General features: G+C 39.4%; 1 pseudogene; it reads right to left on the bottom strand.

Annotated features, from left to right (window-relative positions):
• Positions 1-61768: 61768 nt before the first annotated feature.
• Positions 61769-135879, bottom strand: LOC139315054 (small ribosomal subunit protein uS19 pseudogene; annotated as a pseudogene).
• Between the last annotated feature and the right edge of the window lie 8300 nt (positions 135880-144179).

Here is a 144179-nt window from a genome sequence, read left to right as displayed (position 1 = left end):
CCTTGGCAGTATGAAGATGTGTGGACTTCAAGTCCACACAACTTCAAATTGCCAAAGTTAAGAAACATTGCAATATGCCATGAGATCAGAGGCTTGGTCACACATCTATCTATCTATCATCTATCTGTCTATCTGTCTGTCTGTCTGTCTGTCTGTCTGTCTGTGTGTCTGTCTGTCTATCTATCATCTGTCTGTCTGTCTATCTATCATCTATCTATCTATCTATCTATCTATCTATCTATCTATCTATTTATCTATCATCTATCTATCTCTATTTAATCATATCTGTATAGTTACCCATCTCACATAGTAACTCTGGATGGAATACTTAGTAATAATCAAGGACAAAAAAAAACATTGAAAAACCAATTTTAAAATTAGAATAAAAGCAGATTAAAAAAAGGTGGAGAAATCTACAGAAAGTGGATTTCATTAACTGTCCTGCAGCCATCTGACAGGTTATATCATGGGATCTTCAGGCTAGTTTACAAAGCCATGTTCAACAGGGTTGTGGCCAACCCCACCTTGTTTGTGGGAGGAACTGTTGTTCCACAGGGTAGGGGCTAAAATAGAAAAGGCTTTTTTGGATAAGACTCAGATGCAATAACCAATTATACCATCTGAGCAGAAATGATAATTTCTTCCATCATTTGTGCATTTAAGGATAGCAAAACAACAACAACAACAACAACAACAACAACAACAACAACAACAACAACACATAATACATTTTATGGGTAAACATAGAAATCAGTGTTTAAAAGGAGATGATACAGGCAGGAGTTTTCATGATAGAAATACAGTCCCTTCCCCTTTTCTCCCAACAATCCAAGACAAAAACATAAAGGAGTAATACTATTATCTAGACTTTGAGAGAGACCCCGGGGAAACAAAACCTAAAAACCAAACGGCTCCTTGAGATTTCTCCTCTGTCTCATGCTAATGTTGGTGGAAGGTTGCTTGGGGAGCAGGCAGAGAGTCTCTCAGCTGGAGCATTGGAGTTCGCACAATGAAAACTGCGCTCAAAGCATGTAAGAGTTCAGTTTGAAACAATGGACAGCAAGCAAAATCAATGTAAAACCACAAGGATTAAGCCTAAATGAGGCTCGCAACTAACCTAGACCAAAGGCCTCAGCAGAAAGAGAATCCCACATTCACAATTTGATTATTGTTCAAATTCTGGCAGCGTCTATCAGCTCCTGCTGATCTCAGCCTCTCTATTGTACTAGACGTTCATAATATCTATTCAAGTAGATGGTCTCCTTTCCCCCACAGAATTAAAGCTTTGGCAGGCACAGTGGGATAGAGAAAGAAAAATATTAGGCAGAATATATGAATGGAGAACCAGAAGTTTTTGCAAGAGGATTGTCAGTTGGATCTTTAGGGCAACGTGTTTAAAGGAATGTTATTTAAAATCTTAGAATACCATCCAGATGTTTACACTTTAGCTTCTCTCAGCCAAATACAACACTGCCAATGGCTTAGAATGTGGAATGGTAGCCCAAACTTTCTGACGGACATCAAGTCTCCCATCCATTTTAAATATTCGTGGTTCAAGACACGCTATCTTATTAAATCAACACTATTTTTAATTATTAATAATATTTAGGCCACCTCAACATTTAGAGTAAAAATCATTTTAAAAACATGAAAGAATAACTTGAAAATCTGTAAATAATTTAAAAGACCAAGTAAAAATGTGGAATCCCAAGTATGCCTTCATTCCAGAAGTCCATTTTTATTGACATTTAAATCCAGTTTTCTTGGCAGCATTTCGAAATAAGTTTGCCATTGTTTTCTTCCAGAATTTGTACAGTGGATGAAAAACAGTTGGGAGAGAAAGAGTTAAGCTGCTTTACATTTAAAAAAATACTTGGATGAAAGTTACATGGAACTCCATATGTAGCCTGGTGATCCCAGCAACTGGTTCCAATGAGACCATTTGGCCATCTGCCAAACAAACAATAAATTATTTGCCTAGCTGCTTTTCTTACTTAGGGCATTCCCCCAAGACCCTCTTAGAATATATTAGGTGCAAATAAAGCTTCCCCTTAACTGATTGGAAGGCAGCATGAAAAGGCCCTTGGATAAATCTCTTGCTTCAGAGAAGTAGTGCAGCTATGCACCATGTAAGGTGGCCAAATGCCTTTTGATACTTGTTGGACATGCCTCTCACAAATTTCCCTGCATTACAGCCTGAGCTTGCACAATGCATAAAATTAAAATATACTTGGATCACTGATGATTTAGTATCACGTGAACACAGTCTTTGTATGGTTAGTTGATGGCTCAATATGATCCCAGAACATGATCAGAACCTGAGTAAATTTTGTTGAGGAACAAGTTACTCTAGGGATACTCTAGGCCAGGGGTGTCAAATTCTATTTCATTGAGGGCTGCATCAGGGTTGTGTTTGACCTTGGGGGGCCGGGCTGGGCATGGCCAGGGTGGGTGTGGCCAGCTCGACATCACTCGTGTCAGGAGCGCCTCTGGTGGCCCAAGTGCTCTGCCAGCGAAAACAGGCTCCTGAGCTCCATTTTTGGCTGCAACGGCCTCCTGAAACCCTCTGTCAGCGAAAACGGAGCTCGGGAGGGCTGCGGACAGCCCTCATGAGCTCCATTTTTGCTAGCAGAGGCACTGTGGGCTGGTCCTTTACTGTTTCCAGGTCGGCACTGTGGGCCAGATCTAAGCATCCCATGGGCCAGATTCAGGCCTCAGGCCTTGAGTTTGACGCCCCTGCTCTAGGGAGTATCGACTATTTGCACAAGGGTGAATAGTTCTTTGGAGCTGGAATTTTTGGCTGGGATGAGGAAGTGGTTACACGATAGGAAAGATACAGTATGTGATATGAATGTAAGAGGACATCAGGAGTTTATTGGCAAAGGCAAATTGGAGCAGCAATATTTTGGAACAGGCAAGAGGTGGCAAAAAGGACACAGAAGCTAGAAATGCAAACTCATGTTTCATCACATCTGCAGCTGATGGACATGGTCTTGGGATCTACCATTGGAAAGGATGTAGCCTAGAGAAGCCCTGGAAAGCCACTGGATGCCAAGGGCTGATGGAATTGAAAAGGCTGATGTGGTGACAATCAGGTGGAGAAAGAAAGAAGGAACTGTTTAGAAACAATAAGGGCAGTGAGGTGATGCTCGAGCAGATGGGGCTGGATAGTTTTTATTTTTAAAAAAACTTCATTAATATGTTTTGTTTTCTTTTGGAAGGACAAAGACATTCTCTAAGGCTAATCCATGGCACTGAAAAATATGTAAATCCACTTGATACTTTATTGCAGTCCAGTAATAAACTAGGTTAGTTCTATAAACCTGGCCATAATCCAAGGGTCTTCGCATAGATTAACCATTTTCATTACATGACTATTTGCAGAAGACTGTTTATGAAACCACTTAAATTATGTGCAGAGATATGAATACCTAATAAATACAGACATAGCTTATTCATGTATCGAACTAAATAATTAGGATCATATTTATGTGGGTGCCTTCATTTGGAAAATACTTATGTACTGGATATGTTAAAGGAATATTTACAGGACTTGTCTTCAGTTAACTAGAATGGAACCAGTTAAAATTATTAATGGAGCCATTCTCAGTTCAAAAACAAGCCAGATAAGATCATCCTGTGTGTTTGTGTATTGAGCTACAAAAGCTGAAATAATCCAGTAATTTAAGCAGAAGATGTTTTCCCATTTCTGTCCATCAAAGCCTAGGTCTCCTTGCAAAAACAAACAACCTTTTTAAAAAATCCTGCATTCCCTCTTTTTTCCCCTTTAATCTTTATTTTCATTGTATTTCATGTTACAATAAACCTCAATAAAACATATGGAATAAGAAAAACAAACAACACAACCTCACGTCTATATTTTCCTCTCCTTATCTCTTACAAGTCTTGGACACCCAGGGGCCTCACACTTTTTGGAATGTCAAATGTCTTCCTCTGTGAAGTGCCTTAGCCTAGAGCTGATGTTAACAGAAAGATGTGTCAACAATTTAATGCAGGGACAAAAGCAGAAGAACCCTCTAAAAGCAGCTCAAGGAAGTCTCCTCTGATAATGAGTTGGGGGAAAGCAAATGACTTAGGCACCGGGAGGGATTTTTTCCCATTAGCCGCGAAGTTCCTTGTTTTTATTGTTTTTCCCTCTGCTGCCCTGTCAATTAATACCTGTCCTTTATGATTACTTTTATTGAGCAAACATCCTTTAAGTTTCTTTCACTAGAACTGGGTTTTTAAAAGATGAAATGGTGGAAGGAGGGGAGGGGAGAGAGAGAAGATGTGTCCACAACAGCACTCAATATGGAATCCCACTCTAGGACCTGAGGACTTTACTTACTCTTTGTTTACTTTCCCCCTGCCTGGGAAAATACATTTCAATGCCCCATATGCTTATTAGGATTCTACCACATTCTTTACATTCAGTGCTTGCAGCAATTCCCCCCCTCCATATTTTCAAAATAAGAAATGGCTGGGCTTCAGTTTAGCCAAATTTTCTGAACACAACCTCTGGCTAGTTATTCACTAAGCCCACATCTACCTAGCCCCATGCCATTTTTGTGCTTTAATGTCCTATGAATGGTTCAAAACACTTTTATCTATGTGCAAAAAGGTCAGATGAACACTAGAAGGCAGCAAAGAGATTAAAACAACTTAATTATTTATTGCTGTGTAATGGGCACCTGTATTTTTTGCAGCCTGCATGTAGTAGCCCTATTCCCACATGTTGTGTTGGTCAATGAAAAGGGGAGCCTATTTTAATTTATCACAAAAACACAAGTCTTGCCAAGACTTGAATGCTTCCTTGGTACGTAATTTCCTGGAATGGTAACAAGAGTTTGAACCCCCAAAGTAAAACATTGTGATACTGTTTATGTCTATTCCAAAATAGAATTAACTGAATTGTTGGACTTATTCTTGACTCTTAGAAACTGCCTAGACAAGTCCCTGCAGGTTGTTGCTGTTGTTGTTGTTTTGGCAACCTTTTCAGAAGTGGTTTGCCATTGCCTTCTTCCTAGAGCTGAAAAAGAGTGACTGGCCAAAGTCCCCAGCTGCTTTGTGCCTAGTATGGGACTAGAATTCATGGTCTCCTGCTTTCCAGTCCTTAATCAGCAAATCAAAGTGGCTGCGTGTTCTCAAGTAGGTACTGAAGTCTTAACCACAAAGTCCCTAATAGTAGAAGGAAGTTGAATGTGTGGAGAGACAGTCTTCATAAGTAAACCATCTTATTTTACATAGTATGAGTATGTTGACTAGGTGCTTGAGTAGAAAAATGAAGAGTAAACTGGATGAATAAATATGAATCAACATGTTATAATTCTTTCATTGCAGGGATTTTTTTTTTTTGAAAAGACAATAAAAACAATAAAAGGTTTATATTAAAAATCCTTGCTGAATCCTTGCAAGTTCAGAAAAAAAAAACACTTTGGGGGATTATTCTCAAATAAGTCACCTCTTACATCAGTGGTGAAATCTAAAATTTGTTACTACCGATTCTGTGGGTGTGGCTTGGTGGGGGGCGGGTAATGTGGACGTGGGCATTTTTAAAAAAAACTTTTAAAACCATTTTTTCTACAACCTCTTTGGTGAAGAGGTTGTAAAAAAATGCTTTCAAAAGGCTTTGATGATCCCAGCTAAGTTGCCTGATCGGCAGAAGCTCTTTTTCTTTTTAAAAGCCTCTGCTGATCAGGCAACTCAGCTGGGATCATCAGAGGCTTTTAAAAGTATTTTTTCCACAACCTCACAACCTCAGGGGTGAAATGCTCCCAGTTCAGACCGGTTCGCCCAATCCGGTAGCGATGGAGGCAGGTGGTTTGGAGAACCAGTAGCAAAAATCCCTGCCCCCCCCATGCCCAGCTGAGCCACGCGATCATCAGAGACTTTTTTTTTTACTTTTAAAAACATTTTTTCAGCTGAAGAGGTTGTAGAAAAAATGCTTTTAAAAATTAAAAAAAAAAGCCTCTGATGATCATGTGGCTCAGCTGGGCATGGGGGGGGGGCAGGGATTTTTGCTACTGGTTCTCCAAACCACCTGCCTCCATCGCTACCGGATTGAGCGAACCGGTCTGAACTGGGAGCATTTCACCCCTGATTTACATGCATATACCAATGAAGAATCATAGAAGAATCATAGTAAATGCATCAGGGTCTGAGGCTTCTTTTTCAGTGATATCTCAGTAAAAGTTAATGTAATCAGAGGTGGAGTATATATACTATTCAGTTGGAATTAGTCGGAATATTCACCAATCTTCTTTCCTTCCCTTTCCCTTTCCTTTTCCCTTTCCCTTTCCCTTTCCTTTTCCCTTTCCCATTCTCCATTTGTTCCTCAAAGAAACATTTTTCTCATTTGAGGTATAGGACCACTGCTTATATGACCTATTTCTCTTTATAATATCAATTTCTTCTCTCCAAATTGCAAGAGAAAGTGTCTTTCCCCCATCTCCACCATTCATTAATAAATCCCAATTTTTACAGCATTTATTTCTCTTGCCTATTCCAAATCATATCACGCTGAAAGCTCTGTGTTCATTTTGGCAGTACAGTTTCAAATATTTTCAGAGAGAAAAGATTGTTTTAATCCACAGGCTTGTTTTGATTTATGAAGTGGCATAAAAAGAAAATGACTCAGTAATTCAGATGCATATTTGTACATGATCAAAATGATGAGTCTCAATTGTCCTACAAGGCGCTTCAATCCTTACAAAAAAGAGGAAATATTTAAAACATAATTAAAATATATTCTTTCTCTGCCATTTACTTTTGGGCTGTATTGTGGCAAATTGCATTTTTCAAGGACAACTATTTTACAATTGGTGTCATTACTGGATCATTAATGTCTATTCTGCTTCTACAGCATGAGAATAATATATTTCTTCATATATTTACATCTATATAGAAATACGTATTTCAATAGTACCAAGATATGAATAAATAACCATAGCTATTTTGGATTATGGGAAGGTGGTTTTTTTTTGTCTTAAAGTAGATTAGATCAATAAACTATTTTTTGTTCTTTCTGATACTGACTTATGTTCTGACAGTTCATTATGTTCAAATTGGTTCATTACAAAACAAGAAGAATTATGACAATTATACGACAATTGAGCCCAAAATTTCTGTTGTTAAGTGAAACATATGTTAAGTGAATTTTGCCTCATTTTATGACTTTTCCTGCCACAGTTGTTAAGTGACTCACTGTAGTTATTAAGTTAGTAGCACGGTTGCTAAGTGAATCTGGCTTCCCCACTGACTTTGTTTGTCAGAAGGTCAGAAAAGTGATCACATGACCCCAGGATACTGCAACCGTCATTAATATGAGTCAGTTGTCAAGCATCTGAATTCTGAAATGTTGTAAGTCAAGAACTACCTTGTATTAGTTTCCACATGTCCACTATGTGTGAAACAACTTAATACAGAACAGAATAGATCAGACCCCCCAATCAGCTTCTTCTCCATCTACTAACTAGCAGTTTTCTCATATTTTCTCCTTCCTCACTTGAGAGTTACCATAAATAAATCCTAGCTATATCGGGCACCAAAGATGTCAGCAGAATTAGGGGTGGTTTGTGGCTGCGTATCCCCTACATGGCAACTGCAACGTCACATGGGAGAATTCTGAGTGGAAATGAGCAACCACAGAGTTTTTGCGTTATTGAAGCGAAAAAGAACATCGAATGAGCTAGATTTCACCTTCAGCTTCATGTCACCATGGGTTACACAATCAAAAATCCTTTTGGAATTATGTCAGTGCATATGTGAGCTTTCTCTTTATTTCTCTATAAGTGTGATTTGAAACTCGCCTTATATTTTAATCTGAGTAAGTTTAGCAGGCTAACTCTGCCAACTGCCAGGGGTTCGATTCTCCCTGGATCAAGATTGACTCAGACATCCATCCTTCCGGGTTGGTAAAATGATGACCCAAATTGTTGGGACAATATTCTGACTCTGTAAACCACTTAGAGAGGGCTGTAAAGCACTGTGAAGTGGTATATAAGTCTAAATGCTATTACTATTTCTTCAGTGAAATTTTTTGGCTGTTTGGGTTGCAGGCAACAATGTGTCAGTTAATGTGAGAATATTTTAAGCATACCTATACTGATTCATAATTTTCAGTTTCAGTTAATTTAAAGGCATTCTTTAAGGAAATTTAAAATGATTACAACCATATTTTTCCTTTCAAATCTTGCATATGTTGGGAGAAGTTGAATGCCTGTTATTCCCTTAGCTCTAATGTTATGTTCCATGCTTGGATGGCTGCAGCCACAGACTATAATAAGATCACAAGCAAACTCTACATCTGTTTAACCATACAATGGATAGTATTTGTTGCTCTTAACCAGTACTCTAAAATCAAATATATCCAAACATTTATTTGAAAAGTAAGATGTTCTTTATGACCAAATGCAGTATTGTTTGATTTAGAATTAACAGATATTTATTGTCTTTACATAGAGAATATAGTAAGTAGAATATAACAAGAATATTCTCAGTTATTACAGAAAGTCCTCATCAACTGCCTCATTCAGTTACCATTTGATGTTAGAACAGTGCTGAAAAATAACTTTACAACCAATACAGCATCAGTCCCATGATTGCCGTTACAGGTAGTATGCATTGTCCCATGTCTGACCTGTTGTTTTCTCCCCACATTCTTATAAAACAGAGAGATTGCAGAGGAAGGGATAACAAGAGAGTAAGCAGGGACACAGTGGGGAATACATATTGAAATCTGGTAATACCTGTAGCCCAAGTGTGTTAAGGCCTGAGAGATGCAAGTGCACTAAGTAAAAAGGTGGCTTTATTTCCATTGTGTGGCTCCTTACTCTCTTGTAATTCTTTCCTCTCCAATCAATGTTAATTCCCTTCTTGCTCATTATGCTGGTGCCAGGATGAGGGGAAAAAGAAAGCATAAACAGGGTTGCACAATTTTCCATTTAGTGACTGCATTGCTTAATACAGAGTAGCCAGTTACAATTGTGGTTGCTAAATTAAGACTACTTGTAACTCAAATGGGTAATTATTATTGTTTTGAGTTTTTTTTAAAGAATGAATACTGTACGTGGCCTAAATAAATATTCTGATAACTGTATTTTATCATCATCAAAGAACTACAGTATAGTTGACTTTGAAAAGGCACAGAAAGGGATGTCACCATTCTATCTACTTTGCAATATGTTTTTATGAGTATTCATTTTAATTAGGATAATTTATATTCCTATAATTAATCCCTTCTCCTAATTGCAGTATATATATCTCTAATCACAAGGGGTATGATTCATCAAAAGCAAGTAGCTTTTAAACTTTGTTAGCTTAAATGGGAAAGGTTTAATTCTCCCTCTGAAATCAATGAGACTTAGTAGGCTAATTCATGCCCAATATTTTCATAATATGTTATAAATAGCTGCCTTGATGGTCCATGTTAGCTGCCATTTCCTACATTGCCAAGGCTACCTTTATAAATTACTATAAAAATGTGATTCATATTGGTTTGGCATGATCATATAATGTTCAGTAAACCATAGTTTATGATTCAGAGTTATATGAAATAATTTGGCATCATATGTGAACCAGGATTTTTTTAAAAAAGTCCATATTTCTAGCACAACAAATAATACACTTGTACATGCCTCAAACCTGGAGCTCAGAATTTCTTTTTATATGTACCGTAACAAAAAATTTATTGTTGCAAGCTTTGCAGATTCTGTTTGGGTAGGGTAGAAGATCTGATCCTGATGTGCTAGTTTTGCAATCGTGTAATCATTTTTAACATGGAAGTAAACATAGCATACAGATTCTTATGTGTGTATTTAATGAGACAAAATTCCAAGAGATTATACATACAAGCTAGACTTAGTTCAGATGCCTGTAAAAGTGAACCAAATTTATATCTTCTGAAATTACAGGATTTATCCCTACAAATAAACAAGCGTGAGTTAGGGAAGAATCAATGCTTCATTTGTCAGCAGTTGGCTGTAGAACTGAAGAACTGAAGAAGCTTCTTGGATGAGAAACGATACATCTTCAAGGAAAAACAGAGTCCAGTTGCCTTTTGAAAAAGCACTTTTGGGACAACATTTTTATCAATAAATTACGATAAAAAAGAAAAGCACCAAACATTTTCTTCTATAAATGGAATAAAGTTTCTACTTTTTACAAAATGAAGATAATCTGATTTTTATCTTTTAAGTTTTTAAAATGTGCAATCCTTGCCAAATCTGGACATAGTATCTTGCTTTGGCATCAGATGGAACTTGATAGTATAATGCAGACCTGTAAATGTCCAAATGTTGATTGGACTTCAAATTTAAAAAAAAAACAAATCAGCTGCTCAAATTCATCTTAACAATAAACAACTTCATTTTGGTATGATCAGGTACACAGAAATATATCCATAGAAGGACATACCACAGTTTCTATCTTGCTTGTTTCAAAAGTACAGAGACTTTAGATAAGTAGAATATAATGATTTTTGCCTTTTCACAGTGCTGTAGGGCAGACATTTTGGGATATGTTACAAAAAAAGGGAGAAATCAAATGTGAATCTCACTTAGAGATCCCTGTATATAAACAGTTACGAATAAACTTGTATCTCTTCCTAAATCCAGATTCATCGATCTGTCATTCTTCTGACATTATCAAAACCAAAGACAATTATGAATGCAAAGGAACATATTAAAGATTAAAGCTACTTTTCAGAATCTACTTGCTAGAATTAAATTTGTCTTTCAGAAATCTTACAGCCCCATCGTGCAAAAAATTAGTCACTTCCTGGTGAGATGGGTGGAAAATTAATTAATTGATTATTGATTAAAATCACATATATACCAGTTTTAGCTACAGTTTCTTGATTTATTTTTATTTTTATTTTTTTTTGTGACGGTTGAGGAACAGAAGTACCAAAGGTATATTTTTAAGAGGCAACTGGACTTTTGAAGTTGGTCTCTTTGAAAGAGATTTGAAAGACTGGTCAAAGAGGCTATTGATGTTAAAATTGAAAAGCCTTCTCTCAACATAGGGAAAGGGACAGGGGTGGAATTCAGCCAGTTAGGACTGGTTCAGGCAAACCGGATGTTAATTTTATGTCCGGTTCAGTGAACAAGTAGTTCCAATGACTGGATGGCCCCACTCTTCCCCTCCCCTCCCAGGAGTCCTCACACAACCTGTTTTGGATCCCAGGTAAGTGCAGAGGGTGCATGGAGCCAGGGGAGGTGGAAAACGGGCCTCCCACAGGCCCATGGAGATGGAAAACAGGCCTCTTTGCAGCTTCCAGAGAGCCTCTGGAGCCCATGGAGGTGGGAAATGGGCCTATTTCCAGCCTTCAGAGAGCCTCTGGAGCACGTTGAGGTGGGAAATGGGCTTATTTCCAGCCTCCACAGAGCTTCCGGAGCTCGGGGAGGTGGAAAACGGACCCTCCACAGCCTGTTTTTGCTCCCAGGAGGCTGCAGGGAGGCCTCCTAGGCCCAAAATTAGTACCTTCCAGCTAAGTGAGAAACCTTGCAGTCTCTCCTTAATTCAACTCTGTCTGCTAGAGAAAAAAAAAAACAAATAAATTCTGGCTTCAATTGCTCTTCTTTGAGCTCCCCAAAGGAATTACAGCTTATGCATATACAAGTGCAAAAGTCTTAAAAAAGTTTGTTTTAAGACCCCACCCCACCCAGTGGCCCGTTTTTGCTCCTGGGGGGGTGCAGGAGGCCGAGTGCTGACTGTCATCCCCCTGGCCATGCCCACAATGACCACACTCACCCAGCCAGTCATTAGGGCAGAGAACCAGTTGTTAATTTATTTGAATCCCACCACTGCAAAGGGATACAACAACACCTATCTCCTGTTTACAACACAGTCCTTTTAGCAGTTCCAAGAAAGCTCCACACCCATTTGCACTATTCTGGTCTCAATGACTCTCAGAAAGGGTGCTAATGACCAGATGACTGCAAGGTATATAAATCCTTCCAGTCTCCACCAGGAAAAAGCTTCTTGGATGAGAAGCAAAGCATCAAAAAATGAAAAACAAAGATGATAGGTGCCTCTTGAAAAAACACCTTTGGGACAACCATGACCTGGGTGACTGAGAATCTTCATAGGGAACAGAAATGTAAAATGGTGGGAATGGATTATAAGAAATTGAGTTGTGGTATTTATAACTGTCCATGTTAACTAAGAGAGTGCCATTTACCTTCCACATGACAATTCAGTTAACATTTCTAACTCAAGAGGAAAAAAAAAAAGCCCCAGAAAATCATCAGATGCTTATATACTATATACAGGATGGTTTTCATTTCCTCCATAGCCTGACCCTGGAAATTAGCTGAAAGGCGGATTTGAACAAATGCCATAAATAAACTTCTGTGAGAAAAGATGGTGTATTTTTTCAGCAAACTGTTCTAGAATGAAGCATTGACTCTTCCCTACAGCATGCTTGTTCTTTTGTAGGGATGAATTTTGTAATTTCAGAAGCTATAAACTTGGTTGACTTTTATAGAGATCTGAACTAAGTCTAGATTGCCATATATATTAGGGATCAACTGCAAAAACAGAATTGCAAAATATCAATAGTTATAACCAGAGGTGGATTTCAGCAGGTTCTGACCAGTTCTGGAGAATCAGTAGCAGAAATTTTGAGTAGTTCAGAGAACCGGTAGTAAAAATTCTGACTGGCCCCGCCCCCATCTATTCTCTGCCTCCCAAATTCCAGCTGATCAGGAGGATATGGAGATTTTACAGTATCCTTTCCCTGGAGTGGGGTGGGAATGGAGATTTTACAGTATCCTTCCCCAAGCCACGCTCACCAAGCCATGCCATGCCCACCAAGCCACACCCACAGAACAGATAGTAAAAAAATGTGAAACCCACCACTGGTTATAACCTCTCTAAAGGTTCTATTTATTCATTGTTGACTACCAGTTTTATAATGATGCAATATTGCTAAACAATATTTTCTAATCTTGCCTTTTCATTCTATATGAACCCCCTTCGAAGACCTAAGAATTGACAAATTTCATTAAGCCAACTGTAAAATCTGATGCATTAGCATCTTTCCAGGAATGCTTTCAAGTTTAATTTAGTAAAATTATGCTAGCAATAAATTGTAGGCTTAGTGTCAGTAAAAGCCTTTTCAATTCACTTAATTTCTCCAGAATTTCAGAGAGTAGGAGGGCACTGGAGTCAAGCAATTTGTTTTGTGTATGTAGTGTACTTTAACAGTTGTAGGAAAATTATTGTCATTCCAAAAACAAATTTCAGAGATACTGATGTTATTAGCTGATTAAGTGTAAAAATCTTACTATTGGTTAATATTTTCTCCCTCCACCTTCTTAAAAAAAACAAAAGTGTAATCAGCCATTTTTAAATAGGAATGAATCCAGAGCATTGGTTTTTCGTAAGAACTAAAATCACATTTTAATTTTCTGTCCATTAAGGCTCAAATATGTCTGAATGACTTCAGTATTGCAAAAATGAATGAGTTTCTACTCTAGAACCAAGAACATGCTAGGCACTCATGGTTGCTTAATAATTCCTCTGAAGTTCAGCCCACTTTGGTAAGTAGTCCGTACCATTTGTAATCCAATACCTTACTGACGTTAACAAGTGTGCCCAATGATACATTATGAAATTCAGAAAAACAGAACCACTATCTCCAAATGAAACTATAACGTTAACAGAGAATTCCTAGGTATTTTTCCCTGCATAAAAAAATCATCATCAATCTGTTTAAAATATTTAAGTACAGCCAATATAGGCATTGCTCCTAAAATGTGTATCAGGCTTACTACAATATTCATTTTTACCACACTGTCTTTTTCTCACAAACCTGGCTTTTTTTTTTTACCTCTTCTTAAGATTTCCTTTCATCTGGGTAAATCAAATTGAAATATACTTATCTAGTAGTTAGAATGTTTTCTAACTACTACTACTAACTAAGGACAGCAGTTCCCAAAATTTTAACAGATTCTGGACAATAAACAAAACCTAAACATTTGCCTACATGCTTTGGGACTTTCTTAGCAATAGGCATAATATTAGGCTCAGCCCAATGGACTGTATATCCAGAACATTATTGTGATGAATGAATTATTGCATGTAATATCTTGCCAAGGTAGCTGTTAAATTTTTAGTATCAACAATGAAACAAAAAATTTGGGCAGTAGCTTGTACAATGCATAGAGTCTTTACCAGCTTTCAAAACTGCAGTTAAATAAGCTTCATAATGTGAATTTGGCAGAGTCTGTTTTTCATAAGAATACCTGGTATATCTCCAACAATATAGGAGTTATTTCCTTTTTTAACAACTTTTTTTTTTTACTCTGTAGTTTATTTCATCTGGTTTCCAGATTTCATTTGATGGTGGAAGCTTTAGGATGGTGACTCATTGCCAGATGTCAGCATCACACCTGCCTTTCACTAGCCAAATGTTTTTCACTTCTTCAAGAAGTGGGAAGAACACAGGTGGGATGCACCTTATGGTCCATCAGCTACTTGTCCCTATCATACAAAGAAAGCAGTTCCCTAGAATGAAGTTTCTAGAGATTTTTTCTACATTTTTAATGGAATATTTCCTTGAAATAGCCAGAGAAGCATTGACTCATCCCGGAAAAAAAATCAACCATGAATTGGGAATTTTCATAGGAAGCCAGTTGGAAATATTGGAAGTTTTTGGAAATATTGGAAGGTCAAGGAACCTTTGCCCATAAAAGTTCTACTATGATGCTACTTCCCTTCAGATATCCTCCCTCCCTGCACACAAAGGCATGCATGTAGGCACAGTCATACGCACCCACCTGCGTCTGCATATCCATGTAAAAAGTATAGCTGTTTGGTGAGCCCAAGTTCCTAGAACAAAGAACAACAGATCACCAAAACCAGTTTTTTTAGCAGATGGGATGAATTCAGGAGCCTGCTGATATATCATATGGGGCAGATGCCAACTCACAATATCTGAACACACTCCTCATCTAATATGGAATTGGAGTATGGGTTCTATCCAGAAGAAACATAGAGGAGGAAAACATGGGACGAGGTGGGAGGAGGAGGAGGAGGAAGAGGAGGAGGATCACAAAACTATCCCTGGGAAAGAGAGGATTGCAAAACACTATAAGCCACCAGCTATGATTAATATAGTGCTTTGTTTTCATATACTGTAGGAATCAGAAATGGGAAATGAATGAAAGAACAGTGGAGAGCAAAGTCCATGCCTACTGGTGGCATTCTATTTCTCTTAAAACTTGCATTCTTTGGCTTCTTTTATGCATCCCTCAGTTCAGGTTCTGCTTAAACTCATGCTCCAGTTCTTATCTTTGCTAGTACAGCTGGCTGTTCTAGAGCATGCTGTTTTCTCTAAGAATACATGTGATGGTGCAATTGATGAAAGGGAGAGGCAGTGGTGGGATTCAGCCAGTTCGCACCACTTTGGGAGAACCGGTTGTTAACTTTCTGAGCAGTTTGGCAAACTGGTTGTTGGAAGAAATCATTAGGGCAGAAAACCGGTTGTTAAATTACTTGAATCCCACCACTGGGGAGAGGGGATATCCTACCTACAGCACATGGCCCAGAGGATGATGAAACATTAGCTAGCTGCTAGCATGAGTGAGCTATTACATTCACCACCACCACTTCGCAAGGGCATCAAAGAACATCTGATATGTACCAGGCAACCAAGTGCTCCATGTATATTCTGCACCAAGCTGTGTGCCACACCTTCCCCGGTTGCAGAACAATAGTTCAGGTGGTACTTAGTAGCAATCAATGGCACAGATATGGTGGGATGGCTAGAGAGCACACCAGGGAGCAACATTCAGCTGCTTCATGCAATGGCAAGCCTAGTTGGAAACTCATTATTGAGTTCAGCCAGGATTCCATGTCAAGAATGCAACACAACATGCAATAGAGATAAAAATGCAAAGATGAAGAAGATTTTGCTTGCCATAAGTGCAGACAGAGGGCCTCCCAGTTCCAGCATGACTGCACGAACCTCTCATTGTAAATCTCTCAGTGGTCAAATCTACCAGCTAGATACACAGGACTGCATCAATTGTTCTGGGCAATTAATCTTTATGGGCAGAAACAGAGCAAGAGAAGAAGTATAGGTCTCCTTGATCAAGTGCCGCATGAGTCATCAGTGCTTCCAGGGAGAGAAGCTGGAAGTCCTCCATCAAAGAGAGCAAGGATGAATTCCATGAACAGGAACCAAGGGATGAACAGTAGAAGGAGCTTGAAAAAAAGATAAATTATAACACTATATCAACAAACTTTAGTGTAGGGATTTTATTTGTAATGCTTTGTATGTAGGGTTTTCTATTTTTTTTTTTAAAAAAAAACCAGTTCCAGCCAGCCTGCTCACAAACAGCTAACCCCGAATATGAATATAGTTCCCTTGAGAGTTCAGAGAACTCTTGCCATTTGAAAACTTAATCCTTAGATCTCCAAAAATCGCATCATTTTTAATTAAAAGTGTGCTTTGTTTTAAAGATGCAGTATACTAGTGCGGCGCCAGAAGTTGGCTAAAGCATGCCTAGTCTCATCCCCCCAATGAGTAGCACTTCAATGTGACCCTGAGGAAGCACCCTAAGACTATATGAAGGCAGTGCCATTGGAAAGGAGGGTACTTAATTGCTGGAGAGAACTTTCTTGCTTTCTTAGTATGTAACAGAAAATGATTATATTTTGGGAGAAGCATTCTAGTGATCAGATAGAATACACTGAAAATGAAGATTTTACCACTGTTAATCAGAAGTGGGTTTCAGCAGGTTCTGGCCAGTTCTGGAGAACCGGTAGCGGAAATTTTGAGTAGTTTGGAGAAACAGTAGTAAAAATTCTGAGTGGCCCCACCCCCATCTATTCTCTGCCTTCCAAGGCCCAGCTGATCGGGAGGAAATGAGGATTTTGCAGTATCCTTCCCCTGGAATGGGGTGGGAATGGAGATTTTATAGTATCCTTCTCCTGCCACACCCACCAAGCCCTGCCCACCAAGCCATGCCCCTCACACCAAGCCACACCCACAGAATCGGTAGTAAAAAAATTTGAAACCCATCACTTCTGTTAATGTTGGCACTCCTATAATAGGAAGAAGTGAAGCTGAAAGATCCCAATTTTACTTTTTATTAATATCATTTCTATTCAGTGTTTTTGAAAATTATTATCTTTCCAAAGGTACTCTGTTATACTCAGACACACACACGCACACAGAGTCATACATGCTGAGTCAGGGCAGCAAGAGAGCAATTAAAACATTACTTTTCAATATAGCAACAGACACTGCAGAGCAGGAAAGACGAAGAACATAAATTATTTATTTTTAAATTTTGCACAGATCTATTCATCTATTTACATATGCAGACATCTTCACATCTCCTAGGCTCCATCAAAAGCCAAACCAAATAAATCTTGGGTAACATGATAAAGATTTCCAATCAACGTTAATATTTGCTGCAGCATGAGCTTTAAGAAAATAATTTGCACTGATGGTCATTGCATTTTTGTTTTCATTCTCTTCAGCCGAAATAGCCAAGTCTGGTGGCATGTTTAAAAAAAATAAACTTTTATTAAGGCATTGTTTCTGTGATCTGTATACGCTTCCATAGGTGCATAAAGTGTTACTTGAAAGAGAACACAATGCATGCATGTTTGGGCAGGCCTATGAATTATAAACAGTGAGGTCATAAAGAAAAGAAATATATAATATGCAGACAGTGATAATTATCTGCCCACTCAACAAACCGCAGTTCGGTATGACACAAACTTTTTGTGTGTGTCTCCGTTCAAGCTATAAAACCATATGAACAGTAGCTTGTTTATTTTGCAGTAATGTCATTTTATGTAATTTCTTTCTTCAAGAATGGCTAACTTTAGGCCAGCATTGGAGTGGTGAGATGTTTCCTTGCTGGTTTCTGAAACGCCCACATTACACCTAATGCCAGATTTATGTCTAATCTCTTGGGGATTCTCCAACATGTGAGCTGCTTCCTATATGGCAGTGGAAGTTTGAAACTAACTCCATTGGTTCCATCAAAAGCTATTTTAAAGCCTAACGATCACAGGCAGGCTTTTTGCCACAGATCTGTCATTATTGTAGACTGTTTCGGAAGGGGCGTTTTCATGGAGGCATTTCTAATAATCTCTGCAGAGTTTATGTTGGATTTGTCATCTGTCTCTCCTTTAAAAAAGTGTATGCATTTTGGATGTTCTGTCAGTTCTAGCAGATCATTATAGTTGAAATGTGAAGGGAAGATCTGGCTCAGAAAGAAAACATTGCAGACTCAGGAGCCAATCCTTAGCATTTTCAGGTAAGGCTGGAAAAGAAAGAGTTAGAAATCTCTATCCACAATGACAACATTGATGGTGTAGAACTAGAAGGACCAACAATCTCAGCAGCAGCTATTTTTCTAAGCTGAAAAAGAAACTATGGAGTCTATTCAAACATCATAACCAGACCATGGGAAAGCTAAAGTATGCTTTATAAAGGTCTGAACTGACACATTGACTTTGTAGCCAGCCAGCAAACTGGAATCACAAAACAGGGTTCAAAGTCAATGCACTAACCACAGTTTGATGTGTCATTTGAGTTTTTAAATATAGCCATTACAGACTGTGTTTCTTCACGTTGAAGAAAGAATTCATTTATGAAGCGAAGGACTGAGGAGATAGAAACTGAATGTAGGTAAAGGACTTTATCCAAGGATTATAACTTGAGGGTTGGCATTATGATGTGGAAGAGAGGAAGCTGAATTAGGAATGTGAGTGGGAGCAGGGTAAAAAAAATAACTGACTTCAGGGGAATGTGATGAATTATATACCCAAGGCAGCACTTTTTGCCTCTTTGTAGCTCTTAAGTCGGCCTTTGATTCCAGCTCTGCAAAAATTATTTGGAAGAAACTTAAGCCAACTATGATTGGGAGATGATGGTTACTCATCCTATTATATCAACTTCATAAATAATAGCTGGAGACTGAGATGCGTCATATGAGGTCATCTCTCAGATTTGGCACCAACTAGTAGAGGGTTTAAGCAATAGTGTACTTTGGTATTATATTATTATTATTATGGTTCATCACAGTTAGCCAGATGTTTAGATTAGATTTGGCATTTAAATCCACCGAGTTCTTTCCTTTCATTCATCAAGTCCTTCCCAAAACTTTGGGATAGACATATGTTGCTGTTTGATGGTGTCAAAGGTGTTGTCACTGGATGTAAGCTGATCCACTTTTTGCAATTGACTGATGGAGAATATCAATGCCGATGTTGTTGTGTTGTTGTTGTTGTTGTTATAGTTTTTTTAATCTTTTTCACAAATACAATAGCAAGGGCCTTGAATAAGACAGATTTCCACCCCAAATAATTGGCAAATAATCTTTCAAATGTCAGGATTTCAACTGAGAAGATATCCCTGGGAGTAGAACAAGCTATAATAGTCCTCAGACAAAAGATTCTCAATATTGAATACAGCAGAGTCTCACCTACAACTGTATCATTAGCAAAACCTGAAAATGTCAAGCCAGCATGCTGGGGAACTCTGGGATCTGAAATCCATGCATCTTAAAGTTGCCAAGGTTGAGAAACACTGAAATGACATGACATGATCCAGCAGGAGATGATGGTTTCTGAATTAATCTACTCGAAGAGTGCATAAATATAGAATTTCATAGGTGGAGCTTTTCCTCTATTTTTTTTCAGCATTATATACCTTTCCTTTGATTGATAGCCATGAACGGACAGCAGCTTGTTCTGATTTCCAGAGCCTAAGACTTCACGATGGGGTGATGTCATCAACTAGGCAGCTTCTGCTGCACTTCTTAGTCTGCATGGCAATTCCTCTTTGTATTAGTTCTCCCTTAACCTGCCAAGAGAAGAAAATACAGAACTTCCTGCCCAAAACGCAAAGTGGATTGGACACAATTTGAAAGAGAGCTGCCAGAAACAACACAATAGGTTTTAACTTAATAATGGTTCCATATACTTAGGTGCTCTTCAAGAATATGTAACTCTAATCGACTTGTACCATATATTTTTTTAATGGAATGCAACTGGTATTGTGGAAATTATCCTTTGGCACTACTACCAGAATTTGAAAGAAGGGGAGGTGACATAAAATTTGTACGGAAGCTGAAACTATTAAATCAGAGCAAAGTTGCCATTTTGGAATTATTTTTGGTACCCTGAGTGTTGTTACTAAAAGAAAAATAACCTTAATTTTCTTTACGAAACTAATGTGTTAGTCTATTTTATTGTTGAGAGAGATCTTAATAGTAAGATCATTTGTGAAGGCATATTGTGTAGTGAACTAGCTGGAGTCAGTGCAATCATTTTCAAATAAAAACATTATTGCATTTGCAACCTGCCTTTTATGACTGAACATTGATATATTTTTAAGCTACCCGTTTGCTGGAGCCTTGGAAAAATGAGAATATGCAAGGAGTTTTTTTCCCCTTGGAAAAATAAAGGTGGATGCCTTGTTTACAGTCAGAGCCATTTAAAATTGATCTTTTCAGCAATGCTTCTCGACAAAAGCCCATGGAAGACTCTAAATGATATGAGCCTTTTTTTTATGGAACTCTCTGTAGGTTAAGTAATACTATTGTGTTTTATTAACTGTGAAGGCCACTTTCCCTGTGCTTGAGCACTCACTGGCTCTGACTTTAAATTGTGATTTCTTTGTTTTCTAACAGTAGGGCTGGGGATTTTTAAAGTGGTTATCTCCTTCTCGCTTGCTCTGGAGACAGGCCACGAAATATCTCTCTCTCTCTCTCTCTTTAACATTGTTTCCCACATGAGGAGATCTCTCTTCCCCAGTTCTGTCTTATCGACAAAAGGGTCTATGATCTTCACCCATATAGACCACTTGAATAGAGCCCGACGTCTTTTTTTCTTTCTTTCTTTCTTTCTTTCTTTCTTTCTTTCTTTCTTTCTTTCTTTCTTTCTTTCTTTCTTTCTTTCTTCCTTCCTTCCTTCCTTCCTTCCTTCCTTCCTTCTTTCCTTTTGCCTTTTTAGGTGGGAGGGGAGTCAGTGACCATTGACCAGAAATCTGGCAGAGTATCATGTGTCTGAGGATTTTTCAGAGCTTTCAAACAATGGAGAAAAAAATAAAGAGGCAAAGCTGGTTGGCCATCAATCTTTTGATGGTATGTGTGCCTTCAAGTCAGTCTTGATTCCTGGCAAGTACCTAGACAAATCCCTGTAGTTTTCTTGGCAAGCTTTGCAGGTGGCTTGCCATTGCCTCCTTCCTAGAGGTGAGAGAGATTGACTGGCCCAAGGTCACTCAGCTGGCTTTCTGCCTAATGTGGGATTAAACCATACAAGCTCTCGGCCATCAGCTATATAGCATCTCATATGTGCTGCCAGTCCCTTAAAAATCATGGGGACAAGAGGTAGGATTATTTGTAACTTTTAAAAAGGTAAAAGGTTAGTATGTTAGCTTCTGTTCCGTGTGATGAAAGTTGGAAGCCAATTTTTATTGTTGTTTTTGTCGCCTTTTTCTTTTCTTTTCTTTTCTTTTCTTTTCTTTTCTTTTCTTTTCTCTTCTACTTTTTTCTTTTTGTTTTCTTTCAGTTTAATTTGTCTTAGCTTTTACTATGTTTATTAAAAACTTCAGTGAACAAAAAGTAAAAGAAGATACTATAGAAAATATTTCCTTGTAAAGAGTAGCCATCCAAAGATGAGAACCTAAGGGCCATAGTCAGCCCTATTAAGTAGACTAGGTCAGGAAATAAACTCCACAGAAGGCAAAAATAATTTCATTGAGATTTGCCTATAATGAACAATAATAATACAATAATTGCAAATCTGACTGCAATATTCAAATCCCCTTCCCAACATTTGTGTACTCCAGCAAATCAGGGAGGTATCTGCTTAAGCTGCTTCCAGATATTAACTTATTTTTCAGGGTTTAAGAAATGTTTCATCCACTTTTGCCTAGGTAACAGTTCTTGCATATTTCTGTCAAGGTCATCTAACTTGTTACCAAGTATCTTGGTACCGCGTTTCCCTGAAAATAAGACCCAACTGGAAAATAAGTTCTAGCATGATTTTTCAGGATGCTCATAATATAAGCCCTACTCCCAAAAATAAAGCCCAGTTAAGATCGTCAGTCAGATGGATGCATTTAGTACCGTATTTTCCCCAAAATAAAACCTAACCAGAAAATAACCCCTAATGCATCTTTTGGAGCAAAAATCAATATAAGACACAGTCTTATTTTGGGGAAAACATGGTATGTCTCACTTCAGAATGTCAAGGTTCCCCCCTGTAGAAAAATGTTGAAGATCCTTTACATTGGAGACAGGGCCTACAGCTCACCCTGGCATATTTAAAAAAAGAAAGGAAGGAAGTGAGTGAGTCCATCAGTGTTCCCAACTGGCACCAACACGTATCTCCTGTATTCCTACATCTTTAAATTTTGTTTGCTTGAACTATCTTCCTGACTTGTCTTTCCAAAGCTGAAGAAGAGAGTGCTGTCATCTTAATAGAATAACAGAATTATAGAGTTGGAAGGGACTTTGGAGGTCTTCTGGTCCTATCTTCTGCTCAAGTAAGAAACCCTATGCCATTTCAGTCTCAGAAACCTTCTAGCTCATTACAGCTAAATTAACTGTCCCTAGTATTCTACTGTTGAATTATTTCCTGGAATGGAATGGAAGGCGAGACAGGCTGCATTTGCTATTTAAAGCAAAAGAAAGATTATGTTATTCCAGTGTCCAATCTCTGTGCCCGAATATCCCCCAGAAGCCTTAATCTTTATTTGGGAACATGTTTGATGAATTTAAAAAGTGGTCAAGTGGTATCTAGAAATCTTAATAACATACTGTTATCCCTCTATCTTAGATTACAATTTTTTCCTTGTTCTGTATCATATTTCTCCTCTTAAACGCCACATATTTTTTGTATTATTCTGTCATTTTTATTTCTACCTTCCTCTATGCTTTCTCTCCGGCTGATCCCTTCATCTCAAACAACAGTATCCTCTCTCTGTCTCCATTTATCAAGACACTTCACTTTCCCCACCTTGTTGGATCTGATTTATTACATCAAGAGAGATTAATTTCTCTTTCATTTCCTTATCATTACTCACAGTTTTGTCAGTCACCGAGTTTATATTTTTCAAGGATTCGCATACTGCTGACCTTGGAAGCAAACTAACATTTTGTTTGCATCCAGCTGTGCCCCTCTAACTAACTGAGAAGGTATGAAGTCTTATGTCTGACAAGAACATTATTTTTCTTTGTGTCTGAACTTTTTGGAAAGCTTAGAATTAAATCAGAAAACATGGAAATGCTTACTTATTCTTAGAGGAGAAAATGCACAAAAGCTGAAAATCTATGGCCTTCTGCAGATCCCCTGATCACATTTCCTGGGATCCACAGAAAACATTGGGAGAAAAATCAGGGAGTTGCAATTCAGCAACATCTGGAAAGAAACTAGTTGTCGATCCCAATGAGTTATAACATGCAACAATAGTGGTTATCAGTGATGTTATATTATTGACCAAAGTAGGGCTAAATTGAACATCTTCAAGTAAGGAATTGTTGCTTAAATATTTCCTCTGTTATTTGATACACTTTGCAATATACTCAATAATGCCAAGTATTGGGCTATGTTAGTATAACAAGAATGACCCAACCATTATTCTCTGGTCAATAAACCCAACTTTATGGTCCAGAATCACATAATGCAGGATGATTGAATCTGCTATTCAGTGATTATTCAGTTATTGCTTCAAGCTGCTGCAAAGGAGGCTGTATTCGCCTTCCTAGTTCCGGCTCCCTCTAATTTAATCACCATTCAATAGAATGTATTACAAAGAGGGAGAGAAATGTGCAAGATTCATGCATTCCCACTTGTGGCTCTATTTCCTAAATAGGAGGGCTCCCCTTTTTTGTATTGGCAAATGAAAGCAAATGTTTTTGAACTGAAAAGAGAGAGAGAGAGAGGAGATAAGGAAAAATAATCAATTTCCTTTGCTCTTTGTACACAGGACCGATGAATCTCAGAAGAAGGAAGATGCTAGGTTTCTGTTAATGCCTACTTGCCAATGTTCTTTGTCTGGATCTGCTTAGTATTTACATCTTGGGTTTTTTTACAGCTCAGTCTAAGGAATAGGTAACTTGGAACTGACTTTGTTCCTTTTTTTCTGATTTTGGATCCAGCTGCTCCGATAAAGCCTGCTCACTCTTCTAGATGGGAACAATCAACTAAGAAAGGCTGCTCCTGGGATTTAGACTAAGTTTACCACAGGGGTGGGTTCTACTTACCTTTACTAATGGTTCGCAGCGGGGCCGCGCGCACAGAAGCTTCTGTGCATGCGCAGAAGCGTTTTGATGACGTCGGGTCAGTGGGTGGAGCCTCCTGCCAGTTTTACTACCAGTTCTATAGAACCGGTGCGAACTGGGGGCAACCCACCATTGGTTTACCAGTTGGCAATTTATGGATGGGGGAAGGGAAGCAGGACTGTTCAATACCTGTAATACCCAACAGTCTCCTTGACATACAACACTTCTTTTAGTGACTTTAGTTCAAAGTTATAACAACACTGAAAAAAGTGACTTCTGATCATTTTCTACAGTTATGAGCTTTGCAGCATCCCCATGATCATGTGAGCAAAATTGAGATGCTTGGCAACTGGTTCATATTTAAGAGGGTTGCAGTGACCCACGAGCATGGGATTCCCTTTTGTGACCTTCTGGCAAGCAAAGTCAATGGGGAAGCCAGGTTCACTTAACAACCGGGTTACTAACTTATCAACTGCAGGGATTCCCTTAACAACAGAGGCAAGAAAGGTCGTAAAATGGAGCAAAACTCATTTAACAAATGTCTCACTTAACAGAAATGTTGGGTTCCGTTGTGGTTGTAAGTTGAGGACTACATGTAATGCAAGTCTAATTCAGTGGAAGACTGAAGAGTCACACTGGCTGGATTCAAGTCTAGTTTATGAGACAGGTTACTCTTTATAAGGCTCAAAGTGATCTATTTCCAGGATATTAAACTAAACTAAAGTATTAGCAAGTAGAAAGGAAACCTCAAAGCCTATTGCTCCACTCTACAGTTCTCATGAATAACTTTAGCTATGTGGAGAGGAAAAGAGAATTGGTTGAAGGAGCTATCCACCCTAGGCAAAAGTACTGCTAGTCCAGATCATTCTACCTAAGAAAAGGTGGGAATAAAAGTGATGGTTAAGGCTAATAAAAAGAGTCATAAAAAGACAAAAAGGAGGGGAGGAAAATGAGCCAATTGAGCTAAGCGAAGTTTCCCCCTGGCTCTGAACAAGGAAATTGCAGAAAGGTTGATGGCCCTGAAAAGGTTTTCCAGACTCCTTCTGATTAATAGAACTCCCAAAGAAGAGGGCATCCAAAAGCAGATACCTGCTACTCTTAGAAATGGAACAGCTCTGTAAGACTTTGGGTCTGCAGCAATATTATCTTATGCAAACACCTTTTTGCTCCACCTGCTCTTATTTTAAGAAGAACCAAAATCAATAAAGTAATGGGAAGAACTGAGGCGGGTGACTCCTAATCTTAGTTTGGAAAAGCCATCCTTGGATTCATTTTAAAAATCATTTTTATTTCTTGTATAACTGGCCATAAAATGTCAAGGAAAAGACCAGTGAAGGACCTCATTTTTCTTCTGAGTGTTCCCAACTGGACATGCCTGCCAGACTCCTTTTAGCACATAAGGCTATCAGTTTTACCGCACAACAGAAGCGTTCCCTGCAATCAATCTTGTTGACTTATTTGCTTGCCTATGGTACTCACTTTGTGTAAACATTGAGACAAATTGGAGTTATAATTTAAGAGGGATGATCAGCATTATATTACCATCCTTTAACAGGTCAAAGCAAGGTAGGTAGCTACCAGTTACCTTGACCTTGCACGCAGGTGCACTGATACACAAACAGAGTATCAGTATAAGTGCAGTGCTGCTCTTTAACACTTTTGAAGTTGCTATGTGTTTTAGAAGGCTCAATGCAACTGTTTTTGCCTACATGTGTGTCCACAAATAAGAAATCTGCTGGGACTGCCAATGAAATGACTTTACAAACACCAAAATACACACACAAACACACACAAAACTTGGGAAAGACTTAAAGGCAGCTGTGCCAAGCTTTCTAGAGATGCAGCTATCTCAGAGTTTTGAGGAGGGTCACACCAGCATACTTTCTGAGGTATGAGGAAGTCCTCCAAATCCTTTGCAGAACCTCAATAAAAAGTAAAACATGCATAATTCTCTCAGAGTAGCCACATTTTAAAGCACACATTTCAATATTAGATCAGGGTCATACACAATATATCACATAAGCTTTTAAAACTTAAACCAAGTTCGGAAATGTACAATGAACATATTTCTATGTGTTCATCTTTCCAGATGTTCCATGAACATTGTAGGATGTCAATCATTAACCAATACCGCTTTGACCGTACATGTCTTAAGAAAGACAGTCCCAAAAGACAGCAACACTTTTGCTATGCTGAGAAATTTGTAAAGAGTAGATTCATCGATCAGTTTCATGAGATCAATCTTTATGACCATTAATGTGCTATTTGCCCAAACTTCCATAGGAAGTGTTAGGTCTTTAATGGTTTAGATAAATCCTTGCAGAATATGCTTAATTTTAGGTTGATTGTTGTTTGATTACCAGTGGCTTGGCAGGACTGACAGAGAGCCACAGGGCAGCCTAAATATAAGAGAAAAAGAAAGCTGGGAAAGAGTGAGAAAGAAATGCAAACTTTCAGAGTGTAAGTAAGTTCAATAAAGTAGACGATTGATCAGTACATCTTCATGAAAGCATTTTACAGGAGTACAAGTATTTTATTACTTAAGTTATATAGAATAGCTTTTCCAACAGTCAGATATACTGGAGCCTGATTTTTATATTTTGTTTGTTAGAAGAAGGCTATAGTCACATGTTTAGTACAACCAAGCATCACCTGGTTGAACAACTAAAGCTGGTGAATCTTTGCCTCTTGCAGCAATAGTTTAAATAGACCTGTGAAGCATTGCTTCCTCTTAGTGCAGGGGTGTTAAACTGGGGGCCCGTGGGCTGGATGTGTGCCACGAGCAGCCCACCCCCATCCCAGCTCCACAAAGGGAAAAAGGTCACGAAACACCATGTGATGGCAAATTGATGTGGTGAGTTTGACACCCGTGTCTTAGTGGGTTGCAGGAACTAAAGTGCTCTCAGCCAAAGTATCTCTGAATCAGTGGTGGGTTTCAAATTTTTTTACTACTGGTTCTGTGGGTGTGGCTTGGTGGGCGTGGCTTGGTGGGCGTGGCAGGGGAAGGATACTGTAAAATCTCCATTTCCTCCCGATCAGCTGGGACTTGGGAGGCAGAGAATAGATGGGGGTGGGGCCAGTCAGAATTTTTACTATCGGTTCTCCGAACTACTCAAAATTTCTGCTACCAGTTCTCCAGAACTGGTCAGAACCTGCTGAAACCCACTTCTGCTCTGAATGTAGTACATTCAAAGTAATTACATAATGTCATCCAAGCCTTTCTATAATTTCTACATTTTAAAACTCTACATTTTAAAGACGTGGGCGAATTTGTTCGCTTCATCTATACTTCAATAATGAGAATCGAGAAATCCTACATAGATCGTTTCTCAATCTCCAGATATATTCAGGCTACAAGTCAAATCCCAAATGGGAGCCCTAGTTCCCAACACATCTGAAGAGTGCTAGCTTGAGAAGACTACTGGAGGAGGCACAGAAAAAAGGCTAATTGACATGATTATGAGCACAACTACAAAATATAGATAATAGCCTTGTTCTTCAAACATTCACTAATCCAGTCAAATCTCCTTATGGCGACACATAAGGCACACAAACTGGTTTGAACATTGCTATTTTGGAAACAAAGAGTTTCCACCTTCTTTCTGTTAGAAGCATCTGGTACCTTATGGGCCACTGAACCAGGAAATTACTGGCAAGGCTTTATAACATCTCCATTTTTCAGACTGGTAACAGTTGAATCAGGGTCGGAAAGATATGTCTGTGTAGCCAGTTTTTTGGCAGTTCTTCAGCCAAAGCCCTCAGATGATTTTTCCCTCTTAGAAGACTAAGTAAATAAAATGGCACTATATATCTGGGTCTCGGCTAGTATCTGACGTATTAGTTAATGGTTTCGAAGAATTTGAATTTTACTCATCAAATTGTTATATCTATTATTCTATCATTAAGTGTCAAATTATTTGGGTTGTATGTAAGTAAATTCTTGTATTGGCTATCCAATTATAACTTTAAAGCCTTCCTTCCTTCCTTCCTTCCTTCCTTCCTTCCTTCCTTCCTTCCTTCCTTACTTCCTTCCCCCCCCCCTTTTGCACGTCCAAATTCCAGAAGACCCAATTAATTCTAACAAAGCTTGGCTGATAAAGCTTTGATTAAATCCCTCCAGAAATCACAAAGAATTATTTATAATAAATTGGTGTTTCATAGCAAATCCTAGTTTCCAGTATGTACTATCTTTGGCTTTAATAATGTTTTTTTTAAGCTCCAGATGTAGATTTACAATTGAAGGATTTATGCCATTTTTCTTTCCAAAAGCCTTTTATTTCAGATATTTTTTTCTTATGGATCCTACTGTTCTTTATTTATTTGGATTTATGCTTCCCCTTTTTTAAACTCCAAACAGCATTCAGCATTACTGCAACGGTGACCGAAGTAATGATCAGAGTATAAGATAGGTGAATGATATATATGGGATGAATTTTTGACATTTCTTTGACATTCTTCATCAATGTGCATTTTATTAACCTTTCTTCCATCAGCTCTAAGAAATGTACATATATAGGACACACAAACCCTATTGATATACATGATTTAAAGAAATCAATCCTCAAACATAAAATCTTGCCTCATCGTTGCTTTAATATTTTTCCATTGTGAATTGGCCTGGAGCTCCAATTTCAGAGATGCATAGAAACAAACAGATGTGTTGGATAAAATATTTGGCAGCATTTAGGACTCAAGTATTAAACAAGACTCACAAATATTAATCGTGAACAGGACAATGTCCATAAATCAGAACCACTGAGTTCAAGGCCTTCCCTAGAATTCAGATAAAATTATATACATAGTATTTATTATAGTGTTTGGGCGCTTCATTTTTCATGTAGCACCAATAAGGAAAGTGTAAACTTATCTTTCTCTTTTCTACAGAGTTTCATGTAGAAATGCAGAAAATTCCAGTAATGAATGTTTCTTTGTAGGATTTCTAGTATTGTAGAGCTAAAGAGCTATATGTTTCCCCGCCCAATACACAACAACAAAGTTAGATTAATGTAGCGTAAGTTGGTTTCCTTGCAAGAATCACTATTTGTTGAACATTTCCATATTGTCTGTCCATATGCAGTGAAATTGTTGAAAGTATTCTAGGGATGGTGAAAGATTAAATGAAAATAGTAGATCCAGTTAATCTTTGGCTCTCTGATGACTTCTTCCATTCAAACCAGAGGTGGGTTTCAGCAGGTTCTGACCAGTTCTGGAGAACCGGTAGCAGACATTTTGAGTAGTTCAGAGAACCAGTAGTAAAAATTCTGACTGGCCCCGCCCCCATCTATTCTCTGCTTCCCAAGGCCCAGCTGATCGGGAGGAAATGGGGATTTTGCAGTAACCTTCCCCTGGATCGGGGAGGGAATGGAGATTTTATAGTATCCTTCCCTGCCACACCCACCAAGCCACACCCACCAAGCCATGCCACGCCCACCAAGCCATACCCACAGAACCGGTAGTAAAAAAATATGAAACCCATCATTGATTCAAACCCTGAATTTCTTGATGGAACGGGATCTCTTCTTCAGAATCTGACAATTTTGGGCTATTTCTTATTTCCTATTCTGCCCAAGTAAAGCATTTCTCAAGTGAGCCTCTTTCAAGGCATCAGTCATAGTTTTAAATGTGCCTTGATTAATTCTGAACACTCTAGTGCTTTCTAGTTAGATATGGGGGAATAGCTATTACTCGTTTGCAGTGAACAAAATCACAACGAGAGCCTACAGCCATTGCTCCTAATATTAGTGGGTTACTTATGAGAGACTTGCTTACTGGCGCGTCCAATTGAGTATCTATCAAAGGTGGCTTTCCTCCTTCACATTTATCACCCTGCTAAACAACCAGCAGTCATGACGAAAGCTCAAATGAGCACATTAAGGACTGTGGAAAGGAGTCATGATTCAAACACATGGCAAGTCAGTTTTGTGGAAAAGCTGTTATGGCTGGAAGCAACCTCCTGTTCCACATCATTATCTTACCAATCTTAAAGGGGGGAGGGCAGCAGAACAAGTGGAAAAGAGTGTTTTTATTCAGAACCTCTAAGGTTCCTTACCTCACAACTTTCTTATTTTCAAGTCAAGGCATGCCGGCCCTCCTCAGACAGAGGAGGAATACATTCCCATGACGTCAGTAACCAAAGCAAGATTAAAGTAAGGTGCACATCCCAGAGAATGTGTATACCACAATAGCCAGAAAACATAGTCTGGTACCAATCTTCCTGTGTGACCAGGAGGTCTTGACAGCATAGAGATAGTGAAGGGTAGCATGGATATGGAAAAAGAAAAGGCTAAAAGAGACTTGAACTTTCAACATGATCTTAAGCAGTTATAGAGTTACATTCCTAGACTAGGAGGCACTGCAACAAGTAGAAATGTAAACCCAGACTTGGCCTGGTTTTCCTTCCACTTTTAATTGCATGTCATGTCAATACTTGCCATTTCTGTCTTGCTTTTCTGTCCCAAGATGGCAAGGGCCCAAGACATACACACCAAAATGGAAGTGATGACTGAATTTCTCTTACCCTATTATCACAGATTCACATCTCATTCAGAAGAAATGTAAAGCTGTTATCTTTGTAAGTGGCTGTAATCTTTATCGGGCACATTACTGATTTCTCGTTACAGATATACTCAGAACTGCATTACATGGATTTTGCCGAGAAAATATAACTGTGGTTTCTAAAATAAAACCTATAAACCAATGGGCAATCACTCATAACTCTATTCAGATGGGGAAATGCAAAGTGAAATAAAACAAGTGAAATGATCAAGAGTATATGTGTAATGAGCCAACCTGACAGCTATCTGTCTTTCTCTTGTTAGGAAAATGTATTATGATTATGGAAATCTATTATGAGACTCATCATGCACCAGCAATCAGCACAATCTCCAATTTTAATTCAAATAGCATTTTAATCTTTTTTTTTTTTTTGCAGTATTTCTCCATTGTTGCCAAAGGTTTTTTTTTTTTTTTAAAGCACAAAAATGAAAGAATCTGGAAGGTTCCAGAAAAAAATAGCAGAGGTTAAATTATTGCTGTTATTACTCCATGCCAGTATCAAGAAATAAGTGTAATCCAAAGACTAAATTGTAAAATGAACATATGTGAACATGACTGTTTACATGTCATGTGAACATGACTGTTCAGCTATGCTTTAGAATTAATTTGGATAGAAGAAAATACCACTATGACACTACTATTATGCCCCCAATATAACAACAATAACAATAATAATAATTGATACCTAGGACGCTGGCAGCAAACCATATCAACCATTAGTACCAGTCAATCGTATTTGTGACAATTTTTTAAATGTTCAGTTGACTGAAATTCATGTTTAATGAACAAGAGATAACAACAACAACAACAATAAAAATAATAGTTGCCACCAGAGTCACTTTGAAATGAGATGGACAGCAAATAAATCTAATAATTAATTATAATATAATAATTATAATAATTATGCCACAACATGCCATTATTGCTATGAAATAGTGCTTCTGTATTGTTTATGGTCAGTAATTTTCTTTGGCTAGTTGCTTCTACTATAATAATAGTGCTAACTCTTAATGAGATTGCATGAGATCTTGCAAGATATCTTGTCTGACTCTTAATCTTTTTAATTTGTTATCTTCATGGGCTTTGAGATTTCATTTCGTGATCGCAATTTGACCTTATGGCAGTGCCTTGCCAACCCTGAATAAGAAGACACCTATTGCATGAACTTGAATGAAGGTGGTGACCTGGATTGTAGATTTGATTTCTCTTTGCTCTATTGGCTAATGGTTTGACTAAAGAATTGACGACAAGGGAAGAAAAAAAGATGATTTTCTAATTTGCCTCTCTCTTAGTGCTTCACTCACATTCCTATGTTGGCAGTTCAATTGACCATTGGTTAATAGCCTGCTTGCCAAGCACAAAGCCTGTCATTCTCAGATTGATTAACAAGGAGGCACAGGATTGTTGCAGGTTTCTATAGGGGAAGAATGCCTCATTGTTCTGGGTTTGATTGATAAGTGGGACTGTCAGATGAGTGGCATTTGAAGATGACTCACTCCGTATGAGTGGAGCTACCCAAACTGTTAACATTTAAATATTTCTGTCCTTGAAAGTTGGGAGGGGGATGAATTAAGAGGGAGCATGGAGAAATTAAGAGGTCATTTTAGTTTCGGGGTTACCAGTGTGAGTTGTCTTATTTTATTTTATAAAAAGTACTTGAACATGTATGCTTATATGTAGAAGGACATGAGCTGTTCCTTCTAGTATATTAGTTGGATGTTGTGTTTTCTTTAAGGACCCACTCACAGTGTAGTTTCGTGTGGTCTGGAAATTATTCTTGGAGGAAACAGTTGGCAGATGTTGAGAGTCCCCATTGTGAAGATGTTTGGGGGTCTTTAATTTTTTGGGGGGAGGGTGGGAAGAATTTAAGGCTATTAAGAAAAGCTTATCCTCTCCATCCACTTGCAAATTTTACAGCAGTAAAAAAAGAAAAGAAAAAAAGAACATGCTTTTTGCATGAATAGATAATCTCAGCACCTTGGGAGGTAGATACTTACTACCAGGAGTAGTAAGCTAAGAGATACTTACTCATTTTCAAAATCAGAGAGATCTCTTGCTGCAGATGATAGGATAGGGATGCTGGCAATCTGAACTTTCCAACCTGTCACCCAGAGTGCATGTTTATTTTGGATAGGCTTCAATATGCATTTTAAAAGAAGGAAAAAAATGAGAGATTGGATCTGGACCAAAATATGAATCCAGCCCCCTATCTACACTTACTGATATGAGGATTAAGAGATGACAGGAAATCTCTATTGTTGAGTAAAGACCTTGTCCTTATCTCAGTAAGGCAGGGAACTAGTATTCCCTGCACTGCTCGCCACATTGTCTGCATGGAACACCTTTATTCATTCAGATTTAAGCATAGACCTTTAACCAGTGCTCTCTGCATTAGGGATACATAATCTGGGCAACTAATAATCTAAAGCAGGGATCCGTGACCTCAGGTCTGTTGGCGGGCAATGATCCACGACATGCCAGCAACTGGGCCATGCAAATAACTACACCCTCCCCCCATCTGGTCCATGGAAAAACCTTTCTCCATGGAACCGGTTTCTGGTGCCCAAAAGGTTGGGGGCCGCTGATCTAGATGATCAATAGACAGCAACAAAAGTTAAGATTTTGTGCATCTCTTTGCTCTAAGTAGCAGCCATCTACATTTTTCCAGCTCAAACCTAGCAGCCCCCACTCCACATCAGCCTGGACAAAGCAATTGGAGCCCTTCTCCTGCTTTCTCTCCTCTGGAATGTGTGGTCAGTCAAAGAGCACGGCTGTGTTTGTAGGTACAAATAAAAACCCTGCAAGAGTGGTTCTGCTCAATCTGTTCTTCTGCCGTAGCTTCCTCCAGAGGAAGAACTGTAAAGCAACCCATAGAAATTCCTGCAGCATCTGCGTGTGCCGTTTTATGACTGCCCTTGCACAGCATGCTCAGTGCTTTCCTTTCCACCCTAGTGACTTGTAACATCTTCTAAGTCATTGTTGGATCAAAGCAACCCTAATGAAGGCAGGCTTGATGTCATTTTAACAATGGCTGGGTGATGCCGAGAAGATACAATAAGCATCTGGTAGGGGAAAAAAATAGCTTGAGTCATGGGAAGGATCAGTGTGTAATATGAACCCTAAAACCTAGGTAGCTGTGGGAATGAGAATAAGTGGTTTTAACCAAAACCACCACAGTATTATGGCCACCATAGCTCAATAAACCATAGAGAGGTACATTATCTTTGCCTAGTTTCATTCATTCAGAACTGGCTCTTGTTCCTCCAGAAAGAGTTAGAGGTGCTTGGAAAATCCAGATTTTCTGTTAGGATACTGGCACTGGTACAAAGGTGGGATCCTACCGGTTTAACAACCAGTTTACTAAGCACGCATGCACAGTTTGGAGAAAACTCACATTACGCATAGTTGCTGGCAAAAAAAAACAGCTGAGGTGCAGCAATCCACTCTGCCGCACCTATCAGCTGGAATTCAGAAATGGAAATATATGTGAGTATAACGCAGGGATGGGCCCACTTCAAAATAGGAGGGAACCAGTTCTGTCACGGCTGATAGTCAGAGCTAACAGTTCGCCCGAACCGGGCCGAACTGGAAAAATTCCACCATTGCACTGGTAGTGAATAAGCTTCCTTGATGCTTGTTGGCCACCTGCAAACATTTCTCAGGCTAAGCATTAATTATCCAATATGGGTCAAAATGAATCAGGGGAACTGTCAGAGGAATCCCTTGTGTCTAATCTCAGAAAATATTCACAATATCCATCTGTTTCCAAGTGCAATTAACACCCACATACTTTTGAGGAGCATTGTTTATGTGGTCAGCATAGATGATGACTCATAAACAATGCTCCTCAAAAATATGAGGGGTGTTAATTGCACTTGGAAACAGATGGGATATTGTGAATATTTTCTGAGATTAGGCACAAACATGGTGGGGCTCAAGTCTTCTGGACTATTTTCCAGGGCCTGCCTGTCCTGGATATAAGGGATAAACTCTTGATTCCTTGTGTGAGATTTATTTCATATTTTTCCTTCCTAGGATGCCTTCTGTCTCTGGTACAGATAGTCTTCAATTTACAACCACAATTAAGCCCAACCATTCTGTTGCAAAGCAAGACATTTGTTAAGTGAGTTTTGCCCCCATTTTACAACCTTTCTTGCCATAGTTGTTAAGTGAACCATTGCAGTTTTTAAGTTAGTAACGAAGATAGCAATAGCAATATCACTTAGATTCAGATACTACTTCACAGTACTTTACAGCATTCTCTAAGCGGTTTACAGAGTCAGGATATTGCCCCCAACAATCTGGCTCTTCATTTTACCGACCTTGGAAGGATGGAAGGTTGAGTCAACCTTTGAGCCGGTGAGACCCAAACTGCCAAACTGCTGGCAGCCAGTGATCAGCAGAAGTAGCCTGCAGTACTGCATTCTAACCACTGCGCTATCGGGGCTGATACATATAAAATGTATCTGGTTTCCCCATTGACTTTGCTTGTCCAAAGGTCATAAAAGGTGATCACATGACCCCGGGACACTGCTACTGTTATAAATACATACTAATTGCCAAGCATCTGAATTTTGATCACGTGACCATGGGAATGCTGCAATGGTTGTAAGTGTGAAAAACAGTTGCAGGTTACTTTTTCAGTGCAGTTGTAACTTCAAGTAGTCACTAAATAAATAATTGTAAATCGAGGACTACCTATAGTTGAAATCAGCAATCTCCTTGAGTTGTTTTTGTCTCTCATTAAATACATCATTTTCCTTGCAAGGAGTGTAGGCACCTTTTTTTTTTCCAGGAGGCATTTCGGGCAGCGGTCACCAACTGGTAATCCGTGGACCACTGGTGGTCCGCAAGAAAATTTTGGTGGTCCGCAGAAAAATTATTTGCATTTTTATATTGCACTAAATACTATTTATCTTTTTTAAAAAATCATATTAGTGGTTGCGGGATTTAAAATTATGAATTTAGTGTTCGCTGAGGTCTGAAAGGTTGGTGACCCGTGATTTAGGGGATGCAGGAGTGCCATGACTCTTGGGGTGATGGGAGTTTTAAGTTCCTCCTTCTGGTATCTTATCTTATATTCTCTGGCTATAGGGATATGGGGAGTGTAACAGCATGTGAGAATGACCTTGGAAGACAGATGGAAGATCTGCAGACTAGACAAAGAACAGATAAGCGGCAGCTGAGTCTGCAGAAGGAATGTGGGCATAGCAAACATCTCAGAAAGGAACATCCCTGGTTCCTGGACTGTAAAACCAAGTTGGAAGACAAGTATGTTTAGATTTGCAAAATTCTTTTAATGTAACCCTACAATATAAATTAAATTACAATTTAACACTTCAGGGTATGCTTCTACCTTACAAAGGATGGAGGAGGACTTCTAGAAAGGAGGGTATTATCAAAGTAGGCATCCTGAGTGATTGGGCTATGTAGTGTGTGTGTGTGTGTGAGAGAGAGAGAGAGAGAGAAGGGGGGAGGGAGGGAGGGAGGGAGGGAGGGAGGGAGAGAGAGAATGAATTGGGATTTGGAGCCCTGCCAATTTTCTTTCTTTTTCTTTTTCCCTTCCTCTCCACATCAGCCTGGAGAAACTAAGCTGTCCCAGTACTTTTTGGCTTCAAGAGCTCACAGGGTTTCCCTCCCCTCTTAGGTTGAGACTTTATAAAGTCTCTTTAGAGCATTGAGACTTTGCATCAGGAAGATAAAATTGTGTGCTGCCAGAATTTACAGGAAGGAGATTTACCCATTTTAGTCACTTACTGGGATTAAATAAATTGTACATGCTGGGTCTTCCCTTTTTGGAAAGGGATGGGGAAACCGATACAGGATTTTGCAAAATCAAGTATTTAGGGAGATGTTGGACAGAGGCAGCAAAAAGGTCCTGTTGTTGCAAGCAACATCCTCCGTAGGATTTTCATTTTCTACTTTAAGGTTGAAGGGACATTTCAGAGGTCCAGTGCTTTGCTGGTCTGAAAATGCAAAGAAAAAACTATACAGAAAACATTCTCGCCAAGTATTTGTATGTGGTGACCAGAGATGGGTTTCAGCAGGTTCTAATCAGTTCTGGAAAACTGGTAGCAAAAAATTTGAGTAGTTCGGAGAACCAGTAGTAAAAATTCTGACTGGCCCTGCCCCCATCTATTCTCTGCCTCCCGAGTCCCAGCTGATCGGGAGGAAATGGGGATTTTGCAGTAACTTCCCCTGCCACGCCCATCAAGCCACACCCACAGAATCGGTAGTAAAAAATTTTGAAACCCACCACTGGTGGTGACACTTGATTTCCTGTAAGCTTCAATCATTTACACTTGCAGGAGGTCCTGCCTGCAGAATTGTAAAAAATTCCCCAGTTTATTCATATTCCGCCTTTATTTTTATAAACAATTCAAGGTGGGATGACACCTAATTTTCCTTCCTCCTCTTATTTTACCCACAACAACAGGTGAATTGGGCTGGGAGAGAGAATGACTGGCTCAAGGTCACCCACCAGGCTTACTTGCCTAAAGCAGGATTAGAACTCACAGTCTCCAGAAGTCTGGTCTGGTGCCTAAGCCACTAGATCAGAAGAGATTAAATGGGATACCACAACTTCATTTCTTTTTGTGAAGGTCTATGGACTCAAAATGAAGGCCTCTAATCCAAGATGTTGACTGTGATATAGGAAAGAACGTTGTGGCATTCTTCTTTGGCAGTGCCATATTGAATCAAATATATTTATAATTCAGACATTTATCATGGACAAGGAAGAAAAACACTGACCATGATTTCTTCTGCAGGACTATCATTTTAAACTATGTTTCTTCCAAATCTATTCTCCAGGGAGATTTTAAGGAAGTGATGAGGTGTTTCCAGGCTTGACACTGACAGTAAAATGGGTTTCAGAATACCTGCACAACAGGATAATGCACAACAATGACTAAGAAAGCTTCAGAGCCAACACAAGATATGACAAGTGAGATGGCTTAGCTAATCCATCCTGAGCCACCTTGCTGCTGTTCATATTTCAACTGAGTTGTGATGAATGGCTAAAGAAGGACATGCTCAATAAAGCTTTGCTTTTGTCTCTAAAAGGAGTCAAAGTGAACTGGGGAGAATAGACTTTGAAACTATGTCCTTTGGCCCCCTCCTTTTTCTCCTAAGTGCAATAATGATTGCAAGATGTGGGAAGTATATCTGAGCAGCAAAGAGATGACTATGGGAACACATTGTGAGGAAGTATAACAATAGCAATAGCAGTTAGACTTATATTCCACTCCATAGTGCTTTACAGAACTTACAGAGTCAGCATATTGCCCCTAACAATCTGGATCCTCATTTTACTGACTTTAGAAGGATGGAAGGCTGAGTCAGCCTTGAGACGGTCAGTATCGAACTGCTGGCAGTCAGCAGAATTAGCTTGCAATACTGCATTCTAACCACTGCGCCACCATGGCTTTAGCTATATACATGCTAGATTCTTATATCACAAACGGTGAATTAGGTGCTAGCAGAATCAGTGCAAAATTTAACATCACCTAGCTGAGAAATCCTTGATTCACTCTTGATTTTCTAGATTAAGGCATGGCCTTTGACTCCATAATAAGTGACAGATGGAATTCAGCCACTGCATCAATCAATCCCCATCTCCTTAAATTGGCAATAGTATTATATATTGATATTATCACACATGTTAAAGACAATTGAAGTGACAATTTAACTGAACCTGTGTTTGTGTGGTTTTGAGTCACTATTGACTCCTGCTAACTTCCTGGACAAGTCCCTGAAGTTTTCTTAGCAAGATTTTGGAGGTAGTTTGCTGTTGCCTGCCTCCTAGGGCTGGGAGAGTGTAAGTGCTCCAAATGGTCATTCAGCTATCTTGTGTCTAATGTGGGACTAGAAGTAATGACCTCCCAGCTTCTAACCTAGTAACTTAATATTTACACCAAACTGGGTGTCCTGACTGAACCTACTCCCATACTTTTTTTTTTAAAACATGGATGTATTCTTGTCCTACTACTGTTCTATGTATGTTTTAACAGTATCATTATTATTATTTTTTTTGCTAAGTTGAATTCCATCCTTCATTTCTTACCCACTACTTTGTTTCTATTCTATATGCTGATGATGCAGCCATAACCTATATGTGTATGTATGAATGCCTTAAAGCACTTTTGTCTTACTGCTGTAGGGAATACCTCCACATTAATTACTCCAAAGCAAAGTTTTTAATATTCTCAAGAGAGTGATTTAAGTCTCCAATTAGTTAGAAGATCAGTGGAAGACGTATTGCACAGATCAAAACCTTTAGTATTTAGGTCTCGATTACCAATTCACTATCTGCTGGACCAACCAATGAGTGACCTTAATCTAAGAGCATCCCTTGTGATCATTAAATGTGCAAGCAAGTACAGTAACAATTATGTCCCAGCAGCAATTAAATTATTTGAAGCCAAAGTTCTGAATTTGTTGTTAAATGGTACTCAGTTGTGCATCTATGAGAACACCTCAAACTTAGAAACTACTTCATCAAAATTCCTGGAAGCTATACAATTTATCTTTCATTCAACTCTTAGCACACTTATTCAGCTAGAATTAGGTTGCATCTTCCTTGGAGTTCATTTAGGAATTGATCTAGTTAGGTTCTGATTGAAACAAATCCTTGGTCCATCTTCCCTTGTAGATAGGCTTGCTTCTTTCCTAAGAAAACAAATTAATCATGATCTGATTATACTATGGATTTTTTGTTCTACCAATATTCACCACAGCTGTGATTATTTTTTAAAAAAATATTGCCCGAATTTAAGCAGAGGATTTGAGATCAAGATATGCAAACCAGGAGTGGGTTCTACTCACCTCCGCTACTGGTTCACAATTGGGGCGTGCACACGCAGAAGCTTCTGCGCATGGTACAGATTGTTCATGATGAGGTCCGGGCGGGTGGGTGGAGCCTCCTGCCGCCATTACTACTGGTTCGCAAGAACCGGATCGACCTGGGAGCAACCCACTACTGTTGCAAACTGATAGAGTCTGGGATTTCTATCTTCTCTACGGCTCAGATTCTCCATCTGCTAGACAATTCCAAGATATTTTTTTCAACATTTTACATATGTCATGCCCAAAATGTTTCACCTGTTTGTACTGATGTATTGTCCATTAGGGTGACATCAGGCAGATGTACCAGCCTTCCTTATGAAAACCATACTTGTCCACATTCTGGTATCAAGGTACTATAGAAACTGTATCTCATGTTTACTACTAAAGTGCCCATTGTACATTCAATGGTGAACAAACCTCATAACACCATTAGTAAAAAAAAAAACCAAAAAAAAAAAACCCCTGCTGTTATGATCAAGAACTTACTACCCTGTTTTCCCCAAAATAAGACATCCCCTGATAATAAGACCAATTGGGCTTTTGAGCGCATGGCAATAAGGCCAAGCACTTATTTTAGGATTCAAAAAAATATAAGACAGGGTCTTATTTTCGGGGAAACATGGTATTCTTTTTTTTTAAAGGTGACCCGAAATCCCCTAATAACTATTATTTATTTTCTAGATAAATACCGACAATAACATTTACTTATTTACCTTGTTTATAACTCTGGAATCTGGATGTCTAGTCCTAGGCAGCAATGTAAGCACTACTTGACACTGACTGCAATATAATGGCTATTTAATGATATCTGCTATCAGTTTTGAAACATATGGACCTGTAAGTTGATATTCCCTTTTCTTTAAATAGGAGTAAGAATGGAAAGATGGAGATTACAAAGCACATAATTATCATTTCATAATTGAAATATGGGTGTTCATGTCCTTCTTGCTTGAATAATTGATAACCTGATATGGAACAAAATGAAATTTACTCTATCTTACTTGTAGCATCTATTCATGTTTTGCTAAGAAACAATTTCTGTGTACATTTTGCATATGTCCACTGACATCCTCACTATATGTCCAGTGATAGCAAATGAAAAGAAGTCACTGAACAATACACTATAAATCAAGAAACTATGCTTATTTTGAATCGTCACTGGTTGTTTTCTTAAAGGGAGGTCAAATTTGCTCATCAGCATGAATAGAAAAAATCAGATTAATTTCCATCAGTGATTTTTGTATGTATTTAGTGCTTTCTTGATTGATCAAAGATTTGGGGGGAAATTGTTCTATTGTTCATTGTATGTGCATTTTAATATAATAAATGTATAATGTCATAATACATTAGATTTTATATTTGACTTTTTATTTATTTATTAATCAAATTTATATACCCTATTGTCCATCTCTCCAGAGTGATTTTGGGTGGTGCATGATAGCTGAGTTTTAGCTGAGAACTGTGCTTCAATAACCAGAAGAATGCAATATCTGATGAAAAGCTACATTCCAATATATACTTACTAATCCAGAAAGTAAAAATATTTGTTCATATGAAAATTCAATGTAATAGATTCCCAAATCACCTCCTTTAATCCTTTCCCAATTTCTCTATTCTATACACCTTCTTCCACCAGATAATAGAATAGAATAGAATAGAATAGAATAGAATAGAATAGAATAGAATAGAATAGAATAGAATAGAATAGAATAGAATTCTTTATTGGTCAAGTGTGATTTGACCCACAAGGAATTTGTCTTTGGTGCATATGCTCTCAGTGTACATAAAAAGACAAGATACACTTGTCAGGAATCACAAGGCACAACACCCAGTGACAGTCATACGGTACAATAAGCAATCAAATCATACTAGGAAACAATCAATATAAATATAAATCACAAGGATACAAGCAAAAAAGTTACAGTCCTGCAGTCACAAGTGGGAGGAGATGGGTGACAGTAATGATGAGAAGACCAATAGCAATAGTAATGCAGCCTAATGTGAATAGTTTGACAGTATTGAAGGAATTATTTGTTTAGTAGAGTGATGGCGTTCGGGAAAAAAACTGTTCTTGTATCTAGTTGTTCTGGTGTGCAGTGCTCTATAGCGTCGTTTTGAGGGTAGGAGTTGAAACAATTTATGTCCTGGATCTGAGAGCTCTGTAAATATTTTCACAGCTTTTGTTGGTCTGAAGAAACCAAATATGTACTTGCTTTTAGGTTCTATACGTTGCTTTTATTAGAATCTTATTCTTATCTTAAAAAGATTGAAAGTGTCATTGAAGTGCATGCTTCCGGTTAATTCACTGAGACACAATCACATCTTAGGTATCTGTAGCTTTCTAAGAGTGGGGAATCCAAATCAATCAACACAAGGTAAATGTAGATACAGCCATCTAAATCCTAAACACTGGTTAAATGCTTTACAATAGTAACATTGTATACAAAATGAGTGAATGCATCATAGAGGTTGATCAGGATCACACCTGATCCTCTACTCTTTATCCATTCATTACTCCTTCTCATAGTTCCTACGTGGCACAAAGGGCAACCTGTGTGTTAGCAAGTGTACAAAATGAACTAAGAAGGCCTTAGAGGACAAATGAAGAGTCATCAACTTTACATCAGTAAGACTGTACCTTGAGTACAGAATAGAGATTATCGTTTGCAGTGAGGAATTAGAACAGAGATGTAGTACGGTATTGAGTCCAGATTCACAACCTACTATATTATAAAGGCTTGTTTTGTAAATAAATATATAGGGCAGTGGTGGGTTGCTCCCGGTTCTGTCCGGTTCTTTAGAACTGGTAGTAAAAGCAGCGAGAGGCACCACCCACCCACCCGGATATCATAATTGACAATCTGTGCATGCGCAGAAGGTTCCGCACATGCGCAAAAGCACGCACACGCTCCTGTTGCAAACCGGTAGTAAAGGTAAGTAGAACCCACCCCTGATATAGGGTCTCTGAGAGGGGACTATCAACAGTGTCAAACTGGCAAGGTGGGAACCTGCATTTGAAGGCCCACTTTTTTTATGGTGTACTCTATGTTGCCTAAACTAAAAAGGGGTAGAATTTTGATCATCTTGGTTGTACCCACAATGTTGACGCTGTTTATCCCCTGCTGGGATTTTCCCTTCCATACCTAATGGTACATAATTGAATGAATCCAGTCTACGGAAGCCATTTTTAATCCATCTTCTATGTTTTTTTAATTCCAGCTCTCAGATTCATTTCTAGAATTAACATATCTTCCTAAAGATTAAGGGACATTGTAATTTGTTTTACAACCACTTCCATAAGGTTTATTCTACCCCAGTTTGGTGGAGGGCGGGGAGAAAGGAAGTTTAAGTGATTTTATAAACAAAGCTGTTGAGTATTTTTGTTTTAAAAAAAGTAAAAGGAAAGGAATTCAGTCCAGGATATGTCATACCTGCTCACAACAAATAGTGCAGACTTCAGTACATACTTTTTTTCACATTTTCCAAGGATATTCAATATGACAGAAAGCCACCTCTAATTCTGGCAAAAATATGAAGTTAGCAGTAACATTCAATAATTTGTTCCAGGATTCCCGAATTCTAATCAGAGTATATGTGTATGTGATAGGTCAAGCTGAAAATGACACTACAGATTGTATATTCTCTTCAATTTAAGTAGATGCAACAACAGATTAAAAGGATTTGGCCAACTAATCAAAGTGAAATATGCTTCTCCTACAACCTTGAGTATCCCATATTTACTATATAATTTTATATGTGTATAAACAGAGCATGATAATATTTTTTCTGACTTTCCAATGCCTAATATTCACAGATTTTCTTATTTAGCAAATGTGTTATCCGCAGGAATAAAACTACATTCTGCAATATATATTTTTCTTCACTCAGAAGAAAATTATTATAATTTCTCCCTCTGTAAAATGTGTGTGTGTGTATATATACATCCACACATATACATTCAGTACATATCTAAACATTCACACATAGAGAAAGGGGGAGAGAGTTTGCATTAGTACTATTCACTTGGCCATTAGAAATATTCTCAAAGATCATTTGCATATTTAGATAAGAAATGCAACAGAAAATGAAACTGGAGCCAAGAGAAAGTATTTTATGCTAATTAAATACATGACCAAAAATATCAGCATTTGTAATCAGACCTGAGTATGTGCAGGTAGCCATGAAATCTAAGAAGCAATATTCCTTAGATATGTGTTTAATAATATCTATTTATTTAGCCAATGGGAGTGCAGGCTGGATGCTGCCTATAAAAAAATATAGACTGCCATAGCACAACTTCATGTTAATAGAGGCAGCGATTCAATGTACAGATCTAGGTATGCGGTATATCTGTTACCATCAATGTGTGAAATTGGGCATTTTATAGAATGCCTAGGAAATCTACAGAATGCCAACCATAGGATGTCGAAGTATGAAATGCTTCACATTTCACACATTTCCTAAGCAATCTATACAATGCCAAAGGGCAAACTGGCACAGTATAAAATACTCCCAGTAAAATGCCATTCTAGTCTTTCTCTCTCTCTCTCTTTTTTCAGTAAGAAAGTTCTGTACTTTAGTTTGCAATTTTTTTGTTTTCATATAGGTCTTTTCAATAGGGTTAACCCTAACCCAAATGAGTGTCTTTTCCATTTCTGGCCTCTGGAGGGCCTCTGTGGGGGTGGGGAAAGCCGTTTTCACCCTCCCCAGGCTCTTAGAAAGCCTCTGGAGCCTGGGGAGAACAAAAAATGGGCCTACTTGGGCCACCATACCATCACGTGCCAAAAGCAGGGAGAAAGCGTGGGGTCGTGAACTATGGGTTTGGGCACACGCACGCATGACCCCCCCCCCTCCACGCTTCCCAGCTTTTGGCATGCGATGGCAACAAGGGTAGCCATCACTGGAGTAGAGCATATCTGAATTCCTAACAGTATATGAATTTTCAAATATCAATGTTTTGTTTAGATTGCCCAATGATTGCCTTTCAAAGTAGAATAGTAGAAAAAGCCATGCACGTCCAAAATGTGTTACGTAATCTAAATAAATCAATGCTAAGGTACTTTGAAAAAACATTTCTTCTCCTTTGACAATTGCAGTTAAATATGATTCAGTACTGTGGCATGGCTAGGCAAAAAGCAAAAACACTTTTAGGCTAGATTAAATGATTCAATTTTGCACAGGTCAGCTCCTGCTTCACGGAGGAAGCTACCTCCGGTTCTGGGAAATACGCTCTAAGAAAGATTTAGATAACTTGGACAGGGCTTGATCTAGAAAATACGTTCCCTGAGTAAATACTGAGGCAGGTTTGAGAAAAGACAACTGAAGGAGGATACAGTAGCTTGTCAGGCACCTGAAGGATTACAAAGAAAACTACAACACAGAAAAAGAATTTCTTCTTTCTGAATGTAGGACACCGAATAATGATATTTTTTTAATATAGTTATAAAAGACAATTCCTAGTAGCGTATTAGGAAAAACATTCTAATAGTAAGGATTTGATACTGTGGGAAATAATATGTTTTACTGGCTATGCTTAAAAAGCTTGGTACATACTTGTTGAAGATGCTTGGCAGGGAGGCCTTGGCTTACAACTATTCATTTAGTGACCATTTGAAGTTACAACAGCACTGAAAATAGTGACTTAGTTTTCACACAACTGCTGCAGCATCCCCAAGGTCATGTGATCAAAACTGGCAACTGGCCAATTTTGGCAACTGGGCGCTTGGCAACTGGCATGTATTTATGATAGTTGCACTGTCCTGGGGTTATGTGAAACTCATTTGTAACCTTCCCAGCTGGCTTCGGACAAGCAAAGTCAGTGGGGGAAGCCAGATTTGCTTAGCGTCCACATGATTCCCTTATAACAACTGGACTGATTCGCTTAACAACTGTGGCAAAAAGATTGTGAAATGGTGAACAACTCACTTACCATCTGCCTTGCTTAGCAATGGAAATGTTGGGCTCAAAGGTGGTCGTAAGTCAAGGACTACCTATCTTTTAGATTCCTGCACAGGGCAGGATTGAACTCAAAATCTAAGTGACCTATTCCAGTTCGGTAATTTTATAGAAGATAGGATCTTTTTTTTTTTAGTGCTAGATGTAACTCTTAAAAAGTGAAACTTCTGAAGACCAAACTAGTGGAATAACCATTTAGTCCTACAGCCCATTTCCATTCTAAGGTCATCTATAGCATTCTTCTCATATCTGTTCTAAAAACAAATAAAATGGATGGTGGGACAGAAAGGGCTTCAGATATATAAATTATGGGAGACAGAGTTCTTGAAGTATATAAGGACTTTGGTTTGGCTTTGGTAGCTTCCTCTTGATAGCACTGGGCTTCTAGATGGATGAATCATAGGTATTAAATATTGCTGAATTTTAATATTTATATGGTATATCAATTTAAAAATGTGAGATCTTTATTCTATTTGGAAACTGAATGTCTTGATTACTGTAAATTGTCTTCAGGCATATATATATATATATATATATATATATATATATATATATATATATATATATATATATATATATATGTTTTCTGAGGTTTTCGCGGGTGTTTGTATGTAGGTCTTTGGTTATTCGGGTTTTCTCCCGCGTAAAATTGGAGGTTTCTTGGCGACGTTTCGACGAAGTCTCATTCGTCATCTTCAGGCTGGTGTTCTCGGCTTCGTGCTTCCAGGAGCAAAGCCGAGAACACCAGCCTGAAGATGACGAATGAGACTTCGTCGAAACGTCGCCAAGAAACCTCCAATTTTACGCGGGAGAAAACCCGAATAACCAAAGACCTACATATATATATATATATATATATATATATATATATATATATATATATATATATATATATATATATGTCTTCTTAAGTTTTCGCGGGTGTATATGTGCAAAAAATTAAAATCTTGGGTGTTTTCCTCTGTCATGTTAAATAAGTTAGTTAAAATGTTTAAAATTCTGGTTAAAATCCTAGCTTAAAATCTTCCAAAAATCCTTACAGAGCACTCTGCAAGCTAGGATTTTAACCAGAATTTTAAACATTTTAACTAACTTATTTAACATAACGCAGGAAAACACCTGAGATTTTATTTTTTTGCAGATATATATATATATGTATGTATATATAATTCAAGAAGTGTATGTCAAAGCTATAGGTTCATGGATAGGCTGCTGGAGGTTTGCAGGGGTTCGGGAGAACCTCTAGCTAAGATTCTGTGCAGTTCGGAGAACCCCCAAATCCCACTCCTGGCTGGCCCCGCTCACCCCGCCCCGCCCTTACCATGAGTCCCCACATGGCCTGTTTTGGATGCAGATAAGCACAGAGCACGTGTGGAGGCTCAAGGAGGGCAAAAAACGGGCCTGCTGGAAGTTTGGCCCTGCAAAGGGTCTCCGGAACCTGGCAACACCATTTTTGGGCCCCCCCTGCCATGGTGCAGGAGGCTGACTAAGCCACTCCCACCATGGCCATGCCCACCAGCAACCGGGCAGAGAACCCCTTGCTAAAATTTTCAAAACCCACCCCTGTATATGTTACAGTATAATACATTTATATGCATTTGTCAAAACTGCATTTAGACATTTCCAATATTAATTAAATATAAGCCTTGCAACAAAATACAGTAAGAAAAATAATAAAGATTTTCTTATCTTGAACATGGGTTATCCCTTAGCCAAAAGGCAATGATTGCTGTGTTATATTTAGCAATCTGACTTGCACATATATTGCACAATAAATAAATATCATGACAAAAAGTAATGAGAGGTGCTTTAATCCAGGATGTTCTTTTACAATGAATTCGCCCTCACAAGAGTCAGGATAATTTTTGATATTTACCTGGTAGGGAGAGGATGTTTTCATGGGGGAAATTATTTAGGTCAGAAACTATGAAGACAGTTTTCTGTCATCTGCAAGATGTTTCAGAGTTTGAAAGTCCAGTTTCTTTATTTAATTCTTATGTCTAGTGCAGCATCTGTGATTAATCTCCGATTTTGCCAATACAAAATTTATGATGATTGCCTATTATTTCTGTTCCTTGCCTAACTAGGTACTACTGTGTTTTGCCCATCAGAAAGAAAGATCAGTCACATATGATTTTAATATTAACTATGGCAGTCAGTCATTACTTCTTTTAGCCCAAAATAGTAGATCTGATACCTGCAAATGCTACTAATTCTTTAGTCTGACTTTCCATCTTCAAACTTGCATACCTCATGGAAATCATGTATGGCTTTGTCTTGTACTTCTCCCATCCCTTATGTGCTGTGTCATGCAGCATGCAGAAAAGTTTTGGAAAAACTGAAAGCTTGCACATTCTTTTATGGCATTGTGATTGCTCAATCAATCAAAATTTATTTACACTCCAAGACCAAACACAATAAAAGAACCAGCCTATAATACCTGAACTATCAAAAGAAATTCTAAAATTGAAAGAAAATCCTAAAGCAATTACTGGCTGCTTAGAGATAATTCGCAGTTACGACAGATTCCCCCCCCCCCCCAAAAAAATAGTACTTATGACCTGATTTCAAAGTTGAATGCATTATCTCCCTGCAATCACATTTGACTGCTTGGTAACTGGCTCACCTATAACGCCATTCTGCATGTCCCACAGTCACATGACCACCATTTTCAATGTTTTTTTTTTACTGGTTTATGGGGTTTATATCTGTTTTCTGCCAAAAAAACACCCATTGGATACAATGGATTCACTTAATGACTGTGGCATTCTTTTAACGATTGTGGCATTCGTTTAACAAACCCTGCAAAAAGAGTTGTTAAATTTGGCACACGATGACTTGGTTAATGACCTCAATGACTTACGATCGTAATTTCAGGTTATATTTTGGTTGAAGTAGAACTGTATGTGTATATGTGTGTGTGTGTGTGTGTGTGTGTGTGTGTGTGTGTGCATACTGTATATATGACTTGATGATAGAGAGAAAGAGGAGAGAGAGAGAGAGAGAGAGAGAGAGAGAGAGAGAGAGAGAGAGAGAGAGAGAGAGAGAGAGAGAGAGAGAGAGAATTCTTCATTCTTCTTGAAGGTTTGTAAGGAGTACTCACCCAGGAGAAGGGTAACAACTGCCCAGCCACAATGGTAATCAGAGTTATTAAGAATTTGAAGTATTAAACTTGATCGCCATTAGATGTACAATTGATGCATCAATAACTATGTAATTCAATAACGTGAGAAAGATTCTATCTACAAACCTGAACAGAAACAAGTTCAGCTCTCATATAGGATAGGACTGTGTCAATCAGTTGTCACCCTAATAGGTAGCACCCCAATTCGGAATAAAAATTTACAGGATATCTGAGTAAGAAATGATTCCTGAACTAAACCTATAATGCAGTTTGAACTTCTAAATGTATTTTTTTATTCCTCTTTTTTGAACTATTCCTCATTTTTTGAACTATTCAAACCAGTTTCTATCGAATAACAAATACCTTTAATCTCTTATTCTTCCTCTTCCTCCTCCTTCCTTTAATACTTGGGTACATTGCCTTATAAATTAGATTCATAATCCACAGTTTGATTATATATACTGTAAGTGGATTGGTTTCCTTCCTCTATTCTATTTCATTTACTCCAAGTGTGTTGCCACCAGGCAGCCTTCATTCACATCTGGTAGTGTTTTGTTTTGTTTTTTACAAAAGAAGTTTCAATGAGTGAGCAGATCCCAGTTTTCCAAGAGGTAAAGACACCATTTTTTCTACTGTGGGCCACTCCTATTCAGAATCCCTATTCCTTTGCCTGAATTCTGCTAGTCATTGATCAGCTTACTACAAAAGTGTTGTCCGATTGTCCATATTAGTATCTTTGCCATGACTAGAAATTCTGGGTATGCAATGTGTTAATGTAAAAAAAAAAAAAGTAAGGACTTTCACATGTGTATGAAAGGAAGGGAAGAAATTAATGAATAACCAGCACCAGCAATTATGTCTGGAATGGCCAAAGACTCACAACTGCAGACTGACTTTGAACTTTGTTATGATTTCTCTATTGTAAATAGTTTTCAGATATACAAGTTAGCCAGACAATCTTGGTTAGATTAAAAGATTCCCAAAAACCTCCTCAAGCTTTTAATAATCCTGTATTTCAAGATACATATGGAATTTATTTTAAATTCTCCTGGAGACCTGCCTTAAGGAACCCATGGTATCCACATGTCACAAAAAGGGAGTACCAAAAAGGGTGGGAGTAGGTTGTGATAGGAAAATGCTCAGTTTCTACAAGCTTCTTCACTCAGTTGGTTTCATGCTTCCTAGGCTTTTACCTGTGATAGCGTGCTTGCCAATCCCTTAATTTCACTTTTTGTTCCTTGGTATATTGTTATTGCAACTCCAGACATACAGTATCTGAAAGAGGGCTTCATAGCCATTGCACACGAAACCTCTTATTTAACAAGGTTAATGCCACTTTTCTTTTCCTTTGGTGTTGGCAGGTTTCATAATGACAAATCACTAAATCACTCCACTGTGATATGTTAATTTAGGGGAACATTAATTTCTCTATCATGTAACATCATTTGGAGTGTCTGTCCTCAGTGGCTGATTCAGATTTATAAGAGTCTTGATTTTGCGTATCCGTCGGTGCGGTTCTTTAGCGAAGCTGGGATATGCTAACAATATAAACTGTTCTTAATCTGACAGTACAGTGTGCAGAAGATAAGGCTATTTGGGTTTCCACTGATTTCTAACAGCATACTTAGATAAGAATACACTTTTGTGATCCGATGCAGCTTCTGTCTCTAGGAAAACTGAATGAAATAGCACTATTTTGTTGCTGGATCGCTGGGTCTCAGGTCCCGTTCTGCCCCAAATAATCACTGTAGGTAATGAGGAAGCAGATGAATGATGACAGATGCTTTAGAGCATCCCAGAGTACAATGCATTGAATATAAAATTATGTAGGATTTTTTTTTTTTTACTTAGAATCATCATTTGGGACAGAAGAGAAACATTTCTTGTAGAAAAGGCCTAGGGTCAAAGTTTCCCCCAACAGAAGTAGAAAAGTCTGACCTGAAACCCAACAAAGCATTTGCTAAATGGCCACTGGTATGATTTATGTAAAGCAGCACCTTTACATTCGTTTGTAAGTTGGAGAATACTCAAATGTCACTTGCCAATTGACTTTTTGAAGTGGTGCTATGTGAGGTCTGTGCCACCAATTGTCAGACCTGCTGCCTCATCTTGAATCTCTAATTAAGAACGATCCTTAACTCTGTTTATTGAGAAAGGTATGGTTTACTAGAAATCAAGTGAATTACAGTAATGCATAGCCGGAACTGAAAAAGCACACGCCAAAATTTCAAAGTCTAACTTTTCCCTCCCTTAGTTGCCTCCCATCACTGGGCCTACACGTCCAATCAAATTCAAACAAGATGTTTTTAGAATGGTCACTTTGGGCATAGGTTTGGTATGCAGCTGCATTCTATTAATAGCCAGTTGTCCTTAAAGCCTATCTTGGAGAAATACAGTGAAGGTTCATTTCCTTGAAGCATTCCACCACCATCCAGCCCAGTGGTGGGATTCAATTTTTTTTTACTACCGGTTCTGTGGGCATGGCTTGGTGGGCGTGATGTGGCTTGGTCGGCATGGTTTGGTGGCATGGCAGGGGAAGGATACTGCAAAATCTCCATTCCCACCCCACTCAGGGGCCAGCCAGAGGTGGTATTTGCCGCTTCTCCAAACTACTCAAAATTTCTGCTACCAGTTCTCCAGAACCTGTCAGAACCTGATGAAGACACCCCTGATCCAGCTCCCCTAGAGTTCATGGCAGCTGATACTGAATGTGAAGCTGACACCCATTCTATTTGTGTCTTGCTGATCAGAAAAGCTAAAGGTTGAAGCTCTGGAGAAGACACCTGGAGAGCGGTTGGAGGGCCAGTCATTCCGAATCTGACCGAACACTGGTGAGGTCTCATATTAAGACCTACCTAGTGACGATCAAAGCGGCAAAGTTTAATTATTTTTCTGCTCTGATTGGGTCTGCGGATAACCGCTCAGCCTCCCTGTTCAGGGTGACCCGCTCCCTTCTCCGTACAGGAGCGTGGGAAGACCCTTGCAGTGTAGGGCTGAGGATTTTGTGCAATATCTGCACGACAAAATCGCTCAGATTCGAGAGGGCTTGGACTCTGACTGGATGGGTTCAGATGGGATGACGGAGGCAGGTCTTGAGAATGTTAGCTGGGAGGAGTTTGACCTCGTGACTCTGGAGGACGTGGACAGGGTCTTGGGTATGCTGAATGCGACCACATATTTGCTGGACCCATGTCCCTCCTGGTTGATGCTGGCTTCCCGGGAGGTTACATGAGGCTGGCTCCAGGGGATTATTAACGCTTCTTTGAGTGAGGGTTTCTTTCCCGCCGCTTTAAAAGAGGTGGTGGTGAGACCCCTCCTCAAGAAGCCTTCCCTGGACCCGACTGTTTTATCAAATTATCGTCCTGTCTCCAACCTTCATTTTGTGGTGAAGGTTGTTGAGAGTGTGGTGGCATGACAGCTTCCTCAGCACCTGGATGAAGCGAATTATCTGAATCAATTCCAGTTGGATTTCAGGCCTGGGTATAGCACGGAAATGGCATTGGTCGCATTGGTCGATGATCTCTGGAGTGCTCGGGACAGGGGCTGTTCCTCTGTCCTGGTCCTGTTAGATCTCTCAGTGGCTTTTGATACCATCAACCATGGTATCATGCTGCGCCGGCTGGAGGGGTTAGGAGTGGGGGGCACCGTTATGTGGTGGTTTGCCTCCTTCCTCTCCAGCCGTGCACAGTCTGTGTTGGCAGGGGGGCAGAGGTTGACCCCAAGGCGCCTAGTCTGTGGGGTGCCACAGGGGTCGGTCCTCTCATCCCTCCTGTTCAACATTTATGTGAAGCCGCTGGGCGAGATCATCCGTGGCTTCGGGGTGGATTTCCATCAATACGCTGATGACACTCAGCTGTACATTTCCATCTTGGGCCACCCCAATGATGCCCTTGAAGTGATGTCCCAGTGCCTGGAAGCTGTACGGATGGGGAGGAACAAGCTCAGGCTTAACCCTTCCAAGACTGAGTGGCTGTGGTTTCTGGCATCCCGTCATAGTCAGTTGACTCCATCACTGACTATTGGGGGTGAGATCTTGACCCCCTCAGAGAGGGCTCACAACTTGGGTGTCCTTCTGGACTTGCAGCTGTCCCTGGAAGACCATCTGATGGCTGTGGCCAGGGGGGCTTTTTATCAGGTTCGCCTGATTTACCAGTTGCGTCCCTTTCTGGATTGGGACTCCTTACGCAAAGTCACTCACACCCTCATCACTTCCCGTCTGGACTATTGTAACGCTCTCTACATGGGGCTCCCCTTGAAAAGCACCCGGAGGCTCCAACTGGTCCAGAATGCGGCCACGCGGGTAATTATGGGAGCGACCCGATGCTCCCATGTAACACTGCTCCTGCGTGAGCTGCACTGGTTCCTGGTGGTCTTCCGGGTGTGATTCAAGGTGTTGGTTGCCACCTTTAAAGCACTCAATGGCATGGGCCCTGGGTATCTTCGAGACCGCCTTCTGCCACCGATAGCCTCCCATCGACTGGTACACTTCCACAGAGAGGGGCTCCTCCGGGTGCCGTCAGCTAGACAATGCCGGCTGACGACCCCCAGGGGGAGAGCATTCTCTGTGGGGGCTCCTATCCTCTGGAATGAGCTGCCCCCGGAGATTCGTAGGATTACCGACCTGCATACCTTTCGCCGTGCCCTAAAATCATTACTATTCCAACAAGCAGGGCTGGCCTAAATAATAATCATATTTTTACTATTTTAATGGGTTGTTTTATTAGAATTTTTGACCAATTGATTTAATTGTTTTAACTTGTTTTTAATTTTTCTATTGTCATGGTTTTATTTCTGGCTGTATACCGCCCTGAGTCCTGTGGGAGAAGGGCGGTATAGAAATTTAATAAAATAAATAAATAAATAAATAAATAATTTTTAATTATGCTTTCGATGCAATTATATAAATTGGCACCATCCGATAATCTGTGGAATAGAAGGATGTAAGAGGGTAGGTAGTATGGAACAGGGGTCTCCACCAGGCCATGTGAGTAAGTGGTCAGGGTGTGTGTATCTGCATGCACACACTCCCAGTCATGCTAGCATTGCTGTGAGGATCTTGCAAGCACTAGCATCACGTGCATGCTTGTGTCCCCATTTCAAGGGTGAAATGCTCCCGGTTCAGACCAGATCAGGCAATCCAGTAGTGATTGTGGTAGTTGGTTCAGAGAACTGGTACCGATGATGGTTCAAGGCTCCACCCACCCGCCCTGGTTAAAACCAGGAAGTAATGTGTTTTTTTACCCTCTGTGCATACACTTCCAAACCAGTAAGGAAGGTAAGTAGATTTTACCCCTGCCCCATTTTTGTCACGTGCATGCGTGTGTAAAATTGCCTGTCCCCTGCTTCCTCTGGGCCACCAACCCAGAAAGGTTGGGGAACTCTGGTATAGAATGTTATTGTATCATCTGATATACGTATATATATTCAGTATCAGAAAGTCATAGTTTCCCTGGGGCCATTATGTGACAGAAGCCAAATGTCTTCCCTTGGGACTGAATTAATGCCATTTACGTATCCAATAATTTTTCCAATTGTTACTTGTGGCTGCAAAACTTGAACTCGGCAGATAGAAGAAGGATGGACACCTTTGAACTGTAGTGCTGGAGATGGCTATTGTGCATCCCATAGACTGCAAAAATAAACAAAAATAACAAACAAAGGAATCCTAGACAGAATTCACCAAAAATATCACTTGATCACCAAACAGAGGCTGTCATACTTTGGTCATCTCATGCAGGCTGAGTCATTCCAAAAGTCAGTCATTGGGAAAGAACAGTGGAAAAAGGAGAAGAGTCAGCAGGTAGGGCTGACTGGGTTCTATAAAGGATGACACAGGTTTGAGTATGGTGGATCTGAAGGAGACAATGCAAGACAGAGGGGCATGGAGACTGCTGATCCACAGAGTGGTTGGGGTCGGACACAATGAATGGCTGATGACAGTGATGACCTATCTTTAACTTAGGGAAATATCGTAATGGTACATTTTTCTGTGCCTGTTGTCAGTCCCTATCCTGCCTGTCTTTCATTGCATATAATTGCCCAATGCTATTAGCTACATATGTGTGCATAGTGACAGGGGTGGGATTCAAAAATTTTAACAACCGGTTCTCTACCCAGTTCCTGGGTGGGTGTGGTCATGGTGGGCATGGCTTACTTGGCCTCCTGCAGCACAGCGGGGGGGGCATTCTCACCCTCCCCAAGCTCTGAAGCCTTTTCTCGAGCCTCCGGGAGAGGGAAAATGGCCTCCCCTGGGCTCCAGAGGCCCTCCAGAGGCTAGAAACAGGCCCATTTCTGGGAGGCCCATTTTTCACCCTCCCAGAGCCTTCATGCGCGCACTGCACTTACCTGATATCCAAAATAGGCTGTGTGGAGACTCCTGGGAGGGGAGGGGCAGGAGGGACAGGGCCAGCCAGTCCTTACAACTATTGGTTCAGCAAACCAGATGTAAAATTAGCATTCGGTTCACTCGATTCAGTCCGAACCACTCCTGCATAGTGATAAGTTCTAGAGAGGACTCTGGAATTCTAGAAAATCCTCCAGAATTCTCTCTAGCTCTATTCTCTTTTTATTGTTATCAAAACTGAAAAATGGTAAGCAAGAAACAAAATTTGAATCCCAAGAGCTTAGCCACAAAAGCATTTTTACTTGGAAATTCTCTCCCTTTCCTTTCTTTATAAGTTCCCCCAAAGTTCGCTAACCAATTCCACCAGGTTCTGCTTCCAGAGACAGTGGGCTTGACACTCATCTAATCATTTTGGTGCTGTGCTATTTCAGCCTGTCCCACTATGGTTACCTTTCTCCAGAGATGGATAGCATAAGGATGATGAAAGCAGGCCTTTATCACTTCAACAATGATGAAGTGTGGTTCCTAAGATGCTGCTAAGTTGCCGAAATGGCCACTGTCCCTGTTACAATCTTTTACTGCTATACTACTTCACTATTATATTATACTATTATACCAGGTGTAATATTCTTTCAATCTTGCACAAGAACGGTAAGGAAAAGAGAATGAAAATATGTACCGTATTTCTGGCTGAGTAGTCGAATGCTATTGCTCCATTCTAACAAACCATTGGCACAACGCGCTTATCTCTAGTCTTTAGGGAAACAGTGGCAGATGGTGGTAGACCACATTATGGATCAAAAGGCAAGGTATGAGCCTTCATCAATTTGAAAAAGCCATTAAGCATTGCTCAGATCCATGTACTACTGTCTCTTGACTTTGCCTCAGTGGTGGGTTGCCCCCAGTTCTGACCGGTTCGCAAGAACCGATAGTAAAACTGGCGGGACGCCCCGCCCACTGCTCCGGATGTCATCATTGGTGATCTGCGCATGTGCAGAAGCAAGGCACGATCCTGTTGCAAACCAGTAGTAAAGGTAAGTAGAACTCACCCCTGCTTTGCCTCCAATATAATGGGTAGCAAAATATAACTGATTTTACCCAATTGGTGGCTGCTATTAGTTGTTGGTTTACAGGTAAGGGAGAAACACTGTAACACCCACACAATTATGTATAGCTCATTAACTGGGTAGGAAGTGAAGAGGATATCAAAGAAACACCACAGAAAAAAATTGTTACCAGAGCATCTTTATATTTCATTTAGATATAAGCCTGGGAGGATCCCTGGATACAAAATTAACTTGAAATTAGTGTCAGTCATAATCTTTAGATGACCAGAAAACTGATGGCTGTTTTCCATACATGTTCCTTTTCCATATACTCCTTCCTGAATGTTTTGGTCCCCAACGTGTGAAAGAATAAATAGCTATGCAAGCTGCCTTCTTGCTACAATAGGGAAAACACCAGTTTCTTGAGATCGGTATACGGTCATATTTTTCCTACCTCGGTACTTGAGTGGAAAAAAAAAATAAATCTGAAATTCCTGTCGGTGAAGGAACTCAGGCAATGAAATTATTCAAAGTGCTCTAGGAAATACACAGGATCCTGGAGTCTTGCCACCTTGTTGTTTATGCATGCAAATTAGGAATTATGCAGAAGAGCTATTTGATTCTTGTTTTATTTTTGTTTAATCAGTTGTCTGCATGTTTGTACAGTTCAGTCACTGTCACTTGTGATTGTTTTTGCCATGACACCACAGAGTTTATCAAGAGGCAGAATGCGAAAAAGGAATAATCTCCATTTGAGAGGCAGCAGGATAAATTGAGCAACTATGCCATGGGAGGGGGGGGCAAGCAAGGGATAGAAAGTGGTGCTTTCTAGAATTAGACCAAAAGTGATATCTTTAAAAAGCTTTTAAATATATTTCAAACTGTCTGGATAATGATTTGCCTTATTTCACAGAGGTGGGGAACTACAGCCCTTTTATGATTTGTGGACTTCAACTCCCAGAATTCCTGAGCCAGCCATGCAGAGTCAGGCATTCTGGGAGCTGAAGTCCACAAGCCTAAAGGGGCCAAAGTCAGGGGTGAAATCCAGCAGGTTCTGACAAGTTCTGGAGAACCGGTAGCGGAAATTTTGAGCAGTCCAGAGAACCAGTAGCAGAAATTTTGATTAGCTCAGAGAACGGGCAAATACCACCTCTGGCTGGCCCCAGAGTGGGGTGGGAATGGAGATTTTGCAATATCCTTCCCCTAGGAGTGGGGTGGGAATGGAGATTTTGCAGTATTCTTCCCCTGAAGTGGAGTGGGAATGGAGATTTTGGAGTATCCTTCCCCTGCCACGCCCACCAAGCCACGCCCACCAAGCCACCCCACGCCCACCAAGCCACGCCCACAGAACCCATAGTAAAAAAAAATGAATTTCACCACTGGCCATAGTTCCCCACCTCCGCCTTATGACAAGGTTCAGATGCTATAGAAGTAGCCTAAGATTCAGAAATTATAAAAATGATATTGGAGTTGTTTTCAATTCAGGGTATTTATTAGATTGTAACAATTTTTTCTTCAATACAGTACTTAAATTTAGGTAGGGATTTCTTCTTTTTTCTCACGAGGACTGCTAGAGATGTCAGTTCTATTGGTTAGAGATGTGCGGCTTAAACTAAATCCAGTAGAACTCGGTGTCATCTGTATTCACTTATTGTCTCACTCTGTTAGATTTGCTGCAACTTATTTTATAAATAAGCAAAAGAAAACTCTGCATTTCTTGGTGTACCAAAGAGGTACAGTTTTATACCCAATTTCTGTCAGTATATGCAATTTCAAACACAACTAGGCTGAATGTGATTTGTTGTGTATGTGACATCTGGTAATATTTACTCATTTTTAATGTAATATATCATAAGGTATGTATTTCTTTTTTATATAGTTTATCATTTTAAAAAGTAGTGAATTCTTCACATTACTGATGGCTGAGCTGTGAAAGACTCCATACTGGCAGTTCATTTTGGAAAAGGAAAAAAAAAGAGTATAAATTTCTTTTGGCGATTTCCAGATATTTGGCCTTCGGTACCTAAAATTCCCCAACCATCATGGCCGTTGCTGAGAATTTTGAAAATTGAAGTGCATTCATCTGAAATTTGCCAAGGTTGGGAAACACAGAGTTGCTTTGTGCAGAAGCATTCTGCAAAATCCCTTTGACTGATATTTGCCCTCCATATATCAGCAACACACCTATTTATGTATTTATGAAGCCCTACTTCATAAATACGTAAATAGCCCCAAATAAACAGATCCTGCAAGGAATTCCATTGCGAGTGTAAACTAAGCCATTTTTCTACACTTGGTGCTGTGGGTTATTAGCAATCAAATAGTTCTGTCCCAACAATATAGCCCTGTCTATTCATATGAATCAATGTATCCAGGTTTTATTTCTTGGCCGTACTATGCTAAAGCAGCTGGACAACCATCTATCCTTGAGCTAATTGCTTCCTAGTCAGTTGGCTGATATACTCTGAATGAGAGTTAATGACTGGAAACTCTGTCCCTGCTTTTGGAACATGACACCCTTCAGCTAATAAGAGTTGGCAGATAAGGAATCCTGTTGAAATGTAACAGTAGGGAGAAAGGGAATGAGGCAGAGAGTTAGAAGTTTTTAAACTGGAATTTATCTGAACCAGAAGCAAACAAAAAGTGAGAGATGGGTATCCCCTGATTTTCTTTTGCGACTCTACCTCAGGATACCATGTTTCTGGGTTATGTCAGGGATCCTTCTTGTTCCTGCATTTATCTTTGTAAAGAAATCAACAGTAAAACATTGCATATGTTTCTAATCCACTCTCATCCCAAACTGTACTATCCCAAACTTCATAACATTATAGAAAGGCTAAACACATAATCGACTTACCACCCTGCAATCCTGTATGATTTCTCATTATGTAGATTTTTTTTCTCCTCTAGTTCTGTTCCCAACGCAGGGGTGAAATCCAGCAGGTTCTGACAGGTTCTGGAGAACCGGTAGCGGAAATTTTGAGCAGTTTGGAGAACCAGTAGCGGAAATTTTGAGTAGTTCATAGAACAGGAAAATACCTGATCTGGCTGGCCCCAGAGTGAGGGAATGGGGATTTTGCCATATCCTTCCCCCAGAAGTGGGGTGGGAATGGAGATTTTGCAGTATCCTTCCCCTGGAGTGGGATGGGAATGCAGATTTTGCAGTATCCTTCCCCTGCCATGCCCACCAAGCCACGCCTACCAAGCCACACCAAGCCCACCACGCCACACCCACAGAACTGTAGTAAAAAAAAATTGGATTTCACCACTGTCCCAAAGTAATGTAAAAGGTATGTTGGGTGGTCAGAATGAAATCATGGGGAGTCACCAGGGATATTTCTGCATTTTATGTGTCTTTCAACTGCCTCTAAACTTTCTCACTCCCTATTCATCCATTTACTTCTATCTTGTTGCCACCATTAACAAAGGCTATTCAAGGCCACTTTAAAAATTGGGTTTCAGTGTCAGCTTTCCAGGACTTCTTCTTCTTCCAGATGAACCGACTATGGTTGATTGGACCAGCACATATTAAAGATGCTTACCTGTCTGGCTTTAGAAAATTAAAATATTTGAAGATCATTAAGAAGATTCAGATGCTTTAAACTAGGTTGTAGGAAGAGTGGACTATTGAGTTAGTTAGATTAGTAGTTTGACTTTGGACCACAGGTTTATGTTCACATACATCTAGAACTGGATATTTCTAGGAAAAAAACAGACCCAACATATCTGAGATATTGCTTTTCCTATATGTCTTGATGATATTGATGTCATGATGATATCCTTATCAAGGAAAAACCTGGAATCAAAGAATGTCTTTTCAGTCAGAAAGCTTCATAGAAATACATTTTCAATGTCTAGTCTCAGTCATGCACTTCTTTTTCAGCGAAGTTTTACTACAGAAAATGTCTGAATAGACAATCATAAGGCCCTTTTGGAATGTTTGAGAAGTTGAATGTACTTTCAGATACTCTTAATGTCACGTAATCTTGTGGATAGCATGATCATTGTAAGCTTGTGGATAGTGGCATGGTCATTATTTGCAAATTGTATTTTGAAAAAAATTCAGGAGTACAATAAGCAATGTGCTCAGTAAAATCCATAGCTGGATCAGTATATTATTTTGATTGGATGACTACAAATGTTTAGAATTGGTCTTGCCCATTTGCCAGACTAAACGTTTTGACCCTTAACTTTAGGTATCTAAGACCAAGGCAAATTGTTTAAGCACATAAGCCATGTCTTAAAATCTCTCAAGCTCTGTTATTTAGTAGTTCTCCACTGTCTTGTTCTTTTCTCTCTATACCAGTGGTGGGTTTCAAATTTTTTTACTACCAGTTCTTGATGGGAGTGGCATGGTTTGGTGGGCATGGCTTGGTGGGCGTGGCAGGGGAAAGGATACTGTAAAATCTCCATTCCCTCCCTAATCCAGGGGAAGGTTACTGCAAAATCCCCATTTCCTCCTGATCAGCTAGGACTCAGGAGGCAGAAAATAGATGGGGGTGGGGCCAGTCAGAAGTGGTATTTACCGGTTCTCCAAACTACTCAAAATTTACGCTACCGGTTCTCCAGAAGTGGTCAGAACCTGCTGAAATGGACCTCTGCTCCATACCCCCAATTATGAATGAGTGAATAAGTGATTAATGAGTGAATAAGAGATTAATTATCACTTATATATGACTGTTATATTTTCCTAGTAATATTTTGCAAGTAGAATGGACTCCATCTAGATTTTGCTAAATGGCTTGGAACCTTTGAGATGAAATGACTTCTGGTAAGTGAGGAATTCTAATTGTTATCCATACTTTTCATTAAAATTGTTTACAATTGAGAGGGTATGTCTCTTTCTCGCTCTCTGAATGAATCTGTCTGTTCTATAGTCAGAAAATCAAACTGGCAATCTCTTCCTTTTTCTTGTTGTTACTGTCCAGTGATCCATTTAAAACATTGCAATATCTCCAAGGCAACCCTATATCAACCACGAATGGAAGATTATATAGCTAAATTTCTCTTCCAAAACAGTATCTCTCTCATTTAGAAGAGATGACCCATAGTGTAGCAGTTTAGCTATTATGATTATAAGAGCTACATATATAGAAAAAGAAACAAATCTCTAAGTGAAACATTCCGATATAATACTTTAAAACTGAAAATACATCTACTTGTTATTAGTTTTCTTTATCATATGTCAAGTATATGTGTCACCAGATTACATAATGCTCATGGTTCAGGCAACTTTTATTTATTTCCTCTCACTACTTAACTCTAAGGCTTCCAAGAAAATGAATACATCTACCTGCTTTACCTGTGATTTAAATAATTCTACATTTGGGAGTTTTCGAATTATCTGTTCACTCATCTTGTTCAATAAGTCTTGTTTCTCCCAACTGAAAATTGGGAGAACAGCTTGGGCAGAACAGCTAGCTTCTGTGTGAAAAACATTTCATTATACACACACCAGTGCATGTCTCTATATATTTATATATAAAATGCCTTTCTCGCTCCTTGGTTGACAGTGTCTTCCTCAATTGCTGGTCCTCTATTAGAGGCCTCGGAGTTTGAAGGTTCTGTGTAGGATCTTAACTGTTCCTAGCACTGCATTCTTCTAGAGAGAGAGCTGGAGAGTGGTTCCTGGAACCATTCACAGCCCCAAATTCTCCTCCACCAATGGGACCACTTCAGCTTTTATTTTCCACCATCTCTCTAGTTCATCCTTCAGACCCTGGTTCTTTTCCAGCTTCTCATATTCCTTCTTCCTGATGTTGCTGACACTGGACATTGCTACACCTATCACCACCTCTATCTTCTGGTCCTTGTGTACTATCACAGCGATTGGTTGATTGGCTAATATCTGTCTGTCTGTTTGGATCTAGAAATCCAACCGGATCTTAGCCCTTATTCTCCACAACCTTCTGGGGGATCTCCAATTGGGAGACTTGGGAGGGTCTACCCCATACACTGTGCAGTGTACAGTGCCAGCTACTTGGCTGTGCCTTTCAATGTATGCTGTTCCTGCCTGCCTCTTATATCCTGCCACTATGTATAGGACTGTCTCTCAATCCAATAATTTGCACCTTGGATCTTGTTTAGTGTGAAAGATCCCTGGTTCTATGGTACTGGTGCTTAGTGCCAGTTCTTCTGCTGCTATGATCAGTGCCTCAGTACCAGTGGGGAAATGTAACCGGTTCTATCTGGCTCAGGGGAACCGGCAGTGCCGGCGGTGGGAGGCTCTGCCCACCCACCCGGACGTCATCACATCCCATTTTCGACCTTCTGCGCATGTGCAGGCAGGGGCGCACACACTCATATTTGTGAACCGGTAGCAAAGGTAAGTGGATTTCACCCCTGCTCAGTGCCATCTTTTAAACTAGCTTTTTCAAACATTGGTAAAATTTCCCAATGTCTGCCACCTCAGATATCTGTCAGTGGAACATCTCATGCAGGGACTTTCCTTACCATAGCATTATTTTAGATATAAATAAATAATTCTGAAAAACTAGTTATCTGACACTCTAAGGATTCAATAGGAAGAAATAAATTTATCTGCTATTTATAAAAGAAGACTCTAGAAATACCTCATTGAAAGTGTTAAACAAAATTGGTTTTTAAATTTAATCTCAGTTGTATCATACTATATTCATAGAAATATAGCAAGTGCATAAACACTAGGGATTTTTATCAAGACATTAGCAATCACAGCGTCAATGTGATGGAACACCAGCCTGATATTTTCTGTCCCCTGCTAAAAATCTATCTGAAAAATATATGTATGGGGAGTGTACATGTTTGACTGAAGACAGAAGAAACAATCCGACACTAGTTTATTAAGAGATGAATAAGCTTAGAGGTAACAATAAAATATAGTCTGAGTTTGTTGTCTGTATCTGTGGCAGAAGCTCAAGTGTCTCTTCCCAGGTAAGTCAGAAGTCTTCAGAATTACTTTACACTATATTTACTTTATTTACTTCGTATACCCTTAATAAAATCACACCTGGAATACTGCATCTCGTTTTGGTCACCATATTACAAAAAAGATGTTGAGACTTTGGAAAAAGTGCAGAGAAGAGCAAATAAGATGATTAAAGGCCTGGAGACAAAAACAATTGCTGGAATTGGGTATGGCAAGTCTAGAGAAAAAAAAAGGACTAGGGGTGACATGAAAGCAGTCGTTGAGGGACCACCACAAAGAAGAGGAGTGTCAACTTATTTTCCAAAGCACCAGAAGGCAAGACAAGAAACAATGGATGGAAACTAATCAAGGAGAGAAGCAACCTGGAATCAAAGAGAAACTTCCTAGAGAACAATTAACCTGTGGAACGGCTTGCCTTCAAAAGTGGTGGCTGCTTCATCACCGGAAGGTTTTAAGAAAAGACTAGACAGCCATCTGTCTGAAATGATATAGGCAGTGGTGGTATTCAACCGATTCACACCACTTCAGCTGAACCAGTTGTTAAATTGCTGGCTGGCTGGCCCCACCCTGCCCCACCCTTTCCAGAAGTCCCTATGCTTCCCATTTTGGGTCCCAGGCAAGCCTACTAGGCCAAAACAGGGCGCAGGGGGGTGCGATGCAGCCCCATGTGGCCTATTTTTGCTCCCAGGAGGCTGGAGGGGGGCCTACTAGGCCCAAAATGGGGCCAGTGGGGTGCGGCTCCCCTCCCCCATGGCCCACATTTGTTCCAGGAAGCTGCAGGGAGGCCAAGTGCTGCCTGTCACACCCCCTGGCCACACCCACCATGACCACACCCACCCAGTCAGACATTAGGGCAGAGAACCGGTTGTTAAATAATTTGAATCCCACCACTGGGTATAGGCAGGGGTGAAATCCAGCAGGTTCTGACAGGTTCTAGAGAACCAGTAGCGGAAATTTTGAGCAGTTCAGAGAACCGGCAAATACGTCCTCTGGCTGGCCCCAGAGTGGGTTGGGAATGGAGATTTTGAAGTATCCTTACCCTGCCATGCCCACCAAGCCACGCCCACAGAACCGGTAGTAAAAAAATTTGGATATCACCATGGGTATAGGATGGTTGAGCCGTGGGCTGGACTAGAAGACCTCCAATGTCCCTTCCAGCTCTATTCTGATTAAGTTTAAGATAGGAGATATTTCCAGCAGACAAACTTTCCATCACATCCCCTGCACAGTTTAAATCATTTGGCCATCAGCCAAACAATGTAGGCTGGTGACCCCCAGGGGGAGAGCCTTCTCTGTGGGGGCACCTACCCTCTGGAATCAGTTGCCCCCAGAGATAAGGAGAATCCAAGACCTCAGTGCCTTCCATCGTGCCCTTAAAACCCACTTTTTCCAGCAAGCCGGGCTGGCTTAGGAAGAAATTTTTAAAATTTTTAAAATTTTTTTAAATGTTTAATTGGTTTGTGGTTTTTTAAATTTTTGGGCCAAATATATATATATATATATTAATTGTTTTTAATATTTGTATTTCATGTTTTTAATTCTGGCTGTGCACCGCCCTGAGTCCTCAGGGAGAAGGGCGGTATATAAATTGAAAAATAAATAAAATAAAATAAATAAATAAAATGGGGAAGCAGAGAAGCATACTTTGTATCCGACTCTGCATAGCAAAATAATATGCAATGTTACGACAGCCGCCCCAATTTTTTTGACATCAGAGATTTATGGTCCTCTGCATTTTATTGACGCGATGGTGGATATTGTTATCAGTTCGAGACACCCAATTGCCTGGAATCTATTGGCACATTGCTGAGAGTTCAAAGAAAAACAAAATCAATTATTAGGGACCTGGAGACTGCCTGTCTAGATGATAAGCCCAAACAGGAGAGCACTTGTCAAATATCGAAAGAAGGTAAGCAGGGCAGGATTAACACAGGGCAGGACTAGGAATATAAACAACGTGAACAAGCTGAAATTATGGGGGTTAGTTTTTCAATCCTTCCGAAAGGAGAAATGAAGGAGAAGAAACTCACAGGAATGTAGAATGTTAATGAATGTGTGGATGTGAATTATGATTTATTAAAATTGTTTTAGAAGCAACCCAAGATAATAGAGCTAAGATTTCTTGCCTTTTCTCTTTAAGGCTATACCAAAGGAAACATATAACTTTTCTAGGTGTTTTCTTAGGATAAGATAGTTTTGTTGTAATAGGAATGAGTTTTCCATGCCTTGTTTCTTGCCTGATCTTTCTTCTCTGACATATTTTTACATTATCTTGTCACATCGATTTCAAGAAGCATTATGTATGAGTGCAACTCACCAGAGTTTTATTAAGCATAACTCTTGGGACTTTACCAGCCCAAGACCATTAGCATCCAATATTCCCAGGAGGCATTTGGGAAGCCAGATTCCTAAGGGTGGTCACTGCCTTTACTTAATTTAGGAGAAGGAAGAGGAGAAATATAACAGCAGCAGCAGAAACAATAACAATAATGTCAGGATCTGAGAACTGCCCGTGGGAGAATCTTAAATGTCTTCAGAAAAATGCAATATTTGAGTGGCATTTTCCAGCTTCACTATTGCCACCACCAGGTAACCGACTACAGTAGAAGAAATTTCAAGAGTGTGAATTATCTTCTCAACACTAGAGTTGGCCTTGCAGTCAGGACATGTAAGAATTCCTGTATTATAAGTGAATTAATCCAAAATAGTTTATTACTCTTCACCACATATCAAAGATTTGTGCCTTCTGAATAGGGTTGATTCTTTTGCTTTTTATTTTTTTATTTTTTATTTTTTTGTAATTTTTATTTTATTTTATACACAAACAAACACTTAGTACATCAATTAATCCTTTTGTGTGTCATCTCGGTGTTTCTTTTTTTTTAATTTTTATTTATTTCTTTACAAACAAAGTATTTACTCACATACAGATCGCGACGGGAGCTTTACACAATATATTAACTTCAGTCAAAATATACAAATAAGATATAAAATCTACACTAACCTTATCTTTTTTTTATTCTATTATTCAACCAAGTATACCATTGGTCCCAGCATAGAAAATATGCGGAATCCTTTTGATCTCTCAAAATTTTTGTTAACCTGTCAGCTTCCACATATTCCATATTTTTTCCCAAAATCGGTGTTTCTTCACTGGTTTCATCTCCTTGTTGTTTCTTCATTCTTCATTTTCTCTTAATCTATTACAACCTTTCTCTCTTCAACTATACAATATTTTAATTATACCATACTCTTGCATACCCATTAATTGTTAATTGCTTATCTATATCTCTTTTCTAACCAATGGTAGAATTGACCCCATATCTTAAAATATTCTGAATCCTCTCTTTCTTTAAATATCAAAGTTAATCTATTCATTTCTGCACAGTCTAAAATTTTCTTAATTGCTTCCTCTTCCAGAGGTATCTTCTCTGCTTTCCAGTTTTGCGCAAATACAATCCTCGCTGCTGTTATTACATGAATAATCAAATATATCTTTTCTTTATAATTTTCTCTGGGAGGATACCCAATAGGAACAGCTTCGGTTTTAAGTCAATATGTTGTTGTATCATTTCTTCTAGCCATATCTTAAATTTCTTTTGTTTTTTATTACAGCAGAGGAAACATTGAATAATTTGTAGAAAGATTGTATAAGAAAATTAAGAAAGGAAAGGAAACTATATACAAGTAGTCTTCAATTTACAACCATTCATTTAATGGCTGTTCGAAATTACAACAGCATTTAAAAAGTGACATGACTGTTTTTTCACATTTACGACTCTTGCAGAATCCCTGTGGTCACAGGATCAAAATGTGAACGCTGGCTCATATTTATGATGGTTGCAGGATCTCAGGATCATTTGAACACCCTTTGTGACCTGTTGACAAGCAAAGTCAATGGGGAAGCCAGATTCACTTAACAATTGTGTTACTCACTTAAGAACTGCAGTGATTCACTGAACGACTGTAGCCAGAAAGGTTGTGAAATTGGGCAAAACTCGGTTAACAACTTTCTTGCTTAGCAACAGAAATTTTGGACTCAATTATGGTCATAAGCTGAAGACTACCTCTATTTACATCTATTTATTTGTATGAGAGAACCAGCTTGGTGTAATGATTAAAGTGCTGACCTAGAAATCAGATGACTCTGAGTTCTAGGTCTCCCTCCCTCCCTCAAGGCATAGCTGGTCACTCTCTCTCAGCCCAATCCACGTCACAGGGCTATGGTTCCAGGGAAAATAGGTGGTAAGAGTATCAGATCTATTGGCCACCTTGACTTATATTTTAAAAAGGCAGGATAAAATAATAATAATAATAATAATAATAATAATAATAATAATAATAATAATAATAATAACAACAACAATAGTTGAAAAGAAAAAAGTATGGTTCATTGACATTGCAATACCTGGTGGTGCACGAATTGAAGATAAGCAGCAAGAAAAAATCACAAAGTACCGGGACTTACAAATTGAAGTTGAGCGACTGTGGAAAAAGAAATCGTGTGTTGTCCCGATTGTAATTGGAGCCCTCGGAGCAATACCCAAAGGGCTACCCCGCTATTTAGAAATCCTAAATTTGCCGGACTTGAACATTTTGACTGTACAAAAAACCACCTTACTCGGAACAGCTTACATCCTCCGACGATACCTTAACAGTTCCTAGGTCCTTGGTTAGGACTCGAGCTGCTGAGCTATTAACCAACCTCAAAGGCTGTGAATCTCACTAAAGATTAACCAATAAATAATAATAATATAAGAAAATAATAAGAAAAGTGAAGAACCAATAATTAAGGAAGTAAATAAAGGAGGCTTTTTAAGGACAACTAAAACAAAAGTAGGATATAAGAAAGAAGTAATTGAGCAGCAAGCTGAAAATTGGAAAAGCAAAGCTCTGCATGGCCAATCCTTGAAAAGTATTGAAGGCAAAGCTGACCAGAAACTAACTTGGAACTGGTTAAGATCAGGAGTACTGAAAAAAGAAACAGAAAGCTTTATTTTGGCAGCTCAAGAACAAGCCCTAGCCACAAACTGCATGAAGGCAAAAATTCAACATGTTACCACCAACAGCAAATGCCGCCTCTGCAGTGAGAAAGATGAGACAGTCAACCACCTGATCAGTGGATGCAGCAAAATTTCACAAACTGACTACCTACAACGCCATGACCGTGTTGCTGAGATCATTCACTGGAAATTGTGCCAGAAGTTTGGATTTGAATAGAGCAAAAACCACTGGGAACATCAGGTTGAGAAAGTTTTAGAGAATGAGAAACTCAAGATCTTGTGGGACTTTAGGATTCAGACTGACAGGCACTTGGTCCGCAACACACCTGACATAACAATAGTTGAAAAGAAAAAAGTATGGTTCATTGACATTGCAATACCTGGTGATGCACGGATTGAAGATAAGCAGCAAGAAAAAATCACAAAGTACCGGGACTTGCAAATTGAAGTTGAGCGACTGTGGAAAAAGAAATCGTGTGTCGTCCCAATTGTAATTTGAACCCTTGGAGCAATACCCAAAGGGCTATCCCGCTATTTAGAAATTCTAAATTTGCCGGACTTGAACATTTTGACTCTACAAAAAGCCACCTTACTCGGAACAGCTTACATCCTCCGACGATACCTTAACAGTTCCTAGGTCCTTGGTTAGGACTCAAGCTGCTGAGCTATTAACCAGCCTCAAAGGCTGTGAATCTCACTAAAGATTTAATAATAATAATAATAATAATAATAATAATAATAATAATAATAATAATAATAATAATAATAATAATATCCAGGACATCCAACATCCAATAATGTCCAAGAATTTTGCAAAATACATCAAGAAATTGCAGCTTCCTGCAATAACACCAGCGGAATTGCAAAAAAATGCACTACTCGGAACATTGTAAATTTTAAGAAGATACTTAGTTGATACCTAGGATGCTGGCAGCAACCCGTATCAACCATTAGCACCAGTCATTGATATTTGTGATACATTTTTAAATGTTCAGTTGACTGAGTTTCATGTTTAATTAATAAAAGAGATAATAATATCTATTTATCTGTAGGCACAGACAATGTATAATCTTAATAATATAACACACACATGCATTTTCAACATAGATACTTAAATATTTCTTTCCAGAAAATCATTTGTAAGACAAAATATCTCTTGAAAAAAAAAGTTTGAAAAATGACAATTGGATGATCTGGATATGGTTCCGATTCTCTGTCTTAATTTCTGCACTGAAATAGTCCCTCCAAGTGATCAAGAAATCAATACAATTGTACTGATCGACACCAGCTGTACCAGCCAATTCATTTCCAAATATGTACCTTAAGCAGTCTGTGGGTTGTATCCTCTGTGGTGAAATTCAGGTCATATTGGCCAACAGCAGCCAACTGAGCTTTGGTCCTTTTGCATTTGGTTTCACCTGCCACCTTTTGATTAGTGTTTGTCTGACATTAATGACTAAGTTTTCCCACCCACATAGATACCATCCAGTTAATAACCAGAACAATAGGCAAAGGTATTGCACAATTAATATGAAGGCAATACTGCTCATTAACCTAGCAATAACTATTTACTCTCTTTGACCAATCATCTTAGGTGTGTTTTAATTGAACTGATAGCTCAGTATGCAATCTGATCTAATGAAGTGAGAACTGTGGAGCCTTTGTAAAGTTTTCTGTTGTTGTTCTGTTTTGTTTTTTTAAGATCTCCATCAGATACTATCTTCTAAATTGTGTAGCTACTTTTCTTCAGGCTGTGAGCTACATTCCTGAGTCTTAAATCAATACTAAACTTTGTGCCTATCACAGTCTTATTATTTATTTGGTATAAAAGAAGCTCAAAGAAGCAGAAACACAGAGAACATTACAGTTCACTCAAAACAGCAATAGTTGAACAAGAACCCATCACAACAATATATATAGATATATATTTACTTTGTTTTATTGCATTGGTTTCTCGTCATAAATCAGTTTTAAATTTTGTGATGATAAGGATACAGAACATTTTCTAGGGGTGAAAAAAAAAAACCTTACCCATTTGTTGGGTAAGCATTTGTGGAAATTCAGGCATACATTTTATAGAGGGATGCAATTATTAATATTCATTAAATGGACCAGGACAGCTGGTAACATGACTTGCCAGGTGAAACTGCCAACAGCCACCATGTGGCATTAACAAGAGATTCTCTCACCCTGACGTTTGCAGCTGAGTGATGCATTTCAAGAAGGGGATGCCCTAAGCAAAAGCTGATCACTGAGCAGAGAACTAATTTTGCCACTACAGTTTCTCTTGAAAGTGAAAAAAGGAGTCTAAGAAGTGATCTTCCTTCTTTTGCAATGGATAATGTAGCTCAGCGGTGTCAAACTCAAGGCCCGCAGGCCAGATGTGGCCTGCAGGTTGCTTAGATGTGGCCCATGGGGTCACCCTTGAAACAGCAAAGGACCAGCTTGTGGTGCCTCTGCCAGTGAAAATGGAGCTCGTGCATGGCCTCCCCAGGCTCCATTTTCACTGGCAGAGGACTGCAGGAGGCTGATATGGCCAAAAACATGGCCGGGGGCTTCATGTGACCTCCCATACTCCATTTTCGCTGGCAGAGGGCTAGCAAAACAAACTAAAAGCAAAACAAAACAAAAGGAGAAGGAGGGAAAGAAAGGAAGGAAAGGAAAGGAAAGGAAGGGAAGGGAAGGGAAGGGAAGGGAGGGAGGGAGGGAGGAAGGAAGGAAGGAAGGAAGGAAGGAAGGAAGGAAGGAAGGAAGGAAGGAGATTTTAATGAGAGGGAGGGAGGGTCTGAGGGAAGTTCTGCCTTAGTACTGGCACAATGAGTAATGTTGAGCTGGCCACGCCCACCCTGGCCATGCCCGCTCTGGGCCCCCGAGGTCAAACACAACTCTGATGTGGCCCTCAATGAAATTGAGTTTGACACCCCTGTTGTAGCTTAACCTTTCTACCTGCTTATTCTAAAGTCAATAGAGGGGAACATTTCCATTAAAGAAGGACCTTGCTAACTTGCTAACACATAGTCTTTGATTTATAACCATTCATTTAGTGATCATTCAAAGTTACACTGAAAAAAAGTGACTTATGACTGGTTTTCACACTGACAAGCATTGTACATCTCCATGTATCCCTTGATCAAAATTTGGGCACTTGGCCACTGGCATGTATTTATAATAATTGCCCTGGTCATGTCATCACCATTTGTAACCTTCCAAACCAGCTTCTGATAAAAAAGGGAAGCCAGATTCACTTAATGACTGCGTGATTCACTTAACAACTGCAGGGATCCACTTAACTGTGGCAAAAATGTTCTAAAATGAGGCACAGCTCATTTAACAACTGCTTTGCTTAGCAATGGAAATCTTTGGCTGAATTATGGTCATAATTCAAAGACAATCTATATTAGAATGCATACTTTGCATACGATAGTTTTCATCTCCTTTGTCCTTGGATTTTTTGTGGGGAGGAGAGTTCTGATAAGAGTGGAAAGGAAAATGTTATCCTAAGACAACCCGCCCCCCAAAAAAACACTACAAGTCTACATTACAAAAAAAAGAACCATGATTTCCATCTTACGTACCCCCTCTCAACTTCAGCACAGACTGATTTTTAAAAGAAAAAAACTCCAATTAATAATTTTAATTAAATGCAACCCCCCCCCCCCCCGCAGACCCGCCACACACACCTTGCCATATGTAACCTTTTAGATAATTTAAACTAATCCACCCACACTCACCTTTAAAATAATAAATTGCTTCCAGGGTTTTTTTTTTTTTTTTACTGTTATTTTTACTGTTTCCCTATGCCAAAGAAAATAGCAATTGGGACTCTCCTTTGAAATCATTACGTACTGTCTGGATAAATGATCATCCAGGCCTCTGACTACGAAAACCAGCTTGGGCACTAGTAGATGCTCTGGCTTCCATAATTGAGATTGGAAAGTATGATGGAGAAAAGATCAAACAAAAACTTACTAGCTACAGGAGCCATGGTGGCACAGTGGTTAGAATGCAGCAGTATTTCAGGCTAATTCAGCTGACTGCCAGGGGTTTGGTCCTATCCGGCTCAAGGTTGGACTCAGCCTTCATTCCTTCCGAAGATGGTGAAATGAGGAGCCAGATTGTTGGGGGCAATATGCTGACTCTGTAAAACTACTTAGAGAAGGCTATAAAGCAGTGGTGGGATGCTGAGGTTTGGTGATTGCATGCTTTGTGCGCTTGTGCACCTAACGTGTGCTATGCGCGTGTGCACAATTTTACAAATACTAGCCTTCTGTGTTACCACTTGGGAGTAACATAATGAGGCACAGCAATCTGTTCTGCCATGCCAATCAGCTGAGAAGATAAAAGTAAGTAAAGCACAGGGGCAGGTGGAAGGCCCAACCTGATCGTCAGAGTGAACCGGTTCATTTCCAGCTGATCATCAGAGCTACCGGTTCACCCGAACTGTCCGAACCAGGAGAATCCCACCCCTGCTATAAAGCACTGTGAAGCGGTATATAAGTCTAAGCGCTATTGCTATTGGAATTGGAAAAGTTGGGGGGGGTGAGAGCGAGAATCAGTAGAAGAATGGAGAAGATCAAGGACCTTCTGAAAGCACCAAGGTGGTCTTAGCAGTTTCAGGAACTAGGAAAATGATTGGGGAAAAGAATGAGCAGTAAAGCCTGTAAGGTCCAGCATAGGGTGGTGGTAACCCTACAGCACTTTGATCCACTTGGGCTTATATTATTTTGGGATATTGTAAGCAATTTTTATGGTTGGTTTACTAGAAGTGGGTCAGAAACTACAGTAGCTGACACAGCACAAAAGTGGGAGAAACAGCTTTATTCCTGCACTTTCTTCTTTACTGCAGAAATGTGGCAGCTCTCTGCATTGACACTAAAATTTGACAATTTGTTATTATTATTTTTTTGCGGCAGAGGGAGATTCAGAACTATGTGCAAGCTATGTGTCCTTAACCTACTACCTTGAAAGAAACATTACTGACTAGATCAAAGTTGATTCTTCTTCTTAATTAATTTCTCAAAAAAAAAATGCACCGTTTAAGGCGCATCACTGTTGCAGTAATTTTGATCACAGCAGACAAATGGCAAGTTGACCAGACTCCATGACAGGAACATCATCCACTTGCTTACTTTTCAACTGCTTGGGTCCTTTTTGTAAGAATCCCTGCTCAGTATGTTTTTGTTTTTTTTTAATGAACACAACGTTTTAAAGAAAAATAACTTTGATCTCTGCTAGACCATCCAGAGATTACTTGTAATTGTAACCAGGCAACAGTTGTTCTCTGGCACTGTGATTTTAATGAAAGTTCATATAATCTGCTTTTTTGTATGGCAAACCCTAATGTACAGATGTTGTTAGAAATTAAAGTACACGCAGTTTGTTTTAATCTACTTTCTGCTGAAGCTCAACTAGCACAGAATGAAAACAAAAGATTATTGCATTAAGAAAGCTTTTGAGGGTGTGGCAGAGCAGGGGGCTAGAGGAATTTGAAAGCGACTTAATTGATAATATTTCTACATACTATATTTCTGTTTTTTCCCCTATCAACTTACTGTTCCCCTACAATGATTTGATGAAAAGTAACTGAAAACAACAACAACAAAAAAACGCACAAAGAATAAAGTTTGTCATGTAAGGCAAACAATATTTCTGAAGTTTTCTCTCTTTTCAATTAGTAGTCAAAAGAAGCCTTTCCATTAGTTCAAAATATGAATTAAGTGAAATGTGAGGTGGTTTTTGAATGACATTACAATTGATCTTGATTCAATGTTATTTCCCATATGCATTAGCTAATTGTCAAAATGAATTATTTTAATTTTTATAATTAGAAGAAAAATGAATTGTTTTCTTGGCAACTTTGGGAGGCATGAAACTGGGTTCAATTTTTAATTCGGGCATGATTCACTTGGTGAAATATTTTCATTCTTATCTTTTTTTTTTCATGTTGAGAAAGCTTAAATGAAACACCCATGGGTACATGGGTACAGACAATTAAAAAATATTTTTTTTGCTTCAGTTAGATGTTCAGTATTACTATTACCTTCACAGCTGCTGTTTTTGTTTGAACACAGTATAATGAAAGATGACTTGTATTCAATGCTAAAACATTACTCATTTGTCAAGTTAAAACAACAGTGGTCCTCTTGAAATCAGCCACATTGGTGTTTTGCCACTGCTTTAGATTCCGTATGGTAAAATAGTAACAGACTAAAAAGCTAATGCCACACCAATAACCTAAATGAATGTAGTCTGGGATTCCACGAGTGACTAAGCAGAAATCAGCCAATATCTGACTAATAGACAAGTAAGACAAAGGACTCTTTTATTGTGTGATATTTGTGTCTAGCTTCCCACCTGGTTACGTTGAGTGTTTATTGGTTTTGTTTTGTTATTTTCTTTTTTAAGGGACGCTTGCATAGACCTAAGAGCAAGAACCCATTATTTTTTCTTTTCCGGACTTATACAATTCTTGTCAAGCAAATGCTATACTTTCCTTCCAGCTTTTAAAAATAATAAACACTTAAATAATCTCCACAAGCTTGAACTCAACTCCCGATCATTTTATTCCCCTAGTTTTCCAGAGAATGTTATAAAATGAGGTTTGACATGGCCTTCTTCTCATAGCACTGTTCCTAGATCATCCAGAAAAATAAATAAATGATAAATTGGTGCCTGGAAGTGACTGCAGAAGTGTGTCTGGGTTGCCACACTGCAAGCAAGTAAGAAAGAGCAAATTGCAAGTTGTGTTTCTCATTCCCACTCCTACAGATAGATTTGCTTCTTCTAAAATATTTGTAATTTTTTTAATTTCCTGCTGGAGTTTTCAGTAATAATGGTAATTCTCCAGGCCTCACGCTCCTTGACTTCTAACTTTAGGTAAGGTCAGTTAAGTGATGCTACAGCTTGGTGAAATATCCTTGTGAAACCTGCACTTTAAAAAAAACCAAGCTGGTTTGATTTTTTTGTTTCATTCTACATTATACAGTAAAAATATTTGAAATGATCGGCATACTTGATTGCACTTTAGATCAATTGAAGAACTCTTATAAGCTATCAAGTCGTGCCTAACTTGATTCGGAGTTCGGTCTCATCATGACTACACAAAACCAAATGCACAAAGAATGTTTTTTTACCATTCCCCAGTGCATTTGGGAAGCTATAACCTCATTGATGTAGAACATAGAAGCAGGGGTGGACTGCTGGGGGTTCACAGGAGTTCAGGAGAACCTCTAGCTAAGATTCGGAGAACTGCCCAAATCCCACTCCTGGCTAGCCCCACCCAACCCACCCCACCACTCCCAAGAGTCCCCACGCAGCCCATTTTGGATGCAGGTAAGTACTGGGCACGCATGGAGGCTCGGAGAGGGCAAAATATAGGCCTACCGGAAGGCCTATATTCGGAAAGGCTGGAAAGGGGCCCGTTTCCAGGCTCCAGAGGGCATCCAGAACCTGGGGAGGCCATTTTTGCCTTCCCAGAGGCTCAAAAAAAAGCCTCCGGGGCCCGGGAAAGGGAAAAACATCCCCCCCGCCACCGTGGTGCAGGAGGCCAACTAGGTCACGCCCACCCAGCAACCGGGCAGAGAACCCCTTGCTAAATTTTTTGAAGCCCACCCCTGCATAGAAGGAAGCTTTTGGTCCAAGCAGGGACCCCTTAGCAAAGGTGCATAGTTGAAAAAAAGAGATGCAGCGTAGATCTGGTAACTCTACTTTTCTGGTCATAGACCAGTTAATGGTAATATCATTATGACTCATTGTTTTCCCCACCTTTTAAAAGAATTTGTCAGCCTATCCATTTTTTCCCCCTAGCTGCGATTCTCTATATCAGTTACGGTTTTAAAGGAGAATAAATCTGAGCATTTCACAGTCTTTTTGATAGGGCAGTTCCATTAATTTTGGAAATGATTCTTTTTGATCAAGTTCCCACAGAAAATGCAGGAAGAAAAGACCACGTTGCAATTTGTTTCTAAACAAAAACAAAAAAAAACACTCCTTCAGATCAGGTTGTTCTAGAAATAGTGGAAGGAAACACAGAACCACCCCAGAATCAAAAACAAAACAAAACAAACAAAGCACCTACTTCAACAACTGCATTCTTGAATTCCTACCTTAGTCTGGCTGTAGAGGCCTATCCAACAGTTAACTTTGGCAGAGTTACAAACTGCTCTATAGAATGAATAAGTTAAAACAATCACCCGGCCTCAAATTTCAGTTCCTTTCTACAATCATGGCTTGAGGAATGAACACAGATCCGGTTAGATTTCTTTTAGATTGTCCTTTAAGGTTTGAACTCAGATAAAGTAATACATTTATTTTTAAAGCACTATTATGGACCTTGAAAATTATAGCAATAGAACCATAGATGGATTTGACATAGTTTTGAAAAGAGCTGGAAAATTACCCAAGTTACTAGCCCCTTGGACAGAGAGTGCATATCTATGTTCTCAAAAAGCTTTTTTAGGCAATTAAAATGCACATGTGCCTATAAAATATTTACATTAGCCACAGACAGATGTCCATATAAAGTTTACTAACACTCAGTCCGGTTTAGCTGTAAATTTTCATACAGTTCTAGAAAACAATGACTTGGAAGTCCCTGAAAAAGGGGCTGTTTTAAAGTGGTACCATTTCCTTCCTTAGCATAAACCATCAGCTGGAAGAGCATCCAGAATCCAATATGAATTAACGTTAAAACTTAATTTAAACCAAAAACTACTAAGCAACTTCCAGAGCCTAAGAGGCCCCAGGAAATCATGAATTGTTTTGGTTGTTTTAATTTTCTTTTCAAAGAAATTGATCAGTACAATTGCTTTCCAAAGCTCTTGGATTCCGAGCAGTTTCCTGCATCTGGAGAGAAATTGCTGTGAGGGTTGAGTCTCTCTCTCTCTCTCTCTCTCTCTCTCTCTCTCTCTCTCTTTGGGGTGAGTTAAATCAATCTTTAAAGACCCTTTTAAGACGTAAAACAGGCGTTTACCACTGTTCTTGTCTCCATAACAAAGGGATCCATCTCCCAATTTGTCAGACTCTTCTTTTTTTTCCCCCCAGCTGCCACTCTCTATACCAGTTAAAGTTTTAAAGGACAATAAATTTGAGCATTTTACACAGTGCTTTTCATAGGGTGGTTCCATTTATCTCCATTCCTAAGAAAGATGAATGTTGTCACTCTCTGCATTGTGTAGCTTTGCATTATGGGAATGAAAGCAACGGCTCGAGAGCGTTTATGAAGGCACAAGCTCAGATGTCACCAGTGCATCCAAATATGGATGAGGCATCACCTGGCAACTGCCATCTGTTGAGTGTTTCATGACAGCTGTATCTCTTGACCAGAACTAGTGCAGATAATCAGGGGAGGCAGAACACAACACACACACACACACACACACACACACACACACAAATGGAGAGACACACAGACGGCATACATCTTGTTCTCAAAGCCTGCAACTCCAGCTTTAATGGCGCTGTAATGATTTTCTAACAGACACAGTGGTATTCAGCTTTGATTTAGAGCAAATAATAAACGACAGCACGGTGTAAAAGTGGCAGCTAGGAATTCGTAATACCCATGGTTAGTCTTGGATGAGTGCTTATGGCTGCTTATGTGTTGCCCTCAGAGAGATATTCTTACTAAATGAAAGTAACTTATGAGTCTGGAGTGCGTGTGTGATCTCTCTCTCTCTCTCTCTCTCTCTCTCTCTCTCTCTCTCTCTCTCTCTCTCTCTCTCTCTCTCTCTCTCTCTCTCTCTCTCATCTACTTTTGGAAAATAAACCCCTAGAAGAAGTGGCTTTGAAGAAGGTTGTAATTCTGAGAGGGACAGGGATTGTTTTTGGCACTTGGCAAAACTCTTCATTTAATAATCACATACCCATTTGGCTTCAAGGGTATGCGACATTCCGTACACCCACACAGAGAGACACTTCCGTGCATGGCATTTATCATATTCGTACATAGAGCGAGAGGGACACCACACACATTGCCATTATCTTCAGGCAGAACAGATCACTCTCCCTTTAACCCAGCTCTTCTCTCCTCCCACCATCCTAAATCTACAAAGCTGCCATCTGGCTCTCCTGTTTATGATGCAGCTTCTCATAAGCTGGAGGCCTCCCAAAAGAGAGGTTGCTGCCTGGTAGGGACACACAACAAGAGACATGGATGGTAGAGTGATTGGGAGGTCAAAGTCAAATCTGCTTTGAAGTATTGGAAAAGCTTCCCATCTACTCCCCGCTTCCACCCTCATCTTCTTCTCTCTCTCTTTCTCTTTCTCTTTCTCCCTCCCTCCCTCCCTCCCCCACTCTCTCTCACACAACCCTATAATCTCTGACCTGCGACCTGTGACCTGCTTATGCAGATCCTTCAGCCCTACTTGCTGTCACACCACTGGACTAAAGCATAGATACAAAACTCTTCCTAAAGAAACAGGAAAGTAACAACTATATTAGTTCATCCTTTCCTCTCCTTGCTATGAATCTACCTTTAGTAATTACAGTTTGCATATGGAAAAACATGTTTATTCACCTGACATTTATTTGCCACAACACAACAGTGCTGTTCCCAGATTATAGCCACCAGTGTGATGGCATGGGTGTTCATTCTGCAAATTTTATAAAATATTAAGAGCAACACTTCGGTTTCTTTTTTTCCTTGTATTCTACATTGTACAAAAAAAAAAGATGGGGGGGTTCTAAGATACAGTTCCTGGAGAGACATAAATAATTTGAGGAAATAGAATAAGTGTTTAATAAATTATATACAAAAACAACACATATCTCACTCCAGTATTGGTTGTACAAGTAGTCCTCAACTTACGACCACAATTGAGACCCACATTTCTGTTGTTAAGCAAGACATTTGTTAAGTGAGTTTTGCCCCATTTTACGACCTTTCTTGCCACAGTTGTTAAGTGAATTGCTGCCATTGATAAGTTAGTGATCCAGTTGTTACAGTAAGTGAATCTGGCTTCCCCATTGACTTTGCCTGTCAGAAGGTTGCAAAAGGGGATTATATGACCTTGGGCCACAGCAATGGTCATAAGTATGAACCAGTTGACAAGCATCTGAATTTTGATTGCATGATCATGGGGATGCTACAAAGGCTGTAACTGTGAAAAATGGTCATAAGTCATAAGTCTCTTTTTTCAATGCTATTGTAAGTTTGAATGGTCACTAAATGGACTGTTGTAAATCGAGAACTACCTATGCTTTATAGTTGGAGGAAATGGGGTGCCTATACAGAAGACTTAAAAGGTAACAGCTACTTAGTTCATTATGAGACTTTTCAGCCTCTGGTATAGCACCAAAATCTTCTACCCTGGACAAATAAAGGTCTTGTAGGTGTTTCCCCCAGAAAAAGTGGGACATGAAAAGGGAGTCTCTTTCCTGTTAATGAAAGACAGATGTGGAATAGTAAAGAAAACAAATTGCTGGTAGAACGTAAAAGCTGTTGTAATGCACTGATTTAGCCTTGTACACAGAAGACTAGGTTATATAGTTCATTGAGTGACTTTGAGCAAGTTGTTCTCTTCCAGGTCAATTCACCTCAAAGTGTTGGAGGACTAAAATTTAGGGAGCACCTCTTTTCATATACACCATCTTGAGCTCCCACAAAACCAGAGAGCTATAAGCACAATAAAAATAAATTGTTTTTCCACAGTGGGCCTGGGGAACCCAGAGCAGGATGGAGCCCATTAAATGGCTTGTGTGATGTGTTGTCACTGGGAATAGGTGGTGGGGTGGGGGCCAGGGGTGGGTTTCAGCAGGTTCTGACCAGTTCTGGAGAACTGATAGCAGAAATTTTGAGTAGTTGGGAGAACCGGTAGTAAAAATTCTGACTGGCCCCACCCCCATCTATTCTCTGCCTCCCAAGTCCCAGCTGATCGGGAGGAAATGGGGATTTTGCAGTAACCTTCCCCTGGATTGGGGAGGGAATGGAGATTTTACAGTATCCTTCCCCTGCCACACCCACCAAGCCATGCCCACAAACCCATGCCACGCCTGCAAAGCCACACCCACAGAACCAGTAGTAAAAAAATTTGAAACCCACCACTGGTGGGGGCTATTATATTATTTGATTATTTGATTGTTTTCTTCTATTAGTTTTATTTTTTATATAGGATGTTTTTATATTCCTGCAAGCTGCCTTGAGTCACCATGTGCGAATAGGCGGCAATATAAATTTTCTAAATAAATAAATAATGAATAAATAAATATTAATTGGGACCGGAGACTAAAACATATGAAGAACGGTTGCAGGAACTGGGTATGTCTAGTTTAATGAAAAGAAGGACTAGGGGAGACATGATAGCAATGTTCCAATATCTCAGGGGTTGCCACAAAGAAGAGGGAGTCAAACTATTCTCCGAAGCACCTGAGGGTAGAACAAGAAGCAATAGGTGGAAACTAATCAAGGAGAGAAGCAACTGAGAACTAAGGCAAAATTTCTTGATAGTTAGAACAATTAATAAGTGAAACAACTTGCCTGAAGGAGTTGTGAATACTCCAACTCTGGAAATTTTTAAGAAGATGTTGGATAACCATTTGTCTGAAGTGGTATAGGGTTTCCTGCCTGGGCAGGGGACTGGACTAGAAGACCTCCAAGGTCCCTTCCAACTCTGTTATTCTAATATGGCAGCTTCATTTTACTTTGGCGCAGGCCCAATTTTGATATCATAAACCAGAAATATGTCCTGCTGTAATGTTGTCATAATGGTGGCATATTTATAAAATGAAGTTCTACTACAATTCAATCTGCAGGTAACTATACTCTTTTTTTTTCTTCTTTCATTGACAGTTGTTTTGAGTTGACCTGTTTGGGACTCCATAGTGAAGCTCTTTTCAAGTATTGGAAAGAAACAAAGCCTATTTACCGTTCATAGTAACTGGGGATTTTTGATTTTTGTCTCTTTGTTATTACATCCCCACCACTGTTTCTTGCCTAACTGCATTTCAGGGTACTTGAATGTCCTAAGTTGATACAAGATCACCCTTTCAAGTTAATCAATATCATGGTTCTAATGTCTTATATTAGACATTAGACAATATGTGGTTCTGTCAGTCGGCCTGGGGAATCTAGAGCGGGATGGAGCTCATTAAATGGCTGGTATGAATGTGTGTTATCACTGGGGTGGGGGTGGGGTTTATTATTTTATTATTTTTATTTCTTTTATATTGTGCTTTTATGTCCTGTAAGCCATTTTGAGTTGCCATGTGCGAGTAGGCGACAATATAAATTTTCTAAATAAATAAATATATGGAGCCAAGGTTAGCTGTTTAACCAATTCTAATGCTGGAGAAAAACGGTCTACCATGTCCTATTGTTTGCACTCCTAAGAAACTATTTTGAACTTCATTGAAGAAATGAAGCAGACATTAAGTATTGCACTGCTAATTTCTATTTCGTATCAAGGAACTAAGGACAGGCTAGGAAAAGATTTCATCTATAGGTAAACTGTGGCTTTCAAAAATCTATTGGCTCCAATCAATACCTATTTGTCCCAACCATGGTTAGTGCCAAGAACAACTGAAGTTTCAATCCAGTCCCAGCTGGGAAAACATGTGTTTTTAAAAGTGAAATATTTATATATATAATCAAATTTATATTTGCTGATAAAGAAATAAAGGGAGACTAGTATAAATTTATTTCAAGCTATTTAGCTCTCATCAGCTAGCCATACCCTTACTCGGATTTGAACTATGTGTATGGCTGTCTCCCATATTGGGGCAGAGCAAGTGCTTTGAAAATACACATTTAAAAGGGAGAATAAAAAAAGTTATTTAAGCAGGGTTTTTTCCTCAATCTTTGCATTATATAGAAGCAGCTGGCTAAATAGAAGGAGCTTTTCTTCCTTAGAACCAGCCTTCCTGTCTCTCTCTCTCTCTCTCTCTTTCTCTCTCTCTCCCTCTCTTTTGGTGCTTAAATATAATTAGTCCAGTTTTAAATAATGAAAGCTGTTAGTTCTTGTCCCCCCCCTTTTTTTTAAAGTAATATATTTAACATGTGTAAAGCACAATGGGAGAGCTAAAACGTAGGAGCAAAAACAAAGGTGAGATACGCAGCAGCTTGTAACTGCAGCTGTTACTGTTTCAGGCTGAGAAAAATGGTGGGATAGAAATTCCTGGCTGTGAATAGAAGTTATATAGACCACAACATCTACTGTATTTGGGGTGCTTCCTCTGCAGTTGGACAGGGTTTGTTAGTTATTGTGAAAATGAGCATATGGTAAGGCACTTACTTTTGGTAGCAAACACCAGGAAGACCTGCCAGCTCTGATAATAACGCAAAATGGGCAAGACATATGAGTATTGATTGACTGAAGATTTTTTTTCCTAGTATGACTTTTTTTTTAACATATCAGTGCTTATGGGGATGGGTGAGAGGAAAAAGCAGTCTCCACCCCCCTCCCCAGTGTTGATAACTCAGGTTATTGTATTTTAGCTAGTGCTTTGGTGCCCAATTCTGAGATCCTGAATTCTTCTTAATTCAGTTTGATAGAAAATAGTATTTTGTCAAAGAGAAGAACTAGTGACATTTCCTCAGATAGAAAGTGGCTAAGGGCTCTAAATATGCACGTTCTTTCGTTAGGTATCCTTCTCTCCATCTAAATAGGATGCTAAAAAAAAAAAAGAAAGGAATTTTCCCATGGAACAGTTTCCAGCTGGAAAATGGAGGCAAGTAGTCAGGGAGGCTACACCAGAGTTACGGAGATGTTTGTCAGAATGCAACATGTACCAGTAAGGGGAGCTCAAAAACACCACTAAAAGAAATGGAAGAGAAATTCTAAAGCAGGGCTCTCCAACCTTGGCAACTTTAAGACTTGTGGACTTCAGTTCCCAGAATTCCTCAGCCAGTCCACAAGTCTTAAAGTTGCCAAGGTTGGAGAATCCTACTCTAAAGCATCCTGAAAATGTAGAAGACTAATAGAAAATGCTTTCATACAGGAAGAAAATTGAAAAACAGAGTTTTGACGGAGGATAGCATTAATACTAGAGGTCTGTGGAGATTTTCAGTCATCCTGGTCATGGTTGTCCCAAAAGTGCTTTTTCAAGAGGCAACTGGAGTTTCTGGTTTTTCTTTGAAGAAGCCAAATGAGCTTCTTCAAAGCTTTGATGAGCTGAAGAAGCTTCTTGGATGAGAAAAGAAACATCTTCAAAGAAAAACCAGAAACTCCAGTTGCCTCTTGAAAAAAATCACCTTTGGGATTAATACTAGACTTTCATCAAATATGAATTTATACCTAGAATTTATAGTTTCTACTCATTTCATGGCATTCAGATGGTATAAAGCCATGATGGTAAACCTATGGCATGCATGCCCAAAGTGGCACATGGAGTCATGTTGCCTGGCACGCACGGTGTAGCCTGTTCCCCTTTCCAGTTTCTGATGCACATGTGCACTTGATGATCAGCTGGCTTTTTTGCATGCAGCAGTGCCGGAAACTAGATCTTCTAGCTGGTCTTCAATTTTCCTGCGTGAGCATGCGTGCCGGCCAGCTGATTGTCCTGTGTGCATGCGCACCAGAAACCCAGAAAAATAGCTGGCTGAAACCAGAAATTTAATAGCTGAAACCTGGAAGTTCATTTTTGGGCAGGCACATACACCCTGGGCAGCTCCTCTTCTGGGTTGCGGCCCAGACGTGTGCGGTGCCGAAAAGGCTCGCCATCACTAATATAGAGTCTCCTGCTTGATCAGGGGGTTGGACTAGAATACCTCCAAGGTTCCTTCCAGCTCTATTCTGATTGGTCGTACAATAGCAACATGAACTTCCATTACTAAAAATCCTGATCTTTCACATCATTTCTAAACAAAGCTGGCTACTATGCCTTATCCTAGCTGAGTACATGTTGCTGGGCTGCCTTAGAGAAGGTATTGCTTTCCTATTATTAATCCATTCTCTTATTAAGTTAAGACTTTCCGCTTACATTCTAAGACCAGCTTTGGTATATTTTGGCTTCACGTAGCTCTTGATTTATCTGTTATTCGGTGTTAAGTGTGTTTCTCAGAAAGCTTCAATTATTTTGAAACTGGAGTTGGTACCAGACCAAACATCCCAATCTCCCTGTTTGATTTTGTTTATGCTGAGGAAATATACTGTGTTGGGTTACATTGTGTCATGAATTCCCCCCACCCTTCTACCTCTACCGCTTAGGTTACAGCAGTATAACATTTAAAATACCAACTCTGCTTTTAGCTCAGTGGGAGGCTCTAGTTTGCCGCTACATTAGCTTTTACTAAATTGGATGGCATTTAGAGATCTCTTATTTTTACAAGTTTGTTCTAAAAGAAGCCAGCGAAACAACCCATAGATTTTACCCTCCCCTTGAAAGGCACTTCTGTGTTGTAAAAGTTTGCTTTTTAGTTGGCCAAGGGTTTGTGAAGTACACTTCTGATTTCTTAAATAAAACAGGCTGGAAAGAGGGAGGGTCAGGTAAGAAGAAATGATCATTTCTCGTGACTTTTTTATAGACTGTCCAGGAATCAGATGCGAGCAGCCTTTGTCAAGCTCAGTCTTTTTTGTAAGGATCTGTTGAAAATGCTACTTTATAAGAGCACAAATGCAACATTAAAAAAGGAAACTGAGTTGGTTTTGCTTGGGCAAGGGGAGAGAATACAAACCTGATTCACAATCAAATGAAACTTGGAGATTCCTTTGCTAAGATTTGAACCTCAAGTGGGGAATTAACAATGAACCTCAGTGCTATGGGGAGGGGACAAAATCACAATAGGATAGAGCCTATAATTTGACATCTGGGTTCCCTGAAGGGCCCCAGTGTGCCATGTATTATTCAAATTCAAAGGCAATGAGAAACAGCAGTGAGGGAACGGGATGGGGAGAAACGGCAGCAGCAACAGGGTTCATTGTCTGCTTTATGCTTAAAGCTGATTAAAAATGCAAACTCCACCGCACAATGCAAACTCCAGGGCAGGCTGAGATGCATAGGCCAGGCCACACATTTTAGGCTGCAGGATTATTGTATTTTGGCCTTCTTAAATCGCAAGCGTAAATCTGGAATGAGAAGGGGGAGTAAGAACCAGGGAGGGGGGCGTAGGAAGTAGTCCAATGTTAGGACAGCCGGGTGCCTGGGTCTCCATTTGTCTGCCTTTGCTCTCCTTTTTATCCAGCGTGTTAAGTTGGAGATACCATTACTCTATGGTGCCATGCTAATAAGGCATGTTTCCCACAGTGTGTGACAGAAAAGATGAATGCTGTGCATTGCTAATGGTTAATTTGTAGTGGCATGTGTGTTCCTTGAATGTTTGTGAAGGCACCTGATTTACCCGTCTTCAACCTCTCCCTCCCCTGCCTCTTCTTTTTCTTTCCATTAATAATAATATATTTTTAAAAAAAAAAAAATACTGTAATGTGTAATGAGATGAGTGATGCTAACACAGTGTTCCTGAATTATCCATCAGCAGCCTATTTTTCATCCTGTAATGATAATAAGGCATCTGCATTTGAAATTTTATTTATCTGAAAATGTAAGCATTGACAACTTATTTTTCTTTTTTTAAAAAAAAAATGCAAATGATGGCGGAACCCTGTCACAAATAGCATCCAGCCTGGGTTATGTTAATCTATTTAGCAAAGATTTGAGTCCTCTGGGAAACGTATGGAGGCTTATAAAGCTATTAGGATTATAAATGCCCTATCGAGTGAAAGAAACAAAAGCACGTAATGTGGTTTCTGACTAACAAGTAAACTATGGGACAATTGTCCGCTGATAGTTGGGGGGCTAAAGAGTCCTGCTGCTGAGGAATTGTAGGTTTAAAACTGCCATTAGAAATGACCCTGAATATTTTCTTCCTGAAGCTAGAAGACTGTCAAGCATTCAGATAAGCTGCCCTTGTGAGCATACAGGAAGCAAAACAGGATATACTTGTTTAGGAGCTGCTTGAGGTAATTATGCAGCAATCAAAATTCTCCCAAGTTCTCCTAGACGAATGGCATGGTTCTGAAAAAGAATATAAAGGTGTCCTTCTAATGTGAGAAACGTTGCTGAAGGACGGGCTTCCTTTTCTTTCTTCACTACTCATCAGCAGAGAGTAGACTTCAGCTGTTCCAATTCGCCCTTGAGAGTCACTTCCAAAATGATGATGCACAATTAGAACAACTTAGCTCGGTAAAAATATACAGGAGGGGTGTAGGAAAGAAAGAGAGTTGCCAAAACAGAGAGAGAGAAAGGTCTTTCACTGAGCAATCCTATCCCATGATATTGTTTGAACATTGAAGTTGTTTGGTTGTTTTCTTGCAGACATTTCATTCATTACCCAAACTAGGAAGCATCATTAGTGCACAAAGGAACCTCTAAGACTCGACCCCCACCAACAATGACAGGGCAATGCACTATAATATAAACTGAATATAAACCCCATTCCTTACTAGTACGGATGATGTTACCTAGTTTGGGTAATGAAATATCTGCAAGAAAACAACCAAACTCAGAGAACACTAAGGACCTCTCATTTCAACCCTCCAAGTGACTTGCCCAGCAGATATTCTTCTGACTCCCCGAGCTGCAGCCATAACTTTTCAAAGTTATTTTATATATTTCTGTATTTATTTATTTAGTAACTTTCTTATTTTTTACAAATAATTTAAGGCAGCATATATATCCAACTCACTTCCCTATTTTCTCCTCAACAAGACCTTCTCAAAACTACATACAACCCATTTTCAAAGTTACAATGGCCGCACATAGCATTCTGAGGTATGTAATGACATTTTGGGCACTTGGCAACCAGCTCATCTTTATGACCACTTGAAGCACTCCCTGGTCACATGACCATGATTTGCAACATTTTTTTGCCAGCTTCCGGTCTTTACTTCTGGATTCTGGCATAAAACATCCATTGGGTGGCGCAGCAGACTAAAGTGCTGTTAATTAGCACCAGCTGCCTGCAATTACTGCAAGTTTGAATCTCAACAGGCTCAAGGTTGACTCAGCCTTCCATCCTTTTGAGGTAGGTAAAATGAGGACCCAGGTTGTGGGGGCAATAAGTTGACTTTGTATAAAAGAACACCGCTTAGGGGAGGCCGAAAGCCCTACTAAGCAGGTATATACAAAAGTATGAAGGCTATTGCTTAATGCATTGTAAGCCGCCCTGAGTCTCTGGAGAAGGGCAGCCTATAAATTGAACCAATAAATAAATTGAACCAATAAATTGGGGGAAATGGATTCACTTAACAAATGTGCTATTCACTTAACACCTGCTACCAAAAAAAACCCCCAAAAGTCAAAAAATTGGATCTGGTTAGTTGCTAGCTCAACTTATTAGTGCAATCACTTACATCAATAATCCTGGACTCAATTACGATAGTAAGTCAAGTACTACAGGTAGTTCTCACCTTACAATCATCTGTTTAGTGACCGTTCGACGTTAGAATATCACTGAAAAAGTAACTTGTGACTATTTTTCACACATATGACTGTTGCAGCCAGTCCTGGCAAACAAAGTCACTGGGGAAGCCAGATTCACTTAATAACCATGTTACTAACTTAACAGCTATAGTGATGCACTTAATAAATGTGGCAAGAAAGGTCATAAAATGCAACAAAATTCACTTAATGACTGTCTTGCTTAGCAACAGAAATTTTGGGCTCAATTGTCGCCATAAGTCAAGGACTAGGTACTGGTGTATTTGTAATTCTGGAAATTGAAATCCACATATATGAAGAATACCTAGGTTAAGGAAGACTGAGCTAGGATACAATACAATGCTTTTTTAATTGGGATGATGTAATGTAGAACAATACACCATTTACTGTTTTACTTCTAGCTCTAAATTGACCTGGTTATTTAAAAAAAAAAAGTCTGGCAGACAATCTACATGAATTTTGTGCCACCAAACTGTATTTCCTATAAACCTATGAGTGCTAAAAGGCATATTATATGTGTTAGTCTCACATCAAAATACATCTCTCTCTTTTTAATAAAACTAATGCCAATTTTGCATTGGCATGGTGCAAGGTTTCCGATTGCATGAAACAGTATAATTATATTCTGACTGCACACTCAGCTTGTTTTGTGTCTTTCTGTCTTCCGTACAATATATGAAATTTATAAAGGAGAGACAGGATCAGACATTCCATTTTAAATATGTGAAATACCTGTTAGGTCTATTATAAAAGCAGACACCTCCACAAGAATGCAATATTTTCTGGCTTATTTTAGTGTTTGTTTGTTTGTTTTTTAAATTTGATTTATATGCCGCCCTTCTCCGGAGACTCAGGGCAGCTTACAAAACGCTAAGCAATAGCCTTCATCCTTTTGTATATTTATACAAAGTCAGCTTATTGCCCCCACAACTGGGTCCTCAATTTACCTACCTTAGAAAGGATGGAAGGCTGAGTCAACCTTGAGCTTGGCGAGATTCGAACCTGCAGTAATTGCAGGCAGCTGGTCTTAATAACAGGGTGCTTTCTTTTCTTTTCTTTTCTTTTCTTTTCTTTTCTTTTCTTTTCTTTTCTTTTCTTTTCTTTCTTTCTTTCTTTCTTTCTTTCTTTCTTTCTTTCTTTCTTTCTTTCTTTCTTTCTTTCTTTCTTTCTTTCTTTCAATGTAGATCATTGGATTTTGTTGCAATAAGGCAACCCAAATTACTAAACTAGATGTGATTTGGGAGAAAGGCCATTTCCACTCAAGGTTTTTGTTTGTGCATAGAAGTAGCCACCAAATTGCATCTGTGATCAAAAACGGGAGACTACAAAGACAGCTTTCAATTGCAAATGAAGATTTCAATGCATTTATCCACTCAAGAAAACAAAGGCAACTCAAAGATGTCTAACTGTAGTAGTAGTAGTTGTATTGCAGTTATTATTTTCAATAAAGAATGAGAAATAGGGGGGAAATTATTTATGTATATCTATATATATTAGATTTGAAATATCTATTTCAGGTTTCCACATGGAGAATTCCCAGTGAAAGAAAGTTAGGAGAAAAAAAACTAAGAGAGGAAGCCATAGAGTTTAGTTAGAGAACAGCATAGACATTTGTTATGGTGATGCCCTGTCAGCTCAGATTTCCACTCTTAATATTAACAGGAGATAACCACCAAAATGGCATTTGGGAAGGCAAAGGAAAATATATTCTCCCATTCTAAATCTATCTGGATCTCTATGGATAACCTTGGCAGAGCTCTGATTAATAATATATAACAATAACCTTATCTAAAGCTTAACACACAAAAAGGAAAAATTGAAAGTCTTTCTTGTTTGCAGTCAAGCAATAACAGTACAACACTGTGGGAAAAATAAGCAAACAGAAAAACAGATATAAAAACAAACAAAGGCCCTTGGCTTTTAAACCAGTATTGTTGAAGTTAGAAAAAAGGCATAATTAAGTAAAAAAAAAAAAATCAGAGGCTTGGATTTTGTCCTCTGGTAGAACTCCTGTCTGTAAAGACCACCAAATTTGGGGGCCTAATAGAACCTCTTGATTGTTCTACTAGCAAAAGGACTCACAAGATGGCTGCCAAAGAAGATATGACCAATAGCAAACTACCCATTTACCATCAGGCAAATGGCAAGGTTGTTTAGGATGATATCTTTCTAGTCTCCCAACATGCACTCTGCCCCCACAGCTTCTCTTTATCTTTTACTGGGGGTACATGAACAAAAAGCTTTGGACTCCAAGTAGCCTGTTGAGTATATAGGGACACATTGGCATTGATGATAATCCAGATTATGTTTCAAGATGGTTGCCTGCTATGCAGCCTGCTAAATTCCCATTTTCAAAAGAATATTACTTTTAAAAATTAGGTTGAGGAGGGATCAAGGGTGGCTGCCCAGGATGCTGTGCCTATTGGGTATCCTGTAGAAATCCCAGCATTTGGGAATGCCCAAATATTCTGTTATTTATTGGTCTGGAGAACATATGTCCCTTAGTATACTATCCCACTTGCTTGTCATATTGGTACCAAGACATATTATGGAAAAAAGGATTGTCTATCATTAAAGAGATGCTTGGCCTGTCCCGTTTAATAGTAATCAGATAGAAGAGCCCCATTGGATCATCCCCACCATCAGCACCGTGGTCACTTTCCAATTTTATGATTCTTGGTAATCTTAGCTTTCAGGTCATGATATCAAACCAACTTCCCTCATTTTGTTTTCTTTCCTTAGGTCACTTTCTACTTGTAATGCAACTTTTATTTCAGCAATCTGATTAGTGTCCTAGATCTGTGGCTTCCTTCCTTAGGTGTGGTGAATATAATTTCTCAGTGGCATCAAGGGAACCCAATTATTACTTATTGCAATTTGGTCTTATGATGCAAACTCTGTATTAACTGACAGTGTTGTTGCTGAATATCCTGTTGAGGGTGGAGTGCCTTCATGACTTCTCCAACATTCATGTTCCTGATTGTGTAATGAAACTTTGTACTTAAATGAGACGGCCAGTTATTTAGAGCTGTGGAAAGCAGGGTGTTGCCTCTTCTTTGGGGCGAAGGTATTAATTCCAAGCTTTGCACATTGAACTAGGGTTCTCCATCTGCTCTGATAATAAGTAAGACTTGCTTGTTAGTTCTGGTTGGCTGTAAATTCCTTTACATATTCTTTTCCCATGAAGGGCAACAGAAGCCTAATATGTATAAGGAAAGTCTGCTTATAGTCCTAAAAGGACAAGTGGACAGTCATATACTGAATCTGTTTTGTGCTTTTCCCTGAGTTTTGCAGGCATTTCTCCCCAAGCACCAATGGAAATCTTGGTAAAAAAACAATATCCTGGTTTTTGACAGCGGTTGTGATGCCAGATGATGGTTGCCTCTTCTTACTTTAAAAACCTGAGCTGAACTGATTTTTTTTTCCTTATCTAACATCCCTGCTGTGGTAGAAAACTTGATTGGGGAGAACTTGCAACAATTTCCTTACAAGTTTTATAAAACATGTAGATTTTAAAGGCTGAGATTTAGTTTTAGGATTTGCACATAATTGAAAAGTAGAGGGGGAAAAACTATTTTGGGTACCTATGCTATATGTTAGCACTCATATTTTGTCCTACATTACCAAACATCATGACTGTCAACATAAATTTATGTATAAATCAATGCTGGGGACATGCTGATCCAAGCTCATACATCTACTACCTCTAGCCTTCTTCGGGCATTATTCCAAGCATACACAATAATGTGAGCCAGGAATAAATTAGACTGTTTAGCTCACAACTTGTTGCACTTGTGATATTGCTTCTCAGTAGACATCTGTACAACCAGGTAAGCTTCTTGAGCAAAGAAACATATGTGCAAAATACCTATGAACTCATTGGCTTGTCTTTAAGCAGGAATGTAATGGCACAATTGTTTTGCTCATGAGAATCGTGAGGTGTACGTTTATGTCTTCTTGCTGAAGAACCTCAACTACAGAATAGACATGAATTAAGAAATTGTCTGAAGTTTCTTGCATAGTGCCAATTAACCTGATTCTGGATTGTTTCTCAGTGCATAATTCTGATTTTTTTTTTAAAAAAAGATGGCTGGTTCCAATTCCTGGTTTACTGCATTTCATTTTTAGCAATTCTTTGGACTCTTTGTGTCTGAATCTACATCCCATTGAGTGGAATTAGCCTGCAGTGCAGTGCATCTTGGATAGATTTCTGATTTCTTGCCCATTTCCACATCTGTGCTGGTTGGAATGAAAACAGTATCTATTAGCAATACATCAGTTTGGAGCTAGCTCCTTGAGCCCATTCTGTTGATGGACTGAAACACGGCTAATATAATGCTGGTTACTGGCTGCTAAAAGCAGTTGAAAATAATCCAAAGTATGGATTTATATCAACATGAGTGCTGACATTCTGTAATTCTTTTTTCCCAGAGACATAACTAATAAGAGCCATGGATATACAAAAGGTTATAGAAGTTTAAGCCAGTTATTATAATTAGAGATTGTTGGGTAGCTGTTTCATCACCATATAAAAGAGGAATACACTTCTCATAACAGGCTTGTTTAAGTTTTTGTCCTTTTCTTTGAAAATAAGAAATGAACAAGGAAAAAAAATATCTCCAGATAAATCTACAATGAATTTCCATGCATAGAGCAGCTAAATTATCAGTTTCTAAAGTAGACTGAATGACATATTTAGTACTTCAGAGTACAGTTTCATTTGCTGAATATTTTTCTACAGAATGGCTCAATAACAATAGGAAACCTATTTACCACGCACACGAACACACACACATACATGAAGGATGTTATAAAACTGAAACAATTTATCACAGATTGCAGACTATTGAGCTGAATTTTGGATGCAGAGGTAAAAGCCAATTTAACAGGCTACATGGAAATACTTAACTTGCACAATAGCTGCAATACAATTTTGGAGATGCAGTTAGATAAAAAGCAACACTGGAATGGAACATTACAACATATGTTTTATCCCAGAAGTTGCAATGACTGCCTGGGGCCACAACAAGCTAAGCATAATATGGAACAGCCTTCAAGCTTTCATCAATGAATAATCTGGTCCCTGTACTCTAAAAATACACCTGCTCTTTTTCACTGATACCGCCCAGTTTCTATCTGTGAGCCAATCACCGATTAGTGATTCCAGAAAATCTAGTTCATTTACACAGTGCCTCTCTGAGAACTGGGAACAATTTTTTTTGGAAACAAAGGTTCCATAATGTCAACGAGATGTGAAACCAATGTGACTCAACAGCTCAAAGGAGCATTTGGTTGCTTCCGTGCAATAAAAAGAAGTAGTTTCTGGGGTCAAAAAAGAAAACCTGCCATTAAGAATTTCACAGTGGATTGTTACTTCACCTGACAGCTGTCAAGTCTTCAGTTTTCCCAGAAAGCTTTCTACATTTCTGATTTAGCATCCACTGAGCTTAATAGAATGATAACCATTGAACAAATCCTCGTGATTACTCTGAACCATACTAATCTCTCCCAAAGACACAGCCCCATCATAAAAGTACTTCTCAATCCCTGGCCTTTGAATAGGAGTTCAATTACGTTTCTTTAATGGTGAATCCATCTCTGTTTGACATAGAATTAGCTTTCACTCTTACTTTTGTATATTCAAGAAAAGTGCTTAAATTGCCATGTTCAAGGGAATAATAAAAATGGCGTCCCAAAGGGATGCCTCCATCCAATCAGAATTGTTTCTGATTCACAATTTCTCCTGTCTTGACCTATATATTAAAGCAACCCCTTACCCAGGCAGATTTCTGGGTACTCAAGGAAACAATAAAACTTTGGCTTGGGAGTGGGAGAATGGACTTCTGGCAGTTGCTAAATTACAACTTTTAATCTATTTAATGGTGAGAGATGGTAAAGACTTTTTAGGACAAACAAAGACAGGGGAATGTCTGTTTGGGTAGGTCTTGCTTGTTGTTTTAATTGCTGATCTTGTTACTTGAATTTAGGGCAGCCTTCCCCAGTCCTGGTATTTTCAAATAGTTCAGCACACAGATTAGGAAGGCTGATTTAGCTGCAATATAGCATACAGAACATAAACCTGGCATCAGATTGTAGTGGTATAAGAATAAGCAGGTAAGAAAACAACAGCTAGTAAAACTAGAACTGAATACAACTAGGGTGTATTTTAACACTATCTGTGATAGTGTTGATCATGTGGGAAAAGAAATCCAAAATCCATGGCCACACTATTTATTAAACAAAGAAAATTTTGGATAATAATTTCAGGCATTAGAGTTGGAAAGTATTCTGCATCAATTAGGAATCAGGAGACCATGGAAGTCTTCGGATGAACTAGAAATACCATCCAGATGTTGGACTACAAGTTCCATCATTAAGTGTCATTGCCTGACTAGCTTAGGCTGATGAGAGTCAGAATCTCAACATTTTGAAAGCCACAGTTTTCTCCAACCTGGACAAGTCCTATGAATTTTGTGTCAGTTTTGCAGCTTCTAGATCATTTCTAAAAATGTATTGCATTGTAGCAATTTTATAAATGAAACCATTTTGGTCAGTTTCTATAAATACAGTCATTGATATATACATGAGAGCAACACAAAGGGCAAGATCAGACTTTGGAAGCAATAATAATGTCCTCAGTTATAAATTATGAAAAGCATCAAACAATTCTGGATAATTCATCTGCAACTATGCGGCTCTCAGCCTATAATACTTTTAACACTGGAGTGGGATGAGATGAGTATATCGTAGGAAAGGGACACTTTTGTTATCAAACTTAAAAAATAGTATTGCACCTTTTAAAAGTAAATGTGATCAGAGGCCTGATCAAACATTAAATAGATTGATTGATGTGTTTGTTTTGTTTTAAATGTGATTTAGAGACCATTCAGCTTACTAACTTTTGGGGCACTTGTAATGTCACAAACAATAAATAATAGTACAGTCAATACAAAATTCCAGAGAGCCAGTTTGGTGGAGTGGTTAAAGCACCAGGCTAGAAACAGGAGAGTTAAATTTTAGACCTGCCTTAGGCACAAAGCAGTGGTGTGTTGGCCCTGTTTCACACCGGTTCTATAGAACCGGTAGTAAAACTGGTGGGAGGCCCCGCCCACTGACCCTGATGTCATGAAAACACTTCTGCGCATGCGCAGAAGCTTCTGTGCTTGTGCGCTGCCCCATTATGTCAACCGGTAGTAAAGGTAAGTAGAACCCACCCCTAGCACAAAGCCAGTTGGGTGACCTTGAGCCAATCACTCTGTTTCTCAGCCCTAGAAAACAACAATGGCAAATCAGTTCTGGAAAATCTTGGCAAGAAAACTTCAAGGGCTTGTCCAGACAGTCTTCAGGTACACCCCCCCTTCAAAAAAAGTACCCTGACTCCACAGCACCAACCACACAGGCACACAGAGACATTCAGACATACACAAACACACACAGAAAAATCAAATTCTCATGAACATTTTCAAAGATTTCTACCCACCCACCCACTTTAGTTTTTACTTTGACTAAGTACTAATTAGAAGCAAATTGAGAGTGTTTAAAAAAAACCATAATTAAAAAGAGCCTTGATAGTACAGGGGTTTAGTGCACCCTGTTATTAACACAGCTGCCTGCAATTTCTGCTGGTTCGAATCTCTCCAAGGCTCAAGGTTGACTCAGCCTTCCATCCTTTCTAAGGTAGGTGAAATGAGGACCCAGTTTGTGGGGGCAATAAGCTGACTTTGTATAAAATATACAAAAGAACGAAGGCTATTGCTTAACGCATTGTAAGCCGCCCTGAGTCTCCGGAGAAGGGCGGCATATAAATCAAATTAAAAAAAAAAAAAACATGGTTACAGACACAAATTTAGTAGATGATTTTTTAAAAACTTAGCATCAGGATGGTGTCACAATCAATAGTTGATCAACTTCTGAGTTCTTTCACTCCAGATGCTGTTAAAAGACAATTCCTACCAGTCTCCAGTGTAAGAAGCAGGGAGCTTTACTGCAGCTCCACCTGGAAGTATGCTGTGCTATCAAAAACCTGGAAGAGAACTTGCATTGGTCTTCTGCATGGAAAGTTTTTTTTATTCTATGGAAAAATCATTTCCTGATTTAGAACAATAAGATGCTTTTAATGGCAAAAAATAGCAGGGTCAGCTGCAAAAAGGAGTGTTTGGCACTCCTGAAGAAATAATTATATATTGGTATACTGTGCATAGGGACAACATAATGTTGAGAAAGAAGCTTATCAATATGATTTATTTTAAAGTTTTCTGAAAACAGTTACCCTCAATGAGATACTTGGCCTTTTAAAAGCAGATAAGACATATTTATGGCCTTTCAAAGACTCTACATGGTCAAGACTCAGTGATACCTCTGGATCTGCCAAATCTAAGTTATAGGAGGGGGGGGAGATAGGAGTGGGATAGGTCTTCATTTCATGCTTGTGTGAACCACCTAAAATAATCGATTGATCATTGTAAAAAGCAAAATGCTAGACTGATGGGCCTTAGTAGAGCTATTCTTAACATTTTATACTGCATCACTTTTTCAAATTGTAGAAACTGTAAATCTTATTGTTGCCTACCGAAGAGTGAAAAGGAGGCACTTTGCACATGCTACGGTCATTCTCTTCTCTCACGGGGCTAGGAAGCTCTAAATTTATAGAACTGGATATTAGTGAGCTTTTGATCACAATTTGTTCAAATTGTAAGTGCAATTTCAACCTTAGGAAGTTTTATGCACTGTTTCACTTCACCACTCTTTGAAATATACTATATAGCCACTCAAGCCAATTGAACCCATGTATTTCCTCCAAAGCCCTTAAAATCCTTCCTTTGAACTTCTTGGTTGGGTGTTCTTGTTCTTTCCTATTACTGAAGTTCCTGAGTGTCTAATTGCAATTATATCAGTATGTAGGATCAGTGAACTAAATGCCCTATCAATTACTTCTCTCTATTTACTGTTTAAAAGAAATGGTTACTCTTAATTTAAGGGAAGGTCTTTGTTTGCAAAGTCATCTCTTTAGTTCCTGTGGGAAAATAAAAGCATGTTGCTTTAGCATGCAAATGCAGAATATCCCTAGGGCAACCCCCCACCCCCCCCCACACACATACATTACTGTGGTTTCTTTCTTACTTTCTTTCTTTCATTCCTTTCTTTCCTTCCTTCCTTCCTTCCTTCCTTCCTTCCTTCCTTCCTTCCAGCCAGTTTTGGAGTCCTGATGACTGCCTGGAGAAGTCCCTGCTGTTTTCATGGCAAGATTTCAGAAGTGGTTTGCCATTGCCTTCTTCCTGGGGCTGAGGGAGAATGACTGGCTCAGATGCCTTTGTGCCTAAGGCAGGGCTAGAGGTCCCAGCCTCCCGTTTTCTAGCCTGGTGCCTTAACGACTAGACCAAACTGGCTTTTCTTATTGAAGTATCGGCAAGTCTTTAACTTGATTTTATACCTAAATTAGAACTCATATTTACAAACAGGCTCTCTACTACTAAACATTGTGGAAGGCAAGCATTCCTCAAGCCTCCAAACCACTGAAGCCACGCAAAATCACTAAAAACAAGCTGCTTATTAAAATCAGGCAGCTTCTCCCACGATGGTTGTCGCCTATGGAGGCGCTAATTTATCCAAACACTATAGAAATAGGAAAGATGCGGAAATATCAAGAATTGTTGAGTAGTGGGGGAGACCTACTTACGAGACAAGAACTGGAAAGACGAGGCATTATGATTGATTGGTGGCCATATCTTCAAATTGAGTCAAAATATATAGCAGACCGGAGACATTATGATTTTCAAAGCCAACCAAGTGAACTAGATAAAATTTTAAAAGGCACAGATGAGAAAATAATATCTAAAATTTATGGATATTTAATAAGGTATAAATTAGAGGAGGAAACAGTGAAAGAAAACATGGTAAGCTGGGCAAGAAATATAGGTCACAATATAGAGTTGGATAGATGGGACAAGCTATGGGCAGAAAATTATAAGATGACACTGTCGATTCCATACAAAGAAAATTTATACAAGATATTTTATAGATGGCACCTTCCTCCGGCACGTTTGGCTAAAATGTTTCCAAACACATCACCAATGTGTTGGAAGTGTAAGACACAAATGGGGACATACTACCATCTCTGGTGGTCTTGCAGGAAGGCACAACGCTACTGGCAAGAGATTAAGAGAATAATCGAAGAAACAACGAGGCAAAGTGTAGAAATGAAACCAGAATTCTTTCTATTTGGAATGACTACACCACAGTGTACCAAGGAGATAAAATATCTTACCATCCACATATTGACAGCGGCACGTATAGTGTACGCTCAGAATTGGAAATCCGAGATAATACCAACAGAAGAAAAAATAATAACAAAAATAAATGAATGCGCAGAGATGGATAGGCTCACAAAAGAGCTCCAAGATAAAGAGAACACTGACTTTTATTTAGTTTGGCAAAAATGGTACACATGGTTAGAAAGAAGGATAGGGCCAACAACATAGGACATTAGGAGAACATAACTCAAGAATTGTAGAAATAGATACATGAGATGAGCCGTAGGATTGTATAAATAAATGGTTAATATGTTTGTAGAAAGATATTGTTGAACTTCAATGAATATATTAAGGTATAAGCAAGTGAATTTGTAAATAGTATGATTAAGGAAAATTGGTTAAATGGACATTAATCACCGATGCGAAGGTTTTCTAGAAGTTAGTCGATTGACTCTTTGTTAATGTATAAGTGTTTACATGTATCTGTGTTTTATGTTTGTTTATGTTAATAAAACTTAAAAAAAAATAAAAAAAAAATAAAAAAAAAAATCAGGCAGCTTCAGTGGTTCGTGAAAACATTATGCAGCTTCAGAACTTTGTTGGATCTAGGAAGGAGAATGCCACCCACAGTGGTGAAATGTAGAATTTGTTACTACCAGTTCTATGGGCGTGGCTTGGTGGGGGGTAATGTGACTGGGTCGGCGTGGCCAACTTTTTTTTTTTTTTTTTTTTACTTTTAAAAGCATTTTTTATACAACCTCTCCGGCTGAAGAGGTTGTAGAAAATATGCTTTTAAAAGGCTCTGACGATCCCAGCTGAGCCACGTGATCATCAGAGGCTTTTTTTTTTTTTTTTTTACTTTTAAAAGCATTTTTTTTTTTGGCAAAAACTTTTTTAAAAGCCTCTGATGATTGCGTGGCTCAGCTGGGTATGGGGTGGGGCAGGGATTTTTGCTACCGGTTCTCCAAACCACCCACTGCCATCGCCACTGGATTGGGCAATCGAGTCCGAACCGGGAGCATTTCACCCCTGGCCACCCACCATTTTTCATAATAGGCAGTCCATACATGTGAGTTGCCCATGTCAGACATATGAACTATCTGTACATTCATGATTGCAGGATGAAAGAATCCATTTCTTGCTTTGGGGGGTGGGTGGATTATGGATAATATCTCTATTTCAACAAATGGCTCAGATTCTTTAAAAGAAAGGTAAACTTTTTATTTATTTGTTTTTATATAAGAGTAAGGTTGAACAGTGGGACAGAATTAATCAAGAAGATTTGTGAGTAAAGGAACACTTAAATTTACTTGGGTCTTTAAATCCCCCAATTGGTAAAGGAAGAGTAACACAAAAACATGGAGTGGAACCTATCCTCTTGCTAATCTAATGGACCTGCATGTGAAATTATGCTCTGGATGATTTAAAACATTTATTTTTCAGGATTTTACATTATGCCAGTAATTTGCAGAAACATAGCTGGATTTTCTCTGCAAATGTCCTTTTCCAACTGGTAGTAAGGGTTGGGAACACAAGCCCGGCCCAAATACTGTATCCCTCATGCATTTCTGATCACGTGGTTGATTAAAACATTAGTATAGATCCCCCGTGGAGTCTCAGAAGGATAATTAATATTAGCATACTTGATCTGATAAAGTGGACAAACAAACAAACAAACAAACAAATAATAGATTAAATTAGATTAACAGAGTTGAAAAGGACCTTGTAAGTCATTTAGTCCAACCTCCCACCCAAGCAGGAGACCCTACACCATTTGACAGATGACAGCCCAATCTCTTCTTGAAAGCCTCCAGTGATGAAGCTCCCACAATTTCTGAAAGCAAGCTGTTCCATTGGTTGATTGTTTTCACTGTCAGAAAGTTCCTCCTTATTTCTAGGTTGAATCTCTTCTTGGTCAATTTCCATCCATTATTCCTTGTCTGGCCTTTGGGTGCCTTGAAAAATAGCTTGACCCCCTCCTCTCTGTGGCAGCCCCTCAAATATTGGAACCCTGCTATCATGTCTCTCCTGGTCCTTCTCTTCACTAGACTAGCCATGCCCAGTTCCTGTAACTGTTCTTCATATGTTTTAGTCTCCAGTCCCCTAATCATTGTGGTTGCTCTTTGTCAGAGTGTGCACAGTGTGACTGCTAGTTTGAGACAGCCCAGGAGCAAAATACAGTACACAGAGGTTTTTCAAAGTGTGGTTTGTCTACAAGTTATATACATATATATGTTTTCTCAGGTTTTCGCAGGTGTTTGTATGTAGGTCTTTGGTTATTCGGGTCTTCTCCCACGTAAAATTGGAAGTGTCTTGGCGACGTTTTGACGAAGTCTCATTCGTCATCTTCAGGCTGGTGTTCTCGGCTTCGTGCTTCCAGGAGCAATGTGAGATCTCAGCTGTCTCTTCCTTTTAACTGCTAGTGGGGGTGTGAGCTGATTGGGTGGGGACTTGGCTGTGTTCTGATTGGGTGGAGGTGTGTTCTGATTGGTTAGGGGCTTGGCTGTGCTCTGATTGGATGGGGGGTTGGTTGTGCTCTGATTGGCTGGGGGTGTGTTCTGTTTGGGTGGGGGCTTGGTTGTGCTCAGCTTAGTCTGAGTTGCAGGGGGATTTGAGCTGGTGAGCTGCGTTGTTGTTGTTTGGCTTCGTGTTTGTGGCCGTGCGAGCTCTTCATGGTGGGTGTCAGTCTGCTTCATGTATGGATTGGAGGGGTTTAAAGTGGCTAATGATGCAGCTGCGGTCTGGCTTCTGGTCCTTGGTCGTGGCTCATTATCAGTGTGGGTTTGAGTCTGCTTTCTGCGTGGATGTGTGGTGGTGACATCCTGTGTGGCTCTCGTGAGTGTGGGTCTGGTGTCATTCGTCGTGTTAGGGACTCGTTTGTCAATAAGGGCAGGTTTCCAAATGGCTGGTAGGCGGGAGGTATCGTCTCGTTTGTTCATGCTGTGTGGGCGTTTTTCTATCTCGATGGCTTCTCTGATTATTCTGTTGTTAAAGTGTTCAGTTTTGGCGATAGTTCTGGTCTTTTTAAAGTCAATATCATGTCCTGTGGCTTTAAGGTGTTGGACCAGGGAAGAAGTTGGTTCCTCTTTTCTGACTGAGTTCTTGTGTTCTTCTATGCGTGCACTTATTCGTCTGTTGGTTTGTCCGATGTATCTAGTGGGGCAGGCGGTGCATGGGATTTCATATACTCCTTGATTTTCTAACTCAATTTTGTCTTTGGGGTTCCTTAGGATGGTGGATATTTTTCGGTTTGTGCAGAATGCTGTCTTGATGTTATGTTTGTGGAGGATTTTGCTTATTCTGTCTGTGGTGCCTTTTATGTATGGGAGGAGGGCTTTGCCGTTTTCTTGTTCTCTGTCTTGGATTTTAGTGGGGGTTTCTTTTTGGATTAGGTTGGTGATCTTATTTCTTTGGAATCCATTGGATGTTAGTACGTTAGTAAGAGTGTGTAGTTCGGTTTTTAGGTGTTGTTCGTCAGCTAAGCGTTTTGTTCTGGAAATGAGTGTCTTGGCTACAGAATTGATCTGGGCAGGGTGGTGGTGTGAGAGTGCGTGCAGGATTTTGCTTATTCTGTCTGTGGTGCAAAATTTGGATTACAAAACGTCTTCCTGGATGTCTTAGTCTACAGAAAATCCAATGACTCCCTAGGACACACTATCTACCAGAAGAAAACACACACAAACCGCTATCTGCACGCACTCTCACACCACCACCCTGCCCAGATCAACTCTGTAGCCAAGACACTCATTTCCAGAACAAAACGCTTCCAATTTTACATGGGAGAAGACTCTCTTTCCTCGTGTATCTGCGTTGTAGCTCTCTGTATATGCTTCCAGTTATAGATGAAGAATGATTGATTGCCTGACTGTGCTTAGCATATATATATATATATATATATATATATATATATATATATATATATATATATATATATATATATATGCTAAGCACAGTCAGGCAATCAATCATTCTTCATCTATAACTGGAAGCATATACAGAGAGCTACAACGCAGATACACGAGGAAAGAGAGACTCCCTCTAATGGCCTCCTACATATAGGCAGCTTCTTAAAGGCCAATAACTCTGCTGACTCATCCTCAGTCTTAAAGGGTCACATCCTTACAACGGCTGGTCAGCTTTAAATCTGCATTACCCTGACACTTCTCTGCACTTTTTCTAGAGTCTCAACATCTTTTTCATAGTGTGGTGACCAAAACTGCGTGCAGTATTCTAGGTGTATTCTTACTAAGCTTTTATAGAGTGATAGATCCCACCCATGCATAATCTTGACTTACTATGCAATAAGTGCATAATATCTGAAGAAACTCCTACTTCTCTATAGCTAAGAAGGTGTCATTTTCAGTTGGATCCATTGGACTTGTTCCTAATTATTGTAGCTTATTCAATGATATCAAAACGTAAGAACATTTCAGTAAGAAAACTTACTGAACTTTAAGTTTTAGAGTTATGAAGATCAATGTTGTGAAAGTCTACAAGACATGTGTCCTTATAGGATTCAAATAACTGGATTGAGCTTTTAATCTGGAAACAAGGAAGCCTCAGTTAAAGGTAATTTCTGTTCTATTCATATGGCAACCGGATTACTACCCATGTCTGTTTATGGGAATTCAGAAAATGTCAAAATTGTATTAACAGGCTTTCCCAGACTCCAAATCTAGTTTAAGGCTGCTTTGGGAACTCAAAATATTTTGGTATGGCATGCCTGAGGCAGTTATTGGTTAATTCATCTATGGACCTTTTTTAATCCTCCTGCCTAGACAAGGCTCCCAAAGCACAAAAGAAAAGACAGTGAGTTAGCTGATCTGATTTTGTTTCCATCTTCATTCTCTGCAATGGCACAAAAGACACTGGGGTTACTGTAGTTCAGTTCCTCTAGTTACTGAGCTGACATTAAAAATCACCTCTTCTCTTGTTTCAATTTGCTTTTATATAGTTTACATATTTGAGTCTGTGGATAATTAATTAGGCCCCTATATAATTAATGCAGACATATACATATTTACAAATGATACCTCTTATATATGTCACACACAGGGAATAAGTATGCTTCTTATTACAAATATTTTTTTTATTATTATTTTTATCTCCTCTTTCCTTCAAAAGCTCATGATGTAAAATTAGTGCTTTATTCCCTACATTTTTCTTGTGGGGTTGAGGTGGGAAAGTATGACTGAGCCAAAAATTACCCAGTAATTTCTATGGCTGGGTAGATTTACATTCTGGGTAGGTCGATTTCATCCTACACTGGATGTATGAAAAATAGAGTGCATAAATACTACTTAAAACTGGGCATAGAAGAAGAAGAAAGACTTTTTTGGGGTGAAGATGTTGGTCTACACAGCATGAGGACAGAGGAAAAGTAAGAAGAGGAGGAAGAGGAGGAGGAGGAGGAGGAGGAGGAGGAGGAGGAGGAGGAGGAGGAGACAATCCTCACACAAAAAGATATATTACAAAACAACAGATATTTTCCATCTGAGGTTGAATGAGTTAATGGTACTCAAATGGAAAAGAATCCAACAGGTGTGGAAAAAATGCCAGAGTGGAACTTGCTTGTTGGAAGTTTATGGGAACTACATCATTTTGGGGCCATTGCATACAAAGCTAGTTATATTTTAGGTTAGGCAGCATTTTTCAATAAGGAAATATGGAAATAAATGGAGCTTTTAGTTCAGAGGGTGAACAATAAAAGTGGTAAACCTGAATTTATCTAGATGTATCTCTGGATAAAAAGGACAAATAGACCTGGAGATGTGATAAAGATTCTCTTTAGGACCCTCAGTGTGAGATAATGAATATGTCTGTGCACATATGTGTAGTATATGTCTGTGGATGGAGAATGTGTGTGGATGGATGGATGGATGGATGGATGGAGACAGACAGACAGACAGACAGACAGACAGACAGACAGACAGACAGAAATAAAACATGCACCCTTAAGAAAGGGCTACAACTTGACAAGAAGGAATGGGGTATAAAAACAGAATCAACAGAACTGGATAAAATTTTACTAAATACGGGGGGAAAGGCCATAAGGAAGCTATATCACTATTTATTAGAACAAGCTATGTTAGAAGAGCAAATAAAGGAGACCATGATACTTTGGAGCAAGAATTTTGGCAACAGTATTGATTTGGATAATTGGCAGAACTTGTGGGAAAAAACATAAAAATTACTTTAGCAACATCATACAAAGAAAATTTATATAAGGTGTTTTATAGGTGGCATCTCCCACCCACAAGACTAGCAAGAATAAGTAAAAAATACTCTCCAGTGTGTTGGAAATGTGAGGTGATCCCAGGGACCTTCTACCACATGTGGTGGGAATGCTCAAAGGCCAAACAATTTTGGCATCAAATAAGGTGTTGGCTAGAAGAGATTCTAATATTAAAAATAGAGGTTAAACTGGAATTCTTCCTATTAGGTATTATAGAGGGTATTAGATATTATAACAAGAATACAATCTACCTAATATTATATATATTAACAGCAGCAAGAATAACCTTTGCCCAGAAATGGAAAAGTAAAAAAAATCCCCTTGGAAGAAGAAGTGCTAATCAAAATCCTCAATTGTGCAGAAATGGACAGGCTTACCTTGGAGTTCAAAGATAAAACTGAATCAACGTACTATGAAATCTGGACTACATTTTATGGATGGTTAGACAGGAGGAGGAATGCCAAGATGAAGGTGTAGTGAATGTCTAGAAATGGGCATGTCAATATATGTTAAATCTGTATGTAAGATATGATTATATTGAATATTGATGTAGCTGTTTAGGAGGAATTAATTTATATACTTGACATGCAAGAAGTAATGTAAATTTGTACAAAAATAAAGAAGTATGTTATGTATTAGCTTAAATCTGATGATAATGGTGAAAACCAGAGACGTTAAACCATGCCCATTGTTTTTTTAACTTGAATTACTAAAAAGAAAGAAAGAAAGAAAGAAAGAAAGAAAGGAAGGAAGGAAGGAAGGAAGGAAGGAAGGAAGGAGAAGAAGAAGAAAGAAAGAAAGAAAGAAAGAAAGAAAGAAAGAAAGAAAGAAAGAAAGAAAGAAAGGGCTATAACCAGGGGTGGGCTGCTGGGGGTTACAGGAGTTTGGGAGAACCTCTAACTAAAATTCTGTGCAGTTTGGAGAACCCCCAAATCCCACTCCTGGCTGGGCCCACCCACGCCGCCCTGCCCTGCCCTGCCCTGCCCCTCCCAGGAGTCCCCACGTGGCCCATTTTGGATGTAGGTAAGTGCAGGGTGCATACGGAGGCTCGGGGAGGGTGAAAAAGTTCAGGAAGGCTGGAACTGGGCCCATTTCTGGGCTCCAGAGGGTCTCCGGAGACTGGGGAGGCCATTGTCACCCTCCCGGAGGCTCAAGGAAAGCAAAAAAGGCACACACACACACACACACACACACACACACACACACCGCTGTGGTGCAGGAGGCCAACTAGGCCATGCCCACCATGGCCACGCCCACCCAGCAACCGGGCAGAGAACCCCTTGCTAAAACAATTTAAGCCCACCCCTGGCTACAACCAGTGACATGTGCTTTGATCACAGACACAGATAGAAACATGTGGATGACCTATTCTCTTTCCACTTTCTGAAGGAGAGATTGATTGCTTCTCCTGTGCTTGACTCTGATAGCTGGTAATACTGGGTGACTGCATCAGATGGAAAAAGCTTCCCAAACTTAGAACTATCTGAGCAGCAAGGCCTTTTTCAGATTCTAATCTGGGGAAATCAGACCTTCATTCGGCTACTAAAAGCTTTTTACTGGAGAGGAAAATGAAAATAAATGTTAAAAGAAAAGGGTACAATGAAAAAAAAATCCATTCCTTGTATCCTTGACATCCAACTCTTGTGAGATCAAACAGAAGCACCATTAAGGCATACAGAATAGAGCAATATTTTGGCTGCTACTGTTAGTGACCCACCTTTAGATCATAAATTCCAGGATACAAATGGACTTCCTGGCCTGAAAACCTCCTATTATTCTCTTGGTATGACTATGTCAGAGACTTCTTCCTAGAGTATTTGCTCATTGCTTTTTATGGAGTGCATTTTTGTCAGTTTTATCCTTTCTCTCTCACACTTACCTAACTTCAACATGAAAAACAAGGGTTTACAGGAAGACTGCATGTTTCCTCCACCCTAGTAGAGATTAAATACTGTCCTCTACTTTCTTGCAAATTTAGCATTTGCAGTTCAGAACATTGCCTTACTCTCTAAAACAAAAAACAAACAACTCCCATCTCCTCCCAGGTCTTTCTTCTTTCCCCTCCCTTCCTTCCTCACAGTAAATAATCATGCCCCAAGGCATGATTTCCTTTGGATATGCCCCAAATAGTGAAATACTGTTTTTCATTTCTCACCAGAGGGAAGCAACAGCACAATAATCCCAAGCAGAGGAAAAGCTTCTTCTTCTGCAGGAATTAAGATCGATACCAACTCTTAACAATCATGTAGTTAACCTGGACCAAACCAACATCCATACACCCAGCAGCAGCTTTGGATTCACTAGCATAATGTCAAGATTTTTGCTCCCCTTTGGAATTCCCAGTGAATCAAATAATTCCTTAGAAATTATTTGTTTGTTTCTATCCTGCCTTTATGGTTTTTAGAAATAACTCAAGCCAGCTAATATATCCAATGTGCATATCCAACACATCTTCCTCCTCTTATTTTCCCCACAACAACAATCCTGTGATTGTTGGGCTCTTTCTTAGGCTGAAAGAGAGTGACTGGCCCAAAGTCACCCAGCTGACTTTCATGTTTTCTAGCCTTGTACCTTAACCACTTGACCAAACTGGGCCAAACGTAACTAACCAAAATAAATAAAATTCCACTGCCCAAGTTTGAAAGTCCTTCTTTTTGCAGAGATGAGATTTTTCCCTCTTATTCAAGATTTTTAAGAAGAGAAAAGAGAGAGAAAGAGGCCAAGAATCTAGCTTGAATCACAAAGCTGTACATAGTGGGACCAGTCCACATAAATATGAATAACATCTTCCCTCAGAGATGTTAGTACATAGCTAAATCTGACTGGTACCTAGTGAATCGAACAGGCCCAGTTTGCATATCCTGCTAAACTATGGTTGAATGCAAGTTGCATAAAGTGTAACAAGTATGCAAAGTCTGAGTTTGCATGTTTTACCTATTTTTCCCTCCACTGCTGGCTTTGAATTTTCATTTTCAACAAAGCTGCCTTTATTTTATTTTATTTTATTTTATTTTTTACATATTCACCAACTGCAGGCAATCCATTTCTATACAAACCAACTTCAAAGCATGTTTTGGGAACCTGGCTTGTTGGTTAATAAAACATCACCTCTGATACTAAGCAGCCAGAGGCCAGCATTCCTTGAAATTCAATCTAAACACCAACAATATTCTTCCAGACATTTGTCAGAAAAAGAAAAGATGGTTGGGGAAGCTGGAGAGTTGTTCCAGCTTGTTTCAGCCTTGGTGCGGCACTAAAATGTATCATGGCATGTGAATCATCAATATTCCTAAGAAGGAGGATAGAGGCTAAGAAGACAGAAAGCTTTTGAAGGTTGAAAGCTGAAAAAGAGACTGGCGTGGCTGTGATCCAGATTTGCTTCTGTATACCACAGCAAGAGAGAAGTTGCTGGGCTTTACATACAGGGTTTTGGCACCTTTGCTGTGACTTCTTGTCTGGACTTGTGATTATTACTTTTACAGTGGTAATAGGCTTGGTGGTCCTGATGACTAAATGGTCATGCCAAGCAGTTTTCTTGGAGACAATACAGAAGTGATTTACCTTGTGCCAGGAGTAAAGCATGGGTTTTGGCCTGCCTAAGGCGATATCATAGATGTAGAATATGAACCAAGAACTTCCCAGCTTATATTATTGGCCTTGGATTTTATTAGCTGATCACAGTACAAAAACAGTTTTTTGGGAGGGATGGGTCTAAATCATCTTGAGTACTTAGAGTTCTCAAGAATTTTTTAGAAAAAGACAAGCATCATTTTCTTTTTCTTTCTGTTGGGAAGAATCACTATTCTCCTAACAGTGCACTCGTCAATGCTGTAACAATAGCACTTAGACTTATATACCACTTTACAGTCCTCTCTAAGTGGTTTACAGAGTCAGTATATTGCCCCCAACAATCTGGGTCCACATTTTACCGACCTCAGAAGGATGGAAGGCTGAATCGCCCTTGAGCTGGTGAGAATCGAACTGCCAAACTGCTAGCAATTGGCAGTCAGCAGAATTAGCCTGCAATACTGCATTCTAACCAACGTGCCCCATGGCTCTGTCTGTAATCAATTTCTCCGCTGTCAATACTCCCAGGTAAACCAGACAGGAAACACAAATAGATGACTTAATTGTACTCTGTTGTAAAGCTACATTAACAGAATCTTGCAAGTCTGAAAGTACAAACTTCCTACTGCCACTTCTAACTTCTTGACCCATTACAACAGGTCCTTCCTATGTTTCTTTCTCTGACTGTTAAGCCACTGAACTCTCCTGCCACTCTTGCCTGATTCCTAGGCAGCATTTCTTATCCTCATTCTCCAAGGTCATTCACACATTCCATTGCATCCATCTTGCCTCTGGCCCTCCTTTTCTTCCCTTTCTTTCACCTTTTCTATAGGATTATAGATGTCTCAAGAGAGAGAAGAGAGCTATGTGTCTACATAATGTTTCTCAAATATAATAATTTGGAGACTTGTGCCTCCAAGTGAAAACGCTGGATTGATTTGTTCTATGATTTCTTTGTTTGTTTTCTTGGCCATCCCCACAAAAAGAGCCTTCTCTAACATCAGCATTCAAGTGGCAATCTTCAGTCTACTCCAGCAGAAACTTTTACATCCATAAATTGTCACGCAGTTGGATTGGACTATATCTTGGGCCAACATAGGTACAAGTTATGGAAACTGTTATACAAAAAAAAAAAGAAAGAAAAAAAAAAGAAAAAACTGGCAAGCATCAGATAAGTGCAGATTACATTGAGAACACTGGGCAATTTCACTTGATGACAATGTCTCCATCTTTATAAAAATCCCTTTAACTTTTTGATTTGGAAATCTAAACCTAAAATCCCTCCATCCTCATTTCAGGATGATGGAAACAACATACATATTTTTTGCTATGAGATTTCCAGGTTTCTCATATCACTTGAAATGGCAAGGCTCAATTAGATTATTAGAAATATAAAGAGCAGGAAAAGAATTTTGCATAGATCAACATTAAATTCATAAAATGTCCCAGTATTTTGTCACCTGAGCAGTATTACTGCAAGCCACGAGTGTGCATGCAAAACATTCTGATTTGTTTCTAGGTGTGTTTGTGTGTGCTTATATATTTTCATATATATGTGTATATGAAAATAACATGAAAAAATACCAGCAGTTGGTAAAGGTCTCACTCTTTGATAGAAAAGATTCACATAAATTTCTAAATAAGTGTATGTCTATTCCTTATGGAATAGATCTGGTTGTATCTTATAAGCATTTCTGTGCTGCAAATATTTCTTGGTTTATCGTGAAGCTCATTTTTTCCTAAGTTTCAGAAGTATTCAATGACTAATAAAGTTGGAAAGTGCACGATATGGAATAAAATGAACAATTTGGGTTTTCTAATTTATGAATGCTCGCGTAAGCTTTTACTCTGGAAGATCTTTTTCTATTAAAGTAATAGGCTCCTATATAATAACATGCTAGACCATTGGTCTAGACAACAGTTATTATCTGAAAATTTAGGTAGCTGTTATTAGATGGGAATTGAGTATGCAGAGGAAGAATATTTGGGAAATCTTTAACATATTCTTTGGAATGAGCTCTCCAATTCTTTTTCCTCTAGTAACTACCTATATATTAGAGAGAAATAGCATAGATCTCTTTCATTTCAGAGATACACGATTACCCCATATGTATTTTTCCCTCAGTTTGACTGCATGTCCAAAATACATACACTAATGAAAGAAACCGAGCCTCAAAGTGAAGAGGGGCATAAACAATTAATAACCTTTCTAAAGCAGAACTGAATCAAAGAGCAGAATTTGGAGAAGTGACAGAAATAGGAAGAAAAGCCTGAGAGTAAGAGATGGGGCAGAACCAACTATGAGGAAAGTTGCCTGGGGAAATCTAAGGATGGGGGGGGGGAATTCTCTTCAGATACTGCTAAATTGGGGTTGTTCAGAGGTTGTAGCTCAAGATATCTTGGTGACCAAGCTGAAATTCAAACAGTGGAACATAAGGTTTCTTTATCAATGTCTCTTCCTTGAATGTTGATCTAAACAAAGGGAACATATGCCTGGGAATAATTCTGCCTTATCCAAGTTCACCAAACAGTTCAAGGTTATCCTATTCATGAAAGGGAAAGTGTCAGGGCAAAAATGCCAACCAATATCCTGTCTCCTACTCCTACAGCTGAATATATTTTCACTACTCCACATTTATGAATGCAGCACCCTAAAATATTTCATTTTCTAACCTTCAGGTTATTGCTAACTGTTTTCTCTACCATAGCAATCTGAAATGAACAAGAAGCCAGATTTACTGTAATGTAATTTATTTGCCAAAAAAATCAACCGGGGCTTTCCAAGATCTAGAAAGGCTGCAATTTAGTTTGAGAGGAAGACCTGATCCAATGCTCAGATTTTTATTTTTTATTTTTCCAGACCTTCAGATATTGTATTTTATTGGGCTGGGTTTTTTTCCCCCTTGGTCTTTTCATGTGGTCTGTAGAAAGCTACTGTCATTTATAATTATGCTTGCTGGTAAAACAAGATATAATAATAAAACCCGATGGTACTGCTACAGAGATAAAACAATTATTTTAGAAGATCAGCAGGGTGGCCTATTGAACAGAGCTCCTTTCCCACAGCTTTGATTCTGTTTGTCTTCTAGTTACTGAGACATAACAAAGAAAGAAGAAAATAATAAGCTTGAGAAACCAAGGCTGTTTATCATGTAGCTAGAGTGAGTATGAAAGCACGAAGCTTGATGGGAGTCTTATGGAATTCAGATAAGAATTCTTTGTCCTGAATAAAGGTTTGTTTTTTATAAACAGATCCAAAGAGCCTTAGTGGGATTCAAGTATTAGTTTGAGGCCAAAAGGATGGTTGTTTGGAAATAATAAAAGAAATAATCAGCTCCACCTGAGACTGTAGTTTCCTTCTTCTAATTTGAGCCCTGATGTGAATCTGGTACAGTTACTTGACACTTTGTTCTCACTGTGTGTAGTGTTATTCATTTATATGGAAATATTATAGAGATAAATAGGAAAAAATATGCTTATGGGGAAGGAGAGTCCAAAGTCCAGATTCAACAACATTTTAATTCACTCTTTTCTATATATGGGTTCAGCTAAGTGACAACACCTAATTGATTAAAAAACCAAGCAGGATTGTACATGTTTTGTACCTGAATGGGAGATCCCCAAAATACCAAGACTGTGGGCTGGATTGAGATGTCAAGGATACCTTTCAAGAGTATACAATGATAAATTACTTTGTACTGTTGCTAAGAAATTCATAAGTATGTCCATGAAGTCTTCAAGGCTTGTTTTTTATTCTATGTGAATAATGTAAACATACTAACCAAAGGCTGATTGGTCTACAGCAATTTTCTTCCAACCTAGTGCCATTTAATTATAATGGAAGACATTAATTCCCAGCCACCTTCACTAACATCCAAACTCCCTGCAGAATTTGGGGGGTGTTAGCTTAATACCAGGTTGGGAACGACTGAATTTAAACATGGGAGCAATCCACAAGTCTTGAAAACTTTGTAGCCCAAGCCTATAAAGACCAGCGTGCATGTAAACATGCATCCATAGTTGCATGTTTCCAAAGGTTTATAAATTAGGGTTTATTAGCCATATTGTGACCATTTGATACAGGCTTTCTTTATGTGGTTATTCACCAGACTTCATATGGGATCAACCCAGCCAAGCACATCTTAAAGGCTATGTGCCATATAATCCAACAGGATCTTGATGAAGTTCCTGTCTTTACTACCTACATAAGACTTGGAATACATATGTTATTCAAATGCTTAAAGGCTTCAAATATGCCTTTCAGTTATGTGCCATTCCGTTTGGTGGGTCATCGATTAGTTAGGACTGCCACTTATCTATTTATTGGTTCAATTTATATGCCACCCTTCTCCGGAGACTCAGGGCGGCTTACAATGCGTTAAGCAATAGCCTTCATACTTTTGTATATACCTGCTTAGTATGGCTTCCCCCCCCCCCCAGCGGTGTTCTTTTTTATACAAAGTCAGCTTATTGCCCCCACAATCCAGGTCCTCATTTGTGATATATGGTACAATCGTAGTTCACAATCTAAGTTACTTATATAAACAGATAAGAAATCTTCAATAATCAGTTCCTCCTTGATTCATATGCACTCATTTAAATATGTAAGATTTACTAATGGGGAGAAACTATATGAAATCATCACTGGTGACCTGGGCTCAGATGATCATTTTCTTTTTGCTGTAAAACACATTATACTTTTCTCCCAACAAAACTGTGCTCCCCCCCCCCCCCCCATGAAATGCAAATAACATTAAGGCAGCAGAAGCAAACTCTTCTGTATTAGAAGAGGAAACTTTTTTGTAGAAAAGTTACAAAGCATGGGATGGCAGTGGAATAATATGGACTTATGGACTTCACAAGTGAAGCAACGTAAATGTAAATTAACTGGTTGCATTACTTCTCAGTAGATATTTAAATCTGTGTCTTTCCAGACTAATCCAAAGTACTTTCACTTGGACAATTGCCAGCATTACCAATCTAAATATACTGGGAAGCTACTGTAGTTTTCCTTAATTTATATTTTTAATCTGTGAGAGGAAAAACCATGAAAAGAGCAAAAGGATGATATGGGAAGAGGAGTTATAAGTGATATACAAAGTCGTAATATTTCTTGATTGTGCAAAAAAAAAAAAAAAGGCTTTCTTGTGAACAACCCTTCCAATCATTCCACACTGGAGAAGAACGGGAAGAAGAAAAATAAGAATCTGTGCTGATCATTCCAGAGATAAAGAACACTACACTCTAAAAACCTTTTTACAAGGTCCTCCAGGCTAATATGGAGCTGTATTTTTAAATGGACGCAGCTGTATTTTTATGGCTGATTAAGATTTCTGTTAAACACAACAGGCTACTTTAATTTTTCTTGAGAATTTTGAAAAAAAAAAAAAAGAAAAGTAAAGAAAATTTATCAATAGCTGGAACAGGTGGCTCCCAAGCCGCATCATTTTTTTAGCGAAACAAATTGAACATGATGCAGGCAGTGGAGTACAATCAGTGTGTTTTTCAGGAAGTAATTCTAGACATCTCAGGAAAAAAAAAACCAGTTCAGATGCTTTCCCACAAGAAGAAGCATGATATGGATTTTCCATGTGGTCCATTTTCTTCTGCCCAATGGCTGTTGATCAGCTCATGATGATCCTTAATTAGTTTATTTCCTAGCAGGTTTACTTTTCACTCATGAACTATTTGCATGCCTTTAAATAAATAGGCAAATAGATATATCCACTTCCTTAAACGTATAATCATGCTTTGCATGCAGGAATAAGGCTGGTTCAATTCCTTGTCTATAGGCACGGAAAATTAAGAACTTTTCAAATTCCAGAGAGGCACTGTGACTGAGTTAGATAAAACATGGCTGGATCCAACCCAAGTGGCCTCCATATTCTAGCCCTAGAATTCAGTTCTTCAAAAAAATGGTTATTCCTCTTGGAAAACCACCTTTGAACAAGCTTAACTACAGATTTATAACAAAACATCCTATTTACAAAACAAACAAACAAACAAACAAACTGTACTAGAAAGGTTGTCATTAAATTAGTAAGCCATTATGAGTTCAATATCTCTGGTTCTACAGTAGAGTGATTACATTAGATACTCTGTGAATACTCAGTTTTTTTTAAAAAAAAATTGATTTATATGCCGCCCTTCTCCGGAGACTCAAGGCGGCTTACAATGCGTTAAGCAATAGCCTTCATACTTTTGTATATTTATACAAAGTCAGCTTATTGCCCCCACAGTCTGGGTCCTCATTTTACCTACCTTAGAAAGTATGGAAGGCTGAGTCAACCTTGAGCCTGGTGAGATTTGAACTTGCAGTAATTGCAGGCAGCTGATGTTAATAACAGTGCTTTAGTCTTCTGCGCCACCAGGGCTCTTTTAAGTCAAGGTCACATAAGACCCTGTGCCATCTTTCAATTTGGCCCTCCAAAGCCCTTCCAAAGTTGCCATCAAACGATAATGTGTCAGTAGATAGATATAAAATCACATTAAAATTACAGTAAAGTACAAGCTATATCTAGAGATAGAAAGGAAGGGAAGGGAATATATGGGCAGGGAGGTGGGTGTCAGGGTTCCAAGTAATAGAACCAAGTAATAGTTCCAAGCAATAGACAGTGGGAACTGCTATTAATTGATCAGCCACCTCCAGTGTGAAATTCCCCCATCAGGGCTGCAAGCCAACTGGCAGAGCTAGGTCTTCAGGCTTTTATGGAAAGTCAGGAAGGTGGAAGGCAATCTCACCCCAGGGGACAAGATGTTCCAAAGGGCTGGGGCCATGTCAGGGGTGGGCTGCTGGGGGTTCGCAGGGGTTGGGGAAAACCTCTAGCTAAGATTCTGTGCAGTTCAGAGAACCCCCCAAATCCCACTCCTAGCTGGCCCCACCCACCACACTCCTCCCAGGAGTCCCCACACTGCCTGTTTTGGATGCGGGTAAGTGCAAGGTATGCATGGAGGCTCAGGGAGGGCAAAAAATGGGCCTATTGGAAGTTCGGAAAGGCCAGAAATGGGCCCGTTTCCAGCCTTCAGAGGGTCTCCAGAGCCTGAGGAGGCTGTTTTCACCCACCTGGAGGCTCAAGCAAAAACACCTCCCCCTGCCGTGGTGCAGGAGGCTGACTAGGCCACACCCGCCATGGCCATACCCACCCAGCAACTTGCTAAAATTTTTGAAGCTTACCTCTGGGTCATGTCAAAGAAAGCTCTTCTCCTGGACCCTGCCAGTCAAAATTCCTTGACTGATGGGATCCTCATGAAGCCATTATGGGTCAGACAGGCCTGTCCCATAGAGGTGAGGGGTAATTGGCAGAAATACGATTGATAAGCACAGTAAACAACAAACTAGGCTTGCTATCAAACAAGAAATGTGTTTTCTTATATTTTCTTCTGAATATGATCAGCTCAGATACTTCTTACAAAATGTCCAGAGAAGGATGGAAAACCACAGCCACAGTCTCCTCTTACTATCCAAAAGTATTTTTAGCTGACAACATATGTCACCTCCGTGCCTGCAGGGCTGGGCTTATAGGAATCATAATTCAAGTATCTTGGAAGACTCGTAATGAAGGAGGATTAAGGTTGTGATTAATATCTCCCTTTTAGTAGATCATCATGAAATATAAGGAAGCTCCCTTTATTCCACATGGCAGACAGATATCATTCAGCCTGTGTCTTTTGCTATTAATTCAAAATGATATTAGATTAACCTCACAATACTTTGCACTTGGCTGAGTTAAACCATGTTTCATCAAGTATCCTTTTGCTGAAGTGGTCAGATCAGGGTTTCAGAAAGGAATATCCCTTATCCCTTGCATTCAATCATGTATTAATTAAAGGTATAATTGCCCCTAGAAATGGAGGCTCAATTTCACACTCTTATTTAATAAATACTTGGCAGACCTCTTCAGCTCAATCCTTTTGTACTGAATTTCTTTTCTGAGGACTTCAAAGGAAATTAGCAGAATCCTAAAAAAAAAAAAAAAAAACATTAAGACCAATAGAACCAATCAGAAAAGGGGCACAACTTAGAACAGTTAAAAAAAAAAAGTACATCTATAAGTTTACACTGATGGAGGCTTTAGAACTAAAAAAATTAAAAAAAAACAGGATATAATGTTATTACAACAGTATTTGTCTTTGTTTATTTTTAATCATTTGTAATTTTTTAAAATAATCTATCTGTCTCTTTGTTTTGTTCCCCTGGGTTTTTTTTCTTTAATTATTTTAAAAGCAATAAAACATTATTTAAAAAATTGATATTGGAGACTTTAACAGACCTGAATCCTGTAACAAAATGACAGTGTTGTTTTCATTTATGTAGCAAAAACTTAAATGGAAATATTTCCATTTAAAAGACGCCATAAAAAGTGTCAGAACAATTGAGAACTTGCAAGGTTTTTAAACCGCAGCAAAGACATTATGCATCGTGGAAGACAAGTTGATGGCAAGAAGCTGGTGTCATTTCCAGCTATGCTAATTCTCATTATTATGCAGTGATTGTTGGTTTGCCTTCAAAGCTTTTAGGGGGTAAGAGAGAAAGGGAAAGTATGAAATCAAAATGGAGCTGACTAGTTACAAGTCCACAGGTGTGTCAAAGCTGTGCTTGTGTTTTTAAAAGATTAATAACAAACAAACAAATAAGTACTACTAGAGAATGAATGGCCTCTCAAGAAATAAGAGCATTGCTTTCAAACCCTTGGAAGAGTTTCAGAAATGAGAAATGATCTACAGACATGACTTTCTCTCCAGAGCCAAAACATACCCTTTAGTTTAAAGTGGGGAAAATCTGCAGCTCATTTCACCAGTAAATGGAGATGAAACATCTGGAATGATCACACATTTAAAAAAAAATTCCTAATGCCATTCTTTAGGATGTGTGACCTGAGTCCAGCTAAATTATGGGGAGATTGGGCTAATAATGCACTGATTAATATATTCCAAAGAGGCATTTATTTCAGTCTGCAAATATATTGAACTCTGCCTATAAGTTCAAGAGATACTTAATATATAAATCTACCCAAAAATTCAGAGAACACGGTTTTCTGCACCATTTATAGTGCATTGCAATATAATTTGGAGAATAAAAAGTGGTCGGGACACGTTTTTTGAATTTTCCCATTTTATCGAAATCCATTTGGTACAATTCAACCATGCAATTGATGCTTCCCATAAAATGCTTATGCTGAATTACTGGAGGTTTTCAAGAAAAGACTGGAGAACCATTTATCTAGGATGGAATAAGGCTTCCTGCCTTTGGCAGAGGGTTGGACTAGAAGTCCTCCAAGGTCCCTTCCAGTCCTACGATTTCTTATTTTAAGAGCTTCCATGTATTATATTCCCTGATTACTGAATATAATCTCCTTATTTGGCCTATAAACATACATTATTATCATTTCTGCCTGATGTGGAGAAATTAAATCACCCATGTTGATGTAGCACATAGGTGTCAAACTTGATCGCGTCACATACCATATCATGATGTATTGCAATGTTTTTTGCCTTTGTGGAGCAGGGGTGGGCATGGCTTGCACATGATGCATTTAGCCCACTGGTCGTCAGTTTGACAGGTCTGGTGTAGAGGACCTCAATCTAATGCAATGCCCCAAACTTCTATGAGATGGCAACTCCCATCAACTCTAGTTGGCCTTTCAGCAATAGTCAGAATGGCTACAGGAACAATAGCAGGTGTACTCCAACATTTTTGTGCAATACAACTCTGGGAAATGCTGCACTAAAGAAAAACAGCACTTTGCAAGAATTTGACCTTGGGTGTGAGCGGGTAGTTACAAAGTTAGAAAGCTTCATGATTTCCAGACTGTTCTGTTCATATAATTTATATAATCAGTATATTTGGTTACATCATTTCCTGCTTTGTTCTAATAATTTACAGAACACCAAAGAAAACCTAGGATGTTGCCTCTGTTTAAAAATCAACAGCCAGTTACTGATTAACCAAAAACTGTGCCTTGCAGTTAATTTGTTAAAAAGAACAAGAGACTGAGATTGTGGGTGTGATTATCTCTGGCTGTTGATTCTTGGCAGCTGCAATGTTATATCCAAAAGAAAAGCATTTTAGATTCTTGGCCATAATGAACTATGAAACCAAAGAATCCTGATGCCCATGCGCACAGAATTGAACAATTATGAAGAGAGAAAAAGAATAATATAAATTATTTTCTTTCTTTCGGGTTTCTTTTGGCTTGATTTTGTTTTTACAGGAAAGCAAAAGTGTTGTGTCTGTGCATAACTAACCCATAAGAATACAAGATTGATACTTTGGCCCATTCTACAGCTTTTCGTAAACTTCTTACATACAGATGTATGACTGGCAATAGTAGACAATATGAAGAGTAAAGATAAGATGGAGGGAGTTAGCTATTCAGAATATTCACTTCTAGAAATTCTGTGAAGAGCATTGCTTTTCTATCATCCCAGAAGTATAACAGTAACACATTAAAAAGGTAGCAATTCACATTAACAATACACAAATATATGCCTAAAAAATAAATCAGAGCCAATGAATAATCAAAGAACAAAGGCTGGTAAGGCAATACTAATCCAAATGTTTTATCTTTTCCTGAATCTGTATTGCTGAAATCTAGAATGGATTTCAAACACAATGGAATGAATGTGGGTTCTCTTTATTGTGCAACTCCAGTGCCATTGGGGGAAAATCTCTGTGGAAGTTATAAGGAAACAAGGAAATGCTCATGATTGGACCAAACCTGAAACTCACTCAGAGAATTTGGGATCTGTCAGGCTAAGCCCAAGAACAACGTACAACAAGTCAGCCAGAGTTCAGTTCCTTATTTTCTTATACACAATAGGCAGAAGCTTGCCAGACTAAACTCTGACTATTCTCAGCCTAATGGATATTTCCTGGGAGATTCCAAGGTGTGGCTATTCTTTCTCTCTTCCTGTTTCCCTATCCAGCTCTGGGCTGGGCTGCCCCTTTCTGTCCTACAATTTTCTGAAATGTGCTCCCTCCTTCCTGGGAAACTGCTGCTTTAGTCCAGGGGTCTGCAACCTGTGGCTCTGGAGCCGCATGTGGCTCTTTCATTCCTCTGCTGTGGCTCCCTGTCACTCAAAATATGAGTCACAACCGCCAATGTGCGACACCCACCGGCACGTGATTTATTGAGCTTTTCGACTCCCCCCCTTTTTTTTTTGGAGTTCAAAATGTTTTTGTTGCACGGAGAAATACAAATATGTTTTCTCTGTAGCAGTTCATTGATTTCATAAATGCAACACACTATCATTTTTTATACATAGCATAAAGGTAAAAAACGATATATGCAGTGCTATCTTCATTTTAGATGTTTTGTGGCTCCCGGTGTTTTCTTTTCTGTGAGAAACTGGTCCAAATGGCTTTTCAAGGTGTTTAAGGTTGCCAACCCATGCTATAGTCCATCACACCAGTTTCCCCTCTGTAGGCATCCTCTCTCAGAGGATCCATATACAGTAGTGGCCAAAATTGTGGAAGCCTTTTGGGAAAAGTGTATTTTCTAAAACTAGTAATAACACCACTTTTTTTTTTTGGAGTAGTACCATAAAAGTATATATCAATGGAAAAATGATTTAATCAAGAATGTGATGCAATAACTTTTATGAAGGACTTGCTATTAGAATAGCAGTTACAGTATAAAGAAGAAAAGTGAAACATAGAAAAAATGAAATATACAAAAATTAGCACCATAGGAAAAAATGAGATATACAAAAATTAGCACCATAGAAAAAATGAGATATACAAAAATTATCAAGTCAGTTAATACTTAGTTGTGTAACCTTTAGCATGATTTATGGCCTATGGAGTGAACCAAGTCTTTTAGTTCTGCAGCTGTTATAATGTGAAACCAAGATTGAATGATTGCTTCTATTAACTGGGTTTTATTGCTGGGTCGCTTCTGACTAACAAGTTTCATTAGTCAGCTCCATAGATTTTCAATTGGGTCAAGGTCTGGGCTATTCTCAGCCCATTCCAGCAGTGGAATATAATTATCTTGAAACTCCCCCCAAAAGATGGGTGTTATTAGCGATCAGACCTCAAAAATACACTTTTCCAAAAAGGTTTCCACAATTTTGGCCACTACTGTATATTTACATACAGTAAATATACATAAACACACATGAGTCTACACACACACATTTGATACAACACACAACATTGCTGGGAGGTTGGCAGCATGACAGATGGTAAGTTTGTGATAGTGACAAATATCTCTAGCTCATGTGTAGGATGAGGGTGGAGGTTCATTGTCTGAGCTTGAGGATTGGTTTCCAAATGTTTTGTTACCAGGCTAGGTAACATCTTCAGCAGAGTTTAGGGAATGTCAGTGTTGGTGGTGTCCTGCTTCTAAGGGCTTTGTGTGGTCAGTAGGTCTTGTGATGGGAGGGTCACATCAGGTGAGGGTCTTGCTCTGTGTCTCGTGATGGATCAGGTGTGGGTCACATCATTGAGGATCATTGGGAGGTGAAGTGGTGATTAGGAGTAGGGTTGCATAGGTTGGTTGAAGGTTGGTGCCATTGCTTGTTGTGCGGTTCACTTGAATTCTCAGGGATTCATAGGCTGGTTGTAGGTTGATGTGGATTGCTTGTGGAAATAGTTAAGTTATAAGAATTTACAGGGATCAAAGGCAGCACAAATAGGTCATTTACTCAGACTTCACTGCATAAGTAAGTGAAGATTGAATAGTTAAATACGAATTCCTTCACAGATTCCTTTAGCTTCAGAGTTCCATTCTTTTCAGAGTGTAACAAGAGAATCTATTAGATTACCTAGTACAAGCTATTTCTTTTCTTTTCTTTTTTAAAGCAGGTGTTATTATGCAAAGCCAAACATGCCATAAATGTTGATAATGTCAGAGACAACTTTGTCAGTGGTAAAACTCAAATGAACTTGCTGCCTTATGCAGTAGCTCAATTTGGAAGACAAAGAAACTTGACTTTAAAGGCATCTGAATCAATCCCAAATTCAAATTAAATTTGGAATATCCTGTAGAACTCAAGGATGTAGCTCCATTTACCAAGTGCAGTTAAAGAATAAACATTTTTTTCATTTAGAAGAAATTGAACCAGGATTACACAAAACATCGAACATTTTCAGTAGCATTTTTCTCCATGAAAGTCAAGTTAACAATCTTCTGGCCTTTATTGTATGTTCTCCAGAGATCGTTCTGACAGGGAAAGTAATAGTGGTGCCTTTTTCTTCCTTTGTTCTTCCCAACAACAAAACCCAACCAGGCAATCATTAGGTTGTGGAACACTGCTTTATTTATTTGTTTTATTTATTTGTTTCCATTTCTATACCGCCCTTCTCCAAACAGGATTCAGGGCGGTGAACAGCCAAAGTAAAAAACAGAACATGCTTAAGAGATTTACCCACTTGTACCATACCAGTAGGGATGCAGTGGCTCAGTGGCTAAGACGCTGAGCTTGTTGGTCGAAAGGTTGGCAGTTCAGCGGTTCAAATCCCTAGCGCCGCATAACGGGGTGAGCTCCTGTTACTTGTCCTAGCTTCTGCCAACCTAGCAGTTCGAAAGCATGTAAAAAATGCAAGTAGAAAAATAGGGACCACCTTTGGTGGGAAGGGAACAGTGTTCCGTGCACCTTTGGTGTTTAGTCATGCCAACCACATGATCACAGAGACGTCTTTGGACAGCGCTGGCTCTTCGGCTTTGAAACGGAGATGAGCACCGCTCCCTAGAGTCGGGAATGACTAGCACATATGTGCGAGGGAACCTTTATTTTTACCATACCACTGCATAACCATGCCTTGGCAACATTTTTTTTTCCCCTGCCATGTCCTAAGGAAGATGCCTCCATCGCATCTTTGGCCATGAATGAAAAAGCCTTTAGGTTATCCTTAATGGCATCAGTGTTAAAGTTGTGCTTTCTGTCTTATTTCATCATCATCTAAGAACAGCCTCAAGGTGGGTCGTCTGTTAGGGTTTATCTCCCATTGTCTTGGAAGGAAGTTGGATGACTGAGGAAGTTGAAAGAGAGTCAGTAGGGTAAGATAAAGAACAGCAATGGGGATAAAGAAATCACACTGGTGTAGTTTTCTACCTAATCAGGCATGGGTAACCCAACTGTAGAGAAAGTCCTTTAAGAGTAAAGATAGCTTTTACTGATAATCAGATCATGAAATACTCCAGAAGCTGTATTGACTTGAGTGCCAGATATTTTTGAAGTTAGTTTTAAGGTGACATATGGTTATAGAAGTCAAAAGAAAAGATCTCTGATTTCTTGTAGAGTTCAAAGATCTCGCAATGCAATGCAATACAAATGTATTGAGGGATAATTTGTGAGCTCTTTTTATTTTTGCATCAGTGTTACATGAATTCAACCTCATAATAAACCCACACTGGATTTATTCAGTAATCCAAAATTATGCATGCCAATTTCTGGAGGGATACATGAATCTGGTCCCTATGAGATAAAATAATCAGATTTAGTATATTCCACACACCTAATATTGAAATAGATGCAAGCATATGCTTAAAAAAGTAAAGACCCAACATATACTTACCTAGACAATAATATGAAAGTGGTACCATTTGTTTCTTATGAGACTTTTTAAAAAAATAAAATCTAATCTAATTTACAGTCTTCATGGTTTCTGACATCAAATACAAATATTTTTGACATCAACCAAGCTTTATATTGTCATATAAAGGTCATGAGTTAGAAAGGGAAGAAGGGTCTGCACATTGGGTGGAATTTTGGAGAATTTGGCAAATAGCTGATTGAGCTCATATAAAGTACAAATGTTTCTTATTTAACAGAGGAAAACATGGAATGGGCTATCCATTGGCATATGCATAACTATTAGGAATATGCATTTAAAATGCAAGTAAATTTACAACTAATTAAATAAATATACCATATTTTTCAGAGTATAAGACACTCTGGAGTAGAAGACGCACATTAATTTTTGAGGAGGAAAACAAGAAAAGAAATTTCTGCCTCTGCCTACCAGCATCCATTGGTATTCATCTGGCTAGCATCCTTGCAGCAAACAGCAAACAACCTAGTTAGCTTCGGCACATTATCACAGTCTGATTTAGAATGAATAGCTGCTTGGCGGTTGGATTGGCCTCCTGGAATATTGCCAATCAGCTGTTCCAGGCTGCGGGGATCACCAGAGCCCATCGCCACCTCCACACATCACATTTTTGGCCTTCGCATGTTCCATTTTAGACCCGTTCCAGGCTGCAGGGATCGCTGCCGATCACCACCTTGTGATTCACGTTTTCGGCCTCTACGTGTCACGTTTTCAGCCTCCACACACCCCATTTTTGGCCTCCACGCATCGCATTTTCGGCCAGTTCCAGGCGGTGGAGATCGCCACCGCCGAACCCTGCCACCTGGAACTGACCAAAAAGTGACGTGCAGAGGTGGATATCGGTAGCAATGTGCTGTGGCAATTCCCGCAGCCTGGAATGGGTCTAAAATGGGGCATGCAGAAGCCGAAAATACAATGTGCAGCGGCCAAAAATGGCTGAAGGGTGGGAGCGGGCAGGTGGGTGGGGCTTCAGCAACATTTGGTGTATAAAACACACCACAATTTTCACCCACTTTTGGGGGGAGAGTGCATCTTATACTCCAAAAAGTATGGTATGTTCTTATGGAAGGAAGCAGATCAGAATATTACACTGTACTCAGATATTGACATAATCCTTGTTCTTTCCCCCATGTACCCATAGATCCTTCTTATGCACATATACATTCTTTTTGTGCTTCATTTGGCTTGTGTCATCTCATTAAAACGTTGCCATGTAAATGTATCATAAGTGTTGCCTGAAGATTTTTGTCTCATGCAAAATTAACTTAAATTCTTCTGGCATCAAATACTTTCTTATGCACAAACCTTCTGTTTGCTTTGCTGACATTCCTTCTTAGTTGGCTCTCATGGTGATTCATTATCTCGTGATATGGATTTCCAAGTATCATCTTTGCATTGATTTTTATATCTTTAATAACCTCTCCACTGAAGATGGCTCCACTTGGTGTCATTGATCGCATCAAAAATTCAAGGCTTACAGAAATACTAGAGGGCTAATTGGTAGTAGAACATTTCAGACTTAATCTTAATGCGGTCTTAATCTTTTGCACTAAACCTACCTGGAGGTTTGCTCATTGGAACTAAAGGGGAAAATTGAGTATTCAGCTGAAAATTACCTGGTTTAAGATACACAAGACACACAGAAAACCCAGATAGCTGGATTTGGAATCATTAAAATCAAGCTGCTTTTGGCAACTGACTTCAAAACCCTGGGTTATCAATGTCTCTCAGTCCTAAATCATTTTACTCTCTATAACCATAAAATGAATATACATCTGCTGTCAGACAAAAGACAGTCTGTCTAAGTATCCATTTCGAGGTTTAAATGCATTGCTCATATAGATTGATATGCTGTTGTTGTCCTGATTTAGCAAGTGTATATAGAACCATTTTACCTGATCTCAACATTTACAAGGGCGCTGACTTCAAAGGCCTATCCTGATGTCTTTCTGCTTTGGCAGTTTATTCCTTGAATGCCATGGCCAACCTGAAATCTCTACTAATCAAATTTGTAGTTATTTATCAAACTTGTATGCTGCCCATCTTGCCAAAGGCAACTCTAGGAGGCTTACAGACATTGAATAAAATGCATTATAAACATTAAAACAATAAGGATCTTACATTACGTATCTGGATCCGTTCCAGTCGGGTTTCAGGCCTGGATACAGCACGGAAACGGCATTGGTCGCGTTGGTTGATGATCTCTGGAGGGCTCGGGACAGGGGCTGCTCCTCTGTCCTGGTCCTGTTAGATCTCTCAGCAGCTTTTGATACCATCGACCATGGTATCATGCTGCACCGGTTGGAAGAGTTGGGGGTGGGAGGCACCGTACTAAGGTGGTTCTCCTCCTTTCTCTCCGACCGGTCGCAGTCTGTGTTGACAGGGGGGCAGAGGTCGACCCCGAGGCCCCTCATATGTGGGGTGCCGCAGGGATCAGTCCTCTTGCCCCTTTTGTTCAACATTTATGTAAAGCCGCTGGGCGAGATCATCCGTGGTTTTGGGGTGAAGTACCATCAGTACGCTGACGACACCCAGCTGTACATCTCCACCCCGGATCACCCCAACGATGCCCTTGAAGTGATGTCCCAGTGCCTGGAGGCCGTACGGATCTGGATGGGGAGGAACAGGCTCAGGCTCAACCCATCCAAGACCGAGTGGCTGTGGTTTCCGACGTCCCGATATAGTCAGCTAATGCCATTGCTGACTATTGGGGGTGAATCATTGGCCCCCACGGATAGGGCTCGCAACTTGGGTGTCCTCCTGGATTCACGGCTGTCGTTAGAAGAGCATGTGACGGCCGTGTCCGGGAGGATTTTTCATCAGGTTCGCCTGATCCGCCAGTTGCGTCCCTATCTAGATCGGGACTCCCTACACACAGTCACTCATGCCCTCGTTACTTCTCGTCTGGATTACTGCAACGCTCTCTACATGGGGCTCCCCTTGAGGTGCACTCGGAGGCTCCAACTGGCGCAGAGTGCGGCCGCGCGGGTGGTGATGGGAGCGACATGGAGTTCCCATGTGACACCTCTCCTGCGCGAGCTGCACTGGCTCCCGGTGGTCTTCCGAGTGCGCTTCAAGGTTCTGGTTATCACCTTTAAAGCGCTCCATGGCTTAGGACCTGGTTATTTACGGGCCCGCCTGCTACCACCAATAGCCTCCCACCGGCCAGTAAGCTCCCATAGAGAGGGGCTCCTCCGGGTGCCGTCGGCCAAACAATGTCGACTGTCGGCCCCTAGGGGGAGAGCCTTCTCTGTGGGGGCACCTAGGATTTGGAACGAGCTCCCCCCGGAGATACGTAGGATCCCGGATCTGCGCACCTTCCGCCGCGCGCTTAAGACTTTTCTATTTTATCAAGCTGGCCTGGCCTAAATCTTCCCCCTTTTTAAATGTGGGAATTTTAAATTTTTAAATTTTAAATTCGTCTTTTTTATAGGGGTATGGGTAAGGCATTTTAAATTGGGGAGCCATTGTAGATTTAATTCTGTTTTAAACGTATTTTAATAGTTTATATTGTATGTTTTTAACTTTTGGCTGTGCACCGCCCCGAGTCCTTCGGGAGAGGGGGTGGTATAAAAATCTAATAAATAAATAAATAAATAAATAAATTTAAAATGCATTAAAATAAAACTAAGCAGGATGGAGATGGACGGAGCAAAGTGAACACAGGGAGGAAGTAAAATGATCTATTCCATTACCCACTTCCAAAGTGCCACGCCCTCATTGGGACTCCAGGCTATTAGCAAGATTCATGCTTCAAGGCCTTTCAGAAGGCCAAAAGAGTGGGAGAGGACCTGACCTCAGGGGGCAAGATAGGCAGGAGCCATGGCAGAAATTTCAGCTAGCTGGAATTCTTTGACTGACAAGGCCCACAGCATGCCTCTTCTGCCAGTAAGGGTGGGGTGGACTGATCCCATCAGGGTGAGCTTGTTTCTCAGATAGCTTGGACCCATTACCTCTTCATGTAGACATTCAACAAATTGGGGTCATACAAATAGGTTGATAATGCAAGACCTGGAAAGTTAGCCAATACAGTCATAATGGCGGAAAAATTGGAATTTATAATCTGTATCAGACTGTTCAATTTGAAGAAGGCTGCCTTAAATGTCTCAGCTGTGTGTGGGGGGGGGGGGGTAATCCTTTTTCTCTTTATCCAATGGATGCATGGGCACTGATGCCACTTCTTGCCTAAGGACCTGAGACCTTAGAAGGGTGCAACTAAGCTGCAACTGTTGCAGCTAATCTTTCGTGTGTTTTGCATGTTTCCTCTGCATGCCTAGTGGGAGCAGTGGGAGATTAAAAGCAATTCAGACCAGTGTATGGATCCCCTTCTATGAAGTTAGAGGCATATCATTTCAACTCCAACAGCCCAGACCATGAGAGATACATCTTGAGATAAAACCAGCATCATTAAAACAGCTGAAATTGGGCATGTACATAATTGCCAAATCAGAAGCTCCTGGATGGAAGTTGTCAGTGGGGTTCTATTACTGCAAATGATTTTGGGGTGGCAAAGAAGAAGTCTTATGTAAAAGAATTACGGTTGCAATATGTCATCCATTAATCCGATAGATGATTGGATTTGTTTAATTATTTAAAATGCTTCCTGGCAGCTTCAGCTACCTTAACAGGGGATGAGAAATAATAAGGGTTATTGTACAGGAACATTTCTGATTAATCAGGCAGCGAAGTAAGGGAGGAAGAAAGAAAGGGGGGTTATGTTGTTTCAAGTCCTTCTAAAAATCCCAGATTCCCAATCCCATTTTAAAAATACAATTTACCCTCCTCTATCATCAGCTTGTATGCACATGGTCACAGTGGATGAAGTTTGTGCGTGTTGCCTAAAATGGAAGTATGACTTCTGTTTTAACACAAACTGTAATGTACACATATCTAATACAATTACTGGATTAACTGAATGAAAGACTAAACTTTCTATAATCAATTTTCAATTGTAATAGGATTTTAATAACAAAAGTGAGGTGGTAGTCATTTTTTTTTTAATGTATTGTAAAAGTATATATTGCAACAATGGCAGGAGCAGAGTTTTCTTTCCAACCAAGATTGGTAAATTGAGCTATTCTAAATATTGCTGGATATACATTCCCATCATCACTGTCTGTTAGGTGCATGGTCTGGAAATGATGGGAGTTTCTTGCAAGTTGCCTGCATCTGTATATTACTAAAATACATCTTTACCTGGATGAAATGGTACATCATAAGGTAGCAATTTTTGAACCAAGGTACCTCAAGAAAAGAATCCCCAGAGCAATGAGAGATTTGTTTGTCATCTTGTAACAAACATGGAACTCAACAATCGACAACAATTCTGGAACCAGTTCAAGAATGCAGTATCTGAAAGTTTCCTCCAAATCAAGTGATCAATAATCCTAACATCATGATCAATTAGAGATACCATGAACAAGTTTTTCTATATTTCTAAGAAAAAATTGAGATTCGAAAGAAAAAGACTTGAAGAATATAACTTACCAAAGCCAAAAAAATGGTACAATTAATTAAAATGGTGGCAATCAGGAATTATTGCATGAAGCACGATTTGGCAGAGAAAAACAGCAATAATTTATACTACACAATGAATCCCTGTTGAATAATTGTCATTGATGCATCAGAATGAATAGGAAAGACATTTGTTATCACTTTGATCTTCGCTAAAGCTGGGGAGATGGAGATCTTGCTATTGCTTTAGCATCATTCAGTACTGCAGCAACATTGAGGCCTGCTGATAGGACAGCACATTCAAGATTCAAGATATTCCTCCAAGTGAATGAAAATGCTCTTTGTAACATGAAAAAACTCCAATACTGAAAATTTGCTTCAATATGCAAGATTTATTGTTTGGGATAACAGCCTCATGATTAGGAAGGAGAGCTTTGAAGCCATAGATTGGACTCTTCTTGATATATGTGGCAAGAATGAAAGTTTTGGGGAAATTTCTGTCAGGTTCTACCAGTTGTAGAAATACGAAATGATGACGGTGTAAAGAATGTATTCATCAAAAATCATAATTATGGAAAAGCTTTGCCAAGTTACAATTGAAGAGAAACATGCAGTCGAGTGAGGAAGAGGGAAGATATTTTAAGTTCAAAATTCATAAAAATCAAAATGAGGAAATAAAATTACCTGAAGATACGATTCTGCCTGTAAGAACTATGGAAGAATGTGTAGATTTCACCTACCCAGCATTTCACAATCCTACTGAACTGTTCTACAAGAATTGTATCTTGGTTCCTCTCAATGAAATGATGATAAAAATCAATTCCACATGCATTAAGCACTTCCCTGGAATGATGAAATAATATTGTTCCTTAAATGCTGTTAGTGAAAGAGATAATACTACTAATTTTCAACATAATTTCTTGATTGATTGATTGATTGATTGATCAAGTTTGATTGATTGATTGAACTCTCTGGATTGTCACCACATAAGCAGGAATTGAAGAAAGACACTCTTGTATCGTCCAAGGTTTTGCAATGGAATTCAGAAGATCATGGAAGAACTCAAAACATCTCCACCCCAGACCATCCCAACGATGCCTTGGAAGTGATGTCTCAGTGCCTGGAGGCCATGCGGGTCTGGATGGGGAGAAACAGGCTTTGACTCAACCCTTCCAAGACCGAGTGGCTGGTCCCAGTATAGCCAGCTGGCACCCTCGCTGGTTATTGGGGGCGAATCACTGCCCCCCACGGAAAGGGCCTGCAACTTGGGCGTCCTCCTGGATGCATGGCTGTCTTTAGAAGAGCATATGATGGCCGTGGCCAGGGGGGCCTTCTATCAGGTTCGCCTGATACGCCAGTTGCGCCCCTTTCTAGGCCGCAACGTGCCCCTTACACACGGTCACTCAAGCATTCGTCACTTCTCGTCTGGACTATTGTAACGCTCTCTACATGGGGCTCCCCTTGGGGTGCACCCGGAGGGTCCAACTGGTGCAGAATGAGGCTGCGCGGGGGATTATGGGAGCGATGGGGCGCTCCCATGTGACTCCTCTCCTGCGCGAGCTGCATTGGCTTCCAGTGGACTTCTGGGTGTGCTTCAAGGTGTTGGTGATCACCTTTAAAGCGCTCCATGGCTTAGGGCCTTCTGCCACCAATTGCCTCCCACTGGCCAGTTCGCTCCCACAGAAAGGGCCTCCTCTCAGCCGGACAATGTCGGCTGGTGGCCCACAGGGGGAGAGCCTTCTCTGTGATGGTGCCTACCCTATGGAACAATCTACCCCCAGAGATATGAGTGATCCCAGACCTCCGGACTTTTCGTCGGGCCCTTAAAACCTATTTCTTTCAGTTAGCCGGGCTGGCCTGATTTTATATTGGTTTTTAAAATTGATACTGATTTTAATTGAAATGTTTTAAATTATGGGCCAAATTCTATTTAATTATTTTAAAACTATTTTAACTTTTGTGTACAAATGTTTTATTCTTGGCTGTTCACCGCCCTGAGTCCGAAAGGAGAAGGGCGGTATAGAAATTTAAATAATAAATAAATAAAATAAATAAAAATCACATTGTAGCAAAGATAAACATTGGTGTATTCAACAATGACATTGTCACGATCTCAAGAATTATGCTCAGTTAATCAGAAGGTGAAGATTTTGAAAGAACTCAAAAATCAAATTGTAACAAAGATAAACATTGGTATATTCAACAATGACATTGTCACAATTTCAAGAATTATGCTCAGTTTATCAGAAGGTGAAGATGGCCCTCAGTGGACACATTTCCCAATACTTTGCTCTCACTATACATAAAGCACAAGGACTGCTTTATAGCATTATAGAGAATGTGCTGATTTATCTGGAGAAATGGGTATTCCAGCTTGGTCAGCTGTATGTTTCTTTAAGCTGAGGAAAAAGAAGTTGGAAACATTAGAGTATTAAAGAATGGAAGATTAACCACAATGTTTTCATCCGAAACATCCTGTTATAGGGAAAGCGGTATATTTGTCTTGCTACCCATCTCTCTCTTAAAATGTTTTCTTTAATTTTAAAACCAAAACAATAGCTATCTGCCCATGGTCTTAGTGTTTTCTGTTTAGGTGAGGAAATATCACTGAAAGGATGGCCCAATGGGTCACGAGTTGTCTAGTCTCATCTAAAGGCAAAGGATGCAGCCATCTTGTTGAAATTAAACCGGTCTGGATCTGATTACTTACACTGAAAACCACTTGTGAACCTCACAAATACTATCCAGCTTTTCAGGATGGGATAAAAATAAGCAAATAATAAATCAAATGACTCAAAGGCTTATAAACTTGATCAGGTCTGGGAGTAGTTAAGAAAGCATGAATCTGAATATTCAGTATGTTCTTATTAACCCATAAATTTTTAGGTCCCATTAAAAGACTAAATGCACACATTATGTCCCCTTAAAAATATTAATGCTTTTTAACAGGCAACCTGCTTGCTCTGTTGCTTGCTTGCACTTTCACCATTACAATGTTCGTGCCCATGTACTGTTCCCACTTCTAAGGTAAAAAAATCCAGATGTGACCACAGATGACAGCAAAGAGATACAGAGAACTCTATCCCTGCTCTCATCTAATGGTTATTCAGATTCCCGCCCCCCCCCCCCCATCTTAGACTCAAAATCACAAGGCTGTTTTCAGTTTCAATTTATTTATATGCACAACAAAGGTCAGTCTCTGGAATGGACACTAAAAGCATTTGATAGATCTCCCAATAACAGTGAATTGAAAAGGGAAGAAAGGAAAGCAAAGTACCTATAGTACTTTTACAGGCAGATACTTTAACATGTACAAAAATAAATGCTTTGGTCCAAGAGGTGCTTTTAGAGTTCTTATACAGGTAGTCCTCGATTTACAACCCACAATTGAACGCAAAAATTATGTTGCTAAGCGAGACAGTTGTTAAGTGCGTTTTGCCCCATTTTACAACTTTCCTTGCCGCCATTGTTAAGTGGATCACTGCAATTGTTAAGTGAGTAACACGGTTTCGAAGTGAATCCGGCTTCCTCACCAACTTTACTTGTCAGAAGGTTGCAAAAGGTGATCACTGCAATTGTCATAAATATGAGTCAGTTGCCAAGCGTCCAAATTTTGATCATGTGACTCTAGGAATGCTGCAACAATTGTATGTATGAAAAACAGTCAAAAGTCACTTTTTTTCAGTGCCATTGTAACTTTGTACAATCACTAAATGAACTGCTATAAATTGAGGACCACCTGTACTTTCTGGTTGTTCCAGACCAACTAAGAGGCTCTACAATCTTCCGGCTCTTGTTTCAGAATGAATGAAAGCCTGTCAAAATGGACAGAGGCACAGCCTTGATGGCAACCTAGATACAAATTGAAGGCAAATTATTGAGGAACCTATGATTTTAATTCTATGTTTCTCTACCTAAATTTCCTATTGCTTATTTTTGAGAAGAAGCCAAAAGGAGAAGGAAATGACAGCAAATCTGCTGGTTAGACAGGGGTGAAATCCAATAGGTTCTGACAGGTTCTGGAGACCCGGTAGCAGAAATTTTGAGTAGTTCGGAAAACCGACAAATACCACGTCTAACTGGCCCCAGAGTGGGGTGGGAATGGAGATTTTGCAATATCCTTTCCCCAGGAGTGGGGAGGGAATGGGGATTTTGCAGTATCTTTCCCCTGCAATGCCCACCAAGCCACACCACACCCACCAAGCCGTGCCCACAGAACAGGTAGTAAAAAAAATTGGATTTCACCACTTAGTCATCGGCAGAGCCTGAATTTGGGCAGACTCGGGGAGACAGTGGAGGACAGGGAGGGGCTAGCATGCTGTGGTCCATGGGTCATGAAGAGTTTGACACAACTTAGTGTTGGACCAACAAAAATTTATGAGAAGGAGTAGGCATACCTACGATAGTATTGTAAAAGTGGTGGGAATGCATGTTTTTATTTTTACTTGATACACTCAATACAACTTCTTCCTTCTTCGGTTAGGCTTGTGATTGAATAATTGGGGTGAGAATCTGGGGCGCTATTGTACACTGCTAAGGCACATTTGGTTCACCAGAATGCATGTCTTACCATGAATGGTCCTTCTTCCAAGATTGTGTTGGGGAATTCTAGGAGTTGAAGACCACACATCTTTAAGTTGCCACGGTTGAGAAACACTGTCTCAGCTATAAGTGATCCTTTTAAGGCCTCCTTGTCCACAATGCTTTTTCCCCAGAAAAGTCCCAGTTTGTAAGACACTACAAAGGGAAAAGCAGCTTCTTTTCACAGTGGTGCAGTGGTTAGAGTGCAGTACTGCAGGCTACTTCTGCTGACTGCCGGCTGACTGTAATTTGGTGGTTCAAATCTCACCAGGCTCGACGTTGACTTAGCCTTCCATTCTTCCGAGGTGAGTAAAATGAGGACCCAAATTGTTGGGGACAATATGCTGACTCTGTAAACTGCTTAGAGAGGGCTGTAAAGCACTGTGAAGCAGTATATAAGTCTAAGTGCTATTGTTATTGCTATTATCTGGCCTCTGAAGTTAGCTATCTTGATTGTTTGTGATGGTTATGTGGGGATTTTAGTCCAGGAAACTACTGCCTAATTCTTGAACAAATATTCTGTTTCTTTCTAAATCAGTATACTTCCAAGTTCTGAATAGAGCTTGGCTATGCTTTGGATGTGATTGACAAGAAGCACTTCAGAGTACATAAAAGCTTCACCACCACACCTGTTTGTGACTCATTAAAGCTCCCTTGACTGTTCCCAAATGCCTTAACCTGCATACTGTCACTTTTCATCAGAACATCTTTTACGTGTCAAAATTGTCCAAGTAACTTGAAGAGTTAGACGGGGGTGACAGCCTGTCCAGATTGCATCCAGAGTATGGGATCAGCAGTTAAAATGATCAGATGTTTTGCTAACACTTTTCATTCAATGGATTAATCACTTAAAATATAAACCCAATAATTATTTCATATTTTTGGATTTCCCCCATCCTCTCATCTCCTTGGAAAATTGACTTCAGTGAAGAAATCAAGAAAAATTATATTGACATAGGAAGCAATTTTAAAAAATAGAGGTGCTCAAATGAACATTCTACCTCCAGGCGCTTCTGTAACCTACTACCATAAATCAAGGGTTTAGTGATTTTCTTCTTTTCATCCTGTTTATTTTTACTGATTACAAATCACATCAAATTCAGTTAAAATAAGCACCTTATTAAGAATGGGGCAGCAGTAAAAATATGTTCCGTACGTCTGCTTATGGCCAAACCAAGCCAATTGTGACAGAGCGAAGACATGGAGAAAGCAATCCACTTAAAGCTTCTTTTGGAAAGCCCTGAAGTGCCCAGCTATAAAAGTTGTAATTTTATTTTTCTATAAAGAACCTTAAATGATTTAATTTTAAAAGCTAAAACGGGGCGTTTTCACTCTCCCTTTTGTCTTTTAATAGGACTGTTATTTTTATGGGGAATCCTGAAGGCTAGAGTGCTTAGGAATCCCATAATAGGCATGAGTTAGGTGAACATGATGTGTTTGGCTCATAAAAATGAAAGCTGGAGATTTATACAGATGTGCAGCAACATCTGGAGAGGATTTACATGAGAGCACACCTGCACCTGGACATCAAATGTAACTGGAGGAAGGAAGGGGGGGGGAACCCTCAGGTTTGAACACAGCAGCAAGCTGAGAGGGAATTCGGAGCAGAACTGCCACATCAAACGTTATCCAGATGTCTCGTACATTGTCTCGTTCTCAACAGATCTTTTTTAAAAAAAATATTTTATTTTTCCTTTGGTCCAGGGATATTATATACCTGGAGCAAATAATGAAAGTAAAGAATCCTCTGAACCAATTCTTCTATTAGAGACAGAACCCATCTTTCCATGAGTCTAGTGGAAGGAAATAAATTGATACACATGAGAAATGCATTAGAGGAGAAAGGAGTGGGAAATGGAGAATTTCTTTTCGGTAGTGAAGTCTGAAATTTAGGAGGCAAATTACCATCATTGGAAGAGTTAACCTTTTCATTTTGTTCCATCTGAAGTCTTGGACAAGACATTTTTCTCTTGGCTTCCCTAGTTTCTCTTCTGAAAAAATGAAGACAAATGAAGCACAAATAGTAGTGCTTAGATTGTTCTTAGACAAGGCACTTTTCTCTTTATGTCACTTAAATTTGTAGTTGGACCAATACATTTTCTTGCCTGAATGTAGTGTAATTCTACTTAAGGAATCCAACAACTTCTTTCAGCAGTAGGAATAGCTCACTAACATTGGAGTTCATGTTCTACACAGTGGATTAGCTCAGGGTTTTGGGCCTGTGCAGTCCTGTTGTGCCAGAGAAAGGAAGGGAATGATTTCTGGGTTGTTGTTGTTGTTGTTTTTAATATTTTCTGAAGCTTGTTAGGAGAAACAAAAGAAAATGGAAGTAGCAGGTCTGTTAATGTTAATGAGACATATAGCGCTTCCCATTTTTGGAATGTGACTTTTTTTTTGCCTAATGACATCCTTCAATAAAAGAAACCACTATTTCTTCTCATTCATATAAAAGTTAGAGCTGCAGCTATTCTGTAAAGTTTCACAGAGCCATAGATGGTAATGTGAAATCTTTGTGTTTTGTATGGCAAGAGGGTCAAAAACTTACTATTTCTGATCATTACTTTGCGTAGATTTTCCAATGATTTGGTTTCTTTTGTTTGGGAACTGTTTTTATTTACACATAAAAATATTCTTCCCCAAACTCTCATTTTAGAAGAGGGGTGTCAAACTCGCGGCCCGCAGACCAGATGCATCACGTGCTGGCCACGCCCACCCCCAGTTCAGCGAATGGGGGGAAAGTTGCAATACATCACTTGACAATGTGACGACGCAAGTTTGACACCCCTGGTTTTGTTGTGACCTAGGCTTCTTGAGTCATTAAAACACACGAGTAGTTCCAAAAACCTCTTTTATTGTGACAGCTGTGAATTATGTTCATTCACAGCTGAGTCCCAATTAGTTGCAAAAAGTCCTTCAGGAGAAGTCCTTCGGGATAATTACCAACCTTTATCTCCCTTGACACTCTGCCGAAGACCTACTTGGCAAAGCCACATGGATTCCAGAATCAAACAGAGTTGCCGACTAGGAACAGAATTAACAACGTTGTTTTCCTGCAAAGTGCCCATGTGCCTTTGCTCCTCTTTTAAGCCTTATGGGAGCGGCCAATCATCTCCAGGCCTTACTCCCAAGTAGTCCTTTTTTGTTTTAACTGTTTGTGCCTTCTGGCAGCTCTGTGCATGTGCACACTAGGAACAGGCTCCTCCTGTTCCTCAGACTCTCTGCTGTCTGACTCTGGAGATTCCGGAGTCTGCACATCACTCCCAGATGGCCCTGGCCCCATCTCTGCCTCCGACGCAGAGCCCTCATCCGGGCCTTTCCCAGACTCCAGGACTGGCCCATGTTCCTCCGCAGCCTCCTCACTGTCCGACTCCACTGTGAACTCTGCAGGCTGCTGGCGGACCACAACAGTTTTAGAGGAATGAACCTAGATGAGTGGGTGATTCTGATCAACCATGTTTCACAGGCTTGTATATGATAGAAAATTCTCCCAAATTGCTTCAGGCTTGATCTCCACTTGGTTGACGGTCTTCCTATTGTACATGCCTATCCTGCTGCCCACCATGAAGAATGATCATGTCATGCAAGTGGATCTTCACCACTTCTGGCTTTTCCATGGGAAGTGCCTTCTTCTTGGCCTTTTGAAGATGTTTGAGCAGTGAGTGTTGTTTGCAGCACAAACCATGATTCAGCCTCCAGCCCTGGTGGATGCTATATAACTGCATCTGCTTTTCATAACATAACATGTTGAGGAGCTGATCCAGGTCACCACCTTGATAGGTGAATTTCCAGAAAGTTTGCTTCTTTTTCTGCTCCTCTTCTGCCATCTTAGCTGCAGTCTTCTTTGAGAAAAGCAATTCAAATTTGAAAGTAGATGCTGGCTTTCCTTTCCTCTTCAGATTTTGCAAGCACACACAACTGTTGTTCTCCATGTTCATATGTCTGCAAACATATTGTTATAATCCACAGAAAATGCAGCTGTTTGGCTTTATTGCTATATAATCCTCATTTCTAGACATAGTGCTTTTATATGTTGGTGAATAAACCAAGAATAAATTAGGTTTCCTGACTTAACTTCTGAGCCCTGACTCAGAAAATCAGGAAATCTCTGAAAGAGAATGATTTTCTGCATATGCTTAGAGCAGGGGTGGGTTCTACTTACCTTTACTACCGGTTCGCAATGAGATTGTGTGCATGCCTTCGCTTCGCTCTCTCGCACGCCTTGCTTCTGCGCATGCGCAGATCGCTGATGACGACATCCGGGGTGGTGGGTGGGGCCTCCCACCGGTTTTACTACCGGTTCTTGTGAACCGGTCCAAACCTGGAGCTACCCACCACTGGCTCAGAGGCATATTTGTAGCTTCTTCATTTAAAAATATTTAGGAAATAATTGAATTGTGCCAAACTCCTGAAAGATTACCGCTTTAGAACCCAATGCTATCTGCTCATAGCTGAATTATGTCCAGGGTAATCGTGTAAGTTCGACAAGCTTTTGGAGGAAAACATATTATAAAGTGACAACTCTCAAGGCTCTTTCAGAAAGTTTAGTATTCATTATGCAAAGAATTACTGAGTGACAAATATATTCAAAACCCGGAGATCTCACTTTGTAACTATTCACGAGACTGCTTTCCAATTCAAATGGAAGCTTCTTCCTGGTGCAAATATTTCTCTAACAAGCACAAGAATGCTTGAAAGTTGTATGAATGAAACAGTGCTGTACATGCTCGTATAGGGGGCACACATAGACAAACCCCCCATTTACATCCCTTTTCTGCCCTCTCTTTTATGGTGCCAAATGCCCAAGGAATCACAAAACCTGAACAGTCTATCAGTTTGCCACAATTCATTTTAGCTAATCCAGACATCTAGCACAGCAGGGAGGAAAAAACCCGCTGTATCTACTGAAACAAGAGCATGAATAATTAAAACTCTGTTATTAATGAACTTCCAGTCGTTATGTAAATGAAACAGATTTCAAGTCTAATTTGTCAGCCTGAATTCTTTTTCAATTCTTCCTTTGTCTGGGACAAGAACTCATCATAATGGACTTGATAATAAAACATTGGCAGACACGCTGTGTGCAGAGCCCATCCATGTTAGGGCTTTTAGAGACCTTAATTGATACAGTTCCTGCAGGAGAAGTCTATAAGGCATTTTGTGGGGCTAGGGCAGCATTTTACAAGTAGTGCTTTAAATGCAATGGAACTAGTCTTTCTGTACAGTCTTTTGTGTTTGTGTATACTTTTATACACAAACTTTACTTTAAAGGTGGATTTGTCATTGTTGCTTGATAAATAATACCCCCTTCTTTTTTCTTTTTTCTTTCCTTTCTTCTTTCTTTCTTTCTTTTTTCTTTCTTTTGTTCTTTTCTTTCTTTCTTTCTTTCTTTCTTTCTTTCTTTCTTTCTTTCTTTCTTTCTTTCTTTCTTTCTTTCTTTCTTTCTTTCTTTCTGCCTCTCAATAAAAGCAAGACTTCAAGAGGTTCAAAGGCAGATAAGGGCAGAAAAGTGACTTAAAGAGCTGGCTGAAGAGATGGTGCATTTTTTTTTTTTAAATTGGCTTGGAAAATGATTAAGTCCAAGTCAGTTGGGGCCAATTTACTCCTTTCATTTTATGGGGAAAATGAAGCTTTTTCAAACCCTCCATGGTGCTGTCTCTCTGCTCTTGGCCCCTTGGTCTTCTGGTTTTCAAGCTTTGTCAAATCCCCCAGCAATGACTTTTTGGAATATTTTATAGCAAATTTAATGTGGCTCAGGGTCTATCTATATGTTTATTTCCTTCTAGAGTCACACAACTCAATATGGATCCATCAGTGTCAGACCCTTTGCAAGTATCCTATATTTAATAGGGTTAGGGGGAAATGGTTGTCAGTCAACCTTGTATTCTAGCCACATCCCACTGGGTTTTCTAACATTTACTTATCTGGGGCTGTCAGTTGACTGTTCCTCCAGGAATATCTGCAACATTCACTTACATTCTCTTACTCCGTTGGGTATGGTCATGCCACAAACATTTGGATTATACCCCTTTATGTTCTTCAAGTTAAAGCATATGCCTGAGGACTAAGAATCAGACCTGTTTTCATTCTTTTTTTAACTTGTGATTTAATAAACGGTTACAAAATGCATAAATCTTCAGAGAATAGGGAAAAAGGAGGAGGGAGTTAAAAATCAGGGCATGGGGAAAATGTCTCTAAAGATGTTTGTATGGCTTTCTTTCAGTTTGTCTGATGTTAAACTGTCTCCATCTGTCAAAAAGTCTTTTCAGAGTTTAGAAACTCTTGTTTAGAACTTTGTGGGTCTCTTAGAGGGCAAGTTAGACCAAGAAAGGATTCTTGGAAAAAGTAACAGCATTTATGGTCAGATAGTTGCTTGCAGTTTTAGTTTTTGTGGTTAGCTGGCATTTTGTAGACACCTGCAAAATCCAAAGAAGGCAGAAGAAGGTGATATATCCTATATCCTAATATGTGACTTGATAAAATTATTTCAAAGAAAAACACAAAATTAAAAATGTTTACAAGAAAGAGAGGGAGAGGGAGGGGTGTGAGAGAGAGAGATGGAGTTGAAAATGAATGTGGTGGCCTGCTGGTGGCCAGCAGAGCTGGCAGCAGAGTCAGACAGTGAGGAGGTTGGGGAGGAACATGGGCCAATCCTGGGGGCTGCGGAAAGTTCAGACGAGGGCTCTGTGTAGGAGGCAGAGAGGGAGCTAGACAGCAGTGAGGCAGAGAAACAGCTGGAGACTTTTCCCAGTGTGCGCATGTGCAGAGCTGCCAGAACACAAGAACAACTCAGAAAGCAGGATTGATTTGGGAGTAAAGCCACACTTTTGAGGTAATTGGCCCCTCCCATAGGAAACAAAAGAGGAGCGAATGGGGAGTGGGCTTTTGCAGGAAACAATTCGGTCGGTCAGTCATTTCAAGAATGGAAAATTCTGTTTGTGATTCTAAGAGACTCTGTGCCAAGTTTTGCCTTATACTGCTTTTGGAAACAAGTTGCGTGACAGCTTGCCAAGCGAGATAAGGTGTGTTGATAATTATGCCTTTGAAATACTGTTTGGACAAGCCTTGCTGACTGTGAATGAAAGTAATTCACAGTCGGATAAATAAAAGAGGTTTTGCCGGGACCAAGACTCTGCTTCCTGCTTTTTAATGGAGCCTAGGTCAGAACAATGAATAGATAAGTAGCATGTGACCAACTGACCTCTGGAAGCAGGAATTGTATCTATGAAAATCTTAATAGCACTGAGCAGTATTTCTCAACCTTGGCAACTTTAAGACAATTCCCATGATGTCTGGAGAATTGTGGGAGTTGAAGTCTACACATCTTAAAGTTGCTAAGGTTGAGAAATACTGGCATGGAACATAACATGCTGTAGCACCAAACTGGTGTTTTTTGGCTAAGCAGATTGATCCTGGTTACTATTTGGAAGACTATTAAAGACTGCCAAGACTGTAGGCTAGTTGAGAAAGTCTCCCCACCCACCCTCATCATAAATAACTGCAAGACCTTTCTGTCCAGTTGCCAGGAAAACAGCAATGAACCCTGATGGGTTGAGCTCAGCTTGAAGACTTTATCTTAACATTAGAAGAGGCTCCAATAATTTATCTGTCTTTGGTATCAGTAGTAGCTGTCTGGATTTCCATACGTACCTGTTTTATAGTATCTACCAAACAAACAGAATGGGCAAATTGCTTTGGACATCTACACTTTTGAAGGGAATTCAGGTTATGGATGCCAAAACTTTTATGGCTTGATCATCACATTTTCTTATGTAATATTTAGAAACAGCTTTTTCTCTGCCATTATCATCAGAGGACCAATTAGCAGATCTTTGGTTGCATGGTTGCTCCAGGTTTAGAAATTCCTTGTTAAGTAAGGCCAGGATAATGCCATCTGCACTAGCCTTCTTTCATTAGTCTGTACCCTTTTATTCACACAGGTTCTTGGCTTTAAAGCCGATTTGTTTCCTGGCCTATCTGTGAATGCAGTTTCTTTCATGTGCTGTAGCTAAATGTATTATAAGTTTGCTATTTATTCATTCTGCTGATATCTGCTTTTTTTCTCCAGAAGTTCAGAGGCAGAGTATACTGTTTTCCCTCCCAAATACCAACCATCAGGTTTGGTATGTTGGGCTAGGGGCCAATGATCATTGTTATGTGATATAGGAAATTGCATGGCTGGAGGGGAATTTAAAGGGGGTGGGGGGTGCACACGCCTGCACTGATCAAGGTTAATGCTGGGCCCTGGATCCCACAGTGCTCATGAGACTTGAATAAGTCTTGGGAATTTGAGATGATTGCTTATTTTCTCCAGAGAAAACATCAGCAGATAATTTTGCAGTGTCATTTCTGGGCAGATATTTCATTAGAAATCCCTCTGGCCGTCTGCTGATTTTAGAGATTTCTCTTCTCCCTTTGGTAGTCAAGGTGTCATAACATCTTGCTACCATCTTCCCCAGTCACTTAGGGAGGGGAGAGAGAAGGGCTGCTGCATCCTTTGCCCATTGGCTCTGGGTGGAGCTTCCATTGGTTTTACCCCATTCTGTAAAAGGGAATGAGGAAAAATCATGGAAACAGGAACAGCAAAGATTGTACCAAAGGTGCTTTTTCAAGAGGCAATTGGACTTTCTGTTTTTTCTTTGAAGACATTTCACTTCTTATCCAAGAAGCTTCTCAGCTCTGACTGGATGGTGGGGAATGGAAGGATTTATATTCCTTGCAGACCAGTGGTGGATTGCCCCCGGTTCGCACCAGTTTTATAGAACCGGTAGTAAAACCGGCGGGAGGCTCCGCCCACTGACCCTGACATCATCAAAATGCTTCTGCACTTGCACAGAAGAGTATGCGCAAGCAAAGTGAGTGCGTGCGCGTGTGCAGCCACACTGCGAACCAGTAGTAAAGGTAAGTAGAACCCACCCCTGTTGCAGACAGCTGGACATTTGCATTCTTTTAGCAAGTTGTTAAAAGATTTCCCTCACACATATGTGCTAGTTGTTCCCGTCTCTAGGGGGCGGTGCTCAACTCCGTTTCAAAGCCGAAGAGCCAGCGCTGTCTGAAGACGTCTCCATGGTCATGTGGCCGGCATGACTAAACACCAAAGGTGCACAGAATGCTGTTTCCTTCCCACAAAGGTGGTGACTATTTTTCTACTTGTATTTTTTACATGCTTTCGAACTGCTAGGTTGGCAGAAGCTGGGACAATAACGGGAGCTTACCCCGTTATGCAGCACTAGGGATTCGAACTGTTGAACTGCCAACCTTTCAATCGACAAGCTCAGTGTCTTAGCCACTAAGCCTCAGCAAGTTGTTAAGTTCACCTAAATCCTTCCATTCCCCACCATCCAGTCAGAGCTGAAGAAGCTTCAAAGCGAAAGGTCTTTAAAGAAAAACCAGAAAGTCCAGTTGCCTCTTGAAAAAGCACCTTTGACCTGGATGACTGAGAATCTCCATAGACATTTAGCAAAGATTGTAATTGGATGTGGTTCTTGTTACCGTTTTGGGCTCACCCCCATTGGCTGGCTCAAAGGACCATGTGGCTGAGTGGAAGGATGGAGCACACACAGGTGCAAAATTGCTAGAGCAGATTTGAGCTGGGTGACTAGGCTTATTCTGATGCTCTAATCACTGCATTGTTGTGATCGATTCTTTTAAGAAATTACAATTATGACTTTGAATTTTCTTCTGTATTTATTTTTTGTTACTTATGAGCACAACCTGCAGTTAACATCTATGATATAAATTATGATATATATTAGAAATTTCCTTCCTTCCTTCCTTCCTTCCTTCCTTCCTTCCTTCCTTCCTTCCTACCTACCTACCTACCTACCTACCTACCTTTATTTTTGCCATCACTTTAGCTTACTTTTAATTATTAATATTACCTTTATTCATTGTTAAATATAATTATTCAAAAGTTTTCCTGAATTGTTTTCTTTCCATGTTCATACTGAAAAAGGGCAAGTAGATTTGACTGCACAAAAAGTCCTATAAAATAAAATTGTCATAGAATATTCAGTCTTACACAGCCTCATTTGAGGCTGAAATGCTATTCTAGAAACCTGCATTATCTTCTGTGGGATCCTCCTTCAGGGAAAGTGAAAGGTGGTGTGTTGTTTATTTATGAGTCAGCAACTAATGATTAATGTCAATCTTTGATAAAATTAGCTTCCTTTCCCACCTCTGAAAATGGATACACTTGTTACATTTTGAACATTTTAGGAACGGAACAATGGTTAATGATGTACTTTTTGCATAAGTCCTAAAAAGTTCACTTTACTATCTTCTAATTAATTTTTAAAAAATGTATACCAAACTATTACATTTAAAATTATTACATTTAAAACTTTATAACCATATGATGACGTGTAACTGCAATTTACATCACGATTTACATAAATATAAAAATTATATATAGCTTAAAAGCTTATATTGCTTAACACATTGTAAGCCGCCCTGAGTCTCCGGAGAAAGGGTGGCATATAAATCTAACTAATAATAATAAAATAATAAAAAGTAGATGGAATTTAACTTTCAACCATCAAGTTGTGTGGGGTTTAAACCAATTTTCCCATAACTTCTTTATTATTTATCCATATGTTAAACATGTAGAAAAAAAGGTGAATTGATTAATTTTTCAGTATCAAAGTTTTAAAAGTTCTGAAAGAACTGATCCAGAACCGTACATAGTTTCATTCAGAGAATCAATTGAAAGCATCAACCATTATTCAAATTTTTACCTATGTTGAAAAGAAAACAATAACTCAAGAATATTTTTTTCCCTGTTTCCTGTGTGATCCAAGTGATCACCTGATGAACTCATTTAACAAAGCTGCAGTTTCTTTGGTTTTGCATTTCCTACAAAGTTAAAAGAGGGATGTGGTAGCTCAGGGGCTAAGACGCTAAGCTTTTCGATCGACAAGCTCAGGTCTGCAGTTCAGTGGTTCGAATCCCTAGTGCCGCGTAACAGGGTGAGCTCCTGTTACTTGTCCCAGCTTCTGCCAACCTAGCAGTTTGAAAGCACATAAAAAATGCAAGTAGAAAAATAGAGACCACCTTTGGTGGGAAGGTAATAGCGTTCCGTGCGCCTTTGGTGTTTAGTCATACCAGCCACATGACCACGGAGACAACTTCAGACAGCGCTGGCTCTTCAGCTTTGAAACAGATTAGCACATATGTGCGAGGGGAACCTTTACCTTTACCTTCTAAATGTAAAATGAAAAATGGAAACTGGGGATCTATGGTGGAACTGTAGGCTTCATTATCTGGATTTGAACAACTCGGGCTTTGAATAATGGAAGCAAGACTTTCAAGGTGAACATAAGTCGGTGTTTATAATTCACCAAAAAGCTCCCTTCATCAGAAAGTTATGAGAAAGTTGTACATTTTATAAGCCAGTCTTCATGTTAGAACATTTTCACTTGCTAGAATGGAGAAGAGACTCCAAGCACACAAGGGGATCTTACCCTGAATTTCACCTCCCACGGCTGAGCCAACTCTGTCTGAGATTGGAAAATTCAGACAATGAAATAGGTTATGCCAGGGGCTAGGGACTGAGCTAAAGGAGTTAAGAAGCTGATGAGTCCTAAATCCACTCAGCTGTCTGACTTACCCATGGCCTGAATTTCAATCTCACTTTCAAAAATGCCCTAGAAATAGAGAAGCAAACATCTCCCTGTCAAAATGTCTTCCCTGCCAGCCAACAGTATGTTTGTTTATTTGTCTGTCTCACTCATTTTCTCTCTCTCTCTCTCTCTCTCCCTCTCTCTCTCTCTCTCCCTCCCTCCCTCCCTCCCTCCCTCTCTCTCTCTCTCTCTCTCTCTCTCTCTCTCTGGAATTTTTGTCCCACATTTTCACCGACCAATTTTTGTGTAAAAGGAGCTTTGGCTCCACTTCAAGGCTGGGATGCTTTGGCTAATGAATAGGATTTGCCTATTAATTGCATCACTGTTTTATGTTGTCCATAGATCAAAGTCCTCTTGTTCCCATGTGTTTATTAGGAGAGGGTCTCCTCACTGAATCACTATTTACTGCAGCCAGGACCTTGAAATGAATGTAAAGTTTAGCACTATTAGTGTATTGTGGATTAATGCAGTGAGCTACTAGAGAACCATTCAAAATTGGCAATTCT

Source organism: Pituophis catenifer, unplaced genomic scaffold (assembly GCF_029215685.1).
Source record: "Pituophis catenifer annectens isolate HBS135680 unplaced genomic scaffold, rPitCat1.0.hap2 SCAF_3, whole genome shotgun sequence".
NCBI lineage: Eukaryota > Metazoa > Chordata > Lepidosauria > Squamata > Colubridae > Pituophis > Pituophis catenifer.
This window is presented reverse-complemented; position numbering and strand designations above follow the sequence as displayed.